General features: G+C 33.0%; 9 protein-coding genes, 1 long non-coding RNA gene and 1 other non-coding gene across 16 annotated transcripts; 4 read left to right on the top strand and 7 right to left on the bottom strand.

Moving 5' to 3' along the window:
* Nucleotides 1-7,807: 7,807 nt before the first annotated feature.
* On the bottom strand, nt 7,808-10,386 carry LOC115966835 (B3 domain-containing transcription factor VRN1-like). The gene is made up of 4 exons (XM_031085984.1): nt 10,261-10,386; nt 8,953-9,465; nt 8,163-8,354; nt 7,808-8,068 (listed from the first exon to the last, which is right to left on the bottom strand). The coding sequence occupies exons 1-4, from the start codon at nt 10,384-10,386 to the stop codon at nt 7,808-7,810; spliced, it is 1,092 nt and encodes a 363-aa protein (XP_030941844.1).
* Nucleotides 10,387-12,353: 1,967 nt separating this feature from the next.
* Nucleotides 12,354-13,328, top strand: LOC115966834. The gene has a single exon (XM_031085983.1). The coding sequence runs from the start codon at nt 12,354-12,356 to the stop codon at nt 13,326-13,328; it is 975 nt and encodes a 324-aa protein (XP_030941843.1).
* Nucleotides 13,329-21,500: 8,172 nt separating this feature from the next.
* LOC115966833 lies at nt 21,501-33,120 on the bottom strand. The gene is made up of 9 exons (XM_031085982.1): nt 32,749-33,120; nt 30,399-31,083; nt 30,112-30,311; nt 29,702-30,012; nt 28,077-28,178; nt 27,887-27,947; nt 22,155-22,890; nt 21,901-22,061; nt 21,501-21,808 (listed from the first exon to the last, which is right to left on the bottom strand). Exons 1-9 carry the CDS (start codon nt 32,806-32,808, stop codon nt 21,536-21,538), a joined length of 2,589 nt encoding a protein of 862 aa, XP_030941842.1. The 5' UTR covers nt 32,809-33,120; the 3' UTR covers nt 21,501-21,535.
* A 3,883-nt stretch (nt 33,121-37,003) lies between these two features.
* Nucleotides 37,004-37,164, bottom strand: LOC115969668. Its single transcript, XR_004087031.1, has one exon. It is a non-coding gene; the product is annotated as a U1 spliceosomal RNA (small nuclear RNA).
* Nucleotides 37,165-49,985: 12,821 nt separating this feature from the next.
* Nucleotides 49,986-53,006, bottom strand: LOC115969043 (B3 domain-containing protein Os01g0723500-like). Its single transcript, XM_031088603.1, has 4 exons — nt 52,885-53,006; nt 51,877-52,246; nt 51,553-51,677; nt 49,986-50,423 (listed from the first exon to the last, which is right to left on the bottom strand). The coding sequence occupies exons 1-4, from the start codon at nt 52,954-52,956 to the stop codon at nt 50,187-50,189; spliced, it is 804 nt and encodes a 267-aa protein (XP_030944463.1). The 5' UTR covers nt 52,957-53,006; the 3' UTR covers nt 49,986-50,186.
* A 2,722-nt stretch (nt 53,007-55,728) lies between these two features.
* Nucleotides 55,729-59,049, top strand: LOC115969561. 2 transcript variants are annotated; one of them, XM_031089238.1, is made up of 5 exons: nt 55,729-56,015; nt 56,447-56,796; nt 57,974-58,081; nt 58,177-58,499; nt 58,733-59,049. In XM_031089238.1, exons 2-4 carry the CDS (start codon nt 56,467-56,469, stop codon nt 58,483-58,485), a joined length of 747 nt encoding a protein of 248 aa, XP_030945098.1. In that variant the 5' UTR covers nt 55,729-56,015; nt 56,447-56,466; the 3' UTR covers nt 58,486-58,499; nt 58,733-59,049. The 2 variants fall into 2 exon arrangements, with proteins under 2 accessions (XP_030945098.1, XP_030945097.1); XM_031089237.1 differs by lacking the exon at nt 58,733-59,049 and having other exon boundaries at nt 58,177-58,680.
* A 3,605-nt stretch (nt 59,050-62,654) lies between these two features.
* Nucleotides 62,655-63,659, top strand: LOC115966832. Its single transcript, XM_031085981.1, has 2 exons — nt 62,655-62,933; nt 63,063-63,659. The coding sequence occupies exons 1-2, from the start codon at nt 62,655-62,657 to the stop codon at nt 63,657-63,659; spliced, it is 876 nt and encodes a 291-aa protein (XP_030941841.1).
* Nucleotides 63,660-75,220: 11,561 nt separating this feature from the next.
* LOC115968534 lies at nt 75,221-79,990 on the bottom strand. 3 transcript variants are annotated; one of them, XR_004086760.1, is made up of 5 exons: nt 79,506-79,986; nt 77,042-77,195; nt 76,751-76,867; nt 75,912-75,972; nt 75,221-75,764 (listed from the first exon to the last, which is right to left on the bottom strand). It is a non-coding gene; the product is annotated as an uncharacterized LOC115968534 (long non-coding RNA). The 3 variants fall into 3 exon arrangements; XR_004086761.1 differs by having other exon boundaries at nt 76,762-76,867; XR_004086759.1 differs by having other exon boundaries at nt 75,912-76,867; nt 79,506-79,990.
* A 9,589-nt stretch (nt 79,991-89,579) lies between these two features.
* Nucleotides 89,580-90,667, top strand: LOC115967536. Its single transcript, XM_031086653.1, has one exon. The coding sequence runs from the start codon at nt 89,626-89,628 to the stop codon at nt 90,532-90,534; it is 909 nt and encodes a 302-aa protein (XP_030942513.1). The 5' UTR covers nt 89,580-89,625; the 3' UTR covers nt 90,535-90,667.
* A 3,729-nt stretch (nt 90,668-94,396) lies between these two features.
* Nucleotides 94,397-99,067, bottom strand: LOC115967599 (cell division cycle-associated protein 7-like). Its single transcript, XM_031086730.1, has 5 exons — nt 98,641-99,067; nt 97,346-97,582; nt 96,261-96,344; nt 95,412-95,541; nt 94,397-95,130 (listed from the first exon to the last, which is right to left on the bottom strand). The coding sequence occupies exons 1-5, from the start codon at nt 98,901-98,903 to the stop codon at nt 94,795-94,797; spliced, it is 1,050 nt and encodes a 349-aa protein (XP_030942590.1). The 5' UTR covers nt 98,904-99,067; the 3' UTR covers nt 94,397-94,794.
* Nucleotides 99,068-101,057: 1,990 nt separating this feature from the next.
* Nucleotides 101,058-111,997, bottom strand: LOC115968115. Of its 3 annotated transcripts, XM_031087371.1 has the most exons (17): nt 111,867-111,997; nt 111,601-111,706; nt 109,067-109,469; nt 108,753-108,930; nt 108,528-108,667; nt 107,285-108,164; nt 106,998-107,098; nt 106,678-106,822; nt 106,523-106,591; nt 106,342-106,387; nt 104,816-105,279; nt 104,551-104,630; nt 103,563-103,698; nt 102,703-102,895; nt 102,224-102,274; nt 101,788-101,870; nt 101,058-101,683 (listed from the first exon to the last, which is right to left on the bottom strand). In XM_031087371.1, the coding sequence occupies exons 2-17, from the start codon at nt 111,698-111,700 to the stop codon at nt 101,558-101,560; spliced, it is 3,195 nt and encodes a 1,064-aa protein (XP_030943231.1). In that variant the 5' UTR covers nt 111,701-111,706; nt 111,867-111,997; the 3' UTR covers nt 101,058-101,557. The 3 variants fall into 3 exon arrangements, with proteins under 3 accessions (XP_030943231.1, XP_030943230.1, XP_030943232.1); XM_031087370.1 differs by having other exon boundaries at nt 111,601-111,997; XM_031087372.1 differs by lacking the exon at nt 102,224-102,274 and having other exon boundaries at nt 111,601-111,997.
* Nucleotides 111,998-120,119: the final 8,122 nt, after the last annotated feature.

Raw genomic sequence — 120,119 nt, 5'->3', positions numbered from 1 at the left:
TGTCCTTGGGTAGGGTTCAATCCGTGAGAAATGTAACCATTGGGTCCATCCAACTGGGACCCATTCGCATAAAGTATATTCGAATCGGAACTTGTGTGTTGTATGTAGGGGATACAAGATCTTCCACTAGTATAATCCTAGGAAGTTTCACTTTACTCGTGGTGGCTAGGGTTGCTAATGAATCAGTATGAGAATTTTTACTTCGAGGTACTTGTTCCAAAGTAAAAGAGTGGAAGCCCCGTAACAAACGCTTAATTTGATTCAAGTACCAAAGCATCCGCGGGTCCTTTGCTTCATAGTCACCTCAGACCTGTCCAGCTACAAGCCTTGAATCACAGTATGCCCTAATAGATTTTCCTTTGAGCTTTTGTACAGCAGCTAATCCTACTTGTGGAGTCTCGTACTCTGCCTCATTGTTCATCGCTGAGAAGCCTAGCCTCAAAGATTTTTCCAAAATAATACCATCCGGTGAGATTATCACAATTCCAATTCCCAACGCTCTCTAATTGGCCACGCCGTCGACAAATAACTGTCATGGCTACTAAGTCAGTATTGAACTCACACCCATTACTTCCTTGGGCTTCCTTGCTTCTTTGGAGTCACCTAACTCCTCAGTAAACTCTGCGACCAAGTCTACTCAGATTTTCCCTTTCACGACCATTCAAGGCAAATATTTAATGTCAAACGCACCAAGCATAGTACCCCATTTTGCCACCCTTCTAGTGTAATCTGACCTCCAAAGTAATGCCTGCAAAGGCAACTAGATTAGGACGATCATCGTGTGGGCTTGGAAGTATTGTAGCAACTTCTTGGTGGCATGAATGATAGCTAGTATACCCTTTTCAAGGTGTAGATACTTGACCTCAGCCTCTTGAAGGGATTTGCTGACATAGTACATTGGTTTTTGAACTCCTTCATCAACCCGTATTAGGACCAAGCTCATAGCATGTTGCACTACAGCAATATAGGCATACAAAACCTCCTCCTTCTTTGGTCGGGATAAAATCGGTGGATGGGCCAGATACGCTTTCAAATCCTTGAAGGCCCTATTAGACTCTTCGGTCCATGTAAAATCCTTCCATTTATGCAACAGTCGAAAAAATGGCCTACATTGATCAGCGGACCTTGATATGAACTTGTTCAGGGTCGCTATCATCCCAGTAAGCTGTTGCACCTTCTTGGGATTCCGAGGAGGGTGCAAATTATGAATAGGTTTAATTTGGTTAGGATTAACTTCAATCCCCCTATGGGTGATCATGTGGCCCAAAAATTTTCTAGACCCTACACCAAAAGAATACTTAGCAGCATTTAGGCGTAGCTTATGCTTTCTCAAGATTGTAAATATTTCTTCAAGATCTGTCAAATGCTCGGACTCTTTTTTACTTTTCACCACCATGTCATTGATGTATGCCTCCACGTTCTTCCCTAACTGGCTCTCGAACATTTTCGTCACCATTCTCTGGTACGTAGATCCAGCATTTTTTAGGCCAAATGACATTACTGGATAATGGTAGTTCCCTATTTGAGTGAGAAAGGCTATTTTTTCCTGATCTAACAACGCCAAAGGGATTTGAATTTGATGGTACCCTTGAAAAGCATCCAAGAAGCTCATCCTACAGTGTCCGAACGTTGCATCCATTAACTGATCTATCCTCAGGATGGGAAACGGGTCCTTTGGGCAAGCTTTATTAAGGTCCGTAAAATCCACGCAAAATCTCCATTTCCCGGACTTCTTCTTTACTACTACGGTGTTAGCCAACCATTCAGGGTAAAAGACCTCTTTAATTGCCCTAGCTTGCTTAAGTTTTCGGACCTCGTCCTTTACAACCTCAGAATGCTCTTTAGATGAACGCCGAGGTACTTGCTTCTTTAGAGTAGCCCTAGGATTAACATTTAAGTGATGGCAAATGAACTCGGGATCAATCCTAGGTGCTTCATATGCGCTCCAAGTGAAAATATCCAAATTCCTTTTCAAAAAATCTACCAACTACTTCTTATCCTCCATTGGGAGTTGAGTCCCAACCTGAAAGTACCTTTCCACGTTCCCCTCGATGACAACCTTTTTCAATTCCTCACATGATACTGAACAATCCGAGGAGAGTGGCAAACTGAGCTATGATTTCTATAAGATAGGTTCTATCTCCAAAGGACTCACCTTAGGAGCACGATGGTTAACCGCTGCCACTAAACATTGCCTGGCACCGCTTGGCATCCTACCAGCTCGGCTACCCCCTCGCTAGTGGGATATTTTAACTTTACATGCAGAGTTGAGGAGATCGCCCCCATAGCATGTAGCCATGGTCTCACGAGAATAGTAGTATACGGAGAAAAGGCATCGACTACTATGAAATTCACACTCACCACCTTTTCCCCTATCTGTACACGTAATCGGATCATACCCTTTGTAACAGTAACCTTCCAATTAAACTCGACCAAAAGAACGTCATAGTTACTAAAATCCTACAGTTTAAGCCTTAGACCCCAAAATAGATCAGGGTATGTAATTTCAGCTGCACTACCTTGATCAATCATTACTCTTTTCACGTCGAATCCCGCTATTTGCAAGGTTACCACCAACGAATCATCATGCGGCTGTTCCAAAATCCTAGGTTTCTTGCACAGTGCTTCTTCTTCATATCCATCCAACTACGATGACATTGCCATTACCTTGCCGACTGAATGAGAGTATTCCCTCAGGGCTGCAAAGATGACGTTTATCGTTCATAGAGATGATCAGGGAGCTCTATTTCTCTGCGGCCATGTGGCGAGTTGACCTCTTTGACCAACTGGCTGTTGTAAAAATTGTTCCAGTTTGCCAACTTTGATTAACTGGTTAAGGAAGTCTTGTAAAGTCCTACAGTCCTCGATTGTATGACCTTAGTCCTAGTGGTACTGACAATACAAACTCTGATTTCTTTTAGTGGGATTTCCTCTCATTTTGTTCGGCCATTTAAAGTAAGGTTCGCTTTTGTTCTTCTCTAATACTCGATAATCGGCTCTTTGAACATTGAGTTACTGCCTGAGGGCCAACAAGGCTACGAGATGCCTGACTGAAAAACTCCCTCCTCGGTCGGGAGGATGTGAACTGACCCTATGAGCTATCCCTTTGGTCGGGATTAAAGACCTTGGCTTTTCCCTTGCTAGAGTTCTGATTATCCTCAACCTTTATATGCTCCTCAATCCAATCCATCAGTTGATGCATACTCCGAGGTGGTTTCATAGTTAGTGATTTCCACAAGTCAAAATGTGTAGGGAGGCCTACCTTGAAGGTTTGCACAACAATGTCTTCGAAGTCTCCATCAATCTCATTATAAACTTCCCAATACCTATCTGAATAGTTCTTCAAAGTCTCTCCCTCTTTCATGGACATTGACAATAGAGAGTCTAGGAGTCTAGAAACCCAGCTACATGTTACAAACCTTGCCCCAAAGGCCTTGGTTAGCTCTTCAAAGGAATGTATAGACCCTTCCTCAAGGCTATCAAACCACCTCATGGCAACCGAACCTAGGCTTGAAGGGATGACCTTACACATAAAGGCTTTATTTTTGGAGTGGATAGTTATTCTTTGATTAAAGTGACTAACATGTTCAACATGATCGGTCCTACCATTATAAATGGTAAAGGTAGGCTGGTTGAAGCGACGAGGGAGCTCAGCCTGTTCAATACACCGAGAAAAAAGGGAGTGGGATATCTGAAGGAGAGCCTTTCCCATGGCAACATGCCTCTAGCTCCTTCTTGGTGGAGTTTTGGACCTTATACGATATTGATTTCGTCCAGAACTTCGATGGGATGACAACGTGAATGATTCACTGGGCGGAGTTCTACTTCGTGGATGGTAACTTTCGTTGCTTCCCGTACTTGAATATTGATTTGGGGAAGGCGTTCTATCCTCCCTTATTCGAGCTCTGTGATAAAGAGGTCGACATAATCATTCCATTTTTTTTTCTAGGTTATGCACCTCCTCATCACACGAATGGTGACTGGCTTCATGCTGGCCAGTTCGCTCAGAATGAACAGAAGGCACCCTTTCGGTTAAAGTATTAGCCACTTGATAGTCCCTCCTTCGCTCGAGAATAACAAAGTGGTCTCTGTGCTGAAAGCCCACAGATTCCAACGATCCGCTGTGCCTGGGACCGGCCATAACAGTAAGATTTTTGCAAGGGTACCTTAGGAGACCTTCCTAAAGACAGCACCAATTGTGGCGGGCAAAAATTAACCGCTAAAAAACCAAGTGGACGTTGACGTGTTATTTTTACATACACAATATATTTTTAGAGGTGGAATGCAAGGTCAACCCTTTTAAGTACCCAACTACAATATAGCTAATAGTAAACAGATTAGTTCGTGGTATGAAGTGAGCACACTAAAAGAAAAAGAGAAGGCCCTTTATTAGCTAAGTGTTCATCCTCAGGTTTAGTCTAAGGAAGGGTTTTACAGTTGATCGATTTATCTCCTATTCTCTCTCTCTCTCTTCTCTCCTTTCTTTTTTCCTTGATCTAGATGTTTCTTGGCTTTATATAGTTATCCAAAATGCACCTGGACTCTACATTTGAAGGGTTAGGATCACACTTCCTTGATACTTGTCCCATCAAGGCCTTACTAGTAGGTCTTACATTGAAGTTTTAGCTATGTGGGCACTGTTCATGGTCACTTCCCCAATAAGTTTGAATAGTGCCCACATAGCTAAAACTTCAGTGTAAGACCTACTAGTAAGTCCTTGATGGGACAAGTATCAAGGAAGTGTGATCCTAACCCTCCAAATTTAGAGTCCAGGTGCATTTTGGCTAATTATATAAAGCCAAGAAACATCTAGATCAAGAAAAAAAGAAAGGAGAAAAGAGAGAGAGAGAGAACTGGAAATAAATCGATCAACTGTAAAACCCTTCTTCGGACTAAACTCGAGGATGAACACTTAGCTAATAAAGAGCCTTCTCCTTTTCTTTTAGTGTGCTCACTTCATACCACAAACTAATCTGTTTACTATTAGCTGTATTGTAATTGGGTACCTAAAAGGGTTGACCTTGCATTCCACCTCTAAAAATATATTATGTGTGCAAAAATAACACGTTAGTGTCCACTTGGTTTTTTAGCTGTCAATTTTTGCCCGCCATAGGAATAAATCATCTTATGCATTCCAAAAACAAACATATTTATTGTACTCTTTTAATAAGTTACTTATATATATATATATATATATATATATGCATTTCATAATACCTTAGTTTCACACAATATGAATTTATTATATAACTTAAAACTATTCTATATGAATTTCATAATACCTTAGTTTCACAAAATATTTAATTATTTTTATTATCTATTCTATTATCTAATTTTAAGTAAATTAATATAAAAAAAAAACTATTTATATATGAATTTTGATTAAGCTGTGCATCACATGGGCATAATGCTAGTTTGATTCTAGAATTAAAAATAAAACTCTTTAAGAATAAATAATTTAGAACATATGACACAAAATTGAAACTCTAATTTGAAATTCTAATTTGCATTTCTCTCAGCTTCACCTATTATTATTATTATTATTATTATAATTATAGACACACACATAGTAGTGTGAATACAACTAGCTTTGTAATCATTTTTAAAATTTTTTTTTCCTCACCTCTTGTCTAATCAAAATCCTTTCTCTCTTTCTCTCTCTCACTTTATGAAGATAATAATAAACAAAAAATAAAGATTGATTATTTAAATAAAATATAAGGTAGAATAAATAATCTGATGTAGGTATTTTTTAAAAATGATTGTACAAAATATAAAAAGTAAGTTCTTACATTAAAATAGATATAAATATTTGCACAAGCTAATGTGCTTATAGTGCATTAGAAATATTTTTTCTTTGCAGCAACATAAAACACAATGCTAAAGCAATGGCAGAATCCTGTATTCATTTGGGAATTCTGCATTCATTTGGGAACTGGAGTGAAAAGTGGAACTTTGAAGAATGATGCAATTCGGATATGCTGTTCTGGTCCAGCCAAATTATTGGGGAAATAGATTTACAGCCTAAGTCAATACACAAACACCTGCATATAATCCGGCTAAGTTTATTTTAAAAAAATAAAAGTAAAAAACCCACAAAAGAGGAAAAGAGTTAACTAGATTACTTTGGTTGTTGCTAAAATAGATTATAATCACTGGCAAAGTACAGAGAAAAGTTTTTTTATTTTTTTGTTTTCTCAGTGAAATTTTAAACACGATCAGGAGAATTAGTAGCAAAGCCTCAATATCTTCACTAGTCTAATAAATATATCATTACAGGAAAACTATTACATTCGGCAATTTACATAGCAATTGATTGTTATAATTGATAAGACAGTTCTGATATCATATTAGAAGGGAAGATGCATCACATTCTAGACTAAACAAGTCGAATGCAAAGTTTTTTAGATTGGAAAGTCCAAAACCAATCTAACAATAGATAGCATGAAGAGAGGTGCCTAGCGATGCTCTTTTCATTTTACATATTTGTAGAATGTATCCCTTATCACCTTGAGAAGATGATGGCATTTGTGCAAAACACAGTCAGTAACATTTGAGTTTTAGAGTGCAGATGGGAGAATTTTATTAGTGATACTCTCTAACAGAATTGCTCTTTCAGAAATATGGAAATCAAGAGAAGAAAATGCAGGACTGGTGTCTACGTTTGTAGATTTAAAACTTCCCAATAATTTACTTGAAACAACATTGTTACATGCAAACATATTCAAAGTAGACTTGAAATGTAGGATCTTGGAGCAAGAAACAACTCTGCTGGACTAATTAACCTACAATAGCCATTCCATGTCCATTCATCAATGCATTCAACAAACCATATTTGCCAGGGTTTAAGAGCTTAGCATAGGGAATGAGACTGTGTTTTGAGTCAACATATAGCATTGTGCTTCTCTTCTACATGGAATACTGAACAAGTTAAGAAGTATTGCTGTATTTTCACATGGAAGTGAGAGAAGTTTAGAGTTTGTTAATTCCAACATAGAATACTATAAAAGTAAAAAGGACTTTTATCTTACTACCCTCATTCCACAGATTCAAAATCTTTTCCCATCAAGTCCAGTTGATAAACAAAAAGACAGCAAGTTCCTGCAAATAACCAAAATTTTATGACACCATAAAGAATGATCAAATAACCAGCACACATCTAAATTCTTTGATTTTTTTCCCCGCTGAAACCAAAGTTTTCTTAATTAAGCATAGAAGGCATCATCTGTCTTTGTTGCAATGTCTACAAAGCAAAAAAAAAAAATCTTTTTAGTTACCATGAAGGCAAAAATTCCTAAAATGTTTTTGCATTTACCAGTCAAAGCTAATAAAAAATTCTATTAGCCAATTCCTAACACGTTTTGGCATTTCCTTGGAAATTCATTTAGTTTTCCATTTTATTGTGTATGTCCAAATTCTATTAAACCGGGAAATCACCATATTACTGTGCTTTACTTCTTAGTAATTGCTTAAAGAAGTGCATATTTGAAATTGGTTTGGTCCCTAATAATGCCAAGTGGCAGTACCTTATTGGATCACTTGCCTAAATCTCACATTCCATGTGACCTCACCATCTTTTCCTATAAAATATGGGACACCCCTCCCATGCAAAGCAAGCTTCATCACCTCAAAATTTTCCAGAAACAACCGAAAACCCAAAACATACACAACTTCTCACAAACAGAACCAGAGGAAAATACCCAAAAAAATCCCTCAATCACACAAAAGCCAAGCTCTAAAAACCTGAAAACTTCATAGAGAAACACCCAAATTCCCAGCCAAACACCACCAAAATACACACATTAATTTACATCCCTGAGTAATCAATAGCACGAAATATGTGAACTTCTAAGACAATAGTTTCCCTGTTGATCAGCTCGAAGACAAGGACATCTCCTTCTCTCAAATCATGCTCCCGAGCAAATGTAGCCCATCCCTTGCCTATACTCCTACCTGCACCTGAACCCTCTCTATCGAAGCATCGTGCAGGGAACCGTTTTCCATCAGAATCCTGAAGTGCAATGGACTCCGAAGGTAGATACTTCATAGCAAATCCAGCAGGCACATACTACATAAGCAAGAAAAATATAAAACTAAGCATGTTGCAACTAAATCACATATCTAGGTGAAACTTAAAACCAACAACACAAACTGTGACTCACCACAAAACTATTATATATGTTATGACGCCGCAAGATAGCTTTGAAAAAAGGATGTTCAGACTGAAACATATCTGCTGCTTTTCTTGCCCTTTTCTTTGCAGCTTGGATTGTTTTAGAAAATTTGGAAAATCCTGAAGTTGACGAAAAGTCATCTACTTCTGCAGTTAGCAAACTAGTCATGAGAAGAATTATCTAATAGCATGCCACAATGTAAAGCATATATGTAATTTTATAGAGCTTACTATATTTGGATTTTGGATTCCTTTTGCCTGAAGAATAGAACCTGCCTTCCTTAGGAGTTTTTTCAGCTTCCTCCTTGTCAAATTTTGCAAATTCACTTTCTTTGTGATGACCACATTTATCACAGGATTGAGTAGCTGCTTGTCCACTACTACATGCAGTGGCGGAGCCACACACAAGGGTGGGGGGGGCCAAGGCCCCCCCAAAGTTTTAAAAAATTATTTTATAGTATTTATATTATTTACATTTAAAAAAATGTAGCATGTAAAAATTGAAGTTGGCCCCCTCAAATTTTGAGTCATTTCAATGTTGCTCTTAAAAGAAAGATAAATTATATTAAAATCATATAATTTAAGAGGTTTAACCAATTGAACTATGTAAAAAATGATAAATTTTTGTACATGTCTAATAGAAGAAATTCATGACTTTTGTATGCTCATTAAAATTTAGAAGATGATAAATTCTCTTAGTAAATTAATTTTTATATATGTGTGTAGAGGTTTGTCTTGATTAACAAATATATTAACATCACAACTTGACCCTCCCAAACCAAAATTTCTGGCTCCGCCCCTGTACATGCACCCTTTCTTATGTGCCTTTTCTCTCTATCAGTCCAAGTGGTATATTTATTACGCTTTTTGAGTACTCCTTGACTAAAATACTCATCAGAAGTCCAACTTTCTGAAGAGTTCTGGGAAGGGCTATAAGTAGTTGAAAGCGATACATCATTATACCCAAAATCTTTCTCCTCTTCTTCATTTGGTACTGAATCAGGTTCCGCATCACTACTTAGATTGTCAATGGGATAATCGATCTTGCCAGCAGTCATATCAAACATGAAAAGAACATTGAAAGTTGAATTTCCTTCATATTTGAAGATTATAATATGGCCATTACTGCTGATAGAGTGGTAATCCAAAAACTTGTCCCAGCCATCACTAAACCAAGTGCCGTTTTCATCTTTCTCCAAACTCAATTGCCAAACCCGACCATTGGGACCGTTGACTGTAGCAATGGAAGCAAGCTGGTCCCCAAATTTCTGTAAAAAAATTTCTGGCAACCTCTGCAGCAGGTACCAAATGAAATTACTCCTAGTAGTTGACTTATTATATATTGCAGACATGACAACATCACTCAAATAATTCACAAAAAACGTAAGAAATTGTATGGATATACAAACAAAAAACTCAATCCCACTTGTCCTGGTACCAATAGCTTATGTTGTTAGGAAATGTATCTTAAAATAAAATAAAATTGTTAGGAAAATAATGGTTTTAATCATTTAAATATTATTCTAAAACTTTTGGCCATGTGTAGGCTCAAACTCTTCCTTAATAAGTAGGATCCAACACTTTGGTACCGTGATAAACTAAAAAACCACTTGTTCCAAAAGCTTAAAATGTTAGCAAATTTAATCATTTTACCATTACGTAATTCTCTTATGGAATCAAGTGACAACAAGAAGGACAATGTGCTAAAGGTTCTCATCATGGAAAAACTGTATCATTTTGTATAAAAATCAAATCTGTTCCTCTGTTTTGGTAAAATAAAGCAAACCCAAGAAAAGGATTATGGTCACTCAAATGTGTAACACCAAATATAACAAGACCCAATTTCAAACACTCATCTTCTTCCCGGGTTTTCTCAGAAACCAAACAGAAAGTTAAGTACCCTCAGAAAACAAACAAGTGTAAAGCAACAATCTTTTTTTTTTTTTTTTTTCCTCTCTTGAAGAAAGAATCAAAGAAACAAACAATGTAACACTTGCATGTAACAACGTAAGAGACCCCAAAGTGTTTCATTCAAGAACAAAACAGAGAAAGACCCAGAAAAGTTTAAGGAAAAAAAAAACACATACAAGTATCTTTTCATTGAAAACAATCTTGAAGAATGTCTCAGGATCCCTTGTGGGATACTTGCAACACCGTTCACGCTTGTCAGTGGGCTCCACTCCCCTGCGGCGAGTCCTTGGCCAAGACGCCATATCAAAGCAAAGCAATCTCAGAGTCAGAGATTGAGAAGCTCATAGTGAAAGAGAAAGATAATGGAAGAAACTGTGTATATAGAGACACGTTTCACTGAGTCAGTTGTAGAGTGAGTTTCAAACTATCTCACAGTGGAAGCCACGTTCACGTAGTTTTCGCAAACATCGTGGATTTTTTTTTTTTTTTTTTTTTGTTATTAACTATCGCAATGTAAAGTAAACTTTACCCAAAAAAATAGAAGAGTAATTTGAACTAATTTAATGAAAAGTAATGCATTTCATAATCATATTTATCATAAGATAATTTTTTATTATTGTAGAATTGTTTTATTTAAAATTTGAAATCTCAATTCTACCATAGTCGATTGACTAATTTTTACATCTTTAAGTCAATTAAACACATTTTTCATGTTACATGTAAACCTTCTTTTCCATAAGGTTTGAAATAATGTGGGTATATGTTTCAATTAATTATAGGAACATTGCCAATAATTTCTTCTCACATAGGGTGAGTCTTTCTTCTCACATAGGGTGAGTCCTACTTCCTTTTCTCATTGGAGAGGATTTTCTTGTTAGAAAGGCAAGGTTCTCAACATGGATAGCGACTTCATTGAACGTTTACAACAGATCAATTTGACGGAGGAGGAGGGGGAAGTATGTTAGGTGAGAGTAACACGGAGAAAGGAAACCCTAGAAGAATGCTTACTGAGTCTTCTAGGCCGTTTCCTTACAACTCAACCATTCAACCAAAGAACGGCCAAGTCCATGCTTAGAGCAGTATGGAAAATGGGATCAGATTTGAGGATTGTGGATGTTGGGGATGGATTATTTCAGTTCAAATTCACTTTCAAAAGTCAGTTAAAATGGGTGCTGAATAATGGTCCGTGAAGTTTTGATAATCACCCACTGGTACTCCGACGGTGGGAAAGAGGCATGACAGCTGCATCTGTGACATTCCAAACACTCCCAATTTGGATTCAGATCTGGGGCTTACCATTTGATCTTCTAACGAAGGAGACTGGAAGAGATATTGGGTGTGGAATTGGAAAGGTGGTGGAGATAGATGCAACGGCGTTTACAACAGACCAAGCCAGGTTCATCAGAATAAGGGTGGAGGTTCCTTTAGACAAGCCTATCCACAAGGGGAGAGTTGTCTTAAGCCCGGAAGGAGACAAGCTGCGAGTCAGTTTCAAATACGAACGCATAACTGGTCTATGTTATAACTGCGGAATTCTTGGACATGAAGCGAAGTATTGCTCTACACCAAGGGACTCGGGACAGGTTGAACCTCCATACGGAGAATGGCTGAAGGAAGGTCATCGGCGAAAGGAAGAAAATAGCACAACACCATGACAACCACCAAGAAATTCTGGCCCGTCGGTGAACATGAGAAGCAGCCAACCGCCGGTTTAAACACCGATTTAGACAACAACAAATTCAATACACCAAACTTATGGCGCATTCAATGCCAATCAGCGTAACGGAAATAACATCGATAAAACGGGTATGCATGAATCATTAAACCACGGGTTATTTGGGGACAATATCTCAGAGCTTAATGCACTTGAAACCGAGATAGCCATTACTAAGGAAGCATGTAACGTGCCAGGTTTAAAGAATACGAATTCATCCCATGATCTCTTCAGCGTCCCAATTGAGTACGCACGTGAAAATAACCGCCCCATGTTAATTAAAAACTCATGTGAGAAGCCACGTGACTTGGGAAAAAACCTCTTAGCGCGGGAAGGATCAGAACGAAACTGGAAGAAAGTAGAGAAACAAACAGAGTCCACAAAACAAAACCCTACTCAACCAACCATCAACGGCTCTAAGAAGAGAATATTAAGGGAAGAAGCAGACATCTCAAAGGGCAGTGTATCAAGCACAAAATGGACCAAGTTTTTGGAGGTTACCCACAATGATATTTGTTCAACGGCGGAGGCTGCGGATCAACCCCGCCAAGCACAATGAATCTTATAAGTTGGAACTGTCGGGGGCTTGGGAACCAACGTGCAGTTGATGTCCTCTCTCACTTGGTGAGGGAAAAAGCTCCCAAGGTTTTGTTTTTGATGGAAACAAAACGAACTGTGGAAGAGATGCGATGGATACAAGAAGACTTACCCTACCGATGCATGCTCGCAGTGCCTTGTACACAACGTAGGGGTGGTTTGGCACTTCTTTGGAAGGAGGAGATTAAGTTACACATCCAAACCTACTCACCCCATCACATAGACGCTCTCATACTCAATGACGAACAACACCCGTGGAGGTTGATGGGATTCTATAGTTGGCTGGAGGAGAGTAGGAAAAAGGAATCATGGCAGCTCCTAAAACATCTCCACACTAGATTATCAGTCCCATGGCTATGTTGTGGTGATTTTAATGAGATCTCAAACTCCAATGAGAAGCAAGGCAGATTACTGAAACAGCAGCAACCAATGATGGAGTTTCGCTCTACATTACTCCATTACGGGTTGGTGGACATGGGATTTCAAGGAAATATTTTCACATGGAACAATGGTCGCCTGGGGGAAGAGTTTGTACAAGAGCGTTTGGATAGAGCATGTGCAACCTTGGAATGGAGAACTATGTTTCCTCACGCTAAGGTAACTCATCTCCAATCTACATACTCGGATCATATTCCCATCCTAATAAATCTGTCCAGGCCGAATCAGCAGTGCAGGAAGAAGAAAATTCCAAGGAGTTTTGAAGAAAAATGGGTGCACCAACCGGGTTATGAAGAGGTGATCCGTGCATCATGGGAATCTAATATTGGAGGACGTAGCCCTATGTATCGCTTGTTTGAGAAGATCAAAAAATGCAGGCAAGCACTAGTCACTTGGAGTAGCACCACTTTTGGGAATTTTAAAACTCAAATCCAGGAAAAGCAAATGGCCTTAGAGGAGTTAGCCTTACAAAATGACCTGGAAAATCAGCCATGAATCAGAACTCTAAAAAATGATATCAACGCACTCCTCCATCAAGATGAGATTTTCTGGCGCCAGAGATCAAGATCCATTTGGCTACCAGCAGGTGACAAAAATACGAAAATTTTCCAGCAAAGAACCAGCCAAAGGCATTGAAAAAATCACATTTCTGGGATCACATCTCAGAGTGGGGAATGGTGCACTTTTGAGGACCAAATTGCCGAAACAGCCATCCGTTATTTCCAGGACTTATTTACATCATCGAGCCCAACAAATTTTGAGGGGGTTTTGAATGCAATGGATCACTTGGTTACTCCATAAATGAATAGTACTTTACTCCAAAGGTATAATCCGGAGGAGGTCAAGCAAGCCTTGTTTCAGATGCACCCTTCTAAAGCACCCGGACCCGATGGTATGTCCCCTTTTTTCTTTTAGAAGTTTTGGCATATTGTGGGTCAAGATGTAACAACTGCAGTCCTTTCAGTTTTAAACTTTGGTCATATGTTGCAAAAGATGAATTATGCCCATATTGTATTGATCCCAAAAAATAATGATCTCAAACACATGTCTGATTTTAAGCCAATAAGTTTTGGCGATGTAATTTCCAGAATTGTTTCTAAGGTCCTAGCTAACCGCTTGAAACTTGTACTCCCTAGGGTTATCTTTGATGCTCAAAGTGCATTTGTTCCTAATCGCCTTATTACTGATCACACTATTGTAGCCTATGAGTTGTTACACATGATGCGGAATCAAAGAAAAGGGAGGATGGGACAAATGGCAGTCAGGCTGGATATCAGCAAGGCTTATGATAGGGTGGAGTGGGGATTCTTGTGACAAATAATGCTAAAATTGGGTTTTTTCCCCAAGATGGGTGCACCTAGCCATTGAGACACTCACCACTGCCTCATATTCCATTCTAATAAATGAGGAACCATGAGGCTTCATCACCCCATCAAGAAGTATAGAGCAAGGAAACCCACTTTCACCATACTTGTTCCTGCTTTGTGCTAAAGAGTTATCTGCTACGCTAAGGAAAGTCGAAGAAAGCCACCAATTAAGAGGCATAAAATCTTGCCAACAAGGGGTGTGCATCTCTCACCTTTTGTTCGCAGATGATAGCCTCCTTTTTTGTCGAGCCACTGTGGAGGAATGCTAGCAGTTACTGGACCTTTTGGAGACTTATGAGGTAGCATCGGGACATGCAATCAATAGACAAAAAACTTCATTGTTTTTTAGCACCAATACCAAGCCAGAGGTGAGAAGAGCAATTCAAAAATTTTTGGGGGCAAGGATTATGTCAAACACTGAGAAATACTTGGGTCTACCGATTGCAAGTGGAAAATCTAAGGTCAATACCTTTAAAGAGCTCCAAGAAAAAATAACTAAGAGGTTGATGGGGTGGAAGGAGAAATTTATATCCAAAGTTGGCCGTGAGATCCTAATTAAGATGGTGGCACAAGCCATACCGACCTATTCCATGGGTTTGTTCAAAATACCCAAATCTATTTGTGATAACATCAATTCGATTTTGTCAAAGTATTGGTGGGGACAAACAAAGGAGGAGAGGAAGATACTTTGGATTAATTGGCAAAAATTGTGTACACATAAAAAGAAGGGAGGAATGGGGTTTCGAGATGTATCGGCTTTCAATTTGGCAATGTTGGCCAAGCAAGCATGGAGGCTCATTCATAACAACCAATCACTCTTCTATAGGGTCTACAAGGCAAGGTACTTCCCAAACTGTAGTTTTATGTTGGCTGAATTGGGACCAAATCCATCATTTGTTTAGAGGTCACTCTTGGCTGCAAGAGATGTCATAAGAGAGGGGTCCATATGGAGGGTTGGAGATGGCCAAAACATTGGGGTCCTATCACACAAATGGCTACAGAATAAACCGGTCTTCCTCAATGAACTTGATGATCAGATGTGAGTCAGCGACTTGATCAACCATGATACAAGACAATGGGATAGGGGCAAGCTGGTGGCTACCTTCATCCAAAGCACATGTGCAGAAATTTTAGCACTCCCACTTAATCACCTTGACTCACAGGACAACCTGATATGGATAGCGAACAAGACACAACAATTCTCGATGAAGTCTGCATACCACATTGCTCTCAAGCTGAAATCTGGAGAATAGGCAGAGCACTCTTCAGCTCGTGAACATGGTGCAACATGGGGACGAATTTGGAAGCTAAATGTCCCCCCAAAGGTGCGGACCTTCATATGGAGAGCATGTAGCAACTGCCTACCTACGAGGAACAACCTATGTTGAAGGAAAGTTTGAATTGAGGCAACATGCGATATCTGTCGACAGGAACCGGAAACAATTTCACATGTGCTCTGGACTTGCCCATTTGCACGGAATGTGTGGGCTTTGATGAGGGGCCGTGTGCAGAAATTCAGCAATAAGGTGCATGATTTCTTCCTGCTATTCAAGAAAATGCAGACAACGTTGGAAGCAGAAGATCTAGACAGGTGGGCAGCAACGGCTTGGAGCATTTGGAATGCCAGGAATAAATTCTATTTTGATCATGTTCAGCTTTAGCCAAGGGTCATCATGGAGAGAGCAAATAGCCTGTTAACAAAATACAAAACTTGTATGGAAGCACAGCAAATAGATAGCTGATATAGGCGTACATTAGTGCATTTTTCCATCGGGGTATGACAGTTGTTGTAGTCATTATCCCCCCACGCCAAGCTATTGTAGTTTTGGCCTTATTGTACTATTCTGAGTATTGGTTTCAATAAATTTTCTATCATTCTTTTAAAAAAATAAAAAAATAATGTGGGTAATATTTTTTTCTATGGAAGTTAAAAAGAAATTAAAATTCACATTGTCTTAATGTTTCCTAAAAATTAAATTTGGCGATTTTCTTTCAATAATTGTGAAAATTCCAAGCATTAATTCAGAAGGTAACTCATGTTACATGTTTAGGCTTTGATTGTGTAATTTTATGATTGATTTGGGTTGTAATTTATAAGTTGAATATGGTGGTGTATATCTAAAATGGTCTAACTCTGTAGTTTATGTAATTAAATATAGTGTTATGTGTGATTTATAGAGTAGCAATGGTTGTAGTAATTAAAAATTGGTTTTTCATTTTCTTTTAAGTTAATAAAAACTTTACATATACTTTTTTTTTTCAAAAAAAAAACCTTTAAATATTTTTTTAACGTAAATCTTTACATATACCTTAATAAGTAAACTCTATACATTTCATTTTCCTAGATGCATAAAAAAGACATTTATTCTATAATAATAGTGACTAATTAGTCTTTTCATGATCTCATTTATAATGTTTCTTACTATTATCTTATTTTATTGGCTAGTGATTTTCATAATAGAGGCATTAAATGAGAGTTAAATTCTTAGAACCTTTCATTAGATTTTAAAAGTCATGGTGTGTGAAGAATATAAGCATTTAAGGATTTTTTTTTAATATTTTATTATTTATAAATAATGTTAAATGAAATGTCAAAAAAAAGTATTTCAAAAGTTTTCATCTTTATTTCTTATATATTTCTATTATTACTGAAGAACGTCTTCCTTTTAGTTTTGATAATAAAATGATTTTCTAGATTAGAGTTTGATTAGTTTCAAGTTTAAATTTTGTACAATTGTAATTAATTGTTGATTATATGATTTAATTAAGTGAATTTAACGATTTATTTATTTGCATTGTAAAGTTTTTAATAACATTCGTAAGTTCATCTTTAATTAATTTTTTACTCCTTTAGCCGTTAGCCTATTTGTTTTCCAATTAACGGTTACTAATTAATTTATTTAATTGACGTTTGATTTCATTTACTAATCTCTCTCTCTCTCTCTCTCTCTCTCTCTCTCTCTCTCTCTCTCTCTCTCTCTCTCTCTCTCTCTCTCTCTTCGTCAACATCTTACTGTTTCCCAAATTTGATGATAACTCTAATGTACTAAATATGCATATTGTAACATTTATTTTTATTTTTATTTTATTCCATTTTGCAGCCATGAAGTTAGTATATCCATAACTATTAGTTTATTTTATGATATGTTTGGTTTATTATTATTATTATTGTTATTATTTAGTGTTTCTGAAATAGCATTTGTTTCTCTTTTTCTATTGATGCATTGTAATGTTTTATGGGACTACTTTATAAGAAATTTTTTTATTCTATTTTTTTTTAATTGAGTGTTTCTAAATTGATATTTGTTTTGTATTTCATTTTTCCATTGATGCATTGTAACATTTCATGGGAAGACTTTATAAGAACAATTTTTATTTATTGAATTTAAAAAAAATATATTATATGTTTAGTTTAAAAAAAAAATGAGACAGAATATAAATAATTATGATATGGAGGATGTTGCTAAAGTTAAATGTTGAATAAAAAAATATGAGAAGAAAAATAGTAAAAATGAAATGTATAGCAATAAACACCATATTATTTTGGTTAAGCTATGTAATAAAATAATATTATATTTTTATATACTATCTTTATAATGCAATAATATAACATTTAAAAACCAATGAGAATAAAAAAAAATAACAACATAAAATACAAAACTAAATCGTATCAAGCTAGATTACCAGTCAATTCCAATTTTAGCAAACTGACTGACTTCTAGTAGTCTAAAACTGATTTTTGTGATACATTTGGTGGAGCTTTCAATATTGCATCAGTATGTTTTGATGGTCAACCTGTTACACTAAAATAAAATATATATATACCAAAAACTGAAAAAAAAAAAATATATATATATATATATAGTTAATAATAAGATAAATTAAATATGATATTTTGATTGTAATATAATAGAGTTTTTAATTCACTTTAAATATTTAAAAATTGTATAAAGAATTAGAAAAAAATAAAATTGATAAGGACATGGCTGCTAACATGACTTAACGTGAGAGAATTGTGGAAATCATTCAAATGCATTCGGTTTTTGTATAAATATATGAGTTTTTCAAACTCTAAGAAAAAAAAAAAAACCATCTTTATCAACAACAAAAAAAATCTATCAAAAACAAAAAACAACAAAAAAAAATTATCAAAAAAGAAACTGTAGAAAAAATACTATATGTTGCTTTCAACGTTTTCTTTAAAAAAAAAAAAAACCAAATGCACAAATTCAAAATTTCATACTTCCCTAATAGTAATTGCTTTTGTTAAAAACTTTTGTCATTTTTTATCAAACAATTGCTTTTATGAATCAGGTAAACTATGCAAGTTTAAAATTCCCTCTACCCCTATCCAATAAATTTAAAATTCCCATTAAAAAAATCTTTCATCATTCACCTCATTCAATGGCCACTACAACATACCTTATTTTTGTTTCAAATATTCATTTTATAGTTTAATACATGAGTTTTTGTTGGGTATACATGTAAAACCCAATAGTTTTTTTTTTTCTTTCTTCGTACTCATATTCTTTTTTTTTTCCCTTCGTACTCATATTCATTTGAGTGTTTAAGGCAATGGGTATTTGCAATTCTGTTCTCATGACTTCCTTATTGGAATTTGAAATGTTAGATTTTATTTTTTATTTTTCTAAAAAAAAAGTGAATAAATCCATTACATTAAGAGCTTCAATTTTACTTTCACTTTGTTTGTTTTTTGGATTAATAATCATAAGAAAGTCTTATATAAAAGACAATTTTTTTTTTAACCAAAAAAAAAAAACTTATATAGATGAATTGTTTTCTATTTCATTTTGTACATTTCTATGTATTCATTTCTAAGCAATTGGAATATTAAGTTATCATATTTAAATGATGCCAAATCACTGTTGGTTTTGTGCATTTTGTAGATGAATCTACTCGGATTACTTTCCCAAAAAAAAGTACTCCCTTTGTCCCAGTTTGTTTGTTCTCTATTCCATTTTGGGATGTCCCAAAATATTGTCCTATTTCTAAAAATAAAAGTCATTAATTTACTAACATTTCTATTATACCCCTACTTTATTTTCAAAACTATTTGAAAAGAAAACTAACAAATATTTAAAAAAAAAAAAAAATCTAATTGGGGCACCTTTTTAGTTACCTCATTAAAAATAACTTTTAAAAAAAAGCTAATATATTTATTTAAGGATAGTTTTGTAAACTTATACATTTTTATAAGGCAGATAAGACAATAAATGATGTTCCCTTAAAAAGTTTAACTTTTCAAACATGACAAACAAATTGGACTACCGCAGTGCGATAGTCACTCCACAAGTATAAGTGCTTGTGGAGTGTGAGGGGTAAAGGCCAAGATTTAAGTCTCTAGGAGGGAGCTTCACATACACATACACATAGATTATGCTAAAATAGAATTTCTATCTTAAAAAAAAAAAAAAAGACAAACAAATTGGGACGGAATGTGTAATAAGTCTTGTTTCTACAGTTCTACTCCTTTCTTTGTTTTTTTTTTCCCCTAATAAATCAGTAATCTTTGTATTTAAAAAATGTTGGGCCAAAACACCGAGTTTCTTGGATAATGGTCTGTTTCATTTTCAAACATGGCAACATGTAAGATGAGTTGCACGTGCAACTCAATAATGTCAATGATGCCAAAAGATCGGGACACTATATGAGATTTTGTAATTTGGAGATTGGAAATGGTACACCATATGAGATTTTGTAATTTGTAATTTGGAGATCGGAAATTTCCGTACTTTAGTGAGTTATTGTGTATGTAAGGGTGGGAATATTCTTGACACCTACACTTTTATACAAGGATTTTATAGGATTCTTTTTGAAATGATGCATATAGGTTTGCTATGATTAAATTGTATAGGAGTTGATACATTTTAGTATTATTGTAAAGGAGTATTTAATTGAATAAGCAGTTGGCGATATAAACATTTGTTTATTTATGTTTTTGAAAATAGGCAATCACTTAATTTTAAAGTAGGATTTTTGTGCATTTGAGGTTATCAAATGTTTTCACTTGGTCATGAATGCACTTTTATATTTTATTTCACTAGGAATTTGGTCATCTTATTTACTTCTATTTTATCGTGTATAGAAAGTTAGCATTTATTTCTTCACAAACCAAAAAAGCCATTCCATTCCGTGTCCATTCATCAATGCATTTAACAAACCATATATGATATATATATATATATATATATATATATATATATATATTGTCAGGGTTCTAAGAGCTCGGCATAGGTAATGAGAGCCCGTGTTTTGACAGATAGCATTATGCATCTCTTCAACATGGAATACTGAACAAGTTAAAAAGTGTCGCTAGATTTTCACATGGAACTTAGAGAAGTTGAGACTTGAGAATACTGTTATTTACAACATAGAATACTAGAGGGGGAAGAAAAAAGGCCTTTTATCTTACTACACCAGTCATTCCACTGACTCAAAATCTTTCCTCATCAAGCCCACTAGATATACAGAAAGACATTCAGCAAGTTCCTGCAAATAACCAAAGTTTCTGAAATAAGCATAGAAGGCATCTGATATTTCATCTTTGATTTCCTCACCTTTGTTGCAATGTCTACAAAGTAATCAAATCTTTTTAGTTACCATAAAGGAAATAATGACCAAAATGTTTCAGCATTTTCCTGTCAAAGCTAATCACAAATTCTATTAGCCAATTCCTAAGATGTTTTGGCATTTGCTAGTTAAAGTTAAACAAAATTGTATTATCCCAGCAGTAAAAACAATAGAAACCATAGCATTAAAATAGCAAAAATAACCGCTATACCCTTTAAATGATGAGAATCCTGTTGTTTTATGAATCTGCAAACAAGCAGTGTCCTAAACCAAGCAGCATAAATGAGAGTCTGAATAAGGACTTGAAGCCCAAATAAGTAACAATGCAATTAAGATACACTGTTGTGGTCCACCACGATGTTACTAATGGGAGTATGGGACAACCAATTTAGACCCTATTCAAGGTACATGATTAGTGTCTAAATCTCCCCTGCAGTAATGTTGGAATATGCATGCATAAATAGTTTGATTAATTAAGTGATTGAATTCCACATTGAGTACTACTGTACTAGTGACAAGAGAATCTCTTGGCTTAAGTTTTTAGGTTACAGTGGTTTGCCAAGAGGTTGTATTGAGTCAAGTTAAATAAGTTGTACTGAAAAGTTTATGCACAGATATGAGCTTCTTGAGTAAACTAAACAAGTTACAGCACACCAAAAAAACAAAAAGGTACCTTGCACTGTGTAGGCAGTTGGTACTTACCAACCATAAGATTATAATTAGTTCAGATTGGCTTCTCTTCTCTCAAGGTTGATTTCCTGGACCTGTGTCTTCAAGAACCCGAAATATGGTCACTTTCAGTTTCAGCATGATTTCCTCCTTACTGATCAGCTCAAATACACAAACATCTCCCTCCTCCAAACAATTATCCAACACAAACTCACGCCATCCTTGGCTCAGTTTAGCTCCATTACCCTCATTAATACATCGGACAAGCCACCATGGCCCATCAGAAATTTGAAGCACAATTGATCCCGACCTGTTCAGATAGTTCTGAGCAAAGCTGGATGGAATATGCTGCACAAGTGAAAAGAAATGCATCTCTACTTTATAAAAAACTCAAAAAAGAAAAAGAAAAAAAAAAAAAAAGATTATAGTTGGAGGCTAACCAAAAGATATCCCTTGTGTATATAGGATGGTTTCATAATAACCCTGCAAAAAGGATTACCAGGGGTGAACCTTAGCGCTGCACGAATTGCCCTCCCTCTTTTTTCAGCTACAGCTATTGAAACTTTTGCCCCAGGTATTCCCACTTCCACATTAAATTCTGCTGATGATTCATGTTCATATATTTATTCATCAAATCAACAAGGCGAAAATCAATATAGAGCATAAACAGAGGACCTAAGTTCATAGAGCTTACTAGGTTCAGTACTTTGCTTTCTTCTTTTGGCACTTTGTCGTGCTTCATCCCAGTAACCTGATCCAACTTCACCTGCAGTCCTGGTAAGCTCGCTCTCATTGAACTGGATGCCTATTTCTCTAGTAGATCGAACTTTTTCTTTTAAGGTATCTGCATCCTTTGCTAAATGAATGTTATCCCCATCAGGGCTATGCATTAAGTTCTTTAATGCAGTCCTAATGCAGCTTTTATAGGGTTTCTGTTGATCTACATGTTCATTAGAAACATTGTTTCTCCAAGGCATAGAAGTTGGGCGTGGAGGGAAAGAACCCAAGAATTCAATTGAATCATCATCTTCTATTTCTTTTCCATGCAGCACTGGATGGTGCTTGCCATGGCTGGGTTCTTCTGCACCCAAGATTTCAATTGAGGCATTATCTGCTACTTTTCCAAGAGACACTGGACATTGCTTGACATGATTGGGTTCTTCAGAACAACTTGGAATATTACATGATTCACAAGCTGTCAAATTGAACATATAAATATCAAAGTTTGAATTCCCTTCATATCGAAAGATCAAAAGATTTCCAGCATGAATGCAGTGGTGCTTTACAAATTCATGCCAGCCGTCATGAAACCACAACTTCTGGCCAGCTTTCCTTAGTTCCACAAGCCAGTCACGACCACTGGGAACAGAAAGTGTAGCAACACTAGAGAGTTCATCTCCAAATTTTCTAACAAACTTATTTGGGATCCTCTGCGGACGCAAAAAATAAGTTACATTGTTTCAGTTGAAATGAAATAAGGAAAAAAGTTTGTCCATGATGTCATAGAGAAGGTTTCATATCAGCAGTTCACCACAGACATAGCATCAGTTGGTAATATTATTGATAAATTAGAACATGAGACCAATAAGGATTGTATGTCATCTCATTTTAATTGGCATGCAATAAGTTAATTTTGGACTTGGGCTGGGTTGGACTGTCAAGACTCAAGATCATGACACGTGGCCAAAAGTGAACACGTGTCATAATGAAGGGTCCAGTGCACAAGAGCACTGGACCCAATCTTTGCCCGTGAATTTCAAGAATTGATACTATTTAACAAAAACAAAAGAAAATTTTAATCCATATAAGCAATATATAAGTGAAAACTTTCTAGCAGAAAATATTTTCCTCAAACACCAAGGTTATTAAACTCAATTTAGGCAAAGGAAATGAGGAGAACAAACTTTTAGTATTTCAATATTGTTCCAAAGGTTTCTTTATAGGGGGGTCTTGTAAATTGTAATAGATATAGGTCAAGTGGACTCTAGGAGGGGGTTTTGTTTGGGAAACAAATGAAGAACAAAATAAAGGAGTGGGACCTAGGAATCAACAACTAGGGTTTGCTTGAAATCAACTTCAAGTGAAAAAAATAGTAGATAAAACCTAGGCATCAACACTTAGGGCTACTTGGAACCAGCACCAAGCATTGAAGAAAACTCCCAACCCAAATTTTATAAAGCCATAATCAATTGCTTACAATACACCATTTTGGGCTTTTAACTCCAAAGTTACATACTTACATCATAGAGGGACAAGAAATAAATTGCTAAGGAAATAACTTGTAATCTATTACATTAATTTCAAAAATAAAAGAAAATTAAATCCTAAAAGTCTCAGCATCCATTAGCATCAATCACAATCAATCAGGTCCAACAAAATCAATCATCATTAATAGATCATTTTCTTTTTTGTGTCCACACCAGTAATTGTTAGATGTTAGTGATTTTACTTGGATAAAATCATTGGGGTATCACAAGAATGACTCATTGTAACCCAATTGATGGTCACTTGCTAAAGTTCAATCAATAGAGAATCACAAGTATGACTCATTGTAATCCTTTTTTGATAAATGACTCATTGTAATCCACTTGATAGTTATTTGCAAAAAGTTTGAGCCCCAAAATTATCGCAGCCACTTTTCAATGTAACCAAGTGCTTTTGAAATTTCTTGTTGGTAAAGAGTATAAAAAAGTTGGGGATGGGTAGGGGCAGAAAGCATCAATATTGAAAGCACACATCCAACTGCCAACAAAGAAAAAAAAAAGTACATGATGACCGCTTTAGCCAAAAAAAGAGAGACAGAGAGGGAAATAAAAAATAAAAAAGATAACTTGGGGCCAAAGAGAAAAGCAAAAGAACATCACCAAAAGCCAATAGAAAAGTAAAAGATCATTTTAAAGAAGAAAAGGAAAAAAAATACTCATTAAGCAGTACAGGGTTCATAACCAAATTACAATTTACAACATAAGACCAATTGCATGCAGTCCAAACAATCCAAACTATCAAACCATATTCAACATTTCAATCTTCTCACCATGACCACATGGAAAAACAGCTACTTTTGCAAACATAGCTCTCTTTTTTTTGTCTCTTTGTAGACCCAAAAAAAAAAAAAAACCCAAAGTTGTAAAACTCCAAATGTCCAATTTTCTCAGCAACCAAACATAGTTTAGGATCCATTATTTTTTCTACCCAAAAGTGTAAATATAAATATTAGTAATTAACAAAAATCTAAACTTGATATGTTAACCATTTAGTACATGCCCAAAGCCACGTCAACAAAGTTGGAACCTTTCAAACTTAATCAACTTTATAAAATTTTAAGCTTCAAGTTCTCACATAAAAAAATTGAATAAAGACAAGTTTCTCTCTCTCTCTCTCTCAATTTTCCTACCAACCAAACAAACTTTTACTTTAACAATAAAACAAAGTGGAAAAAGAAAAAAGAACAACTTGGGCAATTCTTGTGCACATTTGTTATATACATGCATAGCTGAGCTAACTGAACTATCAGCTTACCAGCTTCTTATCTTGGATAATAGAGACATCCATTAACTTGTAAAAGAGGCAAGCCCTCCTATTTGGATATGGAGAGCTTGAATGGAGGCTTTGGTTTACCAGCTGTGCCATTGTTGATTGTGATTGTTCAGTCTCAGTCACTGGGAAAGCCAGATCATTGATCATCATTCATCAACCACACTAGCTGATATTTCATATTTGGGAATATGAAGAAAATTTTACTTCTTTTAAATGGCCCCACAACTGGGCCAGGGTCTTTGTGGGTCCCATAAAAGATCAAAAGAATTGTAATCGTCATGTGACTGTGTGAATTTCTTTGAAGGTTTTTTTTATTTTTTTTTATTTTTTTTATTTTTAGAGGAAGAGATATATTTATTAGTAAAAAATTGGCACACAACATAAATTATATATTTTATTTAGCGTATATAATTTAATTTTTATACATATTCTATTACTATCTTTTAAACACATATTTTTATGACTTCAGACATTTTATATGATAACATCTCCTCCTTCTTTCTTTTTTTTTTTTGAGAAACTCCTCCTTCTTTCTTGATTCTATCTTATTCTTTTTTTTTTTTTGATGAACTTGATTCTATCTTATTCTTATCACCAACAGCGCATCGAATAAGGGATAGCAAAATACAAAAGTGTGTGCCCATTTTGACCAGTCTCATTCTTGTCATGCGTAGATGGAGTATTCATATCCAACCTCATTTATATTGTTGCTATCATTAAATTTGGTATGAATCCAACCCCATTGCATTAATTAAATTGAGTACTTTTTTTTTATTGAAATCAATCAAGTATTTTTAGGGAGTCGCACAACATTAAGTTAAATGTGTATTTATTTATTAATTTTTGTTACTTTTTAATAAGTTAAACGTGTATTTGTTTATTATTTTTTGGTACTTTTCATAAAATTTATTAAATTTCTCTTTACCAAGTGTATTTGAACATTCATAAACAAAAAGACTCATGTTATATCATAAATATAGAAATACAACTATATCCTTCTTTTGGCCAATATGTTTACACAATGGTTTCTTTTAATTTATTAAATGTCTCCTCAACCAGTGCATTCGAACAAGCCTCTTGTTAATTGTTATATCACAAATGGAGAAATACAACTACATCCTTCTCTTGCCAATATGTCTACACAATGGTTTCTTTTATGGTGTGTGCTTAAGTTGATTTTCCTCGAGCTTATGCAAGAGGAACATGCAATTAGACACATTGGAACTAGAACGGTAAGAACAAATGTTAATATCATAGATGGAATTTATTTTGAAAAAATCCCCAAGGACCCCAACAAGTTATCATCCATTTCAATTCTGGGTTTTGTGATGTCCAAATGGATTGCTAAATTAAACCCATTCTTGAGTACCTACAATTTTGTCATCACGATGTTAATTATGCCAATGTTTCTAAAGAAATAGTTAATCCAGATTAACTCTGTAATTAATCCCTTGCTTAAAGAGTTTCCAACCTGTTTGAAGTATTAATTGTTTAAATTGTTTTGGTTTAGTTCACTGTTATTACTAATTTTTCAGGTTGTATATGACCATTTAATAATACTAATTTTTCAGGTTGTATATGACCATTTAATAATACTATTTAACAAAAGAGTAATATCATGTTTACAATTTTTCACAACAAATTTTAGATAGTAAATTATTGAAAATAGGTTTTTTTTTTTTTTTTTTTTCCTCACAGTTTTTTTTTTTGGTTGAAGACAAATCTACTTGTCTGATTTCTATGGAATGGAATTGCTTTATATTTATACTAGTTTCATCGCATGCACTCTGCACGTGTGATAAGACTCTTTTTCTATTTTGAATTTAATGTAACTTTTCAATTTGAATTTATTTACTGTTAGAGAGATTACACAGGAATGAATTTTTAAGAAGCTAAAATTTAGAATTTGAAAGTGCTAGTTTTTAAGAAAAAAAATGTATTAAACATGCTTGAAATATATTTAAATAGAAAATGTGCTAACTTTCAAGAAAAAAGTTTCTCAAGTAATTTTTTTTAAATTTTTTATTGAATTACAATTTTAATCCTATTTTTTATTTTTTAAGAATAATAATTATCTAATTAGATTAGAAATATTTTTGATATTTCTTAAAATCATAACTAATTTTCTGAACCCCTGCGTATATAGGGATATTGACAAGAATAACTCCTTCCTGTACTGGGAAAACTACGTCCACAACTAGGATATCATGATTGGTCACCAAACAGGCCTATATAATTTATATAAGTTAAGGCATATGTGGTATAGGGTCACATCACTCACCTCACCTCGCATGCCTACCTCCTTTAACGTAATCTTTTTTATTTTTTTATTTACTTATTATTTCTTTTTGGACTGATGTTACAATTTTTCTTTAACGTAATTTGTTTCATCTTTCATGATTCATTCTCAGTATTCAATTTTCTTTTAATAGTAAAAGCACAAAAAAAAAAAAAATATATATATATATATATATATATATTTAACTTCAACAACAATTGGACAACTCTGTAGGTCACTAGATTTTTGAGTTTCCCAATTAAATAAATAAAGCACAAAAGACCACTGACGTATTTTAGCACTCACTTTACGTGATTTGCCCAATGATCTTAAATTTCATTTTCAACTTTTGTAATGTGTTATCTCAAAAAAAACAAAAACAAAAACAAAAACAAAAACTATTGTAATGTTGTATTAAATTTTTATGAATTGTAGTAGATTCAACTAAAAATAATAAAATTTTGGTACGGCAGTTATAGCGTTATAATCAATAGAGTAATATTATATACACGACAATTTTCATAATAATTGAATGGACAACCTTGATTTTCATTTAAACGCGCCACTCTTACCAACCAAGGCGAAGGGGGTGACAATTGACAAGGATTTACGTTGGCTAGATTTATAGACCACTTGTCAGCCTGGAATTGACCACAGAAACACAAAGGGTGCCTAAAAGATCCAAAAATACACAAAATTCAAAGTCCAAACAAAATTCCTTAAGATTAAGGACGAATATTGTCAAATGACAAGTTATGATCAATCTCACATCATTTTCATTACACACCAGTCACAACTCACAGCAACATTTCCCAGTCCAACACCAACAGATTGATGAATTCATACATGTCATGCAATGCAATGCAAGGCAAATGCTTCACAAAATTCTGCTCAAGAATATGGCTCCTTTTACAAATTTTGATCATCAGGTTCACTGGAACCACTAAATAAAAGCCATCAATTTATGTTGCAAAATTAATGGGTACACCTCAGTGACATCTTGAGCTCCACGACCAAAATGAAGTCAATGAAGAGCTTGTGAAAAGCAAACAGAAGGAATTTCTAAACTCAAAATTGTATTAACAAGCTGCATATGGCTACATGCACTCGAAACCATTGTAACATTGTCCCATGAGATTTAGACCTGCTAAAATGTTCACTAATCTAAAGTGCAAAACCCTTATCAGCCTGAAATAACTACAATGGAATGTGTCCTGTACATGTCAGTTCTCTATCCAAGACATGCAATAAAAACATTATCCCAATGATGTTGACATCTTCCATCTCCCAGCCAGAAAGTATATCATGAATATTTTATCTTAAAGAGTCGTGCTTGACTGCTTGCATTAAGATTAAGAGCATGTCAATTCTAATTCCTCTACCTCAAGAGTCACCAAAAAAAATCACTACCTAGCATAAGAAAGCAACACTCAGTGCGTTCCTGCAAATGAATGCAAATCACACCGTCCCACATGGCATAAATCTGCCAGAACACAACAATCATGCCTATGTTAGAAATTAATATTACAATAGGCTTACAGCATCTCCTCACTTATGGGTAGAGGGTGAGTTCATGGGTTTAAAACCAATTGGGTGTGTGTAACTTATTAATCAAACAAGAATTCTTTTTGTACCATTATACATATAAACCAACGCACATTAAACCTTCAATTTATAAAACAAAAAAGAATTCAATATATGTAACCTTTTTTTATTTCTGAATCAGAAAAGCTACCCATCCATCAATGCTGACTAATATAACTAGCAATAGGACGACAACAATTCTGATATTGTGCAAGGTCTTACAAATGTAAAAGGTCGTACACAATGCACAAAGCTCTCACTTTTTGCAGGGTCCAAGTTGGGCAGATTTTGTTAAACAGCATGTTTTATTGACTGTCACAATTAGCTCACAAAATTATGAAGAGGTGTCATAGATAAACAACCGCTAGTTTTATTTCATGCAATTTCTAGGATATTTTTTCACATCATGTTGCCTATTAACAATGTCAAACAAGTACGAAATATTTTTCTTCTATAAACAAAATTATAAAAGCTCAACAGAAGTAATTCTTCCCTAGCTGCAAACACATGAGAAAATTAACAATCAGTAACTGGAGCAATAAAATAAAATTTCAGGCTGAAAATACCAAATCAAGAGGGGAAGAGGAGAGGGAATGACTAGGATCCATTGTTCTGGTCCACTTTGATAAAAACTAGATTGCACAATCTATTTACAACCCTAGTCAAGACATAAAAATCGGTATTCAAATTCCTAACTACTAAAAGTTCCACTAAGTTATCTTGGAAAGTTTATGGACACAAAAAAGCAACTAAGCTCCTCGTGAAGATATAAGATCAGTAACTGGCCACCCAGAAGATAAAGTTACTTGATACAGTCTAGAAATCCAAAAATTACCAGCAACTAATTTCTAATTAGTTTTAAGTGGTTGACATGTTGCATTAATGGTTGGTTCACCACCAGCCCATTATCATCAAGGACACGATATGTGGTAACCTTCAGCACAATTTCCCTCATCTTCAACAGCTCAAAGACACAAACATCTCCTTCCCCCAAATTATTCTCCAGTGAAAATTCATACCATCCCTGACTTAACTTTGCTCTGCCTCCTCTATAAAGGCACCGGACAGGCCACTGTCTCCCCTCAGAAGTCTGAAGTTTGATAAATCCTGATACCCCACTTAGATTCTTTTCAGCAAAGCATGATGGGAGATACTGCACAAGTAAAATTAATACATTATACACTAAGCACATTTGTTTTTATTAACATGATAAGGTAAAGCCATGTTTAGGACATTAATCTCAATGGCTCACCATTATACACCCCCTATATAAATAAGATGGCCGTAGGACAACCCTGCAGAAAGGATTGGTTGGCTCAAATGCTTTAGCCGCATTAATAGCCCTTTCTCGTTCCTCTGCTGTCACTGTTCTCTTTCTTGCAGAAGCACTTTCGTAAAATCTGAACCTCATATCTACTTCCTCTTCGTGTCGAGCTGATGACTCCTGCTCATCTGCATTTTTATAGAATTACTGATGAGAAAATCAAATTCTTTAGGCTCCACAAGATGAAAAGAGAAAAACAATTTTAAAGAGCTTACTAGGATCATTTTTTCGCTTTTTTCTCATAGTTTTTTTAAGTTTTTGAATTTCTTGATCTGCACTTTGCAATTTCACTTCATCTAAAGACCTTTTAAGCTCAGTTGCATTAAATTGAACACCTATCTCCCGAGTATGATGACTTTCTGATGAGGATTTATCAACACCCTTTGATGGATGCATGTTCCCATCCCCAGTCCAATTCAAGCAGTTTTTAAGTTTAGAGCCATTGAACAAATTCTGCAGTGATGGAGGATTGTAACTTTTGTTAGGTGTCAGTAGATCTCCACGTTCACCAAAAAGCTTGTTTTTCAAAGACTCAGTAGTCGGTGTGGAACCCAAGATTTCTGCAAAGTCATCATCTTCCATTTCTTCAAATACACGATAATGACTGGCATAACTGATCCCTTGAGGGCCACCGGGAGTATTGTTTTGATAGTTGACCTCAGAATTCGCTAAGTTAAATATATGAACAAAGAAGCTCGAATTCCCTTCATATCGGAATACTAGAAAGTACCCAACACGGATGGAGTAATGCTCAACAAAGTCTTGCCAACCGTTGTGAAACCAAGCACTATTGTCGACTTTCTTCAATCCTACTTGCCAAACATGACCATCAGGAACAGAGAGTGTAACAACAGGAGAAAGGTCATCCCTAACTTTCATGACAAACTTTTCTGGTATCCTCTGCACATACCCAATCAAGTTAGGTTTTGTTTGTTGCAATGAAATGCATGACTTACAATTCTAGATGAATTAAGACATGACATTGGACAAGTAACCAGGTGAAATGGTCACCCACATAGGACCAAGTTGCATAATATATCCATGTACCCAATTAGTTGTATTCAGTTGAGTTGTGTACTTGTGTGCGTGTGGCACCAAAAAACATGACATGAATAGAACGCTAATGCTAATCCTATAACCTAAAAAGTTAAACAGCATTTCAAAAATAAATTAAAACATCGAGAAAAGTTTAGCAATATTATCCAAAGTATAAAGAATATTGTATCAGAGACATAACAACAGTGAGTAATATCCAGATTATCAACTTTCCCCAACAACCATATATGAGTATGGCAATAATTCAAGTACAAGGAATATGAAAATTAAGAAAAGATAATCTCAAATATCACCAATGCCTATAAGATGAAAATCACAAGGTGTCCGAACAATGAAAATTTCAAGCAAACCTCAAAATTACTAGTGACTGGTGAATTTACACCGAAATCCTAATGATAACATGGAAAAACAAGATTCTGAGTCCATAAGATCAGTATATAACTAGAACACCAAAAATTACAGTGAAATATATCATTCAAGTATCTACAAATCTACAAAATAGCTTTGCTTTTGCTAGTAGCATTCAGATGGCATTTTCTGTGCTTTAAGAATGCCATCTTTTCTTCAACACCTATATAAGTAGCCCAAGAAAACACCTTTTTAAGGAAATACTGCGTGATAAAAAGATGGAGAAATATAAACAAAACCTCATCTATTCAAGAATTTCGGTTCTCACAAAGAGCCTTGTAGCTCAGTGGCACAACCCCATCCAAGGTTAGAATTATCTCCCTCCCACACTTGTATTAACAATTGAATTATCGAGAAAGAAAAGAAAAAAAGAATTTCAGTTCTCAAATATATAAATAAGAACAACCCACTTAAATCTTTCACAACATCTATGATAAACTGATTCATTTTCCTTCTACTTTACCCAGGTTTTTCTCTACAACCAAAAAACAAACCATGGGTTTCATCAGATTATCATAAAACAAGCCATATCAAAACAGAATAAAGGGAATTCCAATTAACTGTTCAAGTTATCTTGCTCTATTTAATCCCAACAACCAAACAGAGTTTTGGGTTTTAGCACCTTCAAACAGAGTTCTTGTTCTTTACAAAAAAATTGTGCCCAAAAAAAAAAAAAAAACTTTTTTGTTGCAAGGAAAAAAAAAAAATTCTTGCAACAAAAAACCTTTTTTTTTTTTTTTTTGGTAAAAAAAAAAAAAAAACACTTGTATTTTTTTTATTTTTAAGGGCCTTAAAAAAATCTTATTCCCCAAAAAAAAAAAAAAAAAAAAACTAAATCCTATATAATAGTCCACGAAGCAGACAAAGGAAATCAAAAGATTCAAAACAGACCATCTAAAACAAAACCCAGAAAAACCCAATTCCCGTATTGCTATTTCTCTCTCAAATTCTCTTGGAAACCAAACAGAAACCCACAACTCTGCTTCAAAAACCGATAAACAAAAACCAAATCCATGAAACACAAAACCCCACAAACAAAAAAAAGTCAATTTAAACAAAAACCCTAGAGAGAAAGAGAGAGAGAGAGAGAGATTAGGGTACCAGTTGCTTGGATTGGATTGTGGTGGAGAGAATCAGCTTGTGGAAATAAGGGCGTGGCATTTTCCGTAAATATTGTGATTCTTTTTTTAAGGTTCAGTAGCAGTAGTATTTAGTCAGTTCAGAACTCAGAACTCAGAAACAGAACAGAACAGAACAGAGCATTGAAATTCTGAAACAAACTTGAAACTTGTGTTGTGTTGTGTTGTGTTTTTTGATTGATGAAAATCTTAAAAAGGGTTTTCGGTTTTTGGTTTTAGTTTTTTTTTTTTTTTTTTTTTTTGGGTTTTTCAGATCTAGCTTAGGTAAGGTTCCTTCTCCTTATTGTCTCTTGTCTCTCTCTCTCTCTCTCTCTCTCTCTCACACACACACACACTTTGGGGTTTGAGAGTCAAACAACGTATTTTTAAAACCTTTTATAAAACCCCCCCCCCCACACCACCAAAACACTACACAACACAACTTGACCTAAAATATTTATTTTAATATAAACGAGTTTGCCACCTTCTTTTTTTTTTTATTGATATTTTTTTTATTAGAAAAAAATAGATATTTAGAATAAGAGGAATTTTGGACTCTGAATATTTTTATTAAAAATACTAAAATATTAATCATTTAAACTATAAGTCTATTAGTTAAATAAGTTGAGATCAACAAAACATATTCTTGGGTTAACCTTTTTTTTTATTTATATATATATATATATAAATTCAATTGGTTAATATTTTAATATTTCTAATAGAGATGTTTGAAGTTCAAAATTCATTCTTTTGCATGAATTGGAGAAGAAGGAATTTTGAACTTCAAATACCTCTATTAGAAACAGTAAAATATTAACCACTTCAATTATAAATCTCTTGGTTAAATAAGCTAAGATTAACATAAATCTTCTTGGGCTAATCTTTTTTTTAATTATTACATATATATATAAATATAAATATATATTTAATGATTCATATCCATTAGAATTTTACTTTACATATAATTTTTTTATATGTAGCATATTTATTTGATCTTTTTCTATGCATATTTATTTTATATTTTATTTAGAAATAAACATGCATATCTAATCTAAACTGTTAACACATTTAGTTTATTATTATATTAAAAAAATTCCATGAACATAAGATATTGCCTTAATATGTTATTGTCAAACTCCTATAGTCCTATTTCTTTTCTTAATATTGTCTTAATTTTTAGTTATGAGTTTTTTCTAACAAAAAAAAAAAGTTATGGACAAAGTTTAGCTACAAAAATAGTTGTAGCCTGAGACTTATAATCTTACTCGATAAAATAAACATTACTACATATTTTGAAAACCTAACTGTCGAATTGCATGTTCTTTATGATCTTAATACACATGTCAAATTTTGTGTTAATCGGATATTATTTACTATATGATTTATAAACTTATATTTCATGTATAATTTTAAATTACAAAAATTTATAATTTAAAAAAATTATTAATGACATAGCAATTGATCTTTAATTTTCTAAAAAATTTGCAAGCATGAAGGATATAAGAATAATATGTAATTCAATGGTGGATTTGTCAAAATTCACCTTTAATAAAAAAATATTGAGTAAGGTTATAGTTTAAAGTTACAATCAATTTTGTAGCTAAACTTCATTCTCAAAAAAAAAAAAAATTTAATTAAATTAAATTAAATTGTACCTAAACTTTGTCCAAAAGTTATGAGGTTTTGAAAATGATCTAATTGCTATCTTTATCATCATTTGTTATCAAATTTATTATTAAATTTGTACAAAGATATTATATATATATATATATATATATATTTTTTTTTATATAGGAAAAATTGTACAAATCTTGAAAAGGAAATTAACTATAAACATGGGATTATAGATCTTTAAAATCCTTTGATCCTAGAATTGTTAAACAATTTGAATTGCAATAAGATCTTTAAATTAGTAGGATCGGGTAGAATCGAGATCCAAATCATTGGATTGGTTTGATTGTGGTAGGATTGTGATCCAACCACAATCGCATCTAATCCTAAATTTTGATATATTTATAGATGGTTCTTGGTTGTTCGGACATTTGTGCTGAACTTCTTTTATTAAAAAATAAAAAATAAAAAAATAACTTTTGTAAGACCTTTAGTAACAATTTTGAATTTTTTGCTCTCCATTTGGCATATAAAAAGAGAAATGGAGGCCATTTAATAATTAATTAAATTTATTTAATTGAATCATTATGCTTTCAAAATTTAAACTCATAGAATGGTATGTTATAATGTTTTATAGTTAAAAACTTATTTATATTTTATAATAATACTTCAAAGAATTATTGTTAAAGAATTAACTCAAAAAATTTATTAAAGAGTATTTTAACACCTATGTTAAGATTCTTGAACACATCATTGTTATTGTTGATCGGTGATTTTTCTTATTTTTATTTTATTTTATGAAACAATAGAATTTTATGACTCTCAATATGACCAAAAGGCTCTCATACCAATCCTCTATAGCATCTCAATTTTAATAACCATGACAACATGTTAATCACACTATTTATATAAAATTATATTGATGGATTTTTTTTTTTTTTTTTTTTTGAGAAATAATTACAACATACTGCTAACCCCGCAGTTTGAACCCTTTCTCTCCTAAACCCCCAAACACTTTGTACATGAGGAGGTGCTAATTCAACTATAAGGTCTTTGGCATATTGATGGAAATTATTATGTGATTTTTAGGAGTAAAATTAAGAAAATAGTAATGTTAAACAGTTTCAAAACTTCATAAACTATCTCATGAACGAAATTGAACTCTTTTTTTTAAAATAGTAATGAAATTGAACTCTTAGACAAAGTTTAAGGGCCAACTTATAGTTTGTTTAGTAATTACTATAATTAATATAAACTGCTCGTACAGTAACACAAATTTTATATTTTGTATATTCTTTATTAATAAATTTGATCGAGTACATATATTTATAACTTATAAGATCTATAACAAGAGGATTTTTTTTTTTAATTAAAATAAAAAAGGATCTATTGCCATTTGATAACTTCTTAGAATCGCAGAGTTTAGCAAGACCAAAGTCACTAAGAGCATCCGCAGCCGGTTTTTATATCCCATCCTATTTTACCATCTCAAAAAGCAACTTTATCAATTATACCATACCATTTACAATATACCCAGCATTCCAAAACTCTATTATTTTACCATTTTATTAAAATATTATTTTTTAATCTTTTTTTATTATTTTTCTTTTTCTCCTCCTTTTCCTCTCTTTCACCCTCAACCTCTAGCACCGGCCTCAACCTCTAGCAAACTCATACCCAGCAAAATCACAAGAAGCAAATCACAACAAAAATTCACCCAAATCAAACAAGCACCAGAACTAAACAATCTCAACCTCTAGCATCGGCCACAACTAAACAAACAATCACCACCACGCCACCACTACCCTCTGCCCAAACAAACCCAGTAAACACCGAAACCCACCATCAAACCCATCGGAAAAAATCACAGCCACCGAACCTAAATCCAACCACCCAACGCCAACCCAAACACCACTCAAACGCCACCCAAACGCCACCCAAATCCGACCCAAACGCCGGAAACCGGAACCAAAAACCCAAAATAAAATAAAAAAAACAAACAAAACTCACCAAGTACCTACTACAAACCCAGCAAATCCATAACAACTCAACCAACCAAATGCCGGCCACCAACCCAAAAACCGGCCACCATGTTAACACCACCAAATCCACCAACGCCGGTCTCTATGCCGATCTCCACATCGGTCTCCACGCCGATCTCCACCGCGCTGACCTCCAGCCACCAGGGCAGCCGCGCCACCAGCCTCGCCACCACCCCGATCTAGAAATCCGATCCGGCGTGAGCTCCGATCTGGGTTGGTGATTCGGCGTGAGCTCTGAGAGAGAGAGAGGGGATGAGAAACAGAGGAAACGAAGACAGAGAAAAGAAAGAGAAAAAATGAGAGGAGAGAGAGGAATTGCCGGGTAAAAAGAGTATTAAAAAATTATTTTTTTTAATACCATTCAGCTACAGTACCATCTTACATTTGAGATGGTACTGTAGCTAAATCTCAAAAAAAAAATGGCTTTTCGCATATGGCCTTTCAGTTGCTGGGCGTTTTTTGGGCTTGGATGCCAAATAGGTCTTACATTTGGCATATGAAGAGCCCACTGCGGATGCTCTAAAAGTCTTTCATTTAGCTATTCTCCCAAAAAAAAGGGTCTTTCATTTAGCTTAGAATCTTTTTATAGGGGCCGCGCGAACGCAGGCCCCCACTACCACAAATTATGACGTAGGCTCTGCCACTTGGGCAGACCTTAGGCGAGCACCCCTCCTAGGTGCAATGGAGGTCACTAGCCTAGGCCATGGGCCTTTTTGATCACCCATTGACCCCGTCCAGGTAAGTATTTAGCTTAGAATCTAATTAAACGTTCCCTGTAATCATAATTCATAAACAGGCGATAAATCATAGATGATAGATCCCTTCCTCATGAACACAATCCTAATAATTGAACCAAATTTCTATGATGAAGCCAACTAATACCGGTAATATTGAGGGTGTCAAATGGGTGGGTTTGGGGTGGGCATAATTGGGTTGGGTATATAAAACTCATTTACCTATTAAAACCCATTTAATTAATTGTTTCTAACTCAAATCCAACCCAACCCAATTATTATGGGTAAACCCCAACTTACCCAATTACCCAATTATCAAAATTACCAAAATGTCATTTAAGTGAAAACTCCAACACTTTATTGATTTTCCTTTTTCACTCTCTCTAGTCACCATTCTTGGGATTAAAAAATTCCACATAATCTCATTCACGTTGGTAATTATATTAAAAATCCAAATAAAAAAATATTTTCTTTTCTTTTCTATTTTGTCTCACTTTCTTGGCATCCAAATAGTGCAACAAATACAAAGTGTGGTGGAAAACATAATCTCTCTCTCTTTGTGTTTGATTTGTCTGTTTGATGAGAAGGTGAAGAAAATTTCCCAACAATTTGATGTGAACCGCGACGGAGGTCTCAGCCGAGAGGAAATGGCGACGCTAGTGGTGGCGGTGAACCCTAGAGTCAAGTTCAGCGACAATCAAATCAACGCGATTCTCGACGAGAATTTCCAAACCTACGACGAGTTCATTGGCTATGAGAACAGTTTAGCCTACGAAAGGCTTTTGCGAACCTATAATGATGGTGCCGGTGATGTGGATTGTGACTTTGACGCGCTAGGGTTGGAGCTCAATTTGGATGAAGCCAATGGCATTTCCGAAGCTTCGTCATCTTCGGTAGCCAATGAGATAGCACTCGGCCGCAAGAGTCAAAAGAAGCAGAGAATCGTAGCCTGGGCGATCTCGTCGAACCACAGGATCGTATTTGACGACATGGAGATTTTGATAAAGAGATTGAAATTGAAGCAAGCGAAAGATGGGAAATTGAGAGGTGAGAGTTTCGATGCGTATTCAGATGCTGGTTGGTCAAGGGAGCTAGGACCTACATTTTGTTTCAGGAGAGAGGGAGAAGTGTTTGGAGGACGAGAAAATGAAAGAAAGTGAAAACCTGAAACACTGAAACGTTGGCTTTTTTAATGAGAAGGGCTAGGATGAATTTGAGTAGGGGTGTCAATATTCGACCCAACCCGCGAACACGACACGAACCCAACACGGGTTTTTTCAGGTTAGGGTTAGACCTTAATGGGTTTGGGTCATAAACGGGTTGACCCGAAAGCAACACGATAAGAAATGTGTCATAAGCGGGTCAACCCGCGTAACCCGCAATAGACACGTTTGACACGCCAATTTATTTGTGTCAACCCGAAATGACCCACTTAACACAACCCGTTTAACTCGTATAACAAATAAATATTTATTTTATTTTAAATTTGTCAAATACCTTTTATATCCAACATATATTTTAAATTTAGAAAGAAAAGTGAGTAATTATAAAAATTTACAAGGAATATAATTGGAAATTGAAACTTAGCATTTGACGAGTTTCAAGGATATTATATTTTTGTTAAACTATGTTATTTTATTTTTGTTAAACTTTGTTATTTTGAATTTGGATTGAAGTGTATGCACTTCTTTTAAAGTGTAAAGAACTTATTTCTAGATGAATGTTATATTTCTGTTGAACTATTTTATTTTGAATGTGGGTTGAAGACTTGAAGTATATGCATTGCTTTTTAGGATGTAAAAAAATTATTTCTAGATAGATGTTATATTTAATATTATGTAGGTTGAAATGGGTTGTGTTATATTCGTGTCAACCCAACACGACTCGTTTATTAAGTGTGTCAAATGGGTTGGGTCAGGTCAACCCGCCTTATTAACAGGTCGGGTTAGGGTTGAAGGATCATGACACGATTATTAAATGGGTCGGGTTAGGGTTGAGTCATTTAGTCGAATACCCCTACCTCGACACGACATGAACCTGACACGCTAACCCGAATTGACACCCCTAAATTTGAGTATATTTTTTTGGGTTAAATGGGGTTGAATGGGTTTTTAGTTAAAACCCAATAATTATTGAGTCTAGTTGGGTTGATACCCATTTAACCCAACTAATAATTGGGTGGGTTTGGGTTCAATTAGAGTGGGTGGGTTTGGGCTTACTTTGCCACCCCTAGGAAATATCCTATATGGAATCTTGCTAACCTAGCCATGATTCAAGTGAAATCTGCAAAGGGAGAGAGAGAGAGATGACAAATAGCATTGACAATGGTGGTGGGGGGGATTGAATCATTGGCTGCTTTTTCGGCTTCTCTCCAATAGCATGTGGCTTCTTTCTTCTGATAAGGGTGTGCATTCAACCCTCCAATCAGATGAAACCAATTCAACACCTTGTGTTGGTTTTCGTAAGTTGAGTTGGGTAGAATTATTGAGCCTTGTGCTAGGTCAGATCGGATTTGAATTAATATTTTTTAATCCATCTAACTTAATCTAACCCATAAGTTTATTTTATTACACTTATTTTTATTTTCTTTATTTAGTATTTTTGAGATTTGGTTTTAATGATTTGAAATATAATTTAGGCATGTTATGTGAATTGTAATAATTTATTGAAAAAAATGTTTAAATAGTTGTTGGAAGTCCAATTTTTATAAAGTATGAAACATGTAAGCACAACTTGACTAGGTCAAGTTGAGTTGAGAAAAAAAAAAATCTTTAAATTCAACCCATGCACACCCCTAGCTTTGGGTTTCTTAGGCTTATACTTAATTTCTAGGAATATTTTATTTCCTTTTGTGTTTTAATATATTTAAAATATAAATTAAATAGGGGTTTTTTTTTTGTATACAAGATATAATTTCTACTCTAGCCTAATCTAAGTGTATATGTGTGTGAAACTCCATTCTTGAAACTATAGTGACTACCGCACCAAGGATATGCGGTGGTAATTAAATAGGGTTTTAATTGTATAATAGTGTGTTTGTTCCTATTCTTTTATTTTAAAATAATTTAATGTGGCATTATTTCATTGAATTGACGAGTGTATATATTAAATGAGAAATGATATGTTCACAACATTTTTATAACAAATTTTAAGTGACAGGTTGTTAATATTAAATTTTACACCTAATCCTTAATGAATTCAAACTCTCTTATCTAGGTGAGATATATATATATATAATTTTATGGGATGTTTCGTCACTATTTAAACCGATGAAATATAGTATTTTGATTTGCCACAACCTTTCTATTATTTTATCTGCACATTCCAAGAAGAAATTAGTGTGATAAAAATGGAAATGAGAAATCATTTCCATGAAGGCACTAACTATAAAAGAAATAGAGGACAAAGGTGGGACCAATTTACCTCGCAAAAAAAAAAAAAAAAAAAAAAAAAAACTATAAAAGAAATAAAAGACGAAGGTGGGACCAATTCTTATCAATTTGAAAATAGAATTTCGCATCAAAAAAAAAAAGAAAAAGAAAATAGAATTAGAAAAAGGAAAGATCTCTCTGTCTTTCTCGTTGTTGTTTTGGGTCCTATTAACAAATGCTTTCAGGACATCTGTTAATATATTATTTTTTTAAAAAAAGATTAATATTGTTTTCATAAAAAATATGAAAATTTGTTAAAATAGCCAACTACTTTTTTTTTTGGTAAAAAGAATATAAAAATAGTTTCTAAACTAACATCCTTATTAGAACATCTGTTAACTTTTCCTTTGTTGTTTTTAGTGTGAAGTCATACATATACTTACTTACATATATATATATATATATATATATATATATTTATATGAAATTTAAATCACATACATGAGACCCCACTTAAGTGACAATTGACAAGTGACAAGTTTAATTTTCATAATTGAGTTTCTCTAAGACATTCTTCACTCTTTCCATATGTGTTAAAAATACTTAATATTCTATAATAAAAAAAGTTATCACTTAAACATATATTATATATTCCTCTTCTTCATCTTTTTTGAGAATCATATTATATATTTTTCTAAATAAAAAAGACTAATATTTTCAATCATGCCTATATAAGAAATTAATTAATATTTTTGTCTGATGATAAAGAGTAATTATTATGAAGCGGACATTATATATTGAAATTTTATCAAATCTTAAAAAAAGACAAATATTTCAATTATGTATCAGTTTTGTCATTGCACTGCTGCAATATATTAAATATGAAATAAGAGGGGAACATGTTTGATAGCTATTTCTAAAAACAGTTCTTTTTTTTCTTTTCTTTTTTTGCTTTAAATGGATTTGGGTGTTTAAAGAAAAAAAATTGTTATTGATTTTTTTTTAGTTATAACTGTTTTCAAATTAGATATTTCCAAAAAAAAAAAAAGTATTCAAATCAAATTTTTTTTTTTGGTTGTCAATTATAAACACAAATTTTCAGAGCAGTTTTGAAAAATACCATCAAAGACAGACTCGTCTTGGTCAGTAGGGGGGTCAAGCACTAAAAAACCTCACTCGGTACGAAGATGAAACGTAGGGCACCGAGTCAATAGAGAGGACAGTAGTAGTACATAAAGGACGTCCTCCATTCAATGTCTTTATTCCATTCTTCTAGGACAAGTTTTTTTTTTTTTTTTTTTTTTTTCAAAGTAATATTTTGGACCAATTATTGTATTTTTTTTTTTATTTCAAACAAAGTAATATTTTGGACCAATTACTGTATACGTGTCAGATCAAGGTGGGTAGGGGCTAATGAACTATATGCACTAATAGTAAAGATACAAAATGTCATGGTAACTCAAGTGCGTTTTAACTAGTTGGATTGACCCAATTTCTCATGTCTACTAATCTAATAACTATATATAAAAAGAGCAGGTGGCTCCAGCTACTGTATATTTGGTTTATTCAACCTTTACTTTTTATAACAAGCCAAAAAGTTGAGTTTTGTGAGAAATAAAAAATAATTTTTTTAATATTAAAAATATATGGACAAAGTTTAGTACTTTAGTTATAAAATTGGTTATAGTCTAAACTTACAACCTTACTCAATATCGTTTTATTGGGGATGAATTTTGACAAATCCACCATTGGATTACATTTTCTTCTTATATCCTTCATTTTTTTTTTTTTTGCAAAATTTCTAGAAAATTAAAGATCAATAACTATATCATCAATAAATTATTTAAATTACAAGTTTTTATAATTTAAAATTATGCATAAAATATAAACTTATATATAATATAGTAAATAATATTTGATTGATACAAAATTTGACATATGCATTAAGAGCGTAAAGAATATACAATTCAATAGTTAGATTTTCAAAATATGTAGTAATATTTATTTTATTGAGTAAATTATTTAAATTGCAACTTTTTATAATTTAAAATTATGCATAAAATATAAGTTTATATATAATATAGTAAATAATATTCAATTGAGACAAAATTTGACATATGTATTAAGAGTATAAAGAATATGCAATTCAATGGTTAGTTTTTCAAAATATGTAGTAATATTTATTTTTTTGAGTAATGTTGTAGTCTTAGGCTACAATTAATTTTGTAACTAAATTTTGTCCAAAAAATATTATGCCCACAACATTTTCATAATAAATCTTAAATAACAAGTTATTATTTACTATTATTGGTGGGAAAAATAATTTTAGTGGTGGGTTCTAATTAGAATCATTAATAAATTACAATCGAAAATTTGTTGTAAAAGTATTGTAGAAATATTGTAGACATAACACTTAGTATTTAATACTATTACCACAACTAAAAATAGAGATATTGTGAAGGAAAAAAAAGTACTGCATCTACAATATTTTAATAACAAATCTTAGATGGTAAATTGTTATTTTAAATTAAACTTATCAATGAAATTATTTTTTTCCTACCAATAATAACCCGTAACAACCTACTACTTATGATTTGTAATGAAAATGTTGTGGACATATTATTTTTCTTGTGAAAATGTTAAGACATCTTGTTGTCGTTATAATATTTTCACAACTGTTGAAATGTTAGTTCTTTATTTTTTTTTTATTAGTCAATTTTTGTTGAGTCAAAATTCACTACTTCATGTACAGTTTTCTTGTGTTGATTTTTTTTTTTTTTTTGAACCATTTTAAGTAAAAATATGTAGTCTTACACACACACACACACACACACACACACACACACACACTTAGAATTAAAATACTTTTCATCCTTTATGTTTGAGGTAATTCATAATTCCTGCTTATGCTTCTTAAAATATTCCATTATATAATGTCTAAAATACTCACTAAATTTTAACATCCCAAAAATTTTCTTTATGTATTTTGAGTATTAGATGGTAGTAATGCTTAGATTTTTTTTTTTTTTTTAAATACTCACTAAATTTTAACATCCCAAAAATTTTCTTTATGTATTTTGAGTTTTAGATGGTAGTAATGCTTAGATTTATTTATTTATTTATTTATTTTTGAGAATCTAATGCTTAGCAAGTTAGAATGGTAATAAAAGGTATTTTATTTCCTTGCCTTTTATTATCTTTTTTTTTTTTTTCCTTTTCTTGCCTAAAATGGGTGTTCATTAAAAACTAATTAAGCTAAAGATTACATCTAGATTCATGTAGAATGATAAAGAAGAAAGTATGAATGACAAAATTTTCATTATGTATGGTTGAAGGTATTTGATGAAGAGTTTCAATTATAGCATATGCCATCATTCATTCTGAAAATTTAAATATTGTGACTAGGTTTTAGCAAAACTCAGTTGCTTATTGTTGGAAGATGATGATATTTATTATCATTCTTAGAAGTTTTTAATGAGTTGGTATTGCCTTTAGCAAATAGGTATCAAAATTCTTATACGGATGAAATTAATTTTGTATAACATACATTTTTTATGTATATAGTTTCATACTTCTTCAAATAAAAATTCTATCTTAATTTTTTCACTCAAGAGATAGCATGTGTCTTGCATGTGCCACCCACACTAGTCATAGGGAAAAATCTTTCTTTCCTTTTTTTTTTAATAAAAAATATTAAAAATTTTATTATTAAACTTAAAAAGGAATATAAATCATAAACAACAATAATAAAAAATAAAAAATATGATAGTTATTCATGCCATAGGGTCAGCCAAGTTGGTTGAATCTTTTTATTTTTTTATACGTGATTTTTTAATATTTTTAGTGGCTATATTAAAATATTATGTTGAAGGTAAATTATTACAATAACTATAGATATGTTAAAATTTTGTTATTTTTTTTTTTCCATAAATCAGTAAGGAGGTAGGTTGTGATTTTTTTTTTTTTTTTTGGGGTGATTAAAAGTAGGTTGTGATTGGTGTAGCATTACTTCTATATGGGTCTACAATTGACACCAATTTTATTATATACTAATCGCAATATGATAGTTCAACAATTATGATATACTGGTATGTAACCTATATTTACGCACGAGAATGATGAATTGTAGTTGTGTTATTGATGTTAGCTTGGGTAATAAAACACATAGGATATTAGTTCAATTAGGATATTTGGAGATACTAAAATATAGTGTATATATATATATATATAAATATACACTAAAATAGTTTCTTCTTGCAATTTTCCTGATATTGGTTACGCTAAGTTTTTCATTATATTGTTATAATATATATAATTTTGAAAGTCATTATTGGATACTACATATACAATGTCAATTCACAATCATTGTTCGTGAAATTCTACTAAATACAACATAAAATAAAAAAATAAATTTGTCCAATAATATCGCCTAAATTGAATGATGATAGGTGTTGGATATATTTCAACAATTTACTTTTGTGATAAAGCAAAAAGAACAATACACAAATCTAACAATAAGCAATAACACAGATAGATGTGAAAGGCAAATACAATTAAGAAATCTGAAAACAATTAAAGACTCACAGACCAAATGCGTGAAAAGAATGAACAATTGAGATCAAGTCTTGTGTTTAACACAATCTCCTTAAAGCAGACTTCGTCCCTCACACTTTCACTGTGGTGCTTTGAGACTTGTGGACGTCTGCCTCCCAGGATAAAATGATCTTTAGCACGAAAAAGAAGCACACAAGGTCGTGCTCTACGAACTACTCAATACCTCTTTTTCTCTCTTTGACACAAAATGAATGAACAAACATCTCACTGGGAGAGTTTTCTCTGAAAAGTCTTTTATTTTTCATGAATGAAGGACAATGAAACTATACATAACATAAAACTGAAAACATTGTTTTAGAGATAATTGCTGTATATCGACTTACTGAGTCAAAATAAAATAATAAAATATTATTATTAATTGGATAAGTGGGCCTAGTCCATACATGCCTAAAGCCCAACCCAATATCCAACCCAAACTCATATTCTCTATCATTTCCAATGTGGAGCTCAAGGATTTTCACCACTTATAATAACATCTTCAAGTGAATATAGAAAACATCAATTTCTTTTTCACTCCATACTATTTTTCCAACAATAGGTACATGGGATCGTTTAGGTCAATTACAATTTGTTACGTTCAAGATAACATACAAAATATTTGAATAGAAATAGTATAAAAAAATATGCTCATTAGTTCAGAGAAAAAATAACAGCAAAAGTCTAAACAATATAATTTGTATGGAAAGCTAATATAAACAAAGTTCAAATTGGAATCTAGTTAAATTTTCTCTAAGATTGGTTAAATATATATATATATATATATATATATATATATATAATTAGGTTTTTTTTATGGTTTTTTTTATATTGAACTCCTCGTTTTCTACATTGATTTAACTCACTAGGTACAAAAATTAAAAAAATTACATTAGATGAGACACATGGTGCAAAATTAAACTTTAATTGAATTCCAAATTTTACATCGAATTAACTAACTTGTTACAAAAATTTAAAAACTTAGATTAGATGAGACATGTGGCGTAAAATTAGACTCTAATTGAATTACAATTTGAAATCTAACTAAATTTTCTCTCAGTTTTGCTTATATATATATATATATATATAGACTAGTAAGTTACCTGTGCGATGCACAAATAATGTTGTAATGTTTTATGTAAATGGTTTTGGAGAATATTATATACGTATTATAGCATAATTGTTATAAAATTTTATTAGTAATGAGTTCATTATAAAAATAAATAATTATAAATTGTACACACGTTTCTATTATAATTATTCAATTGGAAAAAAAAAAAAAAAAAAAAAAAACAACAACAACAACAAACAACAACAACAACAGAAACTTTGGAGGAATATTGTAGAATAAAAGTTTATATAGAATGTGTCTTTCTCTTTCTCCTTAATTCTAAAACAAAATTCACATTACAAATACCCACAATCAATCACATCATTTACAAAATTCCAAATCCACAATATTCGACCTTAACATTAAAATCATAATTGCCATTGTCACTCAATATATAATGCAAGCCCCCCTTCCTTAGTTGTAGCCAACTCATGCGTTAGAATTAGATAAGACAACAATGCTAGTGCTAGGTAGGAGTCATCGAAAAATTGAAGGTAAATGATATCATTTTTGATCTATGTGTATTTGACATGAGATGGCATGAAGGGCTATGAGTAGGTATATATAAAGGGGCAGAAGTGCAAAAGGTGAAAATTGTGAATTAAAATGCAAAGAGTTTTGTGTGTATGTGTGAGGGATGAAAAGTCTTGAAATATTGAACAACAGAGACAGAATATTTATTTTTTAAGTAAAAAAGTTTTGAAACATTGAACTAAATGAAACAAAGAGTCAATATTTAATTTGTTCTTATCTCTGATATGACATTTGAGAATATTTCAATTTTCTTTACATATTGTTAGGATTATATTTTTTTGTAATTAGCTAACCTTTTGACAAAATGCACTTTACTTGTAATTGGATAGATCTAAGATGAGTTTAGTACTTTAAGAAACATGTTGTTCAAGTCCAGTATTAAAGACATGAAGATTGATCCAAGAAACAAGTAAAGAAAAGCTGCTCATTAATTTTAGACAGATAGCTACTATCGAGACTTAATTCGAAACTCGATAGATAGCTCGATTTATCAAGAATTACGATTTCAAAATTTCCATATCTGAAATCTAGCCCAAGCTTATATGTATGTATAGGGTTTCTTTTCTCACAACCCTAGACATATATAAGGCTTATTTTAAAAGCCGTAAAAAAATGAGACAATGACCAAGTGCTTAATTTCTCTGTAAAAAGTTACGCGTTTGTATGCCATTGGGTTTTGTAACCAAGTACTTTTTGATCTTCATTGTTGATGAAGTAAAAAATTTTGCAACCAACAACAACCATTCAAGTTGCTAGAGTTAGTTACATATTAGGATCCGTGCAAAGGAGATAGTCGCAAGGAGGTTTGTGCATCAAGGGAAAGAAGGCTACTACAAGATCAAGTCCAATTGGGTATTGGAGCGAAAGTTTAACTGTAAGTTGATATTTCGGGATATGTCAGGGTAGTTGGTAAGATTTCTTATACTTGTAACCATTTGATTGTTGATTAGTGGATTTTTGGGAGTGGTGACCTTAAAATCACCCGGTAGGGATTTTTGCCTTGCGAGGTTTTTCCCACTTGTCAACAAATCACTATGTCAAATTTATTTTCTACTGCATTTAGTATTTTTGGTGATTTGTTGGTGCCTCCACAATTTGTATGCAATTGAACTTAATTAATCAACTTGGGTAATTGAATTAATTAACCGGGGTCAAGCTATCTTAACCCAACACATAGAATACGCCACTTGGCAGAACTTTATGCTTTCCCACATAACGTCTCTGCTTATAAATATATATATATATATATAGATTTTTTTGTTTGTTTGTTTGATAATGTGATATTTACAACAATGGATAAAAGATGATTTGAACTCTGAATGTATTCGTTGGAAAAACTTCAATATGTTAGTTGGGTTACAATTGTCTTGGTTAGTTTTGAATTTTTTTTCTTATTTTATTTTATTATTTTGTTGTTGTTGTTGTTTGGTGTCACCAAACTTATGAAAAACTCTTTCGCTTGTTAGTTGTTAATGCTATTTCCTTTTAACCCAAAAAAAAAAAAAATTATGAAAAACTAACATGACAATAAGAGGACATAGATACATAGATTTCCCTCACAGAAAAAATGAGGAAAATAAGTAATTCTAATACATTATTACTATTTCCTTTTTATTTTTCTACTCGTAAATCTTAAAAAAAATTATGTGAACAAAAAAAATTAATATATCAAAGAAATAACCAAGCTCAAAGTTAGTCATTCGAAATATTGGACATTAAATTTGTTTTCAAATTTATTAGGACAAAATTTGCTATTTTAGTCCACTTTACAACACTTCTCAATCTTGATAGACCAGTTCTGTAACCACTGCACAAAAGGGTTACCAAACTAGCCAACAAAGTCACCAACGAGGAAGAAAGGAAAATATCACAATTATATGCAAATTAATCATTTTAATATTTGGGATTTTTTATTTTGAAAAAAGATTATATGCCTACCAGCAAGCATTCGATCTTAGTGCAACCATTTTTTTAACCAAAAGTAGAAGGAAAGAGGCACCCTAATAAAAATAATAACCTAACCTGTTATTATTAACCCTCAATATTGGCAATATCTTATATGTGGTCCCAAAAAAAATTCCTTCTTTTTTCCTTTATAATTTTAATATTAAAGTAGTGAGCAGCATCTCGCATGTTGACTAAAAGTTTTGTTTTCTTCTTTTTAATTTCAGTGTAAATGTCTTGTGGCCCCCATAGAGATTATTCTTTAATCTTTATAGCATTTTCAAGTGGTTGGAATTGCCGAATTGGAACCAACACAATACTAATTGAGCTGGATTGCACATTGGCACTCTTTTATGGAAATAGAAGGTTATTTTAAGTAATGTTTTAGTTGGACCTGCTTTTTGGACACGAAATTCAAACAATGGGATAGCAATTGCAAGAAAATTTTATGAAGGAAAATGATGTTTTTGACAAATGAGAATATCCAAACTTATTGAATTATCTAACTATTCTTTCGGGTGTATGTAGTCCTCCCATCTCACGAAAGAAAAGGACGTTGCTTCTTGGGTTTCTATCTATGATCAGTGATTATGGAATACATTTTTGCTTGTTTATGATGCAATTATATAATCTCTTTTTGCAAATGAAGAGTATAGTCTAAAGAGACATCTGGTTTTGGTGTCACTTGCCCTGTTGAACACATTTTGTCATGCTGGAACACTGGATCTGGGGCTCCATATATTTGATTTTATATAAGAAAATGGTTTGTAATTCCCAATTTGCAACTCTATGCTGGTTCTATTTCGTTTTGGCCATGCAGGGCTAATACATAATGCTTGGTCAGGAGCACCATATACCTGATCTAATGGTTAGAAAATGGACTAAAATTCCTAATTTTCAACACTATGCTCGTGCTATTCTTCCTGGCCGCGAGGACTAGTAGATGATGCTTCATTCGGTCATGAATAATATGCCTTTGCAGCTTGATTTAGTTGATCTAGTAACATGAAGATGAAACTTGAGTTTGCCTCACAAATTCCTGATTGATCTGGATCTTAAATTTTACTCTTATGGTTTTTGGATTCTTAATTCTGGTATTTCCTTCCAGACTGCCTTTCATATAGCCCTTATTGGTCGTGCAGATGGTACAGTCAACAGCATTCTTCAGTTATCTAGTTTCCGTTTATGATCAGCAAATTGCTACCTTGATATTCAAAATAAGACATGTTGAAGGTCAACCAACATGATCAATTCAGAGTACAGGTCTTAATAAGGTTTCTGAGTACTCTAAAATGCCTTAACTAGATTAAGCAAAAATAAGAACAGTTTATAAGTACCAATATATGACCATGTTAATAAGTGCTTATACAAGAGATAACGCAGATCTAATTTAACTGCCACTGAGAATAATGAAGCTACTGCGATAAAGCCTATACTAGATTAACACCTTGATTAGACTCTTTAACAAGTTCCAATCTGAATTTTTAGTCTACTGGAAAAATATGGACGCACATTTCATTTTTGGCCACGAGCTCAAATATGCAGATATCACCAACCTTGAGCTTGTTATCACAGACAAAGTCTTTCCACCCTCTAGAAAACTTATGATTCTTCCCATTGTTGATATAATTCATCTCCCAAGATTTATCTTCTGAATTCCGTAGGATGATCTTCGTACTGCTTTGAGGAAGGTGATTCCTAGCAAAGATAGTGGGGACTGTCTGCATAGATGGCATCCCTTTTGTAAATTAGCTTATAGAATCAAACATCAAATATGGTCAGTCAAGAATCTACATAGAGCTGGTGGTCAAACTGGTCAAAAATCAAGGTTTTTTTCTTACACAAAAAACATTCAGTTTTTCTAATCTAATATTTATGCATCTACCATGTAATTAATGGAGGAGCAATACCATATACCTCTTTAAAATGATGTAAATAATCAATGAAATCTCATAGTCTTAGCGAACATAACTTTGTAGACATCATTGGTTTCAACAATTAAACACTTCTTCAATTCAAAATGACACATTGTTTATGCTCTTTGGAAGGTTTGTTTGCCAACAACAAAAAAGCCTAAATGCAAAAGTGGCACCGAGGAGAAATGCTTGTAAACCTAAATTGCAAATAAAACTGAACAAGAAAAAAATTCATTGGATACAACTTAATTATACAGAACAAAAACAATTATGATTTGATTCAAGCCTCATAGATATACAAGTTGTATCAAGAATACTAATTATATCTAATGCTGTACAACAATAGTGCTAAGAGTGACAACATGAAGATTGCTGGAAGGCTAAGGTAAGTAATCTCTTGAGGTTCTAAATGATTGGAAAATCCTAATGAAACTAGTGGAAATTGTAGCCTAACCTTTCATTTGCCATTAAGTTATGCTTCAAATAATACTTCTTCCATAAAAAAAGGATGGAGGATCATACTGTGAGTTCCAAGACACAAAGGATGTGTGTGGAACTTGCCAATTGAAAAAAAGTAAATAGTTAACATCTGCTATTTGGTGCTATTAAGTCAGTCAATGATTGAAACCCAATTGCCAGCAAATTTAAAAAAATTTAGAAAATTTAAAACTGGTGTGAGAAGCCAATGGATGGTTAGTGATTAAGATGATCTAACATAACATGTTAAACCTGTAGAATGGTGGGAAAGATGGTGGTAAGTGGTAACCTTGGAGGCGGTTAAAAGTGAAAGAGACCTCTAATTCTATAAGGAGAATGGGTGACATTCAACTATGCAAGTTTACTGGACTTGCTAGCTACTAGTTTTAGTCACTGGACTCATAAACTATGCCAACTGGTAAACAAAGCAGACTGTTTAAGAGAAAGGAATATTTACTTGGAGGAACTCTACTACACTGCTTTTATTGATGCAGCACTTGAAGTAAGGAAAGTCAGAGGTAAAAGAATCTGCCACTTTACAAATCTTTGATCGATTTGTTTCAATCGAATTGCACTGTTGACCTGCCACATGTAAAACATGGATGAAAATTTAAGGTTTTATTACCAAAGTGTGTGTGCATTCAAAAAAATGGCCTTCAACTATTCCAGGTTTATTCTTGTGTATTAACATCTTAAGTTAATATTTTTCAGTATCTGTATCTACATGTGTGTAACTGTATATGCCTGTGTTTGTATCAAAGCAATATTTGTGAATGCATACCTAGAATGACTTTGCCATCATGAAGGGGAACTAAACCATGAGGGGTTTTTCTTGGTCTACCTCGTGGCCTTTTACCACTGGAGGAGGCAGTTTCATGATTTGCCTTGGTAGATGAAGCATCAACTTTCTCACATCCATTTTTTCCAAAAATGTGCACATTGAAACACAAATCTCCATTATATCTGAAAAGCAACCACTCATTATCCCCCAAGGAGTGATCTCGAAAGAACTGTTGCCAACCATCTTTCAAATATATGCCATCTTCAGTCTTGCATAGTTTAACATGCCACTTTTCACCAGAGGGACCCTTGAGAATTGCTTGATCAGGCAACTCTATTGGTAAATGCTTCACAAACTTTGGTGGGATTCGCTGGAAGTTATGAAAGAAATGAAGGAAGATAAAATTTAAGCTTCAGTGGAATGAATAGCCTAAAAAATGGCAGCATGGGCAATATGATTGTGAATATGGTAAGAAATAAGTGCATAACATTTTTAACGCTTTTTTTCTCTCTAACATAAATTGACTACATCTTTGAATATTGTGCAAATCAAGCCTAAATTTCAATTCAAATGATAACAGTCATAACAGATTGCAAAATGAGTTAAGAGTCCTGCAGGCTAAGGATTAAGTTATTATGTAAGGGATGTTCTATTCACATGCTCTTAAACCCTTTTTATACCTGAAAGACTAGAGAACATAACAGAATCACAATTGAAGTACCATATTTTCAACTAAAATTGAACCAATACATTCAACTTCAAAATGAAAACCACTAAAATTAAACTAAACGTTCTACTTCAAAATGAAAACTTGAACACTCAAAATTTTGGAGTTACAAATGCAAGTACAACCTTTTGAATCATACAACATTTCTTGGTATCCAGATTGAGATATATTTAGTTATTCACTTCTAAATAACAGTTGTCCAAAAAATAATAGATATGGGGAAGAAGAAGAAGAAACAATAGAGAAATTATAAATTCAAGAACACAGGGATACATAATCACCATGCTTTCAGTGGTATGGCCTTCAAAGATGATCTTGAAGAAGCTGGGCCTATTGTCAAGAAACTCATCCATGATTTTCTTTAGTTTCAGCTTTGAAAGCCTTAGCCTATGACTATATTATATAGTTAGATCACGAATGTGAAATAAAGGTGCCCCATTAGGTGAACAAAACTATTAATAAGGTTGTTGAGGGTACCAGTCTAGGAATTAATGTATGATTTGGAATGTTAGAAATAGCATATTATCAGGTCCAAGGAACCAGAACTTGCTTTGATGAAAGAGGCAATTAATTATTGTTTTCTGCACAAACATGTGAATAGCTGTTCACCATCAATTTTATCCATGGAAGATTAAGTCACTAGTGTGAGAAATTGTACACTGAGCTATCTATGACTTGAAAGGGCCAACGTCATGGGTATTAATCTTTGGGCTGCTGTGGGTTCTTCACTCCTTTGAATTGCTAGAGTACCAACAGTACATTGTGTCATTGTCCTTTATTTGCAATGAAAGTGGTGGCAGAAAAGGTGATGAGTTTATCTCTTAATGCATGATGACAACCCACAATTTAATGCCTAGGTATAATTTTATTTTTCTTATATGAAAATAGGTACAATTTTAAGAAAATTATTAGTCCAAACCAGTAAAAGCAACTCATCCAATTTAAGTTTCTTTTTTTTTTTTTTTGAATAAGCCATCCAAATTAGGTTAATTCTTGTTACACCTTGAAAATACGATTTCAGTTTGCGTGGCATTATTTGTCCCTTACACACACAATACGTATCATCACTTCTCAATATAAATATTAACATTTTCCTTGACTTTTTTAGTTTATACTATATTTTTGTATTGGATTTTTTTAGAATAGTAATTTTTGTATTAGATTAATTATTTTTCTTGGTGTGATTACCACATCACCTATACCATGCGACTTGCGAGTAGGATTTACTGAAATAAAATATGGTCTCTTTTCTTCTTTCCTTGAGTTAGATATAATAGTAATACTAATAGATGCCTCCACCAAAAATGCAACTTTAATAAATTATAATATTTATGCAATTTATCCTCTCCGATTGGTCACAAATTTCATATTCATGGTCAAATCTCTTTATGCCCAACAAAACACACACTCATATATATTTTTCTAAATCTTAGTATTTTTTTCCTTAGCCAGACTTTAAAACCATGATTGTAATTGAGGTTTAAACTTTAAATGATAACCTACAATAATGGTATTTTTTTGAAGTGTCATGTGTTTGTGATTTGAATGTCATCTCTCTTACTCTATTATTTACCTATTTTAAAACATTTTTACAAACGGTTGTTATGTGTGAGAGTGCTTTTTTGTGACACTCAGGCCCAAGGATCCCGGGCCTAAATAAAAGGTTTGGTGAACCGGGCCTTGACTCACCGCAGCTAACGAGCTGTTTAAGAATCAAGTGGTATACAGGGGATGCTCCTGACAATATAAAAAAATGACAAGCAAGGATATTCGTATCAAAGAATGCCAAAAAAAAAAAATCAACAAGGTAAATTCAGAAGGAAAGAAACAGGATTAGCAAAGCGATAAAAAATTAATGCTGAGGGGATCCTGGGAAATATGAAGCATATTTCATTAATACATTGTCTGTTAAATTACAGAAAGCTCACTATGACGTGATACAAGGTTCAATCAAGCTTAAAAATTACAATCTTGAGTGGCTATTTCAGCCTTCAAAACCTGCGAAATTTGATTCTCTTTGAATCCGAGTATTTGCAATAGTGGCTTTTACAGGATACCAGGAAGCAATATTTGTTTTTCCCTTGGTGTTTTTCTTTCTCTTCACCACAGATTTACTGATAGTTTTTCTAGAAAATCTCTTCTTTTTTGTGTTTCTCCCTTTTTTCGCTGCTCTTTCTTCGCAACCCATCCCTTCCTTTTATAATGGAGTTTTTGGTCTTCCCGAGGAACCGTTGGTTCCCCTGTTTTACCATTTTGCAAACAGAGCACATCCTGTACCCATCACTCGGTAAGTCCCATTTCCGTTTTTTCTCATTCTTTCCTTCTTTCAGCTCTGATTCTTTTGAAAGTTCCTGGTTGGCCATCTTCTTTGGGATGTGCTGAGGTATGCCCTTCTCGGCATCCCCGTTTTTGGCATCTTCCACTTTTCCCTTTTCTTTCCCATCTGGGCGGAATCCTGTTCTGCCAACTTGAAAGCCGCTTGTTATCATTCTTTTTTTTGTGCTTCCCTATTCTGGTTCCTCGAGGCTTTTTCTGTCTGTGCCATGAGAGGTCGCTGGGTTCTATTGGCGCTTGCGTTCTTTTACTTTTGTTTCTTGTTTTCTTCTTCTGTCTTTTTTTTTTCGAGCTGTCATAGTCTTCCTTTGTCTTTGTGCCTGAAAGGATCCGCGCCTTTTGATGGTTCCTGAGAATCCTTACTTCTTATCCCTTGCCGTGGTTCTCTTTCTTTTGGATGCTGCTTCGTCTGGGCTTCAAGATCCCCGGGCCTTTTTATTCCTTCATGGGTCTCCTGCATCTGCTACTTTGGGCTCAGCTTGATTTTTTCTTTTGGGCTTGACTCATTCTTTTGGGCTTCCTTCACTATGATCCTTTTTAGACCTCAACATTATGCTAAGTTTTTACTAATTCTTATATAGACTCGTCACTACCGTTAATTATTCACTTACTAATAAGTTATAACCACTCACCGTAACCACATATGTAGTTTGTAAATATTTTTTGTAAAAATGTTTGTAACTTTAGTATTTTCGATATAAAAAAAAAATTTGTATTATTTAAAATTTTTTTTTTTTTTTCCAATGCGACACATCAACTTCTATAACCGTTTATGGGACAAGATCCAACCGTTTCGCGCCTCTTGGGTAAGTTTCCTTGAATTGTTCCTACTTCCTAGGTAATCAAAAACAAAGAGCTGCCAAATATTTTAGATTAACCTTAAATATTGCTAATGAGATTAAAAACAATAAATTTTCATTTGGGATTCATCAAATTTCATACCTTTTACGTTTAATCGTTGAATAATTGATGAATTTCACATAAAAGTCATAGAAGACTGGTTCTAATGAAACTTTTTGAGCTTTGAAAGAGGGTTGATTCAATTAAAAATCTTGCCTTGAAGCTTGTTCTTAATCTGGTACGTTCTGTTTTTTTTTTTTCCCCCTTCAAATTTTGGTTTATACTTTGATTGAAACCATTGTCTATTTTTCAATTAGGTTTCTTCTTTGGTTTTTGTGGCTTGTCTTGGATTCGAATTGATGTTATTTTTTGGTATTTACGTCACATTGGATTGTATGTTTTAATTATATTCATATGTTGATCTGTTGGATCTTTAAATTTATCAAGTTGCTTCTGTTGATGCAAATCTTCTGAGTTCAAGGCCTTGTCTTTTTTCTTGTTTGGTTTTCTTAGCTAAGTTTGTTAAGAATGCAAAAATGAGGCTTGCCATTTTGCCTTGCTTTCATCATTTGGAAACTTGTACAGTTCTATTCATTGCTTAGAGTTTCCAAAGAATCCATTTCTGATATTGCAAAAAATTTAAGTGATTTTTCCCTTTTATTGTTGTAGCTGCTATTGGATTGAAGAAGATGAAGAGAGGTGAAGGTGGGATAATCATGAGGTCAATGACCTTGGTGATCCAGATGATGGTTGCTATTATGATGATGATGTTGGTTGCAGATGGAGCTGATAAAAACAATATCTTTAGTCCCTGCTCTGATGCACGCATTCAAAGATTGGATGGATTTACCTTTGGTCTTGCATTTTCAAGCAAAGAGTCCTTCACTTTCAATAACACTCAATTGTCTCCTTGTGATCAGCGTCTTGCCCTCCAAAGCAAACAGTCTCAACTTGCTCTATTTAGGCCCAAGGTTGATCAGATCTCTCTACTTACCATTAATAGCAGCTCATTCGATCCGGTATGTAGTTCTTGTGTCACTTGGAAAATTTTCTATGATTTCTTTTGCTATAAGATTCTCTGAATTACATGTGACTTATACTTTCTTCAATGACTATGCATAAGAGTTCTCAATTGGCTCTTTATGGTGTTTCTCCATTTGTTTCTTTCTTCACCTTGATTATATCTTCTCTTGGGATGGCTTTAGGACATACCTGATATCAGACATATTATATATGTACTCTTGATGTTGAGGTTATAGATGAACTGATTTGCCAAAACCATACCACAAAGGTATTTCATATATGGAACTGTAAACATCATTGAAGTACTCAATTTAAGCCATTTTAAAATTGAAGTATCCAACTCTTGAAGTCACCAACAAATATAACTCACTGCAAGAGTTTTAACTCGTTCCCAATAGTGACATATTCATTTTCATCCATGAGTGGATTTTTGGATTTGATTAACACTTCATTGGAGCTATATGTAAATCGTCGTTCATGTCAGAATTTGTCCTCAGGCATGGTTTTCTTTAGCCATTGCTCACAGGGGAACACATTGATAGCAGCAATATTGTAATATTGAAACAAAAATACAGTAATGGTGCTTAGGCAAGGGCAGTTGTATAGGCAATAAAAGAATATGGTCAACACAAAATGTTCAATTTTTTGCTTATCATATAATCAGCATTGTACTTTATCTCAAAGCATACATTAGATGATCAGAAGACCCCTTAATATTTGAATTCACAAACTTTGAATTTTTTTTTCATTGATTTCATCTTACACTGTCACTGAAGAGACTATATCAATTTGATGACTTGCCTTTCTCTTTGATTTCCATACACTAGTTAACTTCATACCTATCAATTTGAATGCTCTCTTCAGAAATATCATTACTTGTTCCCCAACCATTTTCCACCTCCATGTCTTTTTCAATATCAAGAAACGATTCTCTTTCCTTTCTTTCTTTATGGCTTTATGCATTTATCATTAAACAACGAATATATTTGTTCTGTTGGTCTTAATTTTAACAGTCTTAACTGTACCATTCTCTTACAAACTCTGTGGTGTCAATCTATGCCTGAGTGGAAGAAATTTTCTTGGTAAATCTCAACTTGTGACCAGTTGACAAGTCAATTATGATTTGAATGACATAATTGTTCATACATCGAATAATTTACCGTGGTTTCCCAGGTTGCGTTTGGTGGGCATATGGTAGCATTTGCTGGACACAAGTATGCAGCAAGATCAAACCCAATATTGGTTTCTGACTCCAGTAATACCATAACTAGTTTCACTTTGGTAAACTCAATAACATTTTGCATGAAATTTTTTCCTTCTTTATCTCTCATCCTCTCTTGGAATAGCATGAAAATTTTATTTAAATTGTCATACAGGTCCTTGAATTCCAGAAGGGTACTCTTCAAAATATGTTTTGGAATAACTTTGGATGCAATGCGTGCCAAGGGGAATCTCTTGTCTGCCTTGAAAATAAATACTGTGCAGTACCAAACTCTAAGTGTAAAAACAGAGGTGGGTCTGTTGATTGCAATTTAAGCATACAAGTGGCATTTTCTGGTACAGATAAGAATCTTCGTGCACTTAATTCATGGTATGAGGTGAAAAATCTTCGGCAGTACTCCCTCTATGGTGTGTTCTCCGATCTTCGTGATTCAATCACTAGCCCATTCGACCAGCTCTTTTAAGTTTGTATGTCCAGGTAATATGTAACAATCATTATCTATGATGATTTCGATTAATGAATTTATAACTTGTACTATTAACTAGTGAGCTAAATTTGGCCAATGCTTATTCTATGTACAAGTAAAATTCATTCATCTGCTCCCTAAAGCAATGCGATTTTGACATTTATTTTTGAAGTTCTCCATGTGACATTGGTTTGATAAATAAGTAATAACCACTTTGATTCTCTCCATGACCTTGTCTTCATAGTTTGTACAAGCAATGCGGGTTAATGGTGGTTTTCAAGCTTTGGGGTCTTGTTACCTTAGTTGACCACAATATGATCCTGCATTGTTGTGTTACTTGTGATTACTCAGATGCTGAAAGTGCCCCAAAGACAAAGAACAGAATATCAATATGATACTAAACCATTCTAGTCCCAGGGTGCATGTACTCCCTGTCTAGGCCACCACCACAAGTTTCATGGTGAGAGCACAGAACAACCCATTTGCATCACTTGGGCCTTGCAAGCATCAAAACATGAACATGGACTCATCATATAGTGAAGTCTTACAGCAATCTCCATAACGCACCATTGGTTTGTAGTAAATCAAACATTCTATTGGAATTTACGTTATCTCCTTTCGTTCCAAATATATCATAGATTGAAAGCAAATCTAATATTCCATTAGTATTTTCAACTGGTAAAACGAAATTATTCACGTAATATGCACATGATAATAACTTCTAAAAGAATTATTAACAAATACAATATGGTAAGGTAAACTAAATTTGTAGGTTTTAATGGAAAATATTAACATAAAGTTTAATTTTTCACAAATAATTAAAAACCCATGGAGTTAATGGCTCAAATCAAAAGATCGTGACTGATATTCATGTCAACGTTTACGTGGGATTCAAAACAAAGAGAGTTTAGAAAATTTTAAAAAGAAGTTAAGACGAGGGAAATAGAAAAATGAATGACCCATGCCAAAATAAAATTTCTAACGGCTAAACAAACTTGTGTGTATTTTTTATTATTGATAATTGGATAGTTAGAGATAGGTGATTTAAACTTTATCGAGGGTCAAAATGGAGTTTTATCTATTTTTCACAAACTTTCTAATAAATTGTTCATTATCTGAAACTATTTAAAAATATACTCCCGTTTTCAAACTTTTGGATGTACATGGCAATTAGGATTAAACAATAGCATAGGTTCAAAAAGTGTGGTCATGTACGGTCGGCATCTAGCCAATACTACAAAATATATATATATATATATATATATATATATATGAGCCACGTTCATAGCCTGCTGCCTAGTACAAAAGCAAAAGATAGACACAAATCAAGTAAAACAAAAGCTGAAAAGTGAATAAGGAAGTGGCATCACCAGAAAGTAAGACACACGGTTTGGTGAAAGTGGGCCTGAAAAGTTGAAAAGTGGGGTGTCACAAGCTAAAAAGGGGGAGTTTAAAAAGCAACGGAACAAATAAAAAGAGAAAAGAAGCTGAAAAATGGGTCACGGCTCAACATGAAATTAGGAGTTGTGGAGGAAAAAACTGACAAAAACTGCTCCACGATCTGATCTGGTAAGAGAAAAATAAGGGAGCAACTTCTTTGGAATCTCTCTATAAATAGAGGGAGGCACGCAAGAGAAAAAAAAGGGTAGAAAAAGGAAAGAAAGCAGAGACACAAAAAGAGAGCAAGTGCACACACACACGGCAAAGACATAGAGAGAAGGCAAAAAAAGAGAGGCACAGACAGAGATAGCAACATCAAGCAGAGGAGAAATACGCAGCATAGATTCGTATATGGGATTTTACATCAGTCCCTTTCTTCTCTAAATCTCTTCCTCCCTCATTCTCAAACTTGAATTTTTGCTTAGTAATGCAAATAGGATCGGGTTTCATGAGGAGTTCCTAACTCTATACATGAAGCTTTAAATATGAGTCCTTGACTCATAACTCCTATTTGTACATTACTAAATAAAAATTCTCTCACTACCAAAATCTTTCTCTCAACCTTCTTCAAATAATTTTTGTTTGGGAAAACAAATAGGGTTGGGTTTCATGAGGAGTTCCTAACTCCATACATGAAGCTTTATACAAGAGTCCCCGACTCTTAAATCTTATTTGAAAATTACCAAATAAAATTTCTCTCAATTTGTGTTGTAATGTCTTTACTCTTAAAAGTAGAGTCCTTGACTCTACCCCATTATTAGAGTCCTTGACTCTACCCCAAAATTGAAGTCCTTGACTTTACCCCATTATTGGAGTCCTTAACTCTACCCCAAAATTGGAGTCCTTGACTCTACCTCTTTATCGGAGTCTTTGACTCAACCTCTTAATTGGAGTCTTTGACTTTACCCCAAAATTGGAGTCTTTGACTCTACCATATAATTGGAGTCCTTGACTCTACCATTTTAATGGAATTCTTGACTCCATCATCAAATTAATGGAGGCATTAACTCTACCAAATTAATTGTGACTAATTCTTTAGGATTATTAATTCTTTAAACAAGATCAAAGTTAGTAATTCTTATTTCTTAAAGGAAATTTTCTAATTCTCAATGTTCATAAAAAATAATAATTGCTTCAAAGGAATTTTCTTTCCATTAATTAAATTTGGAAACTTCAATCAAAATATTATCCTTGATTCAATTTCCATAAAAACATGGTCATCGACTTATCCTTGAGATTAAAACCAATTATCTCACCCAATACTTAATTAAAAGCCAAAGTATTGACTTAAAGATCCATCATTTAAAATGGGAACAAAACCATATTTGAAACTTTGAAGCTAAAACCTCAAATTAAGAACTACGAAGCGGCTTGATCCCCGCCAAGGGTACGTAGGCAACCTAAATAAATTATTAGGTGCAACCACAAATGAATAAAGACATATGTCCTCTTGAACACACAAATAAATAAAGATGACATGATTAGAATCAAAAGGTCTTCCCTTGAAACAAGGGATTGTAATTAAGAGATACATTATCTTGAATGGGTACAACTCACATCAATAAAACCCATATGCGAAAAGGCCTATGGGTGAAATTATGTTTGATGAATTTGACTAATTTGACAATATTTGTTAAACATAATTTGACGACGTTTGTTAAAACATAAGATGACAACGTTCGTTAAACATAAATTAACAATTATTGTTAAACATTGGTTAACAATTTTCGTCAACATAATTTTTGGCACGCCCAGTGGGACCCATTCTCCTTTTCATCTCCAACTATGTTTCTTATACATCAATTTTTGTGTTGTAAATAGGTATACCAATGGCTCCTCAAGTGATTGTTTACTTTCACAAGCTTCCCACAACTGCACAAGGAGCAAATGGTTGTCGCATGACATTCACCCTTGGTCTCCCTTCCATCAAGCTAGAGGTACCTAATGATGAACATGTGACCAACATCCAAGTTTCATCAACTTCAAAGACTTCAAAGAAGAGGAGGGCAAGGAAAAGTGCTAAATCTAAGAAATCCCAAACCGAGGTTTCAAATGTGAATGACCTTAATGCCATGGGTATGGCCCCAAGGCTTCTTCCCATTCAAATAATGATTGGCTCCATCCCAATCACATTGGGAACAACCGAGTCGATAATGATGACTTCAACTGAAGAAAGGGAAGCTAGTCATCCTGAAGCCCCAAAGGTTAGGGTCACTAAGAAATCTATCAAGATTTCAAAGAAGGAATCACTAAAGCAAAAGGTGACTCCTCGACCAAAGGCAATGCGGCCTCGCATTCTTGAATTAACTTCACCAAAGAGTGATCCTGTTGTCAAGGGAAAAGAAGTAGACATGGACATTGATGCCTCCATTGAAACATTGCCACCAACCAAGCAAGGTCCTAGAAAAAATGTAAGGAGTGAAGAAAGCCAAACTTCTGAATTATTTGATCACTTTCCGTTAACGGCTCTTTGTGCTTAACAATCAAAAAGTGCCAAGTTAAACTTAGAGGTTCAAAAATGGGCATTCTTCTCAGGCTATTTGTTGGCAAAAGAAGAAAATTTTGGATTAGGGACAAGTTCAAAGCACAAAAATGTGGCAGAGATTTGTGAAGAGGTTAATAAGTCATCAAGGCCTTACTCAGGTCCTATCACACGCTCTAGAGCCCGCCTCATGTCCTAATCCATCATCGATGATTCTTCAACTTCCATCACTTCTTCCAATACTATGGAAACACAATGTGATTTTCATAGTCCACTATACGGAGATTCAGAGTCTGTTTTTCAAGAAGAAGACTTTCCAGAAATTCTAATGGACCAATTTTGCAAAGTGTTAAAGATTTCAGATGAAAGTGATTCTGAAGACATGCCGGTTCTAGTAACTAGCACCACAAATTTAGAAGAGCAACTTCAAGAGTTGCAAAGGAAACTCATTGAAAAAGATGTCGAAATAGCAGCCTTGGTAGCCCAAGTAGCGTCTCAAGCAAGTACATCTGCTCGAACTCATGTGCCTATAGCCGAAGAAGGGCACACATCATCTAGTCCTATAACACAAGATGAATTAAAGACACTCATTGCTGAGGGAATCAAAGAATTTTAGGCATCTATAAATTTACCCGTTCGTGGTTGTTGAAAGCCTTATCCAATTCATTATGATACTGTTCCATTCCCAACCGGTTATCAAAAACCAAACTTTGAGAAATTTGATGGTTTGACCGGTTCCCCTCAAGAACATTTGGCACATTTCTATTCGGCTTGTGGAGAATCTACTTTGACAGATGCCTTGTTGATAAGGCAGTTCGTACAATCTCTCAAGGGTTCTGCATTCACTTGGTACACCCAATTACAACCAGGGTCAATTCACACGTGGGACGATTTACAAAGGGCTTTTCTTGCCCAATTTGTGAGTTCAAAGAAGAAAGTTTCAATCATTGATTTAGCCAATGCTCGACAAAAGTCAAATGAAAGTTTCAATGACTTCATTACAAGATGGAGAAGCCTAAATCTCCAATGTTCTGAAAAGTTGACTGAACAATCTGCAGTACAAATGTGTTCAAACAATCTCTTACCAGAGATTGCCACTTCCATAGGGACTGTAGAACCTCAAAGTTTTGATGCATTGGTCTCTAAGGTGAGCAATGTTGAAAGACAAATTGCCCGACAAAAGAGTACCATGCAAAGGGGGCAAGAAAAAAATACAGAAGGAAAAAGCCCTGAAATAATGGAGAAGTAATGGCTACCTTTGTCAATAATGGAAGGCAAAATGGGAAAGGAAAGGAAGGTTCGAAAAATCTCACTCTTGAAGAGAAAAAGAAGATGAAATACTCATTCCATGATGATGATGTGGAAGGGATTTTTAACGAGTTGGTGAAAGAAAAAGCAATACAACTCCCTGAGCCTAAAAGACCTTCTGAAGTTGATAAGATAGATGACCCTAAATATTGCCACTACCATCGAATCATTAGCCATCCCCTATCAGAATGCTATATCTTGAAGAATATAATTCAAAAAATGATAAATGATGGTGAAATCGAGGTAGATAGTTCCTCTCGAGTACCAGTTGCTGCATCAAATAGCATTTCTTTGCTTGAGGAGGAACCAAAGTCCACTTTGCCTTGCCCACTGGGGGCAAAACGAAATAATGTTGAAAAGATCAAAAAGACTCTTAATGTCAAGGTCGAGTCAAGCAGTCTCCCAAGTCTTTATGAGCTCATGACTGAAGCAAAATTAGACTTTTGGGGAAATTCCTCTAAAGATGGAAATGAAGAAGAATGGCAAACATACATTGGTAAGCAGTCCAAGAAAATGGCTAAAAGGCCATTACCAATTATTATGCCCTTTGAGAAGCCAGAAGTCAAAATCCACAGAAGGAAGGATTCCAAGAAAAACAAGAAGAAAAAGAAGAACACTCAAAAGAAAAGCATGAGTTTAGAGGAAGAAGAATATATTCAATCTGAGAGAATGCCAATAACTCTAGTTGAATATCTTCCTAAGGAATTTCTTCAAAATCATTCTGAGGATGAGATGAAAGAGGAAGTTGTGCAATCTTGCATGGTTTCAATTGATGACAATGAACGAGGTAGATGAAGTAACTTTGCTTTCAGGCCAACATTTGTCATTACCACAGAAGGAAAAATTAAGCCAAAATGCAAAAGATGATGCTTCTAAAGGGAAAGAAGGCAATTCCTCACAACCCTTGTCACCTAGACTATGTGTTTCATGTTTGGCATGCATAATGTTTAGTGATGAGGACTTCCAGCTTGGAAAAAAATTTCAGAATCATTTTTTATATGTCAAGGGCACAATTGGAGATGTATGGTTATCAAGAATCCTATTGGATTACAGATCACTGTAAATCTTCTCCCTTATAAGACATTCAAAGTAATGGGGATGAACCCTAAACAACTGTCCCCATCCAACTTGACCATTCAAAGCTTTAACCAAGTTGGACAAAGAGCCAAGGGAAGCATCTCATTAAAAGTGGAAATAGGAGAATTGTATTCTAAAGCTATTTTCCACGTAATTGATGTCGATACTTCCTACAACGTGTTGTTGGGACGCCTTTGGGTACACACTTATGGCATAATTGGTTCTGCATTTCATCAATGCTTTAAACTTTGCGATGAAGATGGAAATGTGAAAATGGTGTACACTGATCCTAATCCTTTCATGGGAGAAGAGGTGAATTATCTTGTTGCCAAATTTTAAGCAACAACCATCCTTATGCATCTATCTAAAAAATAAGGATACTGAGTAAGAAGGGTGAGGAACAATGTATTTACCCTTATGTAAATGAGAAGTTCATTAAACAGCTCCACAAAAAAAAAAAAAAAAAAAAAAAAAAAAAAAAAAAAAAAAACCCCGCTAGGTTGGAAAACCTTTTTTAAAGGCAGTCTAAGCAAAAGTTAGGGTGCCCAAAAAAAAAAAAAAAAAAAAAGCCCGTTAGTTTGAAAACCTTTTTATAAGGCAGCCTAGGCAAAAGTTAGGGCACCAAAAAAAAAAAAAAAAAAACTTGCTCCCTTGAACTACGTGTTGACTTTATCCCCTTTCAGGTATGTAGGCAACTTGGTATCATTTACTGAGTTCAGTCACATCTTCAAAAAAAAAATCCCCTTTGGAATTACGTGTTGACTTGATCCCCTTACGGGTACGTAGGCAACTTGGTATCATTTACTGAGTTTAGTCACATCTTCAAAAAAAAAAAAAAATCTCCCATTTGAAAATCCCCTTGAACTACGTGTTGACTTGATCCCCTTTCGGGTATGTAAGCAGCTTGGTATCATTTACTGAGTTCAGTCACATCCTCAAAAAACAAAATCCTCTTCTAAACTACGTGTTGACTTGATCCCTTTTCGGGTACGTAGGCAGCTTAGTATCATTTACTAAGTTCAGTCACACCTTCCCAAAATCAAATCCCCTTTATCCTAAACTACGTGTTGACTTGATCCCCTTTCGGGTACGTAGGCAGCTTAGTATTATTTACTAAGTTCAGTCACGTCCTCAAAAAAAAAAAAAAAAAAAACCATTTGCCACCAAATAAGTGATCAATCTTATGCACGCAAGAAAATTTGCATAAGTACAAATCAATGCCCAAAACAAAGAAAAAAAATAACAAGACAAAAGATGCCAAAGCCAAATCAATCTGCCAATTGGGACTTCAGATTCAATAGAAGGAGTCCAAGTCAAAAAAAAAAAAAAAAGGAAATTTCAAGACACGTGTGTCACACAAAGAATTCTAATTCTTGCATGACACACGGGGGGCAACTGTTGAAACCAAAAAATTACTTTATAAAAAGTGTTGCATGTACATGGCAACTAGGATTAAACAATAGCATAGGTTCAAAAAAGTGTAGTCATGTATGGTCGGCATCTAGCCAATACTACAATATATATATATATATATATATATATATATATATATATATATGAGCCACGTTCATAGCCTGCTGCCTAGTACAAAAGCAAAAGATAGACACAAATCAAGTAAAACAAAAACAAAAACAAAAGCTGAAAAGTGAATAAGGAAGTGGCATCACCAGAAAGTAAGGAACACGGTTTGGTGAAAGTGGGCCTGAAAAGTTGAAAAGTGGGGGTGTCACAAGCTAAAAAGGGGGAGTTTAAAAAGCAACGGAACAAATTAAAAGAGAAAAGAAGCTGAAAAATGGGTCACGGCTCAACATGAAATTAGGAGCTGTGGAGGAAAAAACTGACAAAAACTGCTCCATTATCGGATCAGTTGAGAGAAAAATAAGGGAGCAACTTCTTTGGAATCTCTCTATAAATAGAGGGAGGCACGCAAGAGGAAAAAAAAAGGGTAGAAAAAGGAAAGAAAGCAGAGACACAAAAAGAGAGAAAGTGCACACACACACGGCAAAGACATAGAGAGAAGACAAAAAAAGAGAGGCACAAACAGAGATAGCAACATCAAGCAGAGGAGAAATACGCAACATAGATTCGTATATGGGATTTTACATCAGTCCCTTTCTTCTCTAAATCTCTTCCTCCCTCATTCTCAAACTTGAATTTTTGCTTGGTAATGCAAACAGGATCGGGTTTCATGGGGAGTTCCTAACTCTATACATGAAGCTTTAAATATGAGTCCTTGACTCTTAAATCCTATTTGAAAATTACCAAATAAAATTTCTCTCAATTTGTGTTGTAAAAATTCTCTCACTACCAAAATCTTTCTCTCAACCTTCTTCAAATAATTTTTGTTTGGGAAAACAAATAGGGTTGGGTTTCATGAGGAGTTCCTAACTCCATACATGAAGCTTTATACAAGAGTCCCTGACTCTTAAATCCTATTTGAAAATTACCAAATAAAATTTCTCTCAATTTGTGTTGTAATGTCTTTACTCTTAAAATTAGAGTCCTTGACTCTACCCCATTATTGGAGTCCTTGACTCTACCATTTTAATGAAGTTCTTGACTCCATCATCAAATTAATGGAGGCATTAACTCTACCAAATTAGTTGTGACTAATTCTTTAGGATTATTAATTCTTTAAACAAGATCAAAGTTAGTAATTCTTAAAGGAAATTTTCTAATTCTCAATGTTCATAAAAAATAATAATTGCTTCAAAGGAATTTTCTTTCCATTAATTAAATTTGGAAACTTCAATCAAAATATTATCCTTGATTCAATTTCCATAAAAACATGGTCATCGACTTATCCTTGAGATTAAAACCAATTATCTCACCCAATACTTAATTAAAAGCCAAAGTATTGACTTAAAGATCCATCATTTAAAATGGGAACAAAACCATATTTGAAACTTTGAAGCTAAAACCTCAAATTAAGAACTACGAAGTGGCTTGATCCCCGCCAAGGGTACGTAGGCAACCTAAATAAATTATTAGGTGCAGCCACAAATAAATAAAGACATATGTCCTCTTGAACACACAAATAAATAAAGATGACATGATTGGAGTCAAAAGGTCTTCCCTTGAAACAAGGGATTGTAATTAAGAGATATATTATCTTGAATGGGTACAACTCACATCAATAAAACCCATATGCCAAAAGGCCTATGGGTGAAATTATATTTGATGAATTTGACTAATTTGACAATATTTGTTAAACATAATTTGACGACATTTGTTAAAACATAAGATGACAACGTTCGTTAAACATAAATTAACAATTATTGTTAAACATTGGTTAACAATTTTCGTCAACAGAAACTTAAAAAAAAAAAAAAAAATTGTGGAACTTCCATTCAAAGAACTCGAGTTCAAGGAACTTGAGTTCCACATGAATATTTTCAAGGAACTCGAGTTTCACAAATTTTTATTTTTTTTAAGTTTCATTTCGCTATAATTTGATTGTCCAAAAATTGAGTTTTACATTTGAAACTCGATTTTCTAAAAATCGAGTTTTAAAACAGGGTATATCCCTAAATAGTTTAAGACATGAGGAATTTTGCTAGAAAGTTTGTGAGAAATGGGTATTTTGCTATTTTGGCCTTTTATTAAGAGGTTCCAATCTTTCTTTTCTTTTCTTTTTTTCTTTTTTTTTTTTTGAGAAGAAAAACAGAACTTATTATTTAAGGGAGATAGGTTCCATTCAATTGAGTTATAAGATTCTTGAGAACTTGTGTGTATTAAGTCTAACAAAAGAATTGATTAAATTAAATGATATGCTAATCCTTATTGATTATCTATCCCAATCAATAAGAGCTAAGAAGTAATAAAAATAATTTCTTTTAATTTTTTGCAAGAATTTTAGTATGTTAGTATGATGCATTATCTATCTTAATCATCCTATCTTAATAGCTTATGTTTTGTGTACGATATCCAAGAGACAATTTAGGTATTTGTGTTTATCATTAACTCATATCAATTATCTGATTGAAATTATAATAAAACTCATTCATTAACAATTTTTTTTTTATAGTGATTAAAATTTAGAAGGCTTACTTGATTTACAATTCTACTTTATTTTTCTTTTAACATAATCCATTATATATATATATATATATAAAACTGAAGCATTTCACTTATTATTGATCTCTTCAGAGCTTTCCATATCATTATCATTTTTTTAGGACAAAATTATTTTTTTAAAACAAAATTAACTTCAACCCGAGGAGGACTAATTTTTTATATCAACAGCCAAAGTCCAAACTTAACAAGGAATGAAACTCTATCTCTCTTACAAGTCCAACTTAAACTCAAACTCAAACTCAAATGTTGATAATTTATCTTCAAATTTGCGAGGTTAATTAATCATGAATACTATAAAAATAGTGCAAACCCCAATATTTTTAATAAAACTGAGTAGGGGTATGAGCTCTTCTTCTGTTATTTTCTTCTCCTCTACTTTGTTAAAAAAAAATTTATTTTATGTTTTTTCATGTATTTTTTAAAAAGTGATTTTTGTACATTAACCTCCAAACCCTACATTTGTGACTGTATATGATTTTTTTTTCATCATTTAAAGTTTAGACCCATTAAAATTTAAAATTTATTACTTTATGGGTTTGTGTACTTTTTTCTTTTTCTTATATTTTTCTTTTGAATAGTCATATATATTTTTTGAATTATTTCAATAATTAATTCTATAATTATAAATCTTTTTTGGCATTTTGGAAGTTTTAACATCTAAATTTGTGTTAGTTTTTGCAATATTTGAACATGTTTAGCAGATTTCAATGACTATACCATGTATTATTCTTTTGAAGTTAATTAATTTTTCTTTTATATTTTTATATTGTGTAATCATATACATTTTTTTTTCAAAAATTTATAGGAAGTAAATCTTATGATTCTTTAATATTTTTTGGTTTTTCAAAAGTTTTAACATCTTAATTATTCTTTTGATGGTAACACATCTTTCTCTATTGTCTAGTCTCTCTCTCTCTCTCTCACACACACACACATATTATCTATAATTTGTAGGCTTTGAATATTTTGATTCATTTCAATAGTTATAGCCATGGATTATTCTTTTGAATGTAACCCATCTTTCTCTGATGTTTCTCTATTGTTTCAATAATTTCTAAGAGGTGAATCATCTAATTTTTTAATATTTTTTGGTCTTTTAGAAGTTTTAATATCTAAAATTTTGAATTTTTTTTGTGGTATTTGAAAATGTCCAAAAAAATTTTTGTAAGCCATTTAACACAATGGTGTAGTTTCTTAATCAATTTAAGATTTTATAAAATTATTTTAGTTTACCTCACAAATAGATAGGTTCCCGTGCATAACATGGGTTATCAACTTATTATAATAATAATAATAATAAAGAAATCTGATTAACAAATATAGTGACTTATTATAATAATAAAGAAATATGATTAAAAAATATTGATTAATAAGTGATGAAAATTTAGATGGTTTATTTTTAATACAATTTATTTTTACTTTCCTTTTAACATAAATATAATTATAAAATGAAATTAGTGTTTCTATAAAAAATTAAAAAAAAAAAAAAAACTAAAACAAAAAAAATTTTACATTCTAAAATTATCTACCTAACTCTACATTAATCTTTGACAAAACTACACTATTGGAGTACTATTAGTCCCTCAAGTTAAAAAAATGAGAATTGTTACTCCTTTTATTAACTATTGTTAATATACTCTACATTAATCTTTGACAAAACTACACTATTGGAGTACTTTTAGAGTTTTAGTCCCTTAAGTTAAAAAAAATGAGAATTGTTACTCCTTTTATTAACTACCGTTAATATGATTGCTTAGATGACTAACGGAAAAATAACATGGCATCTTTTAATTGACGTGGCATTTACAAATTGATGTAGCAACTTAAGTGTTAAATGCCACATCAATTAAAAAAATGTCACGCCAGCTATTTAATTACAAGGTTGTCATATAAATTTTAATTGATTATTAGTTATTATAATGGAAAAAAAAAATATTTCCTTATGCTTGTCCATTTTTCTCCTATTTTCCCTTTTGCTTTAGTTGCTTTCATTTCTTCGATCAAGTCACTGGAGCACCTCAAAGCCAACAAAAATCGCTTGTAAATTGATTACTGGGTTGGAGAGTTCCACCTTTAAAGAATTCAAAGTCTTATACAATTAACTCTCTCTCATTTGGATTCAATGACCATAAATCATTTCTTGTTAATGGGAATAGTCTAAAGTTTAAGCCCAAGAAACCCAGCACATACAGATCAGGGAAGAAAAAGCAGTTATGCACTCAAACTTATATCTATGCAATAAAATGCAGATCCCATGAATATTGGTTGGAAGAGGAGGGGTAAATAAATAATAATTAAAGATTTTAAATGGATTTAAACCTTTTCATGTTGATTATGGATTTGTACTGGAAACAAAGAAACATTGAGATCTTTAGGGATTAGCAGCTGGTGAGATCCATGGAGATTGGCAAGGGATAGAGATCGAGGTGCTTGTGCTGATTGATGTGGCGGTGACGATAGTTGTTTGGATTAAAGGGAAGTGAGGCAAACGGCAGCAAATTCTCCAAACGTGTCTATTACCATATAGACACGTCCCTTTGTAAAACACTTTGTAGTAAAAAAGAAAAAGAAAAAAGAGAAATGCCAAATCATTTTGCCATTAGCCACGTAGACAATAACTCTAACAGTAGTTAACTTAAGAATTAAGAGTGTTCATTTTTTGAACTTGGGGGACCAATGGTGTTTATTTGAAATTTGAGGGACCAATTGTGCTCACAAGGAAAATTTTAGGAACCAACAATATAGTTTCACCTTAATCTTTCTCAACCAATTAAAATTTGTGCTCTTGATACTCTATAGCCATCAAAGGGATAATCACACATCTGATTAGTCCCATCCAAAACCGACTCAATCCAAAACTGATTCAATAGATTTTGTGGATTTAGGAATTCCAAGGGATTATTAGTTTCTTCCAATATCTCAGCGATAGTACTCAAAACTTCTTTGCAAATCAATCAATCTGATATTTGTTTTTTTAAACAACTTTAACCTTGATTGAATTAGTTTATTTGTACTAATACCACCATGATCATGCCAAAATAGTGAAATATCAACTATGATATTAGCATGTTAAATGCATTTCATGCAAAATATGGTCATATTGCGATGAAAATTTTTCCTATGTAGAGTATTTTAAATATTAAAAAAAAAATTGTAAATTCTAAATGGTTTTATTTCTACTGAATAGATCAATTTAGCATCAAGCAGATTCTCTTCAAAATAGAGCTTAGTCTAAGGCCGACTCAACACATTTTCACATTTTGGAGCCATATGTAAAGGTAAAATATATTATTACTAGGACTATTAAAAAAAAAAAAAACACTATGAACGCACTTAAACTGGCTACAAAATTTGGTCGCCACACTACAATTGTAGTGGAGGTGCAAAAACTGCATTGTTACATTGTTGATTGCTGACTATAGTTATGTTTTTAGAAAACGGCAAAAAATTGCACCGCACCTCTTCTATCAATATATAAGTTATGTTATATTATATTAGACTCATCACACACACTTTACACATGCAATAATGCTCTTTTTTTTATTTTTTTTTTTTCTGGTTTAGTGTTATAATGTTTAAAAATGATATATAAATAGCCGTTTGTATTTTTCTTTTAAGAAAGAGGTAAGGTAATGTAAATTACTCTTTTAATCAATTTGTGTTATTTAATTTAAAATTATTTAACTAAAAGGATAGGGATATTTTAGAGAGTTTAAGAATTTGTGTGAAGATATTTTAGTACGCAAAATGTTGAAACTCAAACATGGAATCTTATTATTAATAGTATAAATTTTATATATATATATATATATATATATATATATATATTAAAATTATCTTTTTAATATATTAGCTGAGATGAGGTAAGAGCTTGAACACTCCTAATTATTACTTAATATTTTAAAAAATGATACATGAATTAGAAAAAAAAATACAATTTTTTTAATATATTTATAAAACATATTTTAAAACCTTTAATTATAAAAATATCAAAATAATCAATATTAGAATAAAATTCAAATTTGAGATGGTTATTGTCTCTCTTAGCAAGAAAGAAAGAATAAAATTCTTGGGACATTGAAAACTTTTACACTCTTAAACTACCACAAATATATTAAAAAATATTAATAAAACTAATATTATTCTTGTGCCATGCATATCTTAATGAAAATTTTAGGGGAATAAAAAATTATACTAACAATTAGCAAAAATATATTAATTAATGTTACAAATGGATACACAATTCTATGCACATTTTACATGAATAAGTAGAAATAAAATTTCTAATATTCAAAATATAAATAAAAAAAATAGAAAAAATGGAACAACATGAATTAATCTTATTTGTGGGAGGTTCGAGGACTGAAGAGGATTAGAACATGAAAATATCTTGTACAATCCCACCCGTAGAGGGGTATCCACCCCGAAGACTTCACCGACCCGAGGACGTGAAGGGATACAAAATAGTGTTTCATGAGAGCTCATGGAGAAGAGGAAGGACCATGAGGGGGGCAAAGATGGTGGGAGGAAGCTTCCTAGAAAGGCATATTTTGCCCCACTACATTGAATGCCCTACAACAACCTTATCAGCTACATTAATGGGAAAGTGACACTTGAATAGTGATTTCACAGCTAGCAGCCCCTTCTACCACCCCCTTCTACCACCTTCAAAAAACTCTAATGGGATAAAAATCCTGAAAATAACAGGCATACAAGTGGAGGGCTAGAATGTAAGAAGAAAAGAAATATAAGGGAGGGGGACCTCCCAGTAAGGGGTTGAACATTTTTCCTAAGAGAGAGAGAGAGAGAAAAGAAAGATAAACAGGGTGAATTTTGCATAAGGTCTGGAATGTTCATGTAATAGAACCCAATCTTCGAACGAACCTATAGAGAGCACTATTCTTAATAACTACTTGAATTACATCTCTCTATTACTTTGTACTCTTCGGTCATAAACTTGTGCTTAGTTTTGGATTGCACCTGAATTGTTTTCCCACTCTCTGTAGAAATTCTATTGTTTGGGCTTAGTTCGAAGGACAAAGCATCACTGTTCTCAGTGGGCTAGGGCCTTCTTTTTCTTAGTACTTACAATATTAAAAAAGCATTTTATTTAGATGCATAATTCTAGTTGAAAAATAAAATTTTGTTTATAAACTTATATAATATATATATAATTTATTTGAGAAACAATAATTAGGCTTATAATTATTAACTTAGCTAAGATTGAATGTGGTGTATTTAATTAAATGATCGAGAACAATATTTAAGCACATACTTTTGAGCCACATCTAGAAATTAAAAATAATTAAGCATTCAAGTATTGAAAGACAATTTAAGTTTATGTATGCTTGCATGGTATACGTATCTATCCACGGTTGTTGCAATAAACAATGGAAGCCTCATCTTTAATACAAATTATCGAAATGCTATAAGAGTTATGCCTAGAATCAACCTTAGAATGTTATTGATAATTCATTTTTTTTTTTTTGGAGAAAGTGATAATTCCAATTAAATTTTAAATTGATACTATTTAAAAAAATCGTACTAAGAAATTGATAAGTCCAAATTTAATATAATCTTGATAATATTTTAAAATTAAAATTGATCATTCAAGAATACACTACAAGAAAAAGGGGCTATTGCGGCGGGCCAAAACCGCCGCTAAAGCCCAAAAAAGCGCCGCTAAAGGTACATTCGACCTATAGCGGCGGGCCGTCCCGTCAGTGTTGCAGTGCCGCTATAGGTCAATTGCGGCGGTCGCGAAAAGCGCCGCTATAGATGCACCTTTTAGTGGCGGGTGAAGGTTTATTGCGGCGGGCATAAAACCGCCGTCATACGTGTTCAGAATCCGTGACATTGACTTTTAGCGGCGGTCAAACAGCGCCGCTATAGACAACCAATCAAAACAGCTAATTGTACTTTTAGCGGCGGGGTCGTGCCCGCCGCTATATGTTTCAGCCTTTAGCGGCAGGCGATAAGCGCCGCTATAGGTATTCATTTAAAACATAAAATGTGCACCTTTAGCGGCGCTTTTAGACCGCCGCTATAGGTTTTTTTTTTTTTTTTTCCAATGGGTTTTAAAACCGCTGTTTGCTAATAAATAAATGATTCACAAACCTATTACAAAGAACCTGTAATAGTTTTAACTCTACTAACACAATACCATAAATGTAACTAATAACACACCACAAATGTCTTGAAACTAACGTGATATTAACATAGAAATATATTATCAAATTCATAACATTGTCTATAACCATCAATCATAAAATTAACAAAAAAAAGATGTGATCCTTTGAATAAAAGGACTGCTTAAATTAAGCTAATACTATAATCAAAGTTTCAAAGTGTTTAAAAATATCCTCCAACAATGGCAAAAAATGCGGTTGTTCAAATGTATTTCTTTGTACACAAAAAATCCTCAAACACCAATAACTTAAAAAAGCTCATAATAAGACCTTGTGGATGACTCCAGCCTATTTCAGTAATCTACAAAAGAAGCCATTCACTCATAAATTTAACTAAACCAGCAGCTTTCTAATGTAAAGAAACATAAAAGGCCATCTGATGTTCTTCTTGCACCTTTATATGTGAGATGACTACGTTGAAAGTGAATGGGTGATTTAGGATCAGAGCTCCTCCTAAAAGTAATTCATACCAATGATGCTCTCCAGAGATCCTCAAAAGAAATAATACACCCATATAATATTGTCTCAAACTTGCTTGCTAACAATAATATTGGCTCAACCTTAGGAAAAAAGAATGACAGGCTAACCTTCATTTGCTTAGAAAAAATATTTGAATGGAAGCAAATGTGTCACGCAGAGACATACATACGGCCATGATACAAGAATGACCTCTCAGGTGCACAAGAATAACTGTGTTGAACAACCTGAAACAGGTACTCTATTAATTAGGCCCACAACTGGAATTACCAGAGGGAGAACATAAAGAATCATATATACTTATAGTTATATATATGCAATTTGAAACTTCAGGAGATTAAAATTACCATTAGAGCAAAGTTTATGCAACTCACCTCTTGTTTATCTAAAGAAATCCTTCTTCAAGCATTAGCTTCAGCATAGCCATTCACATCCCTAATGGTAAATTATTCGTCATTACAACAGAACATTTAAATTTATTAGAAATGAAATGATAATACTAACAATAACACAACAATATTTGAATTAAGGTTCCATCCTAGTAATAAAGAATGACACAGATCTAAAAGGAAAATAAACTGGACCAGCACATGCGTATTTGTTTCATGAAAAGGAAAATAATGTCTACAAGAAGATTAAATTGTGTCAGACAAAAGCCAAATTCTGAGCCCCTATCATGTGCCATCATCAAATTCATATACCTTTTTCCTATTATTATCTTGATTATTCTATCAAAATAAGAGGGCTCCACTGCCATGTGGACCCACGATGTAGACCTTTTCAACATATATAAATATATATATATATATATATATATTATAAGCTTAAACAGTGACTATATTTAAAAATTGCTTCAGCCCAGCTAAGCCAAAGAATGTGAACTAAGTTTGTACACCACGTGACAAAGTTACATCATCCGGACAAAAAAAGGAAATGGCAGCAGTCTGTATTTTCCCAGCATAATCAAAGAATTATTTAGAAAAATATTTCAAAATCATTACGAGAGAGAGAGAGAGAGTCCCACTAGCAATAAACTCTAAACCCTCTCCCTCACACACACACACATTCATTCTGTTGTGACTCTTTGCTTCACACACATGCATTCTGTTGTGACTCTTTGCTACACACACACACGCATACACACTGGTTTTTGTCTACAATACTTTAATCTACACACTTTTCAAACACCAAGCACACACACACAAACACGGACCTAGCACTTACTCCCACATGTGCATTAACAGTTGCAACATGCTGATACTGAGGTGATGATCAAAATCATGTTGGACCTTAAGAGCATTCTGGATCATTGAAGGTTCACACCTAAGCACTGCAAAAAGGTAAAGTCATCCATAATGTAATTTTTATTAAGGTTGCACTTTGGTTGCTGCAAGGTTTAGATTTAAATGGTTGAAGATTAGAACAAGTATTAACTGGACATTCAGCCACAATTATGCAATTTATAGTCTTTGACATGAGTTGAATTTTGTATAAAGATTGTTACCTAGTGTTGGTCCTGTAAGATCAGGGGACTTAGGAGGGGTGATGTGGATACAATAAATACTCAAGCTGCTCAATTGAACAGGTTGCTTGCTCAATAAAATCTCTAGCAAATCCATTCCCTGCTTTATGCATGATGCCAAATAAATTGGAGCTATCTAAAGACATAGGAGCATCAAACTTTATGAGGATTACTTGAGATGAGCACATACACTAGTTCAAATAAAAAAAGAAAAAAAGAAAAAAAAGCACCTAAGAAGAGATATTGATAGACATGTTGATTAATAGCAAACCACAGGTCAACTTTTACAGTTGATACACACACATGCGTGCAAAAATTAAAATGATATGATATTTTACAAGGTGCAATCTAGAATATGTTAGTGAGGATTACTTGATATAAGCATATAGGAGCACGAAACTTTATGAGCATTACTTGAGATGAGAAAAACACACATTAGTTCAAATATCAAAAAGTTCCTAAGTAGAGAAACTGATAGACCTGTTGATTAATAGCTAGGCACACGTCAACTTCCAACAGTTCATTTGCACAAAGAAAGAAAAAGAACTTCATATTTTACAAGGCATAGTCTAGAATAAGAAAGTGACCCTTAGAGATGGCACTAAAAATCTATTCAAACTACTGAACACTGGGTAGCACAAAGGCAATGATGGTTACAAATTATGTTATGATACAATTCAACAAGCAAACTAAGCAATAATATGGTTGAAGTCCATGGGATATATAGAACAGAGATTTAAATATCTAGTGTGTGCCATTTAGTAGCATTCAGTTCCATCACTTTGAGCAACTGGATCAAAAAATAATAAATTATAGATACTAAGCATGTATTCAGATGCATTTGCTCTTGGCAATGGATGAAGCATGATAACACTATTCACAAATCTTAATCCCAAGTCAGCCTCAGGAACCCTCCACTTATAGACCCTGTTTGTTTCAGCATAAACCTTTTGCACAAAATGTTCCACTTTCATGCGTTTGGGGTGCTTGACAGTATTAGTCACCTTGAAAACATTTTGGTTGACCACGGAAAAGCAATCAAAGAGTCAAGATAAGTCATCCAAGGAGGGGGGGAAAAAGTCCCTCAAAGATGGTCTTGTGTACTACTCCTCCCCACCCCCCAATCTCCATTTTTGCCTAACCCCCCTCTCTATGCCGCCTCACAATTTTTCCCAGATATCTCTGTCATTTTTTCTTTGGGTTTCTCTTCATATTTTTATTTTGCTATACATTTCTTGATTATCTTTCTTTCTTAAGTAACCAAGATATATTGAGATCTACAAATTCCTTGGTTATGCCCTATGTATGTATCTCTTCTTAAAAATAATTTTTAAGTTGATTTTTTACTTCTTTCATATTGATATTTAAGTACTGAATAAAAGTTGTTATAATTATATTATCAAATCAATAAAAAAAAAGATTTTCCATATGAAGAAAATGCCGGAAAATGTTTCCAAAGTATTACCAAACTCTAGTAGAAAAGAAAAAGGCTCTTAATAATTTTTTTGATTATACATAATTATATAATTGCCAATACAAATTTAGCTATAACAAAAATTGAAAAAATATTTCCTTTTAATTGGAGACTATAAAAAAAATCAGAAAATGTACAAAATTTATATTAACTGCATTTAGTATTTCTTAGAGTTGCCACCAAATAGCAGAAAATAAGCAATTCCAAAAGAGCTCATTAAGGTCAATTTTCAATAATAAACATCTGTAAAGGAAAAAAAAAAAAAAAAAACACATTGGTATTTTTAACCAAAGTGACACTATCGACACCAAATCATATTGAAACCCTTAACAAGACAATCATGAATTAAACATCATGCGTTTGTCCAACAAGAGAGGATGACAATGCCAAATGACATTGCATGTAGTTCTTTTTGAAAACAACCACAATAGGCAAAGAAGAAATCCAGTAATGGAATAGAGTGACATTAAAACAAGTGAACTTTAATAAATGGGGCTGTCAAAAAAATTTTGATTACACGATTAATACAATCATATGCCCATAACACTATTTAAAGCACTGTTTATGGCCTAAAGTAATGTGAAAATGAGAATTACAAAAGACAAGTCCACTTATATGCAAAGAGAAAATTAACCATATTCGCATGAGATATCACATCAATTCATGCGTCACTATATTCCCTGATCAAACTCAAAGTAAAGCTTAATAAAAAAACTCCATTAACATTTCAAAAAAAAAAAAAACTCAATATATATATATATATATATTGGGTTTTGGCTAAGCTACACTGATCAAAGCCAGTCAAGTCTCAAAGACCCTAAAACTAAATCTCACTGATACCCACTTAGTAAAAAAAAAGGCATTAGATGCTCAACGTCCCAAATTTTGATTAAAAAGGCAAAACCCAAATTTTGAACAGAAATGAAACAAAATTACGCATATTTATACTAAAAAAAGTTAATTAAAACATACCCAAAAAGGCAAAATGATGAAGACGAAGACTTCACCGGAGCACCGAAATTGCGAAACATATCGAAATTGAAGGAGGAAGAAGTCGTGGTGGTGGTGGCGTCCGACGATGATCCTTGAAGGAATTGAAGGAGGAGTGAGGACGCGTTGACGATCTTCCGACGGTGGAGGTGGATTTGGAACCGGCCATCGGAGCCGATTTGCCTTGGGGTTTGAAGCCGAAATCGGAGGCTAATAGTTCGTTCATTTCGGCCGGAATTTCAGAGGGCAAAATCAGAAAAAGGAAACGAAAATTTTCAGATCTGAGGGATAGGAGAGAAATAAAGAGATCTAAATTTGATTTTGATATTGACAAGGTCCAAGCATGCGGTGAAGAGATATAGAGAGAACAAAAAATTATAGAGAGGATTGGAGTTGTGTTTTTGAGTTTTTGACTGTTAGAGAGAAAGAGGGAAAATTGGGGATGGAGGCGGCTAAAGAAAAGAGGAGAGAAGATAAAATGTGGTATTTATATCATGTTACTAGGGTTTTAAAAAATTAAATAGCGAAAAATCCTAAAGAAGGCTCGAACTTGCGATCAGTTAACCAAAGCACAAGGCGCATACCACTAAGACACTGATTAGTTACGTCTTAAAGTTACATAAATATATATATGTTCAGTTCTGTCCATGAAACTTTTGTACAGGAAATGAAAGATGTAAGTGGGAAAAATATTTTGGGGAAATTTTTTTGCGGGAAGGGAAAAGACAACTGGGGAAAGATAATTTAAGGCTTCAAAAAAATAAATAAATATAATTTAAAATATATAATTATTATTATATAAACTATATATTTTTTTAATTTATATAAAATATAATAATAAATTATTATATTAAATAAATTACTATTTTTGACTTGCAATTACCATTTTTTCATGCATTCCAATTTTCTAATAAGTTGAATTACCATAATAAGTTACACTAGATATAACTCTAAAAAATTTGACACCAACCAATAACTTATTGTTCAATTTATATTTTGAAAATCCAACTGTTGGATCATATTTTCTATATGTTCTTAACACGCATTTCAATTTTCATGCTAATCGGGTGTAATTTACCATTTGATCTTTAAACTCATCTTTTATGCGTTATTTTAAATTCCAAAAACTTGAATTTAAACAATTAATTGATGACATGATTATTAATCATTGATCACCTTTAAATTTTTTATGCTTGAAAATATATGAAGACAATGTAATCTAACGGTAGATTTGTCAAAATTCACATCAAATTAAGAAATATAAGGTTGGGTTCAAGTTACGCTTAATGTAACTCAAAAAAATGTCACACGAACCAATAACATATTGTTGAATTCATATTTTGAAAATCCAACCGTTGGATCACATTTTCTATTTTCTCTTAACATGCATGCCAATTTTCATGTTAATCAGGTGTAATTTACCATTTGATCATTAAACTCATCTTTTATGCGTTATTTTAAAATACAAAAACTTGAATTAAAACAATTGATTGATAACATGGCTACAAATCTCTGATCACCTTGAAATTTTGTAAGCATGAAAAATATATGAAGATAATGTAATCTAACGGTAGATTTGTCAAAATTCACATCGAATTAAGAAATATAGGGTTGGGTTCAAGTTACACTTGATGTAATTCTAAAAAATGTCACACGAACCAATAACTTATTGTTGAATTCGTATTTTGAAAATCCAACCGTTGGATCACATTTTCTATATGTTTTTAACATGCATGCCAATTTTCTTGCCAATCGGATGTAATTTACCCTTTGATCTCTAAACTCATCTTTTATGCGTTATTTAAAACTACGAAAACTTGAATTTAAACAATTGATTGATGACATGGCTATTAATCTTTGATCACCTTAAAATTTTTTAAGTATGAAAAATATATGAAGACAATGTAATCTAACAGTAGATTTGTTAAAATTCACATTAAATTAAGAAATATAAGGTTAGGTTCAAGTTACACTTGATGTAACTCTAAAAAATGTCACACGAACCAATAACTTATTGTTGAATTCATATTTTGAAAATCCAACCGTTGGATCACATTTTCTATTTGCACTTAACATGCATGTCACTTTTCATGTCAAACGAGTATAATTTACCAATTGATCTTTAAACTCATATTTTATGCGTTATTTTAAACTACAAAAACTTGAATTTAAACAATTGATTGATGACATAGTTATAAATCTCTGATCACATTGAAATTTTGTAAGCATGAAAAATATATGAAGATAATGTAATCTAACAGTAGATTTGTCAAAATTCACATCAAATTAAGAAATATAAGGTTGGGTTCAAGTTACGCTTGATGTAACTTTAAAAAATGTCACACGAACCAATAACATATTGTTGAATTCATATTTTAAAAATCCAACCGTTGGATCACATTTTCTATTTGCTCTTAACATGCATGCCAATTTTCATGTTAATCGGGTGTAATTTACCATTTGATCTTTAAACTCATATTTTATGCGTTATTTTAAAATACAAAAACTTGAATTTAAACAATTGATTGATAACATGGCTACAAATCTCTGATCACCTTGAAATTTTGTAAGTATGAAAAATATATGAAGATAATGTAATCTAACGGTAGATTTGTCAAAATTTACATCGAATTAAGAAATATAGGGTTGGATTCAAGTTACACTTGATGTAATTCTAAAAAATGTCACATGAATCAATAACTTATTGTTGAATTAATATTTTGAAAATTCAACCGATTGTTCACATTTTCTATATGTTTTTAACATGCATGCCAATTTTCTTGCCAATCGGATGTAATTTACCCTTTGATTTTCAATCTCATCTTTCATGCGTTATTTTAAACTACGTAAACTTGAATTTAAACAATTGATTGATGACATGGCTACAAATCTCTGATCACCTTGAAATTTTGTAAGTATGAAAAATATATGAAGATAATGTAATCTAACGGTAGATTTGTCAAAATTCACATCGAATTAAGAAATATAGGGTTGAGTTCAAGTTACACTTGATGTAATTCTAAAAAATGTCACACGAACCAATAACATATTGTTGAATTCGTATTTTGAAAATCCAACCGTTGGATCATATTTTCTATATGTTTTTAACATGCATGCCAATTTTCTTGCCAATCGGATGTAATTTACCCTTTGATCTTTAAACTCATCTTTTATACGTTATTTTAAACTACGAAAACTTGAATTTAAACAATTGATTGATGACATGGCTATTAATCTTTGATCACCTTAAAATTTTTTAAGCATGAAAAATATATGAAGATAATGTAATCTAACGGTAGATTTGTCAAAATTCACATCAAATTAAGAAATATAAGGTTGGGTTTTAGTTACATTTGATGTAACACTAAAAAATGTTACACCAACCAATAACTTATTTTTGAATTCACATTTTGAAAATCTAACCGTCAGATCACATTTTTTATTTGTTCTTAATATGCATGCCAATTTTCATGCCAATCGGGTGTAATTTACCATTTGATCTTTAAACTCATCATTTTTGCGTTATTTTAAATTACAAAAACTTGAATTTAAATAATTGATTGATGACATGACTATTAATCTTTGATCATCTTGAAATTTTTTATGCTTGAAAAATATATGAAGATAATGTAATCTAACGGTAGATTTGTCAAAATTCACATTGAATTAAGAAATATATGGTTGGGTTCAAGTTACACTTGATGTAACTCTAAAAAATATTACACCAACCAATAACTTATTATTGAATTCATATTTTGAAAATCCAACCATTGGATCACATTTTATATTTGTTCTTAACATGCATGCCAATTTTCATGCCAATCGGGTGTAATTTACCATTTGATCTTTAAACTCATCTTTTTTGCGTTATTTTAAATTACAAAAACTTGAATTTAAACAATTGATTGATGACATAACTATTAATCTTTGATCACCTTGAAATTTTGCATGCGTAAAAAATATATGAAGATATTGTAATCTAACGGTAGATTTGTCAAAATTCACATCAAATTAAGAAATATAGCGTTAGGTTCAAGTTACCCTTGATGTAACTCTAAAAAATGTTATACCAACCAATAACTTATTTTTGAATTCAAATTTTGAAAATCCAACAGTTGGATCTCATTTTCTATATGTTCTTAACATGCATGCCAATTTTCATGCCAATTGGGTGTAATTTACCATTTGATCTTTAAACTCATCTTTTATGCGTTATTTTAAATTACAAAAACTTAAATTTAAACAATTGATTGTTGACATGACTATTAATTTTTGATCACCTTGAAATTTTGTATTCTTGAAAAATATATGAAGATAATGTAATCTAACGATAGATTTGTCAAAATTCACATCGAATTAAGAAATATAGCGTTGGGTTCAAGTTACACTTGATGTAACTCTAAAAAATGTTACACCAACCAATAACTTATTGTTGAATTCATATTTTGAAAATCCAACCGTTGGATCATATTTTCTATTTATTTTTAACATGCATGCCAATTTTCATGCCAATCGGGTGTAATTTACCATTTGATATTTAAACTAATCTTTTATGCGTTATTTTAAATTACAAAAACTTGAATTTAAACAATTGATCGATGACATGACTATTAATCTTTGATCACCTTGAAATTTTGTATGCATGAAAAATATATGAAGATAATGTAATCTAACGGTACATTTGTCAAAATTCACATCGAATTAAGAAATATATCGTTGGGTTCTAGTTACACTTGATGTAACTCTAAAAAATGTTACACCAACCAATAACTTATTGTTGAATTCAAATTTTGAAAATCCAACCGTTGGATCACATTTTTTATATGTTCTTAACATGCATGCCAATTTTCATGCCAATCGGGTGTAATTTACTATTTGATCTTTAAATGGGAAGACGAAAAAATAGAGGGAAATTTAAATGTCTATTGCGGCGGTCCAACCCGCCGCAAAAAGGAGTACATATTGCGGCGGGTCAATGACCCGCCGCTGTAGTCTGCCGCAAAATACTTGAGCTATTGCGGCGATTCATCGACCCGCCGCTATATCTAAGCTGAGTGCCGCTAAAACAGGTTTATTGCGGCGGGTCATCAGCCCGCCACTGTAGCACGCCGCAAAATACTAGAGCTATTGCGGCGGGCATATGGAACGCCGCAATAGATCTCATGTACAGCGGCGGGCCAAAAAAGCGCCGCAATAGGCGACATATAGCGGCGGTTTTTGCACCCGCCGCAATAGGCCCGCCGCAATTGCTCAGTTTTCTTGTAGTGATACTTGTGTAGGACATCTTGATAATTTGATAGAAAAACGTAAAAATCAAATACAAAAGTTGTTAAAATTAATCTATCAGTTCTAACTTCTAACCATATTTAATTATTAATTCTCAAACCATAAGCTTATAAATTAGATCAAAGTTAAGAAATCAGTTTTTAAAAAAGACAACCAATACACATTACACAAAACCTCATTTTAGTAAAAACAAAATACAAAAGCAAAGAAGGAGCCTTTAGAAAGTTAAAAATATTTTTGAATGGTTTGAATTTATCAATTAAAAACCACGAGAAGATAAAGAACCAATAGTAATACTTAAGGAAAAAAAATAAAATAAATAATAATGAAGAAAAAAAGTATACTCACGTTGTTATGGGATTCAAGCATTCACGTATTGGAGTAAGCTTTACTCCAAAAAAGATATACATATTGCTAGAGTTTCATTTGACATAAAATTTAAATCCTATTGAAATTAGGAATTCTAATCAACATGTGTGTTCTTATTCCATAAAATAAGTGGAATTAAAAAAAAGTCATATGAATAGAATAAAAAAAAATGTCGATATCAACATATCGTAAAAATTAAAAATTAAGATAGATTTTAAAAAAAATAAAATAAAAGGGTATATATATATATATATATCATTTCAAATATCAATATGAATTTAAATTCAATATCTAATGAGACTCTAAGAATATATATATACACAAAACTTATATACAATACTTTAGGTGCTGTTCCTAAGGTTTCCCTCTGAAGATTCCGTCATAGGACTACTTAACTTACAAAATACACTTCTATTCATAAAAAAAAAAAAAAAAAAAAAAAAAAAAAAAAAAAAAACCACATGACAGAATCTTAATAGAAAATTTTAAAATAGTACATAAGTACTGTATCTAAGTCTTACTCATATATATTATAAATATATATATATATATATATATATATCGATTTGATATAGTGTTTAACTCAACATTATAGAGATCTTCTCCCAAAAAAAAAAAAAAAAAACTTAATATTATATAGGAGAGCTACATGTGTGTAAAAGAGCTGTAAACGAAACCCAACTCTTTGAAAAAACAAGAATTTGAATCTCAAGAAGAAAAGATTTCTAATTCTTTCAGATAAATCCGTTTTCTGCATCCCATAAATTAGCCTATATATCTTTTCCAAATCCCTCACCATTCATAATTCCACTTATTTTCTTGCATTGTTTCGTTCTCTCTTTCTCTCTCTCATTCTTTCTCTATAGCCCTCTCTCAAGTCTCAACCCTACTTTCTAGTCATGATGAATGAAGAAGACAAAAACCAATTATATTTTGTCATGTACTGATACTCTATAACCATCAGAATAGCTAGTCGCACATCTAATTAGTCCCACAGGACAAAAATTTAAAGGAATTATTAGTTTCTTCCAATATTTTAACGGTAGTATTGAACACTTCATTGCAAATCAATCAATTTGATTTTTAATTTTTTAAACAACTTTAGCTTTGATTGAATTAGTTGTTATGTACTAATACCACTACGATCATGTCAAAATCATGAAATATTAACTATGATATTGGTATGTTAAATGCATTTCATGCAAAATATGGTCATATTGCTATGAAAAATTTTCATATGTAGAGTGTATTTTAAATATATAATTTTTTTTAATAATTGTAAATTTTAAACAGTGTTATTTGTATTGAATAGATCAATTCATCTTCAAACAGATTCTTTTCAAACCTCCTCAAATTTACGATGGCTTGCAAAAATAGAACTCAGTCTAAAGCCGACTCAACACATTTCACATTTTGGGGGCAGATGTAAATGTAAAATGTATTATTACTTGGCTATACAAAAAATAATAAATAAAAAACCACTATGACTGCACTTAAAGCGACATCAACATTTGGTGACCACACTGCCAATTGTGGCAGAGGTGCAAAAACTGCATTGTTGCATTGTCGATTGCCGACTACGATTATGTTTTTAGAAATAGCAAAAAATCACACTGTGCCTCATCTATTAATATATAAGTTATATGTATATATATAGTATTTAATCCATCTTTTTAATATATTAAGGTTAGATGAGGTAAGCATAGTTTTCAGAACCGGACCGAACCGGGAGGTCGGACCGTGAAAACCGGGAACCGGGATGAAAACCGATTTTTTAAGCCTAAAAAATCGGATTTTTTGTTAATTCCGTGAACCGTTAAAACCAGGGTTGGACCGCACGAACCGGTGAGAACCGTGCGGTCCAACCCCTTAGCAATTTAAAAAAAAAAAAAAAAAACAACAACTTAACACAATTTTATTCTACTTAATTAAATTATCCATCTCTGACAAGGAATAAAAAAAAATTATAATTAAATTCCTTCAAAGATATTTAACTTTACTTCAAAAATTAATCATAAATTTTAATGTTTTCATGGTTATTATTTTATTTTATTAACTTTCTTATTTAATTATTAAATATATGCTTGAAAATCATTAAATTTCCCTCACATATATAGATATATTGTCAATTTTGCTAGTTTTATAAATTTAATATCTATATTTAGGCTTTAATTAATTATTAAATTAATTATGACGTCATCACGGTTCGACCTCGGTTCAACCTCGGTTCGACCTCAAAAACCTTGAACCTCTCATTTTTACGGTTCAATGAACGGTCCGGGTCTAAAAACCTTGGAGGTAAGGGCTTTGGGCAAACCGCATTGTGCGGTGCCTTGCTAAATATGACCCAAAACTACTTCAAACTGTATATCATGAACACTCCTAATTATTACTTAATATTTTATAAATGATATATGAATTAGGAAAAAAATCCAAATTTTTTTTTTTATATATTTATAAAACATAGTTCAAAATTTTTTATATTTCAAAAATTTTAATTCTAAAAATATCGAAATAAATATATTTGAGATGATTATTGTCTCTCTTAGCAATGTTGGATTCAAAGAGAAAGAGGGAATAAAATTCTAGGGAGCTTGAACACTTTTACACTCTTAAACTACCACAAATATAGTAAAAATATTAATAAAACTAGTATTATTCTCATACAATACATTTCTTAATAAAAAATTGATGGGAATAAAAAAATATACAAATAATTAGCAAAAATATATTAAATAATGTTACAAATGGATAAACAATTCTATGCACACTTTACATGAATAAGTAGAAATAAATTTTCTAATATTAAAAATAAAAAAAATAAAAATGGAAAAATGGAACAACATGAATAAATCTTATTAAAAAAAACATTTCATTTAGATGCATAATTCTAGTTGAAAAACGCAATTTTGTTTATAAATTTATATACTATATAGTTTATTTGAGAAACGATAATTAGTTTTATAATTACTAACTTAGCTAAGACTTAATGTGGTGTATTTAAATGAACCAAAAAAATAATAAAGCATATACTTTTGAGCCTAATTACATCTAGAGAAATAATAAAGCATTCAAATATGGAAAGACAATTTAAGTTTATGTAGGCTTGCATGAGATGCACCTATTAACCATTGCTGCAATAGCAATGGAATTCTCTTCTTTGAGACAAATTATTGATATAATGCTCATAGAAGCTACCAAAAGAATTAAAAAGTTCAATAAATATTAAAGAAGAAATGATTTTTTAATACAAGATAGAATTTTTATTCTAGCATAATCTAAGTATATATGTATGTGAAGCTTCCTTTTGGAGACTTGAACCCCGACTTTTGTCCCCCACACTTTATAAGCACTTATACTTATAGAGTGACCACCACACTAAGGGTACGTGATGCTAAGAAGAAATGATTAAGTGTAAATAATTATCTCACTAAAATAAAGGGTAAGAGTTATGCCTAGAATCAACCTTAGAATGATATTGATAATTTTTTTTTTTTTTTTGAGACAGTGATAATTCCAAACAAAATTTTAAATTGATATTTCTTAAAAAAAATCGTACTAAGCAAATTGATAAGTCAAAATTTAATATAATCTTGATAATATTTTAAATTTAAAACTGATAATTCAAGAATATAGATGTGTAGGACATCTAGATAATTTGAATATTTGATAGAACAACGTAAAAATCAAACACAAAATTTGTTAAAATTAATCTATTAGTACTAACTATATTTAATCATTGATTCTCATACCCTAAGCATAAAAATTAGATCAAAGTTAAGAAAATTAATTTAAACAAAAGACAAACAATACAAAAAATGTAATCATTTTAATACAAGAGGAGCCGTTTAGAAAGTTAAAAACATTTTGGAATGGTTTGAATTCTTCAATTGAAAACCGTATGAAGACAAAGAACCAATAGTAACACCTAAGAAAAAAATAAGGAAGAAAAAATGTATAGCTTAAATTTAGGCATTCATATTAAAGTACATTTCACTTCAAAAATGATATACATATGGATATGGGTAGAGTTCCATTTGATATAGAATTTAAATTTTATTGAAATTAGGATTTTTAAATTCTAATCAAAGAGTGTGTTGCTATCCCATAAAAAAGTGGAATTAAAAAAAAAAAAAAAGTCAATTTTTTTTTTTTTTTGATATTAACATAACGTAAAAATAAAAAATTTAAATTTGAATGAGAAAAAAAATTAACATTATATAGAAGAGCTACGTGTGTAAAAGAGCTGTAAACGGAACCCAACTCTTTTAAAACAAGAATTCGAATTTAAGATAAATGCATTTTCCGCATCCCATAAATCAGCATATATATCTTTTCCAAATCCCTCACAACTCATAATTCTACTTATTTTCTTGCATTGTTTCGTTTTCTCTCATTCTTTCTCTATAGCCCTCTCTTTCAAGTCTCAACCCTATACTTTCTAGTCATGATGAACGAAGAAGACAAGAACAGGAAGAGAAAGCACAACAACAATCAAGATTTCCCATTTGTAAAAAGGTTTCAAGAACCTGATCTTACCCTTAGGCTTAACTTTGGTCCCACAAGACCTAGGCAAACATCACCAGTAAACCAATCATTACCATCAACATCATCATCACCACCACCACCGCCATCAACAATGGCTCCATCACAATCAATGCAAGCACTTTTATCCCAAACCCCATCTCAAATTCCCCCTCAACTCTTTTCCTCACACTCTCTATACAATTATATGCCACACTTCGTGCCACAGCCGCGGCAGGAGACCTCCACATCAATCCCGGTGGTGTACCACCGCCCTGAGACCGCCACACCCCGCCCTTCACGAGCTCGTCGTAACCCGACACAGGTCCCGCGTGCAGGAAAGAGCGAGACTGTGCCGGCTCTGTTCCCGTGGGCCACAACTCATCGTGCTACGGTGCATAGTCTCGATTACATGCTATCCAAGGAAATAGTTTCTATCACTGGTGAGGTGCAATGCAAGCGTTGTGAGATTAAGTATGAGATGGAATATGATCTGAAAGAAAAGTTCATGGATGTTGCAAGATTTATAGAGAATAACAAGAGCAACATGCGTGATAGGGCTCCTAGTATTTGGATGAATCCTGTTCTTCCAAGGTGCAAGTACTGTGAACATGAAAATAGCGTGAAGCCGATTATTGCAGATAAGAAGAAGGGAATCAACTGGCTGTTTTTGCTTCTGGGTCAAATGATTGGTTGCTGTACGCTTGAGCAGTTGAAGTATTTCTGCAAGCACACCAAGAATCATCGAACAGGTGCCAAAGATCGAGTTCTTTATCTCACATATCTTGGATTGTGTAAACAGCTTTGCCCAGATGGCCCTTTTGATCGATAAGAATTTAAGTAGTATGTATATTGGTCCAGGATGCACTTACACTTCTTTTGAGGTATAGGCATTATTATGTTATCATACCGTGTCCGTGCATCCTGAATATTATTGGTGGCTAGATTGCAATCTTTATTTTTGTTTGTACCTTTATTTTAATTTTAATTTTGGATCTTGATCGATTTGATTTGTTAGGATTTGTGCACTTGGCCTTTTTCAGTTTGGCTTGTAATCTTTCATATTCATGGCTTGCTATGTCTATTTTTTCAAATCGGTGGCTAGATTGCAATCTTTATTTTTGTTTTTTTTTTTCAAGGTACCTTTATTTCGGATCTTGATTGATTTTATTTGAGCTAGGGTTTGTGCACTTGGCTTTCTCAGTTTGGTTTGTAATCTTCCATATTCATGGCATGCTATATCTAGTTTTTCATATGGTTTCATATTCAAGTTGCATGGTTTCCTAAAATTTTAGGTAATTAGGTTTAATAATATCATTTTGATTCTGTTATAATCTCAAGTTAATAAATATCATCATTTTATTTTCTTGAATTTACTGAGGATGAGGATATTAATTAGATTTGGCTCCATGCAATTATATAAAGCATGACTATAACAATGACTATGACATTCAAATCTGCTTTCATGATCTGACTATGACCATGACTATGACTGTGACATTTAAATCTGCTATCATGATATACATATGCAGATCATCTTCTGGATTTTAATAGCTAACTTTTCATTTTAATGGGTTATAGAATAAGTCAATGAGATTTCCCCCTCAGTATTTTTTGTTTTGAAGGATTTATAAGTATCTCTTAGGGATGATGATTTCTGGTATAAGGTCTTTGGGGAAAAGTTTGGCTTTGTTATTTTGGCTAGATATAATTGTAATAGGAATTTAGACTTGTACGTGCTTGAATTTTGATACTGCAAAAAAATCAGTCTATCCCGGCATTTTTTTTTGCGGCATTTCCTAATATTGCCGCCATATGTCACCTATTGCAGCTGTTTTGGTAAACACTGTCTTGGTTCGAAATGACAATTCGTGTTTGTTGTAGATACTAAATAGTATCTAGTTCTTAGATCACTTGCTTCAGCCGATTTAATTGCATAAATGCAAAAGTTTGGCCAACCAACCCAAAAAAAAAAAAACCTTTAAAATGATGCATATCTTGTCTACAATTATTGTGTAAATTTACATGACAATTGGCAGGTGTAAAAACATATTTTGTTCATTTATCAATTCACTTTTCAGTTAATGCGGACATAAATGATGTGGGTATTTTAAAAAAGTGGTTACCTTAATGAAAAACTAATATTTTATTGAAATAACTTTTAGAATATAATTTGATGTGTGCATTTTAAAAAAAGTTGTTGTGTAAAACATAAAAAGTAGACTCTTATATTAAAATAGACATAAATTTTTGTATGAACTTATGTGAATACTCTTATTATCTCTCACACTTTGTGCCTTCCTCCATGCAAACATGTGTGAAATCTTCTTGTAATTGAAAAGTGTTTGGTGTGTCTATTTGTGGACATAACACGGGTCGTGTTTTAATAAGTTAAATGACTAGATCCAGATTCTTTTGGGAAGTCAAGTTTAATACTTACACCAATGAGTTGCTTGTTAACTATTATTGTTGCGTTTTCTCCTAGACAAAGATAATATCATGATTGATGGAAATGACAAATTAATGAGAAAAATATGTCTCCCGTGTATAAATGATTTAAGTTATCAAACATAAATATATGGGAGGAAAAGAAATATGGTTAGCAAGGCTACACAAATATATTTAGCATGATTAAATGAATACGTATTTGTCATTGCTCAAGTTAATATATTCAACATTAAACTCATGCTAATAAATTATCAAAAAACATTATATGAAGATATGTTGCAACATATAAAGAGAATAAGACATGTAGAAATTAAATTATCTTAGTTGCAAGCAATTTATATATCTCTCTTGGCCGAAACAAATTAATCATGGGGCATGTGCAATAAGTCTAAGTCCCAAGGACCCACATTAACGAGTGTGAAATAGCATCAACTATGAATTTATATTAGCCTCTATGGCTATAGCTCGCAAGACTTATGGTGTAAGCTTCAAAGAAAAGGGAAAAACAAAAGTAATGAGCTATAGGCGAAAGATACATTCCTATTTGTGTAATTAAAATCTCATAAAAATGCCTTGCGTATGAATGTAATTGAGAAATGCAGTGTCTACTTCCTCAAAAAAAAAAAAAGGGGGGAGAAATCCAATGTTTACAATATTTTTCATAACACTTTTACAATAAATCATAAGTAATAGATTGTTACTGACTATTATTGATGGGCAAAAAAATAATTTCACTGATGAGTTCAAATTAAAACTAGTAATAACCTATAATTTGTTCTAAAATGTAGTGAATGTTACACTTTTGAATGTAATTTGAAGTACTAGGAAGTTCAAGTTTACATGTGTTTCAAGTATGTGTGGCTAATCTTAATGTCCCTCACATTTGGATTCCCTTTTTATTTTATAATAATGATTCTTGAATTACTTAAGAGACTTGTTGAATGAGAAGAATGTCAACTATGGCCATTAGGTATTAGTTTTCACCCTTATTAGGTAGTGTACATCCTTAAAAGGGAGAAAGTACATGGTGTTTCCAATGCATGTATCCTCCCTCTCACATAAGGATGGACCCTATACTTATGGGGTCTACCCTCATGTGAGAGGAAGGATGCATGTACCGGAAACACCATATACCACCTCCTTAAAATGAGACAACATTTATGCTTTTGTTTAAGGACAACAGCATGGTAGACTAACTCCCTTAAAATCCACTTCCTCAAAGGGAAAATCCTAATTCTAATTTGTAGTAATGATAATTATTTGTGGAGGAATAGATACTGTTAGGTGAAACTTTGTAAAACGGCAGATAACATTTTTGCTCTCATGAGTTCTTTTATATACACACGGGCTCAATGATCTTACAAGTCTTCCGAGATCAGTTGTTAGATTTTGAGTGGGCCCAATTAGATGCGGAATAGTCCGTTTGCCCTCAAATGAGTCAAATAATTTTCCCTTTCCTGGCTACTTCTTTCTCCTGTGAACTTGGTTCACATACTGAGAGGAAGCACTCTAAATAATTTTGGTTTTGTTGGCCTGGTTTTTTGGGCTTTGTCCATTTTTTTTAGCAATATTCTAATGGGTTCAAAGATTTACAAAAGGTGACTTCAACAAATAGTATGATAAGAACGAGTCCAAATTTCCCCTATCCTTCACTCCTGGTGTTCATCTGCATCAGATGGTATTCTCAGTGATTATGTGGTGTTTTGTATTTGAAGGAAGACTGTGTGCAAGTTTTCTATCAAGGGCAAACTCATAAAGATTTACTGTGAAAGTTTCAAAACTAAGAAAACGAGTAAATGAAAAGGGAAAAAATTTTGCAAACCTTTTTTTTGGGGGGGACCGGGTTTGAGTAGTTGGTTGACAACTTTCAAGTATACTCAACTGTTGTATTTTCATGCATTGAGTAGAGAAGCTAGAATATGATAGAAACTGCATGTAATGGAAACAAAAGTTGAACTCGGAGAGTAACACACAAGCCTTTATAGAGGATAAGGTGGGTTGAAGCAGTCCAGGGCATAACTTAGTCTCAAAGATCACAATTGTAAACTTAACTGTACCTTGAGTGACATTATGTAAACTGCAAAAATGTTGGCATTTTTTTTTTGGTGGATAATTCAACAGTAACAATAATTGGGAAGGAGAGATTCGAATCCTGATTCTCCTAATAAATGAGAAGAGATTATACCACTGGGCTACAAAGCTTTTAGCATGTTCTTGGCAATTGAAAATGAATAAATAACCACTAGTGTACCAAGGATCCAGACCCAACATGTAATTGCAACTTGGAACAAATGGACATCATCTTACAGCTCCTAGCATGCGGAAGCAAAAACTAGCAGCGTAGCTACATGACTACCAAAAAAGAAAAAGGGAAAATATAACTTACTGGCAGTCTGGTACTGCCAAGGATGCAGAGGAAAACCCATTTAAGGTAGGGTTTCCTTGGCAAAACACTTACTTCACAAACAGAACTTTATATTTTTCTTAATCTGTATGACTGCACAAAATTAGTTGCCTTGCTTACAAAAAAAGGGTAAGTTTATCAGCAAGCAGAATCAGTCATCCCTCGATCTTCCAGCAATGGATTCAGAAGTAGTTTGGTGGAAAAAGTAGGCATCATGTAAACATTGAATCCATTTAAGATTTAGAATTGTTGAGACTCCTCACTGATGTCCTCTTGCTTTTCATTCAGCTCATCATTAATATCCACGTCATCATCTCCTTTGTTATATGCATGATTGATATCAGCATGATTGGTATCAAAACACTGCACTTCATCCTCTTCCATCTTGACATCTTTAGAATCATAAAGTTGAGGTTTTGAGACTTCATCAGGGCTCTTGTCCGTGTCAAGAAGTTCAGAAGGCTGTGAAACCTCTGGAGAAGCCAAAGTTTCAGTACCTGAGTCCACCAAGTCAGATTGAGAGCGGCGCGTCTGAATGAGATAATGTGCCACAGACTTGAAGCCCGATTTTAAAACCTGAAAAGTAGAGAAAATTTAGCCATTTCTTCTATTCCATTGCTATTAATTCTGCTCAACATGCTAATTATATCTGTAGCTGAGTCCTAGCATCATATCACACACCAGAAATGGAAGATAAAAACACTTGTACACCTTTTTTAGTGAAAGGATACAAGCACCCATCTGAGCAGGCATATGAGGAACTATGATAGAAGATTATTAATTGCATACACAAAATAAATGGGGAAAGCATAAAAATGTTCATCCTCATGCACATATACAGGGTATATGGAGCTAACCTTCCTGTAAAGATTACCAGTGGGCATCCACCCTTTTCCCTTACGGCAAAGACTGCAGTTGCAAATTCCTCTACAAACAGGGCAAATCCAATCGGGATTTTGATTGGCTTCTATCACATTCTCTCCATATCTGAGTAAGATAATAGATTTCAAACACAGATTGCCAACATAGTTCAATGTGACTAATATTCATAGGCCGGGCGCTAACTTTTGAGTCACATACAGTTACAGTTTAATAATTCCAAATAATTTATGGATAATCTCCGTTCCAAGTAATATATTTGGAATGCACGCTTCATAATATTGTCATTTATGAACTTCATGAGCATACATTTTATTTTGTAGTAATGAGATTAAGGTGCATTGAACTTACTGACCATATTAATTTATCATTATTGTAAAAAGATAGGAGATATAGGGAGGGGAAGGTAGTTTACTAATCAATGTATACTTGTCCAAAACCATGTATGGAATGTTGAAAATGGCAAGAACAGAAAATTTCAGTTTCAATCATAAACAGAGATGTTAAGAATCACTATCACCAATTGTCATTCATAACTTGAATGTGCATGTTTGTTTCCCACATTATCTAAAAGCAACATAGTCACTCATTAGAATAGGTTTGCAGATAAGGATTATAATAGACATATCTATTAACTGTCATTTTGGTGGTCCCTTTGGAATTGGCATAGCCTTTATGCATAGCAGAGTAATATGAAAGTAACATTTCAAAAACCAAAGAAAAACAGGATGCAATGCAATGGCACTTCAATCAAGCCAAAATAATTAAATAAAAGACAGTTTACTTTTGTGGAAGTCTAGTGGATCAAGTTAATTAAAATTAATTACCTCATGTATAAGCAATCCCCACAAAACTGCCCTTGGACCAAGGTGCATTGGCTGCAATGGGTACGCAGACCAAGAGTTTTCTGTCTGCAAAAAAAAAGGGCCATCACTGTGCTTGCATTATTAAGTACTACCATGTAATTGGAGAAAAGGTAGCTCTTATTACAGAAGATACATTGGACAATTTGAACAATCAACCACAAGATATACGGTTTAGGTGTTTGAGTTACACCTGATGTGACTTTTCCATTGGATACATTCTTTGACAAACCCACTGTTTAATTATATTGTCTCCTTATATCTTCCATGCTTGCAAAATATCAAGATGATAAAAAATCAATAACTATCTCATCTACAAAGTGTTCAAATTTCAAGTTTTCTTAGTTTAAAATTATACCCAAACATAAATTTATGAATCATCTGATAGTAAATAGAATCATATTAGCATGAATTTAGCATTCGTGTTGAGAACAAATAAAACATGTAACCCAAATATGGAACTTGCAAAATATTAATCCAGTAAAAGACTTTAAATGGTGTAACACTAATGAAGAGTTACACCAAACACCCAAAAATGCTGTCTTCCAGTTGTATAATTAATTACATACAAAACTTTTGAATTATTACCCAATTCTACATCCACACGTGTAAAATAATTTCAGAAGTAAAAGAAACTACATGCAAATCAGCTGATGGAAAGCAACCTTTTGTTGAAGGCTACAGTTACACGCTGCTAATTAATTTCCTATCTACAAGGAATTTGAGGTGTGCAGGGGATGAAAGCTTTGAGGAAGAAGGGAAGCGGAAAAAGGGGGGGGGGGGGGTGTGAGGGGAGAATTTAGAAGCAACTGCATATTGTCCACAATAAACTGTATTCCAAGTTCAAGATATTATTACCGGATTAAGAATGAGACAACAATACAACAATATCACATACTTCCAGCATTAAATAAGCTTGAGTAGATTTTCCTTTTATTACATCATTTTCTAAACAATTCCAATAAGAAAACTAATTATAATTTATAAAGAGAAAAGAACAAGAAAAAAAAGGAAACCCATCCATCTAGAAATCAATAAAAATGCTTTACCTGCATTGATGGCATGTCTCTCCATTCACCGGATCATAGATGCGCTCCCCGTCCTTGCCATATCCATCCACTGAAAGTGTCCAACTTGACTTACAGTCTCCCAGAAGCTTATCATGTTCTTCAGTATAAATTTCTGGCTGTGAACCTTCAAGTATATGAATCTCAATATTCCTTGAGGAGCCCCTCTTCCTTTTCGGATGGTCTTCTGAATAGCTAACTGGAGTCAAAGTCTTCAACCTAAAACCCCCCACCAAAACTTTCAAAGAAGATTAAAAGCATAAACCCAGAAATTTGCACACCATTAGGAATCAGAACAACATCAAGAACTACAAAAACCACACATATATAAGTTTCTAATACTTGAGTTAGTCTACAACTGCTTGGCATTTGAAAAGAGAATCATATCATTATATCATACATGGAAACCAAAACTATAAAAAGTCTACAATCTTCTATTAAATTACTGATAAGAAGTACTACAAGAAAATATCAGAATTTTGAAGCTGGAATTTTAAGCATTCTTTAAAAGATTCTAATTTTAAAGGCGAAAACAATATTGAACACACAAGTTCCTTCTCTTTTTATTTTCCTCCATATTCTCATCAACCAATCAAAGGCTAAACCACAAAATATCAAATACACAGAAGAGTAGAGTGGATAACACAATTTCACACAAAATTTCCATTCTTTTCTTTCCTTTCATGTTCTGAGCAATCAAACATGAGAAGATGTCTACATACATAAGAAGGCCGGCAATAGACAGTAGCAAATGTTTTCAACTCATATTTCTTTCAAGTTTTGAACTTTTACTCAATTTAAAAAAAAAAAAACAAAAACTGTCCTTCACTTCCCGTTCCTTTCCTCATTTTCCCACCAACTAATTTTAAAGGCAAAAACAATATTGAACGCACAAGCAAGTTCCTTCTCTTTTTATTTTCCCCCATATTCTCATCAACCAATCAAAGGCTAAACCACAAAACATGAAATACCCAGAAGAGTGGAGTGGATAACACAAACACAACAGCACACAAAATTTCCATTCTTTTCTTTCCCTTTATTTTCTCAGCAACCAAACATGAGAAGATGACAACATACATAAAAAAGCCAACAGTAGACAGTATAGCAAATGTTTTCTACTCACATTTCTTTCAAATTTTGAACTTTTACTCAAATTTATAAAAACACCCAAAAAAAACAAAAACTTTCTTTCACCTTCCATTCCTTTTCCTCATTTTCCCACCAATCAAACAGAGATTCAAAGTTCAAAAAAACTCAAAAAAGGAAGAGAAAAAAACCTAGTAGAGCGCCTTGGAGAGCCAGAAAGGGGCAATGGGTCGTGGGTTTTTTTGTCAGAAGGGTTTCTTGGAGTTGGGTTTGGCTTTGGCTTGGTGTGGGACTTCTTAAGGTTGTGAGAGAGGTCAAGAATGCCTAGCTTCTGCATCCTCTCCATGTTTTCTTTGATCCTCTGCTCCCTGAACTGCTCGTACCCTGAATTTTCATTCTGTACAACGTTTCCTTCATTCTCACTGGTTTTTCGTGCTCTCTTTGCCCGAGCCATTACAGTCTTATTAGCCTCTGACTATATGTATGACTCTCTCTCTCTGTCTCTCTGTCTCTGAGTTTTGAGCGAAGTGAGAGAGTTCTGATAGAAAAGAGAAGACATGCACGATGATGATGGATTTATGGTCCAATGAACGGCCCGACATTTGGAGGGCTGTCTTTTGTTTTTCATTTCTTTCAAAGTTTCCATAAAACGATAGTTGGAGGGATTTGCTATTTTGCTTCGCGGGCAGAAAATACGGTGTCGTTTATCATTCATGGGATTGACAAACATCTTTCTTTACTCAATTTTTTTTTAGTAAAATCTACAAAAATAGAAAAAGAAAGTCTATATTGAACAAAACTCAAGAACGGCATAAATTTGGAGGAAAAGTTTAGGACTATAATACTATGATCGCATCATTTTCAAAATAATTTTACAATGGTATTTTGTTATTTACAAATAAAAATGTGATGTCAATAATGGTTTCAGATTAGAACCAGAAACAATTTATTATTTAGAGAGCGTTTGGATTGCGCTGAAAACCAACGTGTTTACGTTTTTCAGCCTTTTTTTTTTTTTTTTTTTTTTTTTTTCTTTTTCACGCGTTTTTAGCTTTTTGAGTGTTGCGGTTACTGTTCATGTACTGTTCAATGAACAGTAACCGCAAATTTTGACTTTTCCCTTTGTTTCAGCCAATCACAGTACATTGTGTACTGTTCACGGACCCACAAATTTTACTTTTCAGCAACTTTTTCATTAACAATGAGTCCCACGATACTATTCACACATTTAAAAATTATTTTGCTACAGTGTTTTTCAGTTTTCAGTTTCAGTTTTCAGCTGTATCCAAACAGACCCTTATTCTCAAACAGTAACAGAATCAATTGAAAGAATCATCAATGATCTATATACTATATGCACTTTTATTCACATGACAATTTTTTAATAAGTCATATGACATATTTAAATAATACACAAACGGTCTTATAAAATATAAATTATTATGCAGTGGTTGGAGAAGATATATAGATAGACAAGTGAGAATTGTAAATTTTGAAGTTTGGACGTGGTCAATATTTGTAAAATCCTTCTTGGTACAATATGTTAGTTGAATCCAACAAAAAGAATTATAATAAATAAGTAGTTTCTACAATGTAAAAATCGATTATGATATAAATGGCAAGTACATTATTTTGTTTTTCATCAAGGAAAAAGTTAACAGATGCTCTAAAAGAAAAGAAAAAAGTAATTAACTTTTTTATAACTTATTACATTTCCCATAAAAGTGGCATCAAAATTTTCCTAAAATGATTTATTAACAAATGCCTCAAGAACATCTGTTAACCGAACCTCTTATCAATTTGGCGATTCTCACTTATCAACAGCAAAATGCAAATAGTAAAAAATTTTGAGCTTCTTCATACTTGCGCTCAACCATACTTTCAACCACCATCCACCAAAAAAAAAAAATTGAACTAATAAGTGGCCATTTTGATAGCCCAAACAATTTGAACCAGCAGGCAGAAGATGAAAAGGTGGCAACTGTTTCTGTCACTGTTGCAGATTGGGCACTTATATGTTTCAAGTGCAAATCTCTTATTTGATGCATCACATGTAGGTAGTATATTCCATGCAATCTTCCTTAGCATCACCATTGCAGATCGAGTCGCTCATGAATTTTGGATTTCCATTGTTTGTTCCAATCCTCCTTTAAAGGACTCGGAGAGGAAAAACGTTGAGCTTGGTCAATTTCATAGGCTGATTTGGTGGTGTGACAACCATCTTAAGTAGGGGTCCATATATTGCTATCACCAGTGTTAGTTTATGGAAAATGGATTCAAACACCTGTGATGTGATGCTGAAATATGGGTTCATCACTTCTGAACTTTGTAAGCCCAGGCTCATGTAACTGTTAAATTAGCATTTGAATTTGAACCCTCTGATTGTTGGCATCCAGATCATTCCTAACATCAGTGAAAATACCATTTCCAACCCTCAAGTAACTTCCCTTTCTCAAAAAAATAATAATAATAATAATAATAATAACTAACTTCCCTTTCTCAATAGTTCCCTTTCACAGACACAATGATAAGTTCAATGCATCGATGCATTCGTCTAAAGGAATAAGAAGGATTTTTTTTTTCTTTCCTTTTTTCTTTTTTTGCTAAGTAAATAAAAAGGTACATCTTTTCATTGTTTTGCAACCAAAACACAGAATATCGTAATCACAGTTGTACAGAAGCATAGAATATCAAACCTTTGTGCAACTAATAATGTTTTGAAATTTGAAATAATGGTGATGAAAAAGAATATCAATGATTTTGTATCCTAGTGTCTGCGACAATACAAAATCCCTGTCAAATGGGAATAGCTCAAATGAGCAGTAGGTGTACACAAAAGATGATTTCTATACACTCTAATTCTACGTTTTTGTACAGTTAAAATGAGAGAGATCCAAAGCTACTTCCCATATTCCCAAGAAGAAACGAATTTCCCATATATTTAAACATTTGAGGCTCCAGTTTGTTGACAAAAATTTTCGGCACCACGTAACCTAATACATGATCTTGCCAACCTTGGAAAACATCTCAATTTTTCAGCTTCATGATCACAGGGAAGATAACCGGACAACTCCCACAAGGTTAGAGTAAAAGGTATCCGTTAATGTCCTATACAGGTTGTGGAATAGTCATCTTCCCATGAACATCATGAACAAGATTCTTCAGCTCGGGGAAAACTGATACAAGTGATTTTTCTAGTATCGCGTATCCAAGTTGCTTCACACAAGTAGTAGACTGCAATTTATAGCAAACCATATTTAGCTTTTAGAAAACGAACAGAAAGCTGAAAAAAAAGATAAAGAAATTATGGAAAGAAAACAGCATCAAGAAGGCTTAACCTGAGTGAAATAATAAATGTCTCTTGCACAACGCCTGTACTGCTTATGCCCAATCAAGCTGACCAAGGCCGTTGGAGCTCCATCTGGAAAAAGTGAAGGTTACTTTAATCTCTTTATTCATTACTAGTCATTTTAGTTTGTGTCAATCTTGCTAACAGTAGCTTGCATGTTGCCTAACGTCTAAAACTTTCAGAATTACTAATCATCCGACATTGAATCAGAACCTGTATAGTTATATCTTATGCTCAGATATTGGGATCCCCATGAAAGTCTCATCTTTTTAACATTTGCAATGCCCATATTTTGTTCAGGTGTTCTGTGGTTTGGCCTCTGAGAATTCTACGTATGGGCTAAGCTTGATCAGCATAGTTGGCCTCTTTCCAAGACATAATGTAAATGCAACAAATAACACAAAAGATGGCACTGGATTAATTACCTATATAAAAAAAGCACCAGATTTGTGGATGTACGACCCCTTGATCACATGCTGGAACACACATAAATTCATCACTCCCACCTCTATACATACATATTGCAAATTTTCAGTCCTATTTACTTACAATGATCCCCGAATTTTCCCCCTCAAGTCCCCAAAAATTGATGGCTGGTCAATATATAGCCATATAGGAGCATTTTTGCTTCTTGTACCAGGAACTAAGTACTTATCCAAAAAAAAAAAATCTGGAACTAGACACACTCATTTAGATTACTTGGTCCCGCTAACCAAGACTCATGAAAAGAAAGTATCTAGTAACACATTCCAATTCTTAAGCACAAGCAAGGAGTCACAACTTTTACAGCATCAAATTTCAAATGGCTAAAAGTAAAATGTAAATACCAACAAAGGATAAAGGTAAATTTCACAACTTAATGACTTCTAATATAAAATTGAACTCTTAAAAGAACATTTCTCACCAAATAGCATTTTCTTGACCTCACTTGCCCTGCGAGCAGCCTCAAGCTGTTGTTCAAAAGCCCCCAACGTAGAGATCTTACTGCCACCAAATCGAGTTGTAGTTTGAGAAGGTTTTTGTTTAGGTTCAGTATCATCATCATTACTCTGAGCAGTCCCTAATTTCATGAAGAATGTGCCATCAGGCCAGAGAACCTGAAAGAAATATATAATTAGCAAAAGCTTGCATGCTTCTTTCATATTTCTACATGGTGTCCCATTCCGTAACAAGAAAATGTTTTACCGTAACAAATAATTTTGAGAGGAGGCATACACAAATTTAAGATCATGATACAACTTGGAAGTAATGCAAGCAGGAGTGCATGTAATCACCTGTTCTCATCTATAAAAAACTGAAAGGCAATCTAATTTCAGCTCAAAAAGAAAAAAGAAAAAAGAAAAAAAGAGCCTTGAATGTGATCAGATGCAGTTATAAGGAAAATTGAAGTCATCTGATAGTGTCTTGAGGGGAATTCTGTTCTTCAATATCCCTTGTTTTTAACATAAAAATTAACAAGTGCAGGTAAGAAAACAAGTGTTATTTAACGTGATCTACATGTATTATTATTATTATTATAGAATGGGTTCTACATGTATGAAATAGTCACGGTCTTTAACACTTCAAATGTACAGGACCAATGTAGATATCTCTTTCTATGCTTCTAGTTCTATCAGCCAATGCCCAGCCTACAATTCAGGCACAAAATTTCAGTTGCAAATCTCTTAGTCCACAGTTTTAAAGTCTACACAGTGGAGCATGGTTTGTGCTAATTGGTGAACATTTCAGCAAAATGATGATGGTTATGATTGGTTGAATCCTTACATCTTGAACCCACCGAATCCCTTGAGCGATAACGTCATCTCTCCGGAGCCAATGAATCTGCCTCAAGAGCCAGTCATCAATTGCATCTTCCATTATTAACTGCAATATTTGTTTTGATATCCAAAAGACCTGTCTTCTGTATCAACGAAAATAACTCTTAGAGACCAATCAATTACAGTAATCAAACAAACGATAGCATAATTACATGTTATCATGTTTTAACACAATTTCATCTGTACAAAAGACCAGAAATTAAGTGCAAGCCTAAATGAGATGATAGAGATAAGATACTGTAAAAGTTATAGATGATTTTATGTGCATGAAGGGGAACAACAAAATGGGGTCAGGGAACAAGATGAAAGATTTCTTCATGAGTAAATATAAGATCTAGAAAAGACCAATAAAGAACCACACCAGCCAACAATCTCCTAAAATAATCAAATTATGATAGAAAAATATTAGTTGACAATCAGCATAGAAATTATTGATGTCAGGAGGGCCATACCTACATAAATTCTGGGCATAAGAAGCACACGGGTAAATAAAGATATAGGAAAATGAAATAACATAAAAGGCTGTTGATCAACAAACAAACTCCTAAAATTGAAGAACAGAAGGGCACATCCTCTAGAAAGAAAAAAGCAGGGAAAAAACAGAAAAAAGCTCATTATTGAAAATTACACAAGATACAGCCTGCACAACAACTGCATCATGCCAGAGGGACAAGATGCTAAGATGTAAATGACATGTTAAGGTTGATCACAGTCACACAAAAAGAGGTCTAAATGAAGAATGTAGTAATCAACTCAGGCACGTGCATACACACACACAACAAAAAGGCATTTCATTTAGGGATGGAATAACTAATGAAAAATTCAAGAAAGATTCTGCAAATTGAAAGACAAGGCATTGAAAAAACACATAAACTTGACTTAATAGCAATAACTGTGTTCAAAATTTCTTAAAATAAGACATAAATATAGCCCACCTTAGCCAGCCTCTTCTCTTGAGCTGAAATATCTTATCAACTAGATTCAACAGAGGAACACTAACATTAGACGGAGTCCACTGCAAGAAAAATCCAAATAGTAAATAAACATATAGTTTCAAATACAAATTAAACACACAAAAGATAAGAAAACTTAGTTAGTTACATAAACTAAAATAGGTAATACAGGATACACACGGTATCTTGACAGCCAATGGTGACACATAAAATGGAAAAGAAAACAAACTCAGCTAACTCATGATACCTCGGGTGGCATTCCAACCGGGTCCTCCCAGTGATCTGAGATTACCGGGAGATCTGCTGCTGGAAATCCACCCTGGTCTATCCCAGATTTCACCATTAAACCATGTCTCTTCTCCGAACCCAAGTTCCTAGGCTCTTCACCACATTTGATTACTCGAGGGGGAAAGCTTTTGGAGTTCAATTCATTGTCTGAATGCCACCCATTGGTGCTACTATTGACTTCCTCATGGCCATGATTTTCATCCTTGTCACCTTCTTCATTATCAGAATAACTGTTTTCAGTTCCCACACTATAATGACTTGAAACATGTCTATTTATATCATCTGCATTCAAGGGTAAGTTTCGGCTCGCTGTTGAAGAAGATGCTTCATAAGTGGGTAATGGACCAGAAACTTTACGAATTAAGCCATCTGAAACCCCTTTGAACTGACGCACAATATCATCCACCGCATCATCAACATTGACTGTTTGAGATTTCCGCAATACGAAAATAAAAAGTCAAATGTAGTAGGAAATATTAAGCAATGGAAAAATGGTCATAAAATCCAAATAACTCAGTTAAAATGATATCTAATTCATAACAAACAATTAGCATCATAAACAATCACATAAAAAAAAAAAAAAAAATACATGTCAAGGTTTTAAGAAATTTGGAGATTGAGTAGCAAGGATCTTCATTTTGTAAAAAAAAATGTTTTAGAAGGAAAAGCCCATGTTCACGCAATGCCCATTCAATAAAGCAATGAGAAACAAAAAGAACAAGATTATTTCATACGAAATAATCAGCTTCACTGTGTGTGATGAGAAGATTAATACAATCCAGGACAAGCTGTCTTTAATCATCTGTGAATATGGGCAGCAAACATTCTACTTTCAAAAAAGCATATCGAAAAGAAGGGCTTCACACAGTTAATTAATGAAGCAGCAGGGATCGCTCACTAGTTTCATATAGATAGTGAGGGAAAACCCATTTTTGATCAGACAAACTAATTACAACATCAAAAAAATGATGGCATACAAATATATATAAGGAACAGGCCACTTTTACAAATAGATGGAAAATTTTCTCTTCATAAGAGACATATGGTGGATGACAACAAGGGGAGAAAGGGGGAGAGTAGCATATTGTACCCAAATCATTATACTGGCTACCAGTCCATTTTAAATTTTTGTGCGCGCGTGGGTGTGTACCTTATGGATGCTCTTAATCTTAAGAAGTTGAGTTGTTTTGATTGGTAGGGGCCTTTCTTGTATACAATTCACACACTTATTCAGAGTCCCTAAATATATGATTAGCAACACTCTGCCTGTTCGGAGTTCCTAACTAACAAATAAGGGTATCCATCAGTAGCCCATCAATTAGGATGGCACCCAATGAACTTATACAACAAACTAACAAACAAATCAGAGATGAAACAAATATTGAACATCGGCAGACTAACTTGCAGACCACCACATACACAAATCGGTCAAAACTAAATACAGAAACAGCCAGGATGATGCCAAATCAAAGAAAAACAACATACCTGCCAGGCTTCTCATCACTGAGGAAGATTTCCCGAAAGAGTAATTCTTCAAACAAAGAAAGGGTTTTTAGAAGGTTCGGATATCAATCAGCTTACCAAAAGAAAATATAAAACAATAGAAGAAATGAAACAATAGGATGTTCATCTAAATTAGGAATAATAAATTTCAAGAAGAGCACACCTTAGAGGAAGCACTCAAAAAATCCCACACTTCATGTTGTTCAGCAACATTAGCTATTGACAAGAGATCCTGGGAAAGATAGCAAAATTAGAGCAACAGGAACAAGGACAAAAGAGAAATCATACAAAAACAATGCAGCAGGGTCGAAATAATACTTGCAGATATTTATCAAGCTGAATGCAGCGCTGATGAACAAAAGCATCCTCTGTGCTTGATGAGAATATCCTTTTGGGAGGCAAATGTAGAGTATAATTAGGAATATCTTTAAGATGCCGATGTAATCGCTCAAAATTCCTGTATCTGCAAGCTAAAAAAAATTAAATTAAAAGAAAAACTAAACCCAAAAGAAAATCTAGACCTGGATGGTGTAACTCCACTTTCTTCACAATAAAAAATAAGCAGTTTGAACAAAACTAGGTTGAACATACATAACATAGTAAGCATGTTTCAATTATGACAAAGTTGAGTACAAAACCTTCTTTTCACGAACCAAGTCCTATTTTCTGCATCTGTCACTGCAATTGAATAAACAGCAAAAGATTTTGATCCAAGTTTCTCAAAGTATGCTCCCATAACCTGTAGAGGCATTAGTACACAATGCAAGAATCAAGTTAGATTCAGAGCAAGCATTTACGGTGACAAATCCTACATAGCAAAGCCAATAATGTTTTAATTTATAGACTCAATTTCCTAATGATTCTACTAGCAGTTCATATAACAGATTTGTACATTACATGATATTTACAGTAAAAGAATGCTCACCCGGCACCTAAGCTTGGGAAATTGTTGTCCCTCACTGTGAAACACCACGTCTGAAGCACTCCTGCCATAATGCTCTTCATTATGCCTGCCAACATTGGCGCTGTAGAACTCCGAAATAATGGACCCTCCATGTTCTCCTGTAAATGTCTTTTCTGTATGAGGTTGGACTACCAAAGCAGAAGTGCTATTGGATCTCTTAAGACAACTTTTATTTCCATCAGCTGCAGGAGTATTAGTATGCTCCAATTCATTAACAGGATGCCCTCCCTCAAAAGACAATTTTTTGCTAGGATCCAGAAAGAACTGTTTCCCAGTTTTGTTCCCATCACTTGATAGAACATCAATACCTAGTCCATGTGTTAGCTGCTTTACAGCTCTCTGATCTATTCCTACATATATTTCAGGCATGTTGGTTAAAGTTTCCTTTCCCAGATCTTTATTAGGTATAGCATTTTTTGTTCCAGAACCCTTTGTTATAGGATCTTGAAGCCCTGCTTTGATTTTCTTCAGTTCTTTCTTTTTATAATTTCTTCCTTTTGTCCACAAGTTCTCGAGATTTTCAGGAGTAAGAACTTCAGTTCTCCTCTGGGTCACAGCATTCAGCACTCGTGCCCAATCAGCAGACTGGTTCATAGGCACTTCTGTGTTATAATCCAGGGTTATTTCTCTCTGATTGTTAATTTTATCCAATGTCATATCAGTCCCTTGAGAAAAGGATGAATATTTCCTTGAGGCAGTAACATCATCACGTACAGCCCCTGCAGCAAGAGGATGATCAAGGGGATGAGCCACCACATTAGTCGACTCATAATTACCTACCCCTTTAAGGCTCTCATCGTTAAGGGCAAGCAAAATGTATTCAATCAACTCGTTGATGTACCTGATACCAGAGAAGCATTGATCGCAGTGGATTAGATGTTCCATTTAAGGAGAAGGGAATAGAGAATTGTACTCACACACACGTGTATCTCTATGTATAAAAGGATCATTTATATATTGACGAATGTAAGACATTCTATACAAGCAGTGACAACTAAAAACAACCCAATGTTAGAAAGAGAAAAAAGAAAATGAAAAAAAGCTAAAAACACCTTGATGTAAATAATATAATATTGAAATCTGTTGACAGAGCTGAGATTTTAAGACAATCAATACTTACAAGAAACAGATTGCTACTGCATTTTTTGGGATAGGGGGATCAGTACTACTGTAAAATATTGAGTAAATAATTCAAGAAACATACCCAGGGCTTGCAAAATTCATAACTGGTTGCACAACCAAGCAAGTTACAAGTTCTCGAGCAATGGATCTAATCAAAGGAGATTGAGCTTCTCGTGGTCTGAGTACCACAGCTAACACTCCACCTATTAGCCGTTGAAGAACCTGTGATAAAATATAAAGCATCAAGCAAATTCAAAATATAAATCGTAAAGCAAAATGTATTTCCATCAGAACACTCCACTCACACCTTGTACTCACTCTCAGGAGATATCAACGCAGGATGAAGCTCCTTAGAAGCCATAAGATGGTGTTTCAATCTTTCATCTCTCTCCTCAGAAGAAAGCGTTGCCATAACTTCAACACCTATAGCAGCTTGGTTTCTTCTGAAGAGGTCCAAGTGATTCCCTATTAAATCAACTATGTCCCTGAAACATTGGACAGTCATTTAATTCTGACATTCAACTATAAAGCTATATATTATCCCCATAAAAGTTTCTTAAAGACTCACAGATCCTTTACTGATAGCAGAAAGGGAAAACAAAAATAGAAAAAAAAAATTACCTTGTGAGCAAGTCAACAAGGTTTAACTCTTTAACCCTTCCCGAGATTTCACCAAGAGCATCCATGATTATAGCACGTATCTGCTCAGGAAACTCCCTGTCTGGGGTAATTTCTGAATACCACAGATCTACAACAAAATCCTTCAAAATTTTATCAATAAAATCACTCATTGCAGCCTCAACAACAGGAGAATCAATTTTCCTTTTCCATTTTGCAGGGGGAGGCATAGTAGAAAGGCGTGAATCATTTACTGACAACTGTTTCTTCTCCAAATGAGACAAATATGTTGGTGGACGGACTGATCGAACCTTCCAACGGAACTCTACTTCATTTAAAAGAATGCGAAGTGCAGAAACAAACAGAATAGATATGGGTATATTCATCCACATTGATTTACTCGTATCTGCAATGAATAAGAAAGAGTTTATAACAGAGACACACAAATTATATGTCAAGTTTAACATCCACATTGTCAAGATGATAAAGGAAGCAAAAGTATCACTAATAATCACAAAAGCAACTTTGCCAACGAGCACTAGCTCAAATGGTACTTCCTCAAAGAATGAGGTGGACGCTGAGGTCATAAGTTCAAAACCCATTGGGCTAGAGATAAGCTACACACATTTTTATGGGACAAGGAATTACCATTTGAACTATAACTCATTGGTGGGTGTGGGTGCAGGTGTGTAACTTTAACAAATAAAAAATATCACAAAAAAGAAAATTTAATGGGGCCGTGGTGCATTGCCATTCTTGTGCAAACAAGTTGCACCCTCAAACTGCATCCAAAATGGTGACCAACCCATTCCCTCATGCATCCAATGCGCCCCAGAGACTCACGGCCAAGTGCCACATGTCCCTGAAAGCTGTGCCCATTCTCATTACAACCACAGTGATCAGACTATAGTAGCTGTAAACCTCCATTTGAGGAAACATACAACTCTCTCTCTCTCTCTCTCTCTCTCTCTCTCTCTCTCTCTCTCTCTCTCACACACACACACACATGAACAGATTGATACCTCTTAAGTGGGAGAAGGGAATTCAAACCTTGGATGCCATTGATGAAAACACGAGTAATTGTAAATTGATTTAAAGGTCATTGGCACGCACACACACATACATAACAAACTAGGACCCAAGGAAACAGAAAATCCCACTGAACTAGAGATGTCGTTTGAGCTAGAGCTTATTGGCAAAGCCTAAACAAGAATTTGGTTTAGATGAAATCCCAAGTTTTTTCTTTTAATACTTGTTAAGTTACACAGGCATATGGTGGACTTTGAACCCATGATCTCACCCTCAATTTTGTGCTTACAAGTAAATAAGATGTCATTTGAGCTAGAGCTTATTGGCAAAGCCTAAACAAGCATTCGGTTTAGCTGAATTAAGTTTCGGTTTAGCTGAATTAAGTTTCGACAATTCCCAATACACTGTTTCCTTTCATATTGCACCAATATATGAATATATAAGAAGTTAAATAGAGGTGATGCTGACAGTAATGAAGAGTTTGAGGAAAAGCAAGATTAAATACAAAAAGATTCAAAATTTGTGGTCTATTTTTGATGCAGGAACTTCTCTAGAAGGACAATTTGCAGATTTTTGGAATAGACTATCCTTGGCTGTATCAAAGACCCATGAGTCTTATTTTGTGTTTTGAATCCTTTTCCTATTTGGTTTGAATGTTCTTAAGAACGTTTTCTTTGTTATTAGTAATCCTAGTCTTTCTAGGAATGTCTTTTTATTGGGATAAGATCCCTCCCATTTAAATCCTCCAAATCCCTCCAATTTTTAGTCAGGTGTGAGGCACATGGAATTTATTTCATTTTGTGCGGTTTAAATGGGGTTTTTTTTAAGGCCATTGGATTTTTTAATTGCCACATGTCTTACATCTATATTTAAATTGGAGAAAATGGGAGCGGATCCTTTTCCTTATATCATAGTGAGATTGACTTTAATAAAATTTCAGCACCTTATTTTAAACTTGAGGGTATGATTGCCGTCTCCTACTTAAGTGTGATTGCTCAAGATAACCTAGGTGGCTAGGTGTAATTCCCTAGATGGTGTTTTATCTTTCATTATTTTCACATTACATTGTTTTAACACCAAACAGCCATCAAACATATTTACGACCCATTATTTTCATTACCAAAACCATTAAACGTCAAACCTTATTCAAAACCCTTCAAGATCTCATCAAGACATCTAATTTAGCACTGAATTCCAAAAGATCCCACATCAAAATTTTGTATAAAAAGTAAAAACCCATTCAAGCTTCTGTCTTTCCTCAAGAGGATTAGGTACTAATTCTTCATTCAAAGCACAAAAGGTAAAAGAAACTTAAAATGCAATAATAATCACACAATCCCACATCAATTCTAGGCTGCTATATAAAGCAAGCAATACATACTATCTACACACAAAGCAAACCCAATTGCATGAATTACTCAATGAAACATATAATCAAACAGCTTCTGGGCATAACATAAAAACCAAAAAAAATTAAATCAAATACCAAAGAAAAAATCAAAGCTTACGGGTCATGAAGTATGAAACGGCGAAGATACACAAAGCCCACCAAACCGTTCGAAGCTTAGCCTCCTCGATCAAATCCTGTACGGTCCTCATCGCCTTCATTTCTCTCTGAATTCACAAAAGGGAAATAAAATTTTCGGACCCAAATTGAAGAACCGAGAATTCTCGCCGATTGCGAAAAATCCCAAATCTCGGGAACATCAAAAAAATTCAAAAATCAGAGATGGGCTTTGACGTTATCAGAAACTGAATTGTCGAAAGAATCAACCTGAAAATGTGTCTGTTTTTTAACGTTGTTTCTCAGATGAGTCTCTCTACGTGTAGAATATGAGAGAGAGGAGAGTGAGAGAGAGAGAGAAGGTAAAATCGTCGTTGCTCGCTATTTACACGTTTGGAATTTGGATCTCCTCGGCTCTTTTATTTTATTTTTTTGATATATTGTTTGCCACCTCAACATAAATAAAATTTTTGCTGACCCCAGTGAGAAATTACTTATACTATTTTTTTAATTAAACAAATTTAGAAACTTATACTATTATATGAAGTTAAAAACTTAATTCCTTTTTTAATTTTTAACTTTTATAACCAATAAAAGTAGTATAATGAATTAAAAGTGTCACTTTTTTTTTTGTTCAAAATAAAATAGAACGTAGAAGAAGTAAGAAAAATAAAAAAGAGTGTGCGTTTATTTTTTCAATAGAGGATAAAAGATGAGAAGGAAAATATGATGCATTTGTTTAAACTTCAAAAAGAAAAAGAGTTTAGAGATTATAAAGAACGTGAGTTTTCCGTTTTAAATTGTTACCTTTTATTTTATGAATTTGTCCCCCTTAAACAAGGAGATAATATTTTGGAATATTTTGGGAAGATTATTCATGTAAGGTAAATAATTAGTAAGACAGATATGTATAAATAGTACTATTGCAGGGGCGGCTCCATGACCAGCCCAGAGGGTTCCCTTTACCTGGTCCCGAAGAAAAATTATATATAATTTTTTAAATCTTTTTTTGTTTCGTTCCCTACGATAAAAACTTGAATACCCTGATTTTAAATTTTTTGTTAATCCCAACTGAAATAAACTTAAATATGATAAGTAGTTTGATAAGTGTTCTACACATTTCCAAGTCCAAGAAATATTTTATACTTACTCCAATTCAAAGAGAGTGATCGTGTGTGGGGTTAAAAAGCCATACACTTTAAAAGCAAAAATTTATTACTGGAGTATTATTTTTTTTAAGTTTCAAGTTTACTCTTAGCAATACTCCTAAGTATGTTACTATTCTTATTTATTCTATATTTTTTTATTCAATTGATATAACCTATAAATATAATAAGTTATTATTAATTTGTTAAAAATGTATGATTAGTTATTTAATTCTATTTGTTGATGCATTCAATGTTGTTGTCTTAACAAGTTTTAAATTGTTAATAACTTTTTTAGACTATTATCTATCTATACTTTTTTTTTTTTTAGAATACTAAATATTTTTAACACACACGGGAAAAGGGGAGAAATTTTTTTAAAGAAACTTATAGTGGTGTATATCCAAAATGGCCTAACTTTTGGATACACATTACAGGCTTTAAACTTCTTAAACTCACACTCATTTTCCAATGTGGGATTAACTCACTGTTTTTTATTTTGAAAAAACTAAGGGTACGTTTGGTACATTGAATGTGGATTACAACAGGAATGAAAACCTTTATAATCAGGAATAAAATGTGTTGTAATAGAATAACTAAACTTATTTATTAGTTTGGTTGTGAGTTGTAATATTAGAATAAAACTTATGATCTATTTTAGGAAAAATCTCATTCATACAATTATATTTCCTAGAAAATAATATATTTTAAATTTTAAAGAGATGAGTTATTTTTTTATGATTTTTCATTTCCATAATTGTTTGGCGGATATGGAAAATTTATTTATTTGGAAATATATTAATGTTAGAAATCATTATATCTACTAAAGAATAGTTATTACAACCCTTTTAGAGAGGAATATTTATTCCTCATTTTAAAGAATAATTATTCATAAGGAATGACTATTCCCTGTAATAAAAACATAACCAAACTATTAAATAGCTAAACCATAGGAATAACTATTACATTACAGTGCCTATTACAGTCTACCAAACGTGCCATAAGTATTTTTAAAACACGCACACACAGGAAGAGTGGAGAAGGTTTTTTAAAGAAACTTACAGTGGTGTATATCCAAAAGGGCCTAACTTTTATATACACAGCACAGACTTTATCCATCTATATTGTATATAAGAGGATTTCCCTCTTTCAACTAAAATTTTTTATGATTCAAAAATATCCTCATTAATAAAAGGTAATTTCATTTAGAAATTAAGTCATAAATGTCAAATAACAAATTTCATTTTCAATTCAAAAAGAGAATTCCTAAAATTTAGGATTTTTCTCTTCATGTTCAAAAAAGAAATTATAGTTACTACTTATCCTTTTTATTTGTTTGAAAAATAAAAATATATATTTCTAAATTATAATAAATACAAATTATTAATTTTTATTCCAAAAAAAAATAGAAGAACCTTTGAGCACGTACTCAAAGGCTAGTACAATATAGTTGTATTATATATATCGTGGAAGTTGTATATATATATATATATATATATATATATATAAATAACAACAACAACAAAAATTATTCATCTTAGAGTATTTTTTTTACTTGCCTACACCCCACCCACCAACAAATTTCTGGCTCCACCATTATTGACCCTTTAAAAAAAAAAAAAAAAAAAGTTGGAGCTGCCAATGAACTATTATATAAATTACAGTATCACAAGTCAATAGACTATAACAGAATCAAGATAATAAAATATTAAAATAAAAAAAAATGCTTCGCTTTTTGCCCTATGGATGCTGCTTTTCTTTTGAGAGGGCTTTTTCTTATTTTTGGGTTAAATTGAGACAAAGTGAAAATAATAATAACAATGAATTTGACCGGTGCAAATATATCTTTAAAGAATTTTAATATAACAAATAAATATTTAGCTTTAGGTGAAATTTACATCATCACATAGGGTAAGAAAACTAGTGATAGTTATTATTGAAAGTGTTTAAATTATCTCTAAAGTCGTAGGCTTCTAGCACCATTTTGAAGTAGATTGCAATTAACTAAAAATGTAAAACAAAGATGATTTAATCGTAAGCATTAATCATGGCGCTTAGTGATTAATTAGTTGGATGATAGCACATTTGGGTTTGTGTTGTATCGTAATGACAAATTATTACGTATCATACAAAAATGGGAGGAGGTTTGTAGCTCTGTTTAAAAAACAAAAAAATAATCATACCTCATGATAATTAAGGATAAATTTCACTATTTCTCAAAAAAAAGGGGATAAATTTCACTATGTTAAAGAAGAAGACTAGTGGAGATTTAGTGTATTTATTTATGAAAAAAAATTAATTAATTTTATCTATATCTATACTATATATAAGAGGATTTTTTTTAAAAAAAAAAATTACAGTTACGATTTATTTTTAAAGTTTCTCATTTTTATTTGTTTGAAAAAAAAAAATTTCTAAATTAAAATAGATGCAAATGATTAACCTTTATCCAAAAAGAAAAAAAGAGCCTCTGAGTATGAGCACTTGCTCAGACACTAGTAAAAAAAAAAAAAAAACTAATTTATTTAACAGCTTTTTATATGTCTTATAAAAATAGTTAAAACTTTCCTAAAATGGTACATTAAAAAATGCTTAATTAGATATTTATTTATTTATAGAAAGAGCAACGATTGTTTGGTATCTAAATTTAGGGAGCAGGATCACTCTTTTTGGGATTGATGGGTTGTATGAATAATGACATTCAGTTATACTTGCACTAACGGTCCATTAAAGTAACGGTAGTTTTAGCTTGATGACAAAATTAGCTTTTGGCTTGTCATTATTTTAAAAGCACTTGTTTGGCTTGATCACTCTTTCTGTTTGGTCGCTTTGGCAGGATTGTCCCCTGCATCTGCTGTTGAAAGCCACGGACCTCATTGATGTTGTACACTTTTTCTGTTCAAGTCCTTATGCTGAGCACTTGGAATATTTTTTTGCTATCTCTTGGGCAATTTGGCATAATCGGAACCTATTAGTTCATAATGAAAAAAGCCTCTCTCCTCTGCAAGTTTGGGACTTGGCGAGAAATGTCATGAATGATTTCCATGAAGCAAACACTGTGCTTTGGCCTACGGAGCTTGCTTCGAATTGTGGCTGGGTGGCCCCTCCAGCTGGTTATTTTAAGATCAATGTGGATGGTGCATCGCCTTTGGATGACCACAAGTCTCGGGGGTTGGCGCGATTGTTCTTGATGACAGGGGCAATATTGTTGCTGCCCTGAGTAAAGCTCTGCCTTCACACTATCCAGCTGAGTGGACTGAGCTCTTAGCTATGGAACAGGGAGTGCTACTGGCTCTGGAGTTGGCCATTCCCAATGTTATCTTTGAATCGGGTGCTGCCTCTGTTGTCCAAGCAGTCATGCATGATCCTGGAGGAGGTGAAACGGGCCATTTGATTCAAGAAATTCAGAAAGCAAAATCTTCCTTCTCAAGTTGCTCCTTCCAACACGTGAAAAGGGACTACAACAGGGCAGCTCATGAGCTTGCCCATTTTGCCAAATGTAATAATGCAAATTATGTTTGGAAAGATGATTTTCCTCTGTTCTTAAAGCACCTGATTCAAGCAGGCCTTGGCTGAATGTTGTAAGCTTTGGCCCCTGTTGTAATCCTTTTCCCCTGTGTTAATGATATTTCATTTTCTCTTCAAAAAAAAAGAAAAAAAAGAAAAAAGAAAAAAAAAAAAGCACTTGTTTAATGTGTGTGTATGTTATTTTGATGAAGTAAAAGAAACAAAAATAATAGTAATCTAATTTTTTTAATGGGTCTAAGTCTTAATTTAGAAGCCTTCTGTTAATTCTATATTAATCTCAACTAATTCTCATTTAAAAAAAATCTTAACCAATTATTCTATTTGCCGTTGTCAGATTAAGAATTTTATTATTGTTTAATACATACATAATACATACATATATATATATATATATATATTGGCTGGAATATTCTTGTTTGACAAGTTCGAACTAGGAAATTGGAATAATGTATAGATGTCACCACATGGCTAATAGGTGGCCATGGTGGTGTACTGTACTGATGACTGATGAGAATGATGACACTTCAGCCAGCTCAGGTGTAAAGAAAGGGTCATAATTCACAAACTGGTGGATGGGAAAAAAGGTCATGTGAGTATTATAAAGGGCTTAATTCATGTGACTTGTTCAGTTGTACGGCCACATTTGATGTTTCAATTATTATTATTTGTAGCTTTTGACTATTGGTATCCCAATTCCAAACACTAAATTTGATATCTACTCTGACAATTGATCTTAAAAAGCCTACAAGATGTAAGGAAGATGACTAGATACGATATACCTTTTCATTTATTATACACATCTTACACACATTCATTTTTTGAACTGAATTGTGAACCGTTCAATTCATAATTGTAGTTCAAAAAATGGGTGTGTAAATGTGTGAAATAATTTTTATCATATAGAAAAAGCCAACTTGGAAGTTCTTGTTCCCTGCATCAAATCGAATTGGAAACTTGGCTAGGTCCATCCGAGTAAAGGAACCAAGAATTGTTGGGCCCTTGGTGAGACTGCTTTATGAAAGGCAACCTGAGCTTTCCATGGAGGCTGCCATTGCATGCCCTGAAAATTTTCTCCATGTTGATCATTGCAAAGCCATCATAGATGCAGGAGGGGCTAAGCACTTAGTTCAGTTGGATTATTTTGGTGAACAAAAGGTACAAATTTCTGCACTGATTCTGCTTTGTTACCTTGCAAATTGCAATGCATTTACCTGACAGTGTGATACTTGCACAAGAGAAGGTGCTTGCTTATTGTGCTTGAGTGGTCATCAAAGCAGGCTCAAAATCAAATTGTAACAATGTTGCTACGATAAAAAGAAAAAAAAAAGGTTTTACTTTTATTTTTGTAGCACTAGCACATTCTTCTTTCCCTTGTTTTCCTACTATTTTTCATTGTTATCTGTCTTGCAGTCTTGTTTTAGTCTATTACTATGCATGTTCCTGATATATTACCTAACTAAATGTTTTTTTTTTTTTTTTTTTTTTTTTGAGAAGCACCTAACTAAATGTTGATACTGAGAGATAACAGTTGAGTGAGATTGTTTTATAGCATCCTTTATAATATACACAAGACAATGACTTCTAAATCTTTTCCATAATCACTCCTATCTCTCAAATAAACTCGGACACATATAAATTTCAATGAATATGATTGAATTTTAATAAATCTAATGATAAAAAATTTTACAATGGTTGACATAGTCTATTGTAATTGGTGCATAATAAAAGTGGTTTTATTGGTTAGCTCATGTGAAAGTGGTGTTTATCCACTTTTGACTTCACACCTTAACAAGTTGTGAAAAAGAAAATTTTGCCTCTAGCATTACTCATTAAGTTTAGAAGTTTTGAACCCTTGTGGGAGTAAGGTTGCTTACTAATCTCCTTAGAAGTTTGGTGTCAGATTTGTTAGTTTCTCCTTCTAAGGTGATTGGTTTTGTTAAGTTTAATCCAATATACCAATTATGATTATTGAAAATGATCATAACAGATGAATAGTAATTATAATCATTTTCTTTTTAAGAAGAAATGATATGTGTCGTTATAGTAGTGTTTCCAATTTTTTATTTTATTTTATTATTATTATTATTATTATTTATTTTTTTAAGTTAACGTATGGTGGTAGTGTAAAAGACCACCATGTATCCTATGCTATTCACATTAAAACTGGCCTTCAATGTTGAAGGGAGCTTTCTGTGTAGATAATAGATATATTTAGAGTTTATGGTGGAGTGTAGTGTATCACATTGACTACGAAAGAACTAATTTTGCAATAGACCATTAGAGATGAAAAAGGGAATGAAAAAGACAGATAGAAAAAAAAATAAAAAATAATTTGGCCTTAGTGTTAAGTGCAAAATCAGTTTTTAGAAGATAAAGGGGATGAGTGACCATTTTCTCAACAAAAAAAAGGGGGATGAGTGACCATGTTTTCAATTGAGATTAAGCGACTTTCCTGTTAAGAGTTAATCTAACCCGTCCAATCCGGGCCATTCATATGGCTTAAATGGACTTCTAAGTATTTAACTAATTTTATAGAATTCACTTATTAAAATATTATCTCTCTACAGGTATGTTCGTAGTAAAGGTATATGTGCTTTGTCACTTGAATATTCAACAACCAGTAAGTTTAAAAATAAATAAAGAAATAAACTTTTGCACAAGTAGCTAATTCAAAATTTGAGAATTAACATCATACTATGTCAGATAATTAATAGTTAATACAATGAGTAAGTTGTATAAACTTGCAAATTCATCTATGGCAAGAGTGTCCATTTGGTACCACAACTTAAACAACAATTTTCAATTTTTAAACAATATTACACATATTTTTACATACTCTTTCACCCACATGTATTTCTAAAAAATATAAACAACATTACTAAAACAACATTATCAAACGGACTTAATTGTGTATGTTTGCATTTGATACATTGTGTTGAAATTCAAATTTTAAACTGATAACGCTAACATAATAAAGCAAGAAAATAATTTATATAAATAACTTTCTCACCATAGCAATTTCTTCCAAACATCATAGTAATTTTTTTTTTTTTTTTTTTTAAATCTTTGGAAAAATAAGAGAATTGTACATGTAGGGGCAAGCAAGGTTTTCAGACCCGGACCGTTCATTGAACCGTAAAAGGGAGAGGTTTAAGGTTTTTGAGGTCGAACCGAGGTTGAACCGGGGTCGAACCGTGATAATATCATAATTAATTTAATAATTAATTAAAACCTAAATATAGATATTAAATTTATAAAACTTGCAAAATGGACAATATATCTATATATGTGAGGGAAATTTAATGATTTTCAAGCATATATTTACTAATTAAACAAGAAAGTTAATAAAATAAAATAAAATAATAACCATGAAAACATTAAAATTTATGATTAATTTTTGAAGTAAATTTGAATATCTTTGAAGGATTTTAATTATAATTTTTTTTTTATTCCTTGTAAGAGATGGATAATTTAATTAAGTAGAATAAAATTGTAAAAAAAAAAAAAAATTGCTAAGGGGTTGGACCACACGGTTCTCACCGGTTCGTGCGGTCCAACCCCGGTTTTAGCTGTTCACGGAATTAACAAAAAATCCGGTTCTTTAGGCTTCAAAAACCGGTTTTCATCCCAGTTCCCGGTTTTCACAGTCCGACCTCCCGGTCTGGTTCGGTTATGAAAACTATAGGGGCAAGGACCCAAAATCGTATATTGGGCCTTGAACTTTATTCGAGGATATAGATGGGTCCGAGGAGGAGCAAATAATTATTAAATGTTCTCAGACCAGGTCCCATAGTAGGGTGCAAATGAAAGGTTGTCCGAGGAGTAGCTCCTCTTCGGACTTGATGAATAT

Source organism: Quercus lobata, chromosome 11, assembly GCF_001633185.2.
Source record: "Quercus lobata isolate SW786 chromosome 11, ValleyOak3.0 Primary Assembly, whole genome shotgun sequence".
Lineage (NCBI taxonomy): Eukaryota > Viridiplantae > Streptophyta > Magnoliopsida > Fagales > Fagaceae > Quercus > Quercus lobata.
Note: the sequence above shows the minus strand (reverse complement) of the source record. Positions and strands in the feature narration are given on the sequence as shown.

Excerpts from the sequence above, each read along its gene's own strand:
- LOC115966835 (XM_031085984.1), bottom strand. The coding sequence starts at position 10,386 with ATGGCGTCTTGGCCAAGGACTCGCCGCAGGGGAGTGGAGCCCACTGAC. Across the intron at positions 8,355-8,952 it reads GGGCGGAGCCAGAAATTTTG|ATAATTCTTCTCATGACTAG; the intron begins GTTTGGGAGGGT and ends GCATGCTATTAG. Across the intron at positions 8,069-8,162 it reads ACATATATAATAGTTTTGTG|TATGTGCCTGCTGGATTTGC; the intron begins GTGAGTCACAGT and ends TTGCTTATGTAG.
- LOC115966834 (XM_031085983.1), top strand. The coding sequence starts at position 12,354 with ATGAATCTTATAAGTTGGAACTGTCGGGGGCTTGGGAACCAACGTGCA.
- LOC115966833 (XM_031085982.1), bottom strand. The coding sequence starts at position 32,808 with ATGCCACGCCCTTATTTCCACAAGCTGATTCTCTCCACCACAATCCAA. Across the intron at positions 30,312-30,398 it reads AAAGCGAAAAAATGATCCTA|ATGAGCAGGAGTCATCAGCT; the intron begins GTAAGCTCTTTA and ends ATAAAAATGCAG. Across the intron at positions 27,948-28,076 it reads TTGGACTGGGAAATGTTGCT|GCACCCTTTGTGTTTCTGTG; the intron begins GTGAGTTGTGAC and ends TGGATCTTTTAG.
- LOC115969043 (XM_031088603.1), bottom strand. The coding sequence starts at position 52,956 with ATGGATGAGTTTCTTGACAATAGGCCCAGCTTCTTCAAGATCATCTTT. Across the intron at positions 52,247-52,884 it reads GCCATACCACTGAAAGCATG|CGAATCCCACCAAAGTTTGT; the intron begins GTGATTATGTAT and ends CATAACTTCCAG. Across the intron at positions 50,424-51,552 it reads GTGTAGTAGAGTTCCTCCAA|ACAGTCCCCACTATCTTTGC; the intron begins GTAAATATTCCT and ends CCATCTATGCAG.
- LOC115969561 (XM_031089238.1), top strand. The coding sequence starts at position 56,467 with ATGAAGAGAGGTGAAGGTGGGATAATCATGAGGTCAATGACCTTGGTG. Across the intron at positions 56,797-57,973 it reads ATAGCAGCTCATTCGATCCG|GTTGCGTTTGGTGGGCATAT; the intron begins GTATGTAGTTCT and ends GTGGTTTCCCAG. Across the intron at positions 58,082-58,176 it reads CCATAACTAGTTTCACTTTG|GTCCTTGAATTCCAGAAGGG; the intron begins GTAAACTCAATA and ends ATTGTCATACAG.
- LOC115966832 (XM_031085981.1), top strand. The coding sequence starts at position 62,655 with ATGGAAACACAATGTGATTTTCATAGTCCACTATACGGAGATTCAGAG. Across the intron at positions 62,934-63,062 it reads GTACATCTGCTCGAACTCAT|CCTTATCCAATTCATTATGA; the intron begins GTGCCTATAGCC and ends GGTTGTTGAAAG.
- LOC115967536 (XM_031086653.1), top strand. The coding sequence starts at position 89,626 with ATGATGAACGAAGAAGACAAGAACAGGAAGAGAAAGCACAACAACAAT.
- LOC115967599 (XM_031086730.1), bottom strand. The coding sequence starts at position 98,903 with ATGGCTCGGGCAAAGAGAGCACGAAAAACCAGTGAGAATGAAGGAAAC. Across the intron at positions 97,583-98,640 it reads TCTCCAAGGCGCTCTACTAG|GTTGAAGACTTTGACTCCAG; the intron begins GTTTTTTTCTCT and ends GGGGGGTTTTAG. Across the intron at positions 95,131-95,411 it reads CTGGTAATCTTTACAGGAAG|GTTTTAAAATCGGGCTTCAA; the intron begins GTTAGCTCCATA and ends TCTACTTTTCAG.
- LOC115968115 (XM_031087370.1), bottom strand. The coding sequence starts at position 111,700 with ATGAAGGCGATGAGGACCGTACAGGATTTGATCGAGGAGGCTAAGCTT. Across the intron at positions 108,165-108,527 it reads ATGAATTTTGCAAGCCCTGG|GTACATCAACGAGTTGATTG; the intron begins GTATGTTTCTTG and ends CTCTGGTATCAG. Across the intron at positions 106,592-106,677 it reads AGCTTGATAAATATCTGCAA|GATCTCTTGTCAATAGCTAA; the intron begins GTATTATTTCGA and ends TATCTTTCCCAG.